Here is a 111,778-nt window from a genome sequence, read left to right as displayed (position 1 = left end):
TCAGATCTCCTGTGAGGTCAGCCTAACCCAGGAAGGGACTGAGATAATAAAATGCACCTTCAGATCTCCTGTGAGGTCAGCCTAACCCAGGAAGGGACTGAGATAATAAAATGCACCTTCAGATCTCCTGTGAGGTCCGCCTAACCCAGGAAGGGACTGAGATAATAAAATGCACCTTCAGATCTCCTGTGAGGTCCGCCTAACCCAGGAAGGGACTGAGATAATAAAATGCACCTTCAGATCTCCTGTGAGGTCCGCCTAACCCAGGAAGGGACTGAGATAATAAAATGCACCTTCAGATCTCCTGTGAGGTCCGCCTAACCCAGGAAGGGACTGAGATAATAAAATGCACCTTCAGATCTCCTGTGAGGTCCGCCTAACCCAGGAAGGGACTGAGATAATAAAATGCACCTTCAGATCTCCTGTGAGGTCAGCCTAACCCAGGAAGGGACTGAGATAATAAAATGCACCTTCAGATCTCCCATGAGGTCCACCTAACCCAGGAATCTGAAAGTGCATTTAACCCTGTCCAGACTTTGTGGCTGTCAAATCACAGACTTCCCAATGCAGCTCAATGAGAAGTAGTTGCAATTATCTGCCTCTTGGGTTTATCTCCATTGAGCTAAACAAACCAGGAAGTAACAATATGTTTTTGTAAAACTAAACTGATTGAAGTGCTTGGAGTGTCCCTTTAATGTGGTTATACATGAAATCGCCACATTGAGGTCTGACATTCGGTAGATATTGTTTGCGTTGAACTGTGAAAATACTTTTTAGAAGGTATGGAAAGACATCCACTGCTTCGGCTAACAAGGAAGGGTTTTTATTTTCCTTTAACCTGCTCCATCATTCGTACAGAAGTAAAAAAATAGAGATACAATTTAAATATATAAATAAGGCGTTCACTGTCACACTGCCCATTGCCAGAAGACATCATGGTGGAGAAAGTGATCTTCAGGGAAGTGTATCATTAAAACAATGCATTTGCAGTCTTTTTTACCTGAATTGTGTAGTTCGAATCTACACCTACTAGCATCCGAACGTTTGGTGGACAGCCAATGTACTTTAACATGCAATTCCTGCTGATAGCATGAGCATGCTAAATCAATGCTTTAAAAATAGGCCTCGATTTAGTAAGCTTTCCAAATGATCCAATCATGTTCGGAAAACTGTACAAATGTATCTACAAAAATTCCCATTGACTTCCCATTGACTAATGGTGACTTCCGTAGATAATTTAGTAGTGAATCATTTGGAAATATTAAATCAAGGCCATCATTTGGTAAGCTGCCCAAATGGAAAGCGGGCCAAGGTAAGTTTAAAAAAAAAATCTGTCTGGGTTTAATAAAGTCAATGCAGAAGGCACTGAACACTTACTAGCCAACCTTGTGGTACTTCAAAGTGGACTAGCGAAAGTTAGTTTGAGCAGGTTTGTCCAAATACATTTCCTGATTCTGAATCATTCTACCTGTGGTTAACCTGTACAGGTAAGATCAGCTCGGAGATTCAGGAATTATTTGTTCCATTATCAACTAAAAGGAATTTTATTCGGATGAGTTCCACATTTTTTAATGAGTGTAGCTCATACCAACGCTTTCTGTCAGATGAAAAATCTTATCAGAGATAGATATTAGCTTATCCCTATCGATAAACACAAATAATGACTTCACCAACAGGGTGAAGACTAAAGTGAGATTTGTTGGGAATTCATTTCACATTTAAGGCCACAATAGCCAAATTATCTTCAATTCTCGGATTTGCTTCTTAAATTTGAAATACTCACTAAATTCCTGGCAATTCTCACTTTAGTGAAAAGCTCTGCAACTACAACGCAAAATATAGATCATAAAAACGAATGGAAACCAGAAAATCAGATCTAAATATATACATCTATCTTATTCCGCCCCTAATAATGGAAATAATCGGATCTTCACAGAGGAGACTCGCTGATTGCACCTACAACCTGGGGTGCTTCCGAGCCAGCAGTGGGAGAGTTGTAGAATGAATTGGTTTGGTTCTCTCGGTGCTCTCTGAGAAAGGGTGGAATAGAAGAGGATTTAACGTGTAAAATCCGTGTGTCCATTACTTCACAATCAATTTGCATCATCACCTCGAAGTCTTGCCCATTGATCACGTTATCTGCAGGAAGAAAACAGAGCTTAGAACTGTACTGATTATGCGGTAAAATCCAGCAGTGACTTTATCTAACCGGATAAAAACATGCAACATGGTCGACGTGATATCGGTCATTGTATGGGCACCTGAATAAAATGAATATCTCGTAATATCGTACTGGATATTTGGACTTATTTTGACCACCAGAGTTGACTGCACCTACAAGTTACCCTCCCATCATGGCATACCATGTGCAAATTTAGACATTCATGGCTATTTCACAGGAAATCTTCTTTTCACTCAAACATTTTATCGCCGATTTCTACTGATGTTAGTGCTAGGTTTTAAAAGTATAGGGTCGAAATAGAGATGTGCCCTCGTTGAGACAGATGTGTTTGACTTTCCTTCCTGGAACAGAAAAGCCATCTGATGAAACAACTCCACCGTTACACTTGAAACTATTTTAATAAGTTTACCACCAACTTCTGTCAAAGTTAGCATGGATATTTTATATACATTTTACACATATTGCATTTTTACTTTTGAATTTATTCATATGAAAGTGTCCCCACTCCTCACTCCCTTTTTATTCAGCTGTAACCCCCAGTACATCCATGATATATATACCACACACCATAACCAGCTGTGAATGCGGACTTACCTGATGAATTCTGACAATGGAGGTAGGCATTTTTCTTCTTACAATGTGGGGAGCAGTTAAAGGCATATGATAAAGCAGTCAAGATTTTGACATAATTATCCCAATAATTCTAAACCTAACCTTAAATGTCATTAAAGAGGCTTTAACTAATCATAAAAGATTGCAGACTCTCTTCCTAACATTGTATCGGGACACCAGGAGGGCAGAGTAATCACATAGTTTAGCTTGTCAGTCCAGGTATTGAGTGCCGGGGTTTGCAGACTCCCATACGATAACCATTACCAGGAGGTTAAATGAAAAGCCTGTCAACACGCACAACGATCTACCGATAGTTATGTAATTCACAGGAAGCTGGAAGCTTTAGACTTTGAAAATTCCATACACCACATGTCATTCCTCAACACGCAAAGTGCACAAATGTACAATCCAAGGAACATTTCCTGTTCCCCACAGATGTCAACCAATGCAACCAAAACATATTCTTCGAAAACAAAACAAAAAAGAAGGATCCTGGTAGTGAATGCACTGTATGCATTGCTTAGCACGAGCCCAGGACACAGATCACAATATAGAACAGTTTAGGTTTTAACAGATAATTAAAACATTTGTAGATCAATATAAATCTGTGACACACTGTGCACTCTGTTACAGCACAACTATAACCACTCCAAGTAACCGTTCTAAACTTACACAGCATTAAACTGGCCTACTTAAAAAAGGGGAAACATTTTATATTTTTCAGGATTACAACCTCAGCTCATAAAGACATCTTTATATACTCCTGGTTTTATTATCTCAGTCCCTTCCTGGGTTAGGCGGACCTCACAGGAGATCTGAAGGTGCATTTTATTATCTCCGTCCCTCCCTGGGTTAGGCGGACCTCACAGGAGATCTGAAGGTGCATTTTATTATCTCAGTCCCTTCCTGGGTTAGGCGGACCTCACAGGAGATCTGAAGGTGCATTTTATTATCTCAGTCCGTTCTATGGTTAGGCTGACCTCACAGGAGATCTGAAGGTGCATTTTATTATCTCAGTCCCTTCCTGGGTTAGGCGGACCTAACAGGAGATCTGAAGGTGCATTTTATTATCTCAGTCCCTTCCTGGGTTAGGCGGACCTCACAGGAGATCTGAAGGTGCATTTTATTTTCTCAGTCCCTTGTTTGGTTAGGCTGACCTCACAGGAGATCTGAAGGTGCATTTTATTATCTCAGTCCCTTCCTGGGTTAGGCGGACCTAAGAGGAGATCTGAAGGTGCATTTTATTATCTCAGTCCCTTCCTGGGTTAGGCGGACCTCACAGGAGATCTGAAGGTGCATTTTATTTTCTCAGTCCCTTGTTTGGTTAGGCTGACCTCACAGGAGATCTGAAGGTGCATTTTTAATCTCAGTCCCTTCCTGGGTTAGGCGGACCTCACAGGAGATCTGAAGGTGCATTTTATTATCTCAGTCCGTTCTTTGGTTAGGCTGACCTCACAGGAGATCTGAAGGTGCATTTTATTATCTCAGTCCCTTCCTGGGTTAGGCGGACCTAACAGGAGATCTGAAGGTGCATTTTATTATCTCAGTCCCTTCCTGGGTTAGGCGGACCTCACAGGAGATCTGAAGGTGCATTTTATTTTCTCAGTCCCTTGTTTGGTTAGGCTGACCTCACAGGAGATCTGAAGGTGCATTTTATTATCTCAGTCCCTTCCTGGGTTAGGCGGACCTCACAGGAGATCTGAAGGTGCATTTTATTATCTCAGTCCCTTCCTGGGTTAGGCTGACCTCACAGGAGATCTGAAGGTGCATTTTATTATCTCAGTCCCTTCCTGGGTTAGGCGGACCACACAGGAGATCTGAAGGTGCATTTTATTATCTCAGTCCCTTCCTGGGTTAGGCAGACCTCACAGGAGATCTGAAGGTGCATTTTATTATCTCAGTCCCTTCCTGGGTTAAGCGGACCTCACAGGAGATCTGAAGGTGCATTTTATTATCTCAGTCCCTTCCTGGGTTAGGCGGACCTCACAGGAGATCTGAAGGTGCATTTTATTATCTCAGTCCGTTCTTTGGTTAGGCTGACCTCACAGGAGATCTGAAGGTGCATTTTATTATCTCAGTCCCTTCCTGGGTTAGGCTGACCTCACAGGAGATCTGAAGGTGCATTTTATTATCTCAGTCCGTCCTGGGTTAGGCTGACCTCACAGGAGATCTGAAGGTGCATTTTATTATTTCAGTCCCTTTCTGGGTTAGGCGGACCTCACAGGAGATCTGAAGGTGCATTTTATTATCTCAGTCCCTTCCTGGGTTAGGCGGACCTCACAGGAGATCTGAAGGTGCATTTTATTATCTCAGTCCCTTCCTGGGTTAGGCGGACCTCACAGGAGATCTGAAGGTGCATTTTATTATCTCAGTCCCTTCCTGGGTTAGGCAGACCTCACAGGAGATCTGAAGGTGCATTTTATTATCTCAGTCCCTTCCTGGGTTAGGCGGACCTCACAGGAGATCTGAAGGTGCATTTTATTATCTCAGTCCCTTCCTGGGTTAGGCTGACCTCACAGGAGATCTGAAGGTGCATTTTATTATCTCAGTCCGTTCTTTGGTTAGGCTGACCTCACAGGAGATCTGAAGGTGCATTTTATTATCTCAGTCCCTTCCTGGGTTAGGCTGACCTCACAGGAGATCTGAAGGTGCATTTTATTATCTCAGTCCCTCCCTGGGTTAGGCGGACCTCACAGGAGATCTGAAGGTGCATTTTATTATCTCAGTCCCTTTCTGGGTTAGGCGGACCTCACAGGAGATCTGAAGGTGCATTTTATTATCTCAGTCCCTTCTTGGGTTAGGCTGACCTCACAGGAGATCTGAAGGTGCATTTTATTATCTCAGTCCCTTCCTGGGTTAGGCGGACCTCACAGGAGATCTGAAGGTGCATTTTATTATCTCAGTCCCTTCCTGGGTTAGGCTGACCTCACAGGAGATCTGAAGGTGCATTTTATTATCTCAGTCCCTCCCTGGGTTAGGCTGACCTCACAGGAGATCTGAAGGTGCATTTTCCATATATAATCTAGATGTAAAGTCCTGCAGCCTTAACAATGCACAGTATGCCAAAGCACAGTGAGGGGAGGATGGACTGTATAAATACCATACACATCTGACTGGACCATATGATCCAGCTTGCCCAGGATGTATAATGTCAGTGCAATAGAAATTCAATATTGCGGCAAACACTCTACAGATTAAGTTATGATTTCTGGCCCCTGTAAAATGCTACATACTTTTTATCACTCGGTATCCAGCACATCTGGAACCCTAGGGACCCTAGGGAAGAATAGTTTGGCTGGGTGACAGAACATTTACAGAAGCATTTACAAGAGTGACTTAAACGTGAAATGTCAACGTGACAACAGATGACAGAATTAAAGCATTCATTCATATATACACCCCTTACTGTCTGATAGCACACTATATATACACCCCTTACTGTCTGATAGCACACTATATATACACCCCTTACTGTCTGATAGCACACTATATATACACCCCTTACTGTCTGATAGCACACTATATATACACCCCTTACTGTCTGATAGCACACTATATATACACCTCTTACTGTCTGATAGCACACTATATATTCACCCCTTACTGTCTGATAGCACACTATATATACACCCCTTACTGTCTGATAGCACACTATATATACACCCCTTACTGTCTGATAGCACACTATATATACACCCCTTACTGTCTGATAGCACACTATATATACACCCCTTACTGTCTGATAGCACACTATATATACACCCCTTACTGTCTGATAGCACACTATATATACACCCCTTACTGTCTGATAGCACACTATATATACACCCCTTACTGTCTGATAGCACACTATATATACACCCCTTACTGTCTGATAGCACACTATATATACACCGCTTACTGTCTGATAGCACACTATATATACACCCCTTACTGTCTGATAGCACACTATATATACACCCCTTACTGTCTGATAGCACACTATATATACACCCCTTACTGTCTGATAGCACACTATATATACACCCCTTACTGTCTGATAGCACACTATATATACACCCCTTACTGTCTGATAGCACACTATATATACACCCCTTACTGTCTGATAGCACACTATATATACACCCCTTACTGTCTGATAGCACACTATATATACACCCCTTACTGTCTGATAGCACACTATACATACACCCCTTACTGTCTGATAGCACACTATACATACACCCCTTACTGTCTGATAGCACACTATATATACACCCCTTACTGTCTGATAGCACACTATATATACACCTCTTACTGTCTGATAGCACACTATATATACACCCCTTACTGTCTGATAGCACACTATATATACACCCCTTACTGTCTGATAGCACACTATATATACACCCCTTACTGTCTGATAGCACACTATATATACACCCCTTACTGTCTGATAGCACACTATATATACACCCCTTACTGTCTGATAGCACACTATATATACACCGCTTACTGTCTGATAGCACACTATATATACACCCCTTACTGTCTGATAGCACACTATATATACACCCCTTACTGTCTGATAGCACACTATGTATACACCCCTTACTGTCTGATAGCACACTATATATACACCGCTTACTGTCTGATAGCACACTATATATACACCCCTTACTGTCTGATAGCACACTATATATACACCCCTTACTGTCTGATAGCACACTATGTATACACCCCTTACTGTCTGATAGCACACTATGTATACACCCCTTACTGTCTGATAGCACACTATATATACACCCCTTACTGTCTGATAGCACACTATATATACACCCCTTACTGTCTGATAGCACACTATATATACACCCCTTACTGTCTGATAGCACACTATATATACACCCCTTACTGTCTGATAGCACACTATATATACACCCCTTACTGTCTGATAGCACACTATATATACACCCCTTACTGTCTGATAGCACACTATATATACACCCCTTACTGTCTGATAGCACACTATATATACACCCCTTACTGTCTGATAGCACACTATATATACACCCCTTACTGTCTGATAGCACACTATATATACACCCCTTACTGTCTGATAGCACACTATATATACACCCCTTACTGTCTGATAGCACACTATATATACACCCCTTACTGTCTGATAGCACACTATATATACACCCCTTACTGTCTGATAGCACACTATATATACACCCCTTACTGTCTGATAGCACACTATATATACACCCCTTACTGTCTGATAGCACACTATATATACACCCCTTACTGTCTGATAGCACACTATATATACACCCCTTACTGTCTGATAGCACACTATATATACACCCCTTACTGTCTGATAGCACACTATATATACACCCCTTACTGTCTGATAGCACACTATATATACACCCCTTACTGTCTGATAGCACACTATATATACACCCCTTACTGTCTGATAGCACACTATATATACACCCCTTACTGTCTGATAGCACACTATATATACACCCCTTACTGTCTGATAGCACACTATATATACACCCCTTACTGTCTGATAGCACACTATATATACACCCCTTACTGTCTGATAGCACACTATATATACACCCCTTACTGTCTGATAGCACACTATATATACACCCCTTACTGTCTGATAGCACACTATATATACACCCCTTACTGTCTGATAGCACACTATATATACACCCCTTACTGTCTGATAGCACACTATATATACACCCCTTACTGTCTGATAGCACACTATATATACACCCCTTACTGTCTGATAGCACACTATATATACACCCCTTACTGTCTGATAGCACACTATATATACACCCCTTACTGTCTGATAGCACACTATATATACACCCCTTACTGTCTGATAGCACACTATATATACACCCCTTACTGTCTGATAGCACACTATATATACACCCCTTACTGCCTGATAGCACACTATATATACACCCCTTACTGTCTGATAGCACACTATATATACACCCCTTACTGTCTGATAGCACACTATATATACACCCCTTACTGTCTGATAGCACACTATATATACACCGCTTACTGTCTGATAGCACACTATATATACACCGCTTACTGTCTGATAGCACACTATATATACACCGCTTACTGTCTGATAGCACACTATATATACACCCCTTACTGTCTGATAGCACACTATATATACACCCCTTACTGTCTGATAGCACACTATATATACACCCCTTACTGTCTGATAGCACACTATATATACACCCCTTACTGTCTGATAGCACACTATATATACACCCCATACTGTCTGATAGCACACTATATATACACCCCTTACTGTCTGATAGCACACTATATATACACCCCTTACTGTCTGATAGCACACTATATATACACCCCTTACTGTCTGATAGCACACTATATATACACCCCTTACTGTCTGATAGCACACTATATATACACCCCTTACTGTCTGATAGCACACTATATATACACCGCTTACTGTCTGATAGCACACTATATATACATCCCTTACTGTCTGATAGCACACTATATATACACCCCTTACTGTCTGATAGCACACTATATATACACCCCTTACTGTCTGATAGCACACTATATATACACCCCTTACTGTCTGATAGCACACTATATATACACCCCTTACTGTCTGATAGCACACTATATATACACCCCTTACTGTCTGATAGCACACTATATATACACCCCTTACTGTCTGATAGCACACTATATATACACCCCATACTGTCTGATAGCACACTATATATACACCCCTTACTGTCTGATAGTACACTATATATACACCCCTTACTGTCTGATAGCACACTATATATACACCCCTTACTGTCTGATAGCACACTATATATACACCCCTTACTGTCTGATAGCACACTATATATACACCGCTTACTGTCTGATAGCACACTATATATACACCCCTTACTGTCTGATAGCACACTATATATACACCCCTTACTGTCTGATAGCACACTATATATACACCCCTTACTGTCTGATAGCACACTATATATACACCCCTTACTGTCTGATAGCACACTATATATACACCCCTTACTGTCTGATAGCACACTATATATACACCCCTTACTGTCTGATAGCACACTATATATACACCCCTTACTGTCTGATAGCACACTATATATACACCCCTTACTGTCTGATAGCACACTATATATACACCCCTTACTGTCTGATAGCACACTATATATACACCCCTTACTGTCTGATAGCACACTATATATACACCCCTTACTGTCTGATAGCACACTATATATACACCCCTTACTGTCTGATAGCACACTATATATACACCTCTTACTGTCTGATAACACACTATATATACACCCCTTACTGTCTGATAGCACACTATATATACACCCCATACTGTCTGATAGCACACTATATATACACCCCTTACTGTCTGATAGCACACTATATATACACCCCTTACTGTCTGATAGCACACTATATATACACCCCTTACTGTCTGATAGCACACTATATATACACCCCTTACTGTCTGATAGCACACTATATATACACCCCTTACTGTCTGATAGCACACTATATATACACCCCTTACTGTCTGATAGCACACTATATATACACCCCTTACTGTCTGATAGCACACTATATATACACCCCTTACTGTCTGATAGCACACTATATATACACCTCTTACTGTCTGATGGCACACTATATATACACCCCTTACTGTCTGATGGCACACTATATATACACCCCTTACTGTCTGATAGCACACTATATATACACCTCTTACTGTCTGATAGCACACTATATATACACCTCTTACTGTCTGATAGCACACTATATATACACCCCTTACTGTCTGATAGCACACTATATATACACCCCTTACTGTCTGATAGCACACTATATATACACCCCTTACTGTCTGATAGCACACTATATATACACCCCTTACTGTCTGATAGCACACTATATATACACCTCTTACTGTCTGATAGCACACTATATATACACCCCTTACTGTCTGATAGCACACTATATATACACCCCTTACTGTCTGATAGCACACTATATATACACCCCTTACTGTCTGATAGCACACTATATATACACCCCTTACTGTCTGATAGCACACTATATATACACCCCTTACTGTTTGATAGCACACTATATATACACCCCTTACTGTCTGATAGCACACTATATATACACCCCATACTGTCTGATAGCACACTATATATACACCCCTTACTGTCTGATAGCACACTATATATACACCCCTTACTGTCTGATAGCACACTATATATACACCCCTTACTGTCTGATAGCACACTATATATACACCCCTTACTGTCTGATAGCACACTATATATACACCGCTTACTGTCTGATAGCACACTATATATACACCCCTTACTGTCTGATAGCACACTATATATACACCCCTTACTGTCTGATAGCACACTATATATACACCCCTTACTGTCTGATAGCACACTATATATACACCCCTTACTGTCTGATAGCACACTATATATACACCCCTTACTGTCTGATAGCACACTATATATACACCCCTTACTGTCTGATAGCACACTATATATACACCCCTTACTGTCTGATAGCACACTATATATACACCCCTTACTGTCTGATAGCACACTATATATACACCCCTTACTGTCTGATAGCACACTATATATACACCCCTTACTGTCTGATAGCACACTATATATACACCCCTTACTGTCTGATAGCACACTATATATACACCTCTTACTGTCTGATAGCACACTATATATACACCCCTTACTGTCTGATAGCACACTATATATACACCCCTTACTGTCTGATAGCACACTATATATACACCCCTTACTGTCTGATAGCACACTATATATACACCCCTTACTGTCTGATAGCACACTATATATACACCCCTTACTGTCTGATAGCACACTATATATACACCCCTTACTGTCTGATAGCACACTATATATACACCCCTTACTGTCTGATAGCACACTATATATACACCCCTTACTGTCTGATAGCACACTATATATACACCCCTTACTGTCTGATAGCACACTATATATACACCCCTTACTGTCTGATAGCACACTATATATACACCCCTTACTGTCTGATAGCACACTATATATACACCCCTTACTGTCTGATAGCACACTATATATACACCCCTTACTGTCTGATAGCACACTATATATACACCCCTTACTGTCTGATAGCACACTATATATACACCTCTTACTGTCTGATAGCACACTATATATACACCCCTTACTGTCTGATAGCACACTATATATACACCCCTTACTGTCTGATAGCACACTATATATACACCTCTTACTGTCTGATAGCACACTATATATACACCTCTTACTGTCTGATAGCACACTATATATACACCCCTTACTGTCTGATAGCACACTATATATACACCCCTTACTGTCTGATAGCACACTATATATACACCCCTTACTGTCTGATAGCACACTATATATACACCCCTTACTGTCTGATAGCACACTATATATACACCTCTTACTGTCTGATAGCACACTATATATACACCCCTTACTGTCTGATAGCACACTATATATACACCCCTTACTGTCTGATAGCACACTATATATACACCCCTTACTGTCTGATAGCACACTATATATACACCCCTTACTGTCTGATAGCACACTATATATACACCCCTTACTGTCTGATAGCACACTATATATACACCCCTTACTGTCTGATAGCACACTATATATACACCCCTTACTGTCTGATAGCACACTATATATACACCCCTTACTGTCTGATAGCACACTATATATACACCCCTTACTGTCTGATAGCACACTATATATACACCTCTTACTGTCTGATAGCACACTATATATACACCTCTTACTGTCTGATAGCACACTATATATTCACCTCTTATCGTGTTATGTGAAGGTTTATGTTGGAGTAATATTATTGCACGCGGCAGTTTGGGGTAGAGTGCAGGTAATATTTTTGTTGTTATTCTGTGTAGCCAAAGCTGAAGTCTAAGGGTGATTTTTGAGTACATTTCTAACACAGGGTTTTGTAAGACTGAGAAGACAATGGTGCATTGAGCCAACAGTGCAGCCAGACACAGACAAGACAATCTGTTACCGCTGTGAAAGCCAAGGCAACGTGACTAATACGGCAAAGGAATCCCCAATAAAACAAGGCTGCGTTACTGAATAGATTACCAGAGGGGCCCTTGTTTACCTAACACAGGGTTAATTATATAGCCATGGAGATATGCTGGGGGATAGAATTGGGCTTTTATTAAAACACTGTCATAATGCATCACAGCTAGTAAGGGGCACAGAGAGAGAGAGAGAGAGAGAGTGCTCATAGTGTCACCTCCATAGGACTATGGACAGACATCGGAAGACGTATAGGAATGCTCAACGAGAGTCCCCAGCAGTCCATCCACTCTGTGTTGTTTGGGCTAATGAGCAAAGTATTAGTCTGAGCGTCTGTGATAGGCTGAAAGCGATACACTAGCACTCTCAGCCAATCACAGTGACAATTGCTGGGCTGAAATTGGTATGATGAGAGGGAAGTGTGTAATCTCTGCCTTCACCACACCTCCAGCAGGGGCCGGCCACGAAGCCTCATTTAATGTTAAACTGCTCAAAAATGGATTAACACTGAATAGAGGAACGGTGCCAGGGGACTCCGGGCACTATAACCACTTCGATGAGATGGAATGGTGTAACACTGAATGGAGGGACTGCGCCAGGGGACTTCGGGCACTATAACCACTTCAATGAGATGGAATGGTTTAAAACTGGATGGAGGAACAGCGCCAGGGGACTCCGGGCACTATAACCACTTTGATGAGATGGAATGGTGTAACACTGAATGGAGGGACTGCGCCAGGGGACTTCGGGCACTATAACCACTTCAATGAGATGGAATGGTGCCTATAGTTTCCCTTGCAGTCAGCTGGAAGTTAAAAGTTACTGCCTCTTTTGGAACTGTGAGGATTTACAGAATCTCCCGCCTAAGCTAATGTGTGGTTTTTGTTTTACTGCTGGAAACTGATCTCTGTCTGTCCAGAAATCCAGTCACTTACTTACCCTTACTATTAGCATGACAATATGTGATACTCCAAATGCTGGGATAATGAAGAGTCAATGTGTACTACAAGGGCACATTGACACCGCCAAAATATAAACACAGCGAGCGTTTCACCCACTTATATACTGTACAACAGCCAGAAAACTAATCTGTCTACTGCTCTCAATTGATCTTCAAATCTAGTGTGCAAATAAGGAGCAAACAGAGGGAAAATAATAGCATGAACTGTGAACAAACATGATTAGAATGAATGAGGCTTGCAGGGAGCAGCCTATAGAAGACCCTTTCATAGGAGGAGAAGTGAAGATTCTCTCATAAAGTAAAATGAGGATGATTTTAGAACCTAGAAGAATGCTTGGGCTTTGCCAGTGTTGGTGTCTAGATCTGGATGAGTCCGTCCCCCCCACTCGTGAAATGACAGCAACATCTTGATGGAGAAGTGGTTGTGACCTCCACCAGTTTCAGGAAAACCATGATTATTTGAAAAGAACACACTAGACAATTTTAACTTTTTTCGATGAACATCACAATAGGTTTGTAGAGACAAGGACTACCGACCGCGTTATCATTTAGATGATACGGTAATCTTGGGTGAGATCTCTTGAAACAAAGAGAAATTTAAAAAGCTGGTATAGATTTTCGAAACATGTAGCGTTTATTTATGTACATACACATTGCGGGGGGTGGGGGGGGTTTGCTTACGAGATGCTAAACATTGTTTTAATTTTAGTCTAATCGAATGCAATGAAAACCAGACCTTGTTTGTTCTGCTCAAACAGCTATTTTTTGCATACTATCAATTTCTCCTATAACTGAATTCTTTATCAATGATCCCAAATGTGCATTTAATTATAGCATTGTGCTTGAAACCCAGTGTTTTGTTGCTTCGCCTTTTGTATTTGACTTTTTCACATATTCCCCATTGTATTCTTAGAGTACCAACAAAGCAAAAATGCACAATAAATGATCTATAAAACCTTTAACGGGAAAGTATCATGACGTATGCCAACGTTCGATGCCCTTATGTATCGGATCGATCGCAATATGTGTCCATTTGTGACAGCAACTCCTTCCCTCTCCCAGTCACGTGTGGTGTTCCCCAAGGTTCCATTCTAGGCCCCCTACTATTTACAATATTTATAAATGATCTGCCTAATGTCTGCAAATCATCTAATGTACTTATGTACGCAGACGACACAGTAATCTATGCGAGCAAATCCGATATACCGCAGCTTGAGGCTGTGCTCCAAGAACAGTTTACAGAGGTAGAAAAGTGGATTGCAAAAAACAAACTCTTCCTAAACACTGACAAAACTGTTACAATGATCTTTAGAACAGTACCTAAATTACACAAATTACACAATTCCTACCTAACCATCAAAACAAATTCAAATAGCACACTGACCGCAGTCCACTCCTTCAAATACTTGGGTATGTTGTTAGACCCCAATCTATCTTTTGGCCTGCACATAGAAAAGCTTGCATCTAAACTTTATCCAAAACTAGGTGCCCTGTACAGAAACAAATCCTGCCTAAGCCCTACAGTAAAGGAAAAGATTGTACAGCAAATGCTGATGCCAATCATTGATTATGGGGATGTAGTATATGCATCTGCATCGCAATCACACATTAATAAACTGAACACATTGTATAACTCGTTCTGACGATTTGTGCTACAATGTAATTACAGGACCCACCATTGTGACATGCTAAAAGAACTAAACTGGCTGTCGCTGGAATCCAGACGCACCCTTTATCTTTCCAGCCTTGTGTTTAAGGGCTTTTCTGGGAAGCTCTCACCCTACCTGAGCAGAATGCTCTCTCCGGCTGTTCCCACCTCCTATAACCTCCGATCCAGCACTCTATTTAGTCTACCTCAATACAAAAAGAAAGCAGCCCGGCCCTCCTCCTCCTACAGAGCGCCGCAATTGTGGAACGACCTCCCACACAATTTAAAATCTTCCCCAAACCTAAAGTCCTTTAAGAGATCCCTCTCTACATACCTCAAAACAGAATGCACGTCTTGTGGTTGATTATATATTTCCTACCTGTTCTATGTTAATTTTTGTATATATTGTGTATAATATTGTTCTTGTATTTTATTGTACCCTAATGTAACAATGCAATGTTTTGTGGACCCAGGACATACTTGAAAACGAGAGAAATCTCAATGTATCCTTCCTGGTAAAATATTTAAAAAATAAAGATTTAGCAACTGGTATCACAATCTAGTTCAATCCTGGCCCTCACTGCATTGGACGAGGACAGACACATTGTTCCACTTCTCCTCCTCTCTCTATGCTGACTGACAGGTGTAAAGGACGGAACTTCTTACAGCGATCGAAGTCAGAGGAGCTCTGTTCCAGGATGAAGCCAAATATAGCAAGGTGAATTTCTAGATTTCATATCTTTAATACCCCATAAACACATAACTGTTAAATATAGGGGGGAAAGCCAACATGGGGAGTCATGGGAAGAGAGTTCCCCTTTAAAAGTCACATAGCCTAAAATTATCTCTGCAACAGCAGATGGTATTTAAAAAAAATAAAATAAAAAAAAAAAAGAATTGCAAAGAAATTGGGCCAATTTGGCAGAGAACAAGTTAGTCTGACTCATGATGACTTCATAATTATTAAAAGAAAAACATCCTGGCGCTTGATCTAAAAAGCTGACAAGCCAAAAAGAACTTGGCTACAGACTGCAAGACCTTAATACAACTTTAGTTTTAAGATCTCTCTTTGGAAAGAGGGCTTACAGTTTCATTTCATGGGACATTCTTTGCTTGACATTGCTAAATAATACTTCTGTAGCGGAGCTCCCTGTACCCCGGCTGGTTACCTCTGTCAAGGATTGCTTCCTAGCTGGAACAGGGGAAAACCTCAGCACTTCTGCCCCAGTCGCCGTGGCTTGACTGGGGTCCTTCTGGAACAGGATGGGGCACTATAGCTCCATTCCCTCCCAGGGACTGGACGACACACAGTCCCTGGACTTCTAGTCCTTACAAGAACTTTCCCCGCCGAATCCTCCATGAGCTGGAACAAGGTGCTGAGCAGTGTTTATAGCCCTTTCCGCTCCCAGTAACTAGACGACACACAGTTCTGGGAGTACAAGTGATTTTAATGAGCCAAACTGCCTTGTATGCACACACCCCAGCAGGGGGTCTCCATTGTATTCAGCACAAGCCCCTCCCAGGAATCTCTGGGCCTGTGAGATTGTGACGGACCTTCTGACTATTTTTGTAGGTTGCCTGCTATGATTTGACTGTTTGTAATTTTATTGAGTTGTCGCAGCAATGTTTATGTAATGATCATATGAGCTAGTCCCAAGAAAAATAAAGTTTTACATGTTAGTTCCTATTGGAACTTATGTCCTGTGTGGATTTGTAGGGATCCCAATGACAGAGTCTTCGGACATGTTGGCTGATTGCAGGATCCCTCTAGCCCTTGGATGAAGCAAGAGAGCTAGGCCTGAGAACTCCAAGTGCCTTTGTAAAGGCAATAACTATAATCACTGTAAGCAGAGCTCCAGAGGAATAGGCCTGGAAGGAGAGATGCAACCTGGTCGGGAGGAAGAGCTCCAAAGAGCTTCGGCGACTGGGGCTGAAGTATTCCAGCGTCCCTGCAAGCGGCTAGGAAGTGGACTGGGCGGAGGTACTCGGTCGGAGTACAAGAGCTCCGTCACAGAGATAATTGTATTAAAGAACAGTAAGCCAATTATCTCCCAGGAAGAGAGAGGCAAACAAACCTAAAAATACCTCAAAACATAATAAAAACATAAAATAACCCCACAAATAAAACATCCCCAAATAGACTTGATCTGAGCGCCCAAGTTCTCCAAATAGCACTAAGATCCATGCAGTGTAGGGGAAATGCCACCATGTTAAAGTTGTGATCAGCTGCCCACCTGGTCCTATGTCCAAAACAGTTCCAGGGCGTTTGGTAATTTTGCTGGTCAACTTTCAGGAGCTCCTGCAGCCGCAATATGGGATGCTTTGCCTAGCTCTGCGGCAGCATTTGTTCCCCTTAGTCTCTGGCACTTTCCCTCCAAAAAGCATTCTCCTGGCGGATTTTAAAGCCATATACCGTAGGCAAGTGTGCAGGTTTTTATCTATGCAGTCTGAATCCATCTTCACAGTCCATATATCCAAAAAGAAGAGTAGGGATAAAAACTGATCAGGCTCTGGTAAATCATCTGAATCATGACAGCTTCTCTCAAACTTTATGATAAACTATGTAGGAAGGGGTATAACCTGAATGAGAAACTATGTAGGAATGGGTACATTGGAAGGGTACTCTGTAGGAAGGGGTATAACCTAAATGATGAACTATGTAGGAACGGGTACATTGGAATGGTACTCTGTAGGAAGGGGTATAACCTGAATGATGAACTATGTAGGAACGGGTACATTGGAATGGTACTATGGGTACTATGTAGGAATGGATATAACTGGAATGATAAACTATGTAGAAATAGGTATAACCGGAATGGGAGAGCTCAATAAAGAATATCACTCTACGAGAGAAACGGATCCGCTTGTATCTCTTTAACAATAAAGAAATAATCTGAACTACAGGCCCCAAGATAGATACAGGTGTCATTCATGTGGTGAGACCCATCTCTCAATGGACAGAAGAACGTTCCTACACAAGCCTATGGAACAAGTGCTACACAATATGTTCCTCTTGCAGGTATAGGTACAGCCAAGCAATTCTGGAGGAGATACAATTCCATAATAACGTTCACCCATCATAAGGCCATATCAGAAACAGGTTCGAGCTTGTACACAAAACACTTCATAACTAATTACCTCTAAACAACGGCACATGCAGCTGGGGAGGTATGGATACATTTACTTTGGAATAGATGGACTAACTACTGTCATCATTAATAAAAAGCAGTTTAAATGAGTTAGAGTGAGGTTTACAGAATGGAATTCTATTGGGATAAAAAAAAAAAAACTACACTTCTTGGAGGCCGTTTATCCAATGCTACTAAAAGACTTTAAAGAAATATCGAAACAAAGTGTTAAGGCAGATCGTTCAAACGTCACCATTTATTTACTGGAATTTAACGACCACTGTACAGTGTGAGAACAAATGGCCAAGTCAGTTCCCAGAGATTCCCGAATGTATGAAAGGTTAACAGATTAGTAGGATCTTGGGACTGTTAACAGTTACAGCTTGCACATGCTACAGATAGGTTTATTCTGTTACAATTGCAAACATTTCATATGTACAAAGCGTAAAAAACAATGTATTAAAGGACCACTCTAGTGCCAGGAAAGCATACTCGTTTTCCTGGCACTAGAGTGCCCTGAGGGTGCCCCCCTCCCCTCAGGGACCCCCTCCCGCCCGGCTCTGGAAAGGGGAAAAGGGGTAAAACTTACCTTTTTCCAGCGCTGGGCGGGGAGCTCTCCTCCTCCTCTCCGCCCCGTCGGCTGAATGCGCACGCGCGGCAAGAGCTTTGCGCGCATTCAGCCGGTCGCATAGGAAAGCATTTATAATGCTTTCCTATGGACGCTTGCGTGCTCTCACTGTGATTTTCACAGTGAGAATCACGCAAGCGCCTCTAGCGGCTGTCAATGAGACAGCCACTAGAGGATTTGGGGGAAGGCTTAACCCATTTATAAACATAGCAGTTTCTCTGAAACTGCTACGTTTATAAAAAAATGGGTTAACCCTAGCTGGACCTGGCACCCAGACCACTTCATTAAGCTGAAGTGGTCTGGGTGCCTAGAGTGGTCCTTTAAGTAAATCTCACATCAATGACCTTTTTACTTCAATGAATAACGGTTTTAGTGTATTCGACTAGCAATTAAAAGAAAAATCAAATCTAGCGGAGAGTCCGTCAAAATAGGCACGAGGCAAACACGCTTATACTAGGTTAAAATGCACATGCGTTGTCGGTTTAACGCCAACATTTAATCCGAATGTTCTGCCAACTAAACTGATACTTAATATAAAAATATAATGATATTTTACTTTAATTTAGGCTTCCTGAGCTTCACCTGTATACTGCCAGCATAGTAGTAAAGAGTAATAACTTGGAGGTCTGGGATGGGGCAGTGCCGGTTTTAGGGTTCTGTCCTGCGCTTCCCTGCTTTAGGATAGTCCCCAATTTAGCGTGAGCTCATCTTTGGAGTTAAATAAAGCCAATGTTCTCGATGTATCTTTTCCCAAAAGAGAGGATAGCAGACTAGCCACTTCTTTAATTAACGGGCCTCTTATCAGACTTACAGAGGGCCACATTCCGATCAGGAGGGTTCTCCTCCATCCCTCTTTGTAGCACATGTAACCCATTTCCCTCGTGTGTTAGATCCAACAATTTTATACATTATTGTTCTATTTTTAAATTATATATTGATATATAAAAAACTAAAGGAAAAAACAAAACAAAAAACAGAACATGCATTGATAATCATCAAAACTAAATTAATGACAAGTAAGGCACACTTCCTCTGTACAGACGTCCAGCTTCCTCCATATGTTAGTATTGAATCGAGCTTTCTCCTTTTCCAGCTGTGAATCATGACTGTATTAGGCTCCAAAAAAGCCATTCCCAGTTAATGTGGCGCACGGACTGCAATCTAAAGAGTGGGGCGCACAGACTGGCATCTAAAGAGTGGGGCGCACGGACTGCCATCTAAAGAGTGGGGCGCACGGACTGCAATCTAAAGAGTGGGGCGCACGGACTGCAATCTAAAGAGTGGGGCGCACGGACTGCCATCTAAAGAGTGGGGCGCACGGACTGCAATCTAAAGAGTGGGGCGCACGGACTGCCATCTAAAGAGTGGGGCGTACGGACTGCAATCTAAAGAGTGGGGCGCACGGACTGCATTCTAAAGAGTGGGGTGCACGGACTGCAATCTGTTTAAAGGGAAAAAGGCAATTTCTCATGCACACGACAAAGACAAACTTTAAATAAATACTATGCAAACTAAAAGACTGCTACCAGTAGCAGTGTGTACTCAATGAGCACAGCCAGTGAAATGGACACTCCACACACTTAGAGCACTGTAGTTCCTGAAGTTTTTTTTTGTGTGAATAGTGTGTCCACTTTTTTCATTTTACAAAAAGTACAGGTTCCAACAGAAATAGGCACTTTGTTCCAAACTTGGCAGTCAGTCAGAAGCCGGGTCCTGTTACTTCCTTGTCTAACTCAGGGGAGCCCAGAGCACCTGCCTTGCAAAGACTTCTCATTGTGCTGCATTGGGAGTCTGTGATTGGACAGTCACAGAAAGTCTGGGCGGGGTTAGAAGGGGAGGGCTGAATGTTTTCAATCAAGGTACATCTACTAAATATGGATTTTTATTATTTACATTTGGGAAGTGTAGTGTGAATTTAAAGTCTCAGAGCAAGAGATCTCATTTCAATCTGAGCATTTCTATTGTATTATTAGGTTTCATTTATAGGTAAGGAAAGAACAAGGAAGTACAGAAAACTGTAGCGGAGCTCCCAAACCAAGAGTAGGTATCTCTGCTATTACTTCCTCGAAGCTGAAAAAAGCAAGGTAATAATCCAAGACCCTCCCCAGCAACTAGACGACACATAGTTCTGGGAGTCAACAGACTATATTTTGCTCACACACAGCTTTTTTACACCGACCCCTTGCATCAAATGGGGGTTTTCTTTCAGGATCCTCAGTTTCTTTGAGATAATTGTATGAGAAAACTATTTTTCTGATACAGGAAAACATACATTTTAATAATATAGGAACCCCGTGAAAGTCATATCACTGAATAGCTTGGGTCTGAGCGCCTACTTTGTCGAAATAGCGCTTAGATCTCTTTGGTGGTTTGGGAATGCCATTCACCAAGTTTTAATCAGTTGGCCATGAGGTGATGCCCCATAGAAAACAAGGCAACAACCGGTCATCTTTTCGGGGGTTCTCAAACGAACACAGACAAAGGCTTCCCCTGGCTGTTAGGGAGCGAATGCTCCCCCTGTTCTGCAGTTCATGCCTCCCAAACCACGTTCTCATAACTGTTAGGGAAGTTGGATGGGCAGCGGTACAAGTTTCCCAGGTGTTCTCGGGGTCGCGTCCCTGACATACAGTTCCACGCTGTCGACATCCATGTACCGCTGTCTACGTTTGGCCACACAGGGGAAACATTTGTACTAATGAGCAATATGTGGTTAAGTGCCAGGGGTGGTCGGAGGATTGTGAGGTGTTAACAGGGGACCACACAAGTTGGTTCGGTAAACGAACAGGGGTGTACGGACAGCTGAACAAAAGGGAATAAAAGGTGACAGATGCTGGCCTCCAATAAAGTGAAAGGCCTATAAAGCAGTGGTTATGGGAAATTACACGAAGGTCCGGGAAAAAACAGGCTGCATGGGGAACCAACATTCCAGACTACTTCACGCGTCTTTACAATCCGCACGACACAGGAAAGTTCCAACACATTTTACGAACGCACGGAGGAAAGATGTGGAAAGCCACCTAGACCCAAAAGGAATTTATATAATGACCGTTCTAATTTATCCCTCATTATAAAAGGCTTTAACCCCTTAAGGACACATGACATGTGTGACATGTCATGATTCCCTTTTATTCCAGAAGATTGGTCCTTAAGGGGTTAAACTGCACAAAAGGCTTCATTAATCCAATTCAATACAAAAAGCAGGATTTTAACATGATTGCAGAATTGTAAGAATTCATTTAGGATGGGGTCTACCTAAACAAGGAATAACAAAATATACCAATAATGCTTTTTTGGATCATATTTCATTGCCAAATTCCACCTTATTTGCAATACTGTAAGCATTGATCTTGAAGTTGCCACGAACGCTTTGAAAGGGAGGAATAACTGCATTTTGGGAAAAGCATAAAAAAATGTTTAGACTAGCACCAAACACAATTCTATAATTACATTTTTTTTAAAGAATGTAATGTGCTATATTTTCCACATTTGCATCTCTGCCAGACTTTAAATGTTCAGACAATGAGACCCAGTGGGCTTTGAGGGTCAATTTCTCACGACCCACACATTTAAAGCTGTACTTGACACAATGGGTGTCTGATTATCATACGGAAAATGAGGAAGGTGTATGTAACGAATCCCCAATACTCTGGCTGAGTATATTCGTTGTAAGGCTCCGAAGTGATGCAGTGATTATAGCTCCCAGTTCCCCAAACATAAGCCTAGACTGGATGAACGGTAAAACAAATCTCTTTAACCTCTTAAGGACACATGAAATGTGTGACATGTCATGATTCCCTTTTATTCCAGAAGTTTGGTCCTTTAGGGGTAATCCAGGCTCAAGGGCCTGCTTTTATACAATAAAGAGACATAGCAAACACGCCCATGACACACCCATAAACACACCTGCAAAATTTCCCCAAATTGCAATGTCACTGACTAGGCAATAAATGCCAAAACATGAAAAACACACAAAAACACATATTTCCCAACTTGGAACCGCTATAGTCTATACATCCCGGGATAGCCTGTATCTGAGCACCCAACATATCCGAAAAACGCTCAGATACCACGAACACAGCCGAAACGCCACTGGGGTAAAGTACTGACCGGCCTCACACATGGTCCTATGCCCAAAACAGTTCTAGGGCGTTTTGTCCTTTTGCTGGTCAAATTCAGGAGCTCTATGCGAAAGAAATACCGAATGCACATTCTGGATATTAAGTAGCGTTTGTTCGTATGGTTCATACGAACAAACCCTCCGAACGACACTCTCCCTCCATGTGTGGGAAGGAAGCATGCGTTCGTCAAAGCTGAGCGGTGTTCAGGAGTTTCCATGTCCGATTTTAGTGCCACGCGATCGATGCCCAAACACCGCTGCCTGTATTCTCATGAACAAGATGGCTAACAGTTCCCACGCGACCACTCAGCCGCACAGTTAGAACCCACACTGATTAAAGTGCCAGGTTAACAAGGGTCAATAAGCTCAAAGGTGTGGTCCGCAGTTTGTGGGTTGGTTTGGTTCCCAAACAGTCCAAGGGAATCCCACAAACCAGGTCTTTTAATAGCCTTTTAGCATGGCCCATAGTCAGTGGGCAGGAGGCTAGCCTCCACACTCCTCCAGGAGCCCGTGGCGAACGTCCAGGCAAAGGGGCACTCGTCACAGTGTATTCAAATATTTGTAAAAATATAGCCACGATCAGTCGTACGATTTTGTGCCAAGCAGAATAGAGAGGAATCAAGTTTAAAATGGAGAGTCTGCTCAGTTTTTAAAAGGAAACAGAAAACCATAATACAAGCCACCCACTCCTCTAGGAGTTGTAATTTAAAGGGACATTAAACAGCCTGCAGACTGGCTTTTCTCTAAACTCAGACAGTCCCTGGTGTGGTCCTCAAACCCTCCATGACAACGTTCAGCGTTTTCACACTCTGCATTAAGATATTGAGCACCACATAGAGATACTCTGATCTGACGAGATTACCACATTTACATACTAATCTCCCTATGGGAAAGCATTGGATTGGCTCCGTACATCAGCAAGAGGAAGAGTGACCGCTGTGGTGAGACAGAAAACTCCAACATTAGGAATACATGTTTGTAATGTTAACATCAGAGTGTTACTTTACAGTTTAAACACATTTTATATCGTTTCAGAGCAGGAATAATGTAAGCTTTGTGGCCAAAAGCTATATACATAACAAGTGGACAAGGTCTGTGTCACAGAACCATCATAAAAGCCTAAAGTGCTTCTGCAGGGTGTAGAAGGCTAATAAAGCAGGAAATAGGAAACTCCAAATTTAACACATTGTGCAATAGAGTAAGTGTACACATTAGATCTCTATCTTTACAGCAAGCATTTAGGAAGGCTGTGTAAGTCACATGCGGGGAGGTGTGACTACAGCTGTATAAACAAAGTGATTTAACCCCTAAATGGCAGAAATGTGTCTCAGTTGTTTAAACCAAGTGGTGGTGCTTAAGGCATCTGAAAAATTTTGAAAAGCTTCCGGACAACGGCAGAGTAGGAGCACGGGGGAGGACCCCGGACAACGGCAGAGTAGGAGATTGGGGGAGGACCCCGGACAACGGCAGAGTAGGAGATTGGGGGAGGACCCCGGACAACGGCAGAGTAGGAGCACGGGGTGAAACACATGTCTAGAGGTAGTCTTACCTGTAAAAACCGAGTCAGACCCGGTTTGCAATAAAATACTGCTCCCTGAGCAGCATTTAATTCAGGGTTTGACAAATCTTAGGTGCCTGGTTGCTATGCTGTGCGTACTGTAGGCAGACGGTGAGGGAGCTGTGATCTCCCTGCGTAATCCTTATATTGAGGGACTAAAGGTAAGCAATACTCCTCATTTTAATATTTTTATACACATATAAAATGCATGCTTGGCGGTGAACGGGTTAATCAATCATCGGATGACTGAGATCCACTATGACCGGTTTTAGTCCAAGAATTAGACAAACACAAAATGGATTTTAAAATGCCAGAATACTTTGTGCATTGCTTTAACACATTTTTAAAGAGTGGAAATGTACCAAGCAACCAAATTACATATTCCAATGTCATCGTTATCCACAATGTCTGCTGCTCGAGCTTGGCAGACAGCCTGCTGTGATTTACTTACAGAAAACACTAAACACACAGACATCGATCTGCGAAAACGCGGCTCTTCACTTCTTGAAACAAACATATTTTGCAAACTAACTTGGCATCCCCAATGATAGCAGTAATTCCAGTATTGTCGGGCTAACATAATGGCCGTTCAAGTTGCTGCTTCTGTTAACGTTTGAAGGAATTGTAAAATCACTGGGCAATGCTTCAAGCAGAGAGCTCCTGGAAAAACAATACACTTCATTTAGCATCGGGAAGCTTGCAAGACGTGTTAAGTGGGCTTAAGTGTGAATCTGGCATAACCTGAACGAGTTTGTGTTTACACAGGCAGCCTGGGGCTGTCTTCAATCAGGTAACGTACACACTGTATTCAAGATGGAAACATAGACTGGAGACTGTCAGGAGGTAAACCTCGCCATTCCATCTCAGCGAGAGTCTGGGAGACGCTCCAAAACAGTGCGTCCCGTGGGTACTGCACTTACGTTTCATCGAGCCGAGTGCGTATCTGTAACCAACAGACGCCATGACTCCCGTTACTATTAGAAAATGTAAACTGTAATGAAATACCCATCTCTGCCTTTCAAGGCAATACGGATGGCACGGGTACACATTTGCAGTTTTAGAAAATTATTTTCATTTTATTAAATTCGGGTAATTTTCTGTATTAGAAATAACGTTGTAGAATCACCGCTAATCTAGCATTATAATGCATCTTGTTCTGAGTTTCTCTGTGATGGATTGGTTAAAGGAACACTATAGAGTCAGGAATACAAATAAATAGGAAAGCATTGGGAGGTTATTGCACACGCGTGGCCCCAACCAGCATCTCCCACTGAATCAATGCATCTCTACAGCACCTCCGTGCAGACCGCGAAGACACTGAATGTAGGTGCTCCACACTGTGCAACACTGACACAGGAAGCACCTTTAGTGGCCATCTGAGTGACTGCAATTAAAGGTGTTACTAGGCTTTAATGTAAACTCTGAAAAGGAAGCAGTGGAGGACCTGGCAGCATTCCCTTCGGTTGCCTGTAAGTATCCCCAAAGTTCCCAAACTGTTTCGTATTTCCTGTTCGTGGACCAAACAGAACATGTGTGGTAACCTTTTATTAGCCCTCAGAACACCGAACAACCCTGGCTGTTAACCGTGATTCACTCAAGTGCTTTCCCTGGGTGGTCGTCATTTGTATAACCGAACGCACGTGTTCTAAGGAATGGTGGCCATTTGGTCTAAGGATTGCAGTTCCACTACCGAAACGTACATTTAACAGCCTGCACGGACAGGATATAGACACAAGAACCACTGCATTAAGCTGAAAACCTTACATTATGCTGTATACCGTACAATAAGCTGTAGTTGATCTGGTGGCTATATTGTCCCTTTAATAAAGATTGGGATGAAGGAAGGATTTGGCACATTAAGCGGGCGTGTAATATTCCACCAGGAGTATAAACGGATTTGCTGACCAGACCTGGTATTAAATAATACGAGTAAAGGCCATCCAATCTGTTCCATCTCCCCACATTCGTAGTTCACGGCAGGAACAGACTGCAAAATCCTCTACAGAAAAATACACACATACAATATATATATATACACACACACACACACAACTAATTAAATTGGTCCATTTATTGGCCCGGAGTATGATAGTTCGACCCAGCAGTCCAATTCAATGAGAAACTACTACTAGGGTAAAATGTGAGGTCACATTGTGATATCCTAAATGCACTGCCACTAATAGCTACACGACGTTAAAATGATTTCAACGGTCAGTCATTCTGTTATAGCCAACATTAGAATGACTAGCATGCAAAAAGGAGAGAATTTCAAACCATTTCTATTCCTTCACGCTGTGTGTTCATATATTCTTCCTCAATCCGCTCCGATATTTTTTATTTTCACAGAAAGTCGGTAGCGAGTTGTTTAAGATTCTCCTTACGGTGCCCTGTGACACACAGTTATACAGCGAGAGGAAAAACGTATTTGATCCCTTGCTGATTTTGAACATTTGCCCACTGACAAAGAAATTATCAGTCTATAATTTTAATGGTAGGTTTATTTTAAGCGTGAGAGACAGAATAACTCTAAAAATATCCAGAAAAACGCATGTCAAAAAAGGTCTAAATTAGTTTGCATGTCAATGAGTGAAATAAGTATTTGACCTCTTCAACTTAGTACTTGGTGGCAAAACCCTTGTTGGCAATCACAGAGGTCAGACATTTCTTGTAGTTGGCCACCAGGATTGCACACATCTAAGGAGGAATTTTGTCCTACTCCTATTTGCAGATCCTCGCCAAGTCCTTAAGATTTCAAGGCTGACATTTGGCAACTCGAACCTTCAGCTCCCTCCACAGATTTTCTATAGGATTAAGGTCTGGAGATTGGCTAGGCCACTCTAGGACCTAAATGCGCTTCTTCTTGAGCCACTCATTTGTTGCCTTGTCTGTGTGTTTTGGGTCGTTGTCATGCTGGAATACCCATTCACAACCCATTTTGCCCTGGCTGAGGGAAGGAGGTTCTCACCCAAGATTTGATGGTACATGACCCCGTCCATCGTTCCTTTGCTGTGGTGCAGTTGTCCTGTCCCCTTAGCAGAAAAACACACCCAAAGCATAATGTTTCCACCTCCATGTTGGACGGTGGGGATGGTGTTCTTGGGAGTCATAGGCAGCATTCCTCCTCCTCCTTCTCCAAACACTGCCAGTTGAGTTGATGCCAAAGAGCTTAATTTTGGTCTCCTCTGACCACAACACTTTCACCCAGTTCTCCTCTGAATCATTCAGATTTTCAATGGCAAACGTCAGACGGGCCTGTACATGTGCTTTCTTGAGTTTTCTTGGTGACTATGGTCGCAGCTGCCTTGAGATCATTAACAATATCCTCCCGTGTTGTTCGGGGCTGATTCCTCACGATTCTCATGATCATTGAAACTCAACTAGTTGAGATCTTGCATGGAGCACCAGACCGAGGGAGACTGACAGTTATTTTGTGTTACTTCAATTTGCGACTAATCACACCAACTGTGGTCACCTTCTCACCAAGCTGCTTGGCAATGGTCTTTTAGCCAATTTCAGCCTTGTTTAGGTCTACAATCTTCTCCCCGACATCCTTGGACAGCTCTTTGGTCTTTGACATGGTGGAGAGTTTGGAATCTGATTGATTGCTTCTTTGGACAGGTATCTTTTAAACAGGTAACGAGCTGAGATTAGGAGCACTCCCTTTAAGAGAGTACTCCTAATCTCAGCTCGTTACATGTATAAAAGACACCTGGGAGCCAGAAATCTTGTCGATTGATAGGGGATCAAATACTTGTTTTACTCATTGACATGCAAATCACTTTATAACTTTTTTGACATGCGTTTTTCTGGATTATATTCTTTTGTTATTCTGTCTCTCACTGTTTAAATACACCTACCATTAAAACTATAGACTGATCATTTATTTGCCAGTGGATAAACCTTCAAAATTAGAGGGGGTTCAAATACTTTTTTCCCTCACTGTAGCTGGGAACGCGCTCCACACGGATGGTAGTTTAAGATGCTCCTTATGGTGTCCGGTGCCACACGGTTACAGCTAGGATATGGAAGTGGATGCGCTCCACACGGATGGTAGTTTAAGATGCTCCTTATGGTGTCCGGTGCCACACGGTTACAGCTAGGATATGTAAGTGGATGCGCTCCACACAGATGGTAGTTTAAGATGCTCCTTATGGTGTCCGGTGCCACACGGTTACAGCTAGGATATGGAAGTGGATGCGCTCCACACAGATGGTAGTTTAAGATGCTCCTTATGGTGTCCGGTGCCACACGGTTACAGCTAGGATATGGAAGTGGATGCGCTCCACACGGATGGTAGTTTAAGATGCTCCTTATGGTGTCCGGTGCCACACGGTTACAGCTAGGATATGGAAGTGGATGCGCTCCACACGGATGGTAGTTTAAGATGCTCCTTATGGTGTCCGGTGCCACACGGTTACAGCTAGGATATGTAAGTGGATGCGCTCCACACAGATGGTAGTTTAAGATGCTCCTTATGGTGTCCGGTGCCACACGGTTACAGCTAGGATATGTAAGTGGATGCGCTCCACACAGATGGTAGTTTAAGATGCTCCTTATGGTGTCCGGTGCCACACGGTTACAGCTAGGATATGGAAGTGGATGCGCTCCACACGGATGGTAGTTTAAGATGCTCCTTATGGTGTCCGGTGCCACACGGTTACAGCTAGGATATGGAAGTGGATGCGCTCCACACGGATGGTAGTTTAAGATGCTCCTTATGGTGTCCGGTGCCACACGGTTACAGCTAGGATATGTAAGTGGATGCGCTCCACACGGATGGTAATTTAAGATTCTAGTAGGACTTGACATTTTAAACCCTCTACCTATTATTTATACATTTTCTAGACTCAGCAGACCTGCAGTCACATTGCCATCCAGTAATTATAGAGTTTCCTGAATTTGGGAGAAAATAACATCGAAATCCTGCATTCCAGCTCCCACAGACCAAGAGAAGAAGTCTATCTTGGGGCAGTAAACTGCATGAAGCGCACAATTTCCCAATTCTGTTCGAGTGGGGTTACGGAGAGATTCGGGATGGTGTGTGCCACCATGACTCGGTAGAGAACCCAAGGTCTATAACATGGGGATGTAACCAGCATGGATATACACCACACTTTAAATTGCATTTACAATACATGGTTTAGTTCACTTATTTGAAGTCAGCCAGGACACTTTTGGGTTAAAAATGTAATTAAAAAACTAAACAATGACCAGGAATAATATAATATATATTTATATTCAATAAACAACCTACACTAGGTAGGTTATTTGTTTATCAGGTTATCATTGAGTATCGAAAACGTCCCCCAAGTGCTGTGTACTCTTCCACCTGTATACTTTGGCAAGTGTCCAGCCCCCATGTGTCTGCTTTGAAGGCATATATAACTTTAACAACCTACACACAGATGGCCAAATATTTTCCTGAAGACGTTGAAACCTCTAAGGAGTTCCAAGCTATATGTAAAACTAGAATAACCAAGCCAAGTCTATGTATTGCACCAGTATGCTCCCAAAAAAGGGGTCGCGCTCACAGAACTTATCATACTTAACAACTGCTGTGTGCACGAGCAGAACAAACACTTCATATACGGAAAGTTTCTCTGTGCAGATTTTTTTGTGTGCCATTTGTAGCTCGCGAGATGCTCAGGGATGCTACATTATCACATTGTGTGTTGATAAACTTCAATCTGGGATGGAATTTCGTGACCAGCAAAAAAACTAAACCCATTTTATTGATTAAACTTGCAATCTTTAGCCGTTTCCCTGGCATTGTGATACGTACATATGACGTTTTATGGTTTAAGGTTTGAAACAAATCATGATCCATCCAAACATTTATTTCTATCGTTTTCAAACGCACCAAATATTTACACTGGGCACAAGCTTAGTAGAAATCCTAATCGTGCACCATCATTGTATCACTACGGACATGTTTAGAGAACAGCTTTCATTAATATGGAAATTGCCTTCTGAGCTGGTGAGGTAGCTCAGTTGTAAATTCCCCGGCTACGGAGCCTGTTCAAAAACACACGGCCACAGGCTCAAATCCTGGCAGGGTCAGCTCAGCCCTTCATTCTCCTGACGTGAATAAAATGAATACCATTAATTCGGGTAATAACATCTATTATTAATATTCAGCTGCCAATCTGTTAATTTACAGACAGAAATTCCACTGAAAAGTTCTGAATCTCACTAGAATCAAGTCAAAAAAGGTTTGCTGGATAGGGATATATGAGAATACATGTGAAAAAGGAGACATTCTGGGGCTGACTTACCATTCACATTAGTCGACGGAAGGATTATTGACATTTTTGGTCTGGTGGTCTTATTTCTATTTGTAGCCGGTAACAAAAGATGGTCCTGTGTCAAAATATAATGTTTAATTAATAATAAAAATAGTATAATATTTACATTGATGGAAAATAAAACAATTCTTATTGTCAAATTCATTTTTTCTCTAAATGGATACTGCCCATATTTATTGAATTGGACACGTGGGAATAAGTGTTATTTGAGTAACATACTGTAAAGAACTAAGACAAAATCCAGAATGGAAAGTAAAACACAACCTTTGTGAATGGTACTCAAAACAGTGGGCCGGAGATTCCAAGGTGGAAATTAGGAGTAAAGGGGATATTGATATCTTATTTTCAGCCAATAACAGTGCTCGGAGGACCTGAAAATCCAATATTAAAGGACCACTCTAGGCACCCAGACGACTTCAGCTTAATGAAGTGGTCTGGGTGCCAGGTACCTCTAGGATTAACTCTTTTTTTTATAAACATAGCAGTTTCAGAGAAACTGCTATGTTTATTCTGAGGGTTAATCCAGCCTCCCAATCCTCTAGTGGCTGTCTCACTGACAGCCGCTAGAGGCGCTTGCGTGCTTCTCACTGTGAAAATCACAGTGAGAGCACGCAAGCGTCCATAGGAAAGCATTGTAAATGCTTTCCTATGCGACCGGCTGAATGCGAGCGCGGCTCCTGCCGTGCATGCGCATTCAGCCGATGACGTCGCGATCAAGATGGAGAGGAGGAGGAAAGCTCCCCGCCCGGCGCTGGAAAAAGAGGTAAGTTTAACCCCTTCCTCTCTCCAGAGCCCGGCGGGAGGGGGTCCCTGAGGGTGGGGGCACCCTCAGGGTACTCTAGTGCCAGGAAAACGAGTATGTTTTCCTGGCACTAGAGTGGTCCTTTAATTGAAAACGGAGAGCCAACAAGGCTGAAGAACAACTGCGTCTTAGCTCAATGGCTGGAGATTTTTATAGGGGTTTGATTTAGGATGCATGACCGGGATGAAGTGGCATAGTCTGCAATGGTCCAATTTGTGGTAGAGGCAGAGACATGTATGTCCTGGTGCTGCTCTTAGGAAACTGGACTATAAAAAATCATGTAATACAAAAGATACATAATGCTGAAGCATTTATTAAAACCATCTCGGGGTTCTGGAGACCCAGCTTCCAGTCTTACGATGGAATAGAACCCTTCAATGGCATTAGTTTCCCATAATTCTTTGGTCGATATTAGAATCTTAATGACGTACACACATACGTCAGTCTTTAGCGTACCCTTCAGCGCCAATTTCATTTGCTGACAAACATACCAAGACCATGTGAAATGTACCACACATTACATTTAAACTAGTAGAGAGAAAGTCTGGGTGGGGATTGCAAAGGCTGCAGAGCAGATCTTTCAAGAAGTTATTTTTTAAATTCATGTTTTCATTGGTTAAATGTACTAACATTTGTTTTATTGATTTTTGGATTGAGGTAATGGAGTGTCCCTTTAACACTCTTCATTTTCACCATCGATAGAGATGGTACAGATTTCCATCTGGTGTCGTTTACACAGTCCATACCCATGTGCAAAGCAGCAACATTATTTACATCAAGCTTTGGTTTTTTTTTACGGTGGAAAGGAAACATTTTGGTAAAACTACATTTCTATTGCATTATGCTAGAAGTAGAAAATAGTGTGAATTTGGGTCAAATAGTGAAGTAAGAATGCATCGGAATGGTTGGAAAGATGGCGAGGAGTATAACTTTCTGGCACGTTGGCCCATTCATTCTGGGACTGCAATCAAGGAGAGCCTGGAATGTATGAACTCCCAATATTTCAGTGCAGAAATGTGTTAAAGCAATCCAATAAATGCCATTTTATTTTCACACTGTGGTTAACAGATTTAAAAAAGCATCTCATTTGATAAACCCAGTTCTGGCCATTTCTGTCCTTGCTTTATAAGGCCTATCCAAGCACCACGACCACCATCTCTATGGGGTATTGTAATGGCTCAGGTGTTCAGAACTGGTCCAGGGAATAGCACCTTTTATATTAAACCAAACACTGCCCAAACTCAAATGAGGAAATGCAGCTTCATCCAAATTCTTGTACGGCCTAGTCACATCATGCAAGGTCTCTTTAAAGGAAAATAAAAATATAAATGTATACTTACATACAACAAGACAGTCAAAAAATACATTCAAAACACAACACGAACACATTTCAAATAAACTGAACAACTCCATGTTCAGTTTCCAGCCCCATATGAAGTGGTCAGCAGGCAGCCCCACAGGTAGCCGTCACCATAATAAAAATGGCAAATTCTCGCCAAAAATAAGGCAGCCCCCGATAGAAGAAGGCAGCCCCCGATAGAAGAAGGCAGCCCTCATAGAAGGCAGCCCTCATAGAAGGCAGCCCCCATAGAAGAAGGCAACCCTCATAGAAGAAGGCAACCCTCATAGAAGAAGGCAACCCTCATAGAAGAAGGCAAACCTCATAGAAGAAGGCAGCCCCCGATAGAAGAAGGAAGCCCCCGATAGAAGAAGGCAGCCCCCGATAGAAGAAGGCAGCCCCCGATAGAAGAAGGCAGCCCTCATAGAAGAAGGCAGCCCCCGATAGAAGAAGGCAGCCCTCATAGAAGAAGGCAGCCCCCGATAGAAGAAGGCAGCCCTCATAGAAGAAGGCAGCCCCCATAGAAGAAGGCAACCCTCATAGAAGAAGGCAGCCCCCGATAGAAGAAGGCAGCCCCCGATAGAAGAAGGCAGCCCCCGATAGAAGAAGGCAGCCCCCGATAGAAGAAGGCAGCCCCCGATAGAAGAAGGCAGCCCCCGATAGAAGAAGGCAGCCCTCATAGAAGAAGGCAGCCCCCATAGAAGAAGGCAGCCCCCATAGAAGAAGGCAGCCCCCGATAGAAGAAGGCAGCCCTCATAGAAGAAGGCAGCCCTCATAGAAGAAGGCAGCCCCCGATAGAAGAAGGCAGCCCCCGATAGAAGAAGGCAGCCCCCGATAGAAGAAGGCAGCCCCCGATAGAAGAAGGCAGCCCCCGATAGAAGAAGGCAGCCCTCATAGAAGAAGGCAGCCCCGATAGAAGAAGGCAGCCCTCATAGAAGAAGGCAGCCCTCATAGAAGAAGGCAACCCTCATAGAAGAAGGCAGCCCTCATAGAAGAAGGCAGCCCTCATAGAAGAAGGCAGCCCCCATAGAAGAAGGCAGCCCCCATAGAAGAAGGCAACCCTCATAGAAGAAGGCAGCCCCCGATAGAAGAAGGCAGCCCCCGATAGAAGAAGGCAGCCCCCGATAGAAGAAGGCAGCCCCCGATAGAAGAAGGCAGCCCCCGATAGAAGAAGGCAGCCCCCGATAGAAGAAGGCAGCCCCCGATAGAAGAAGGCAGCCCTCATAGAAGAAGGCAGCCCCCGATAGAAGAAGGCAGCCCCCATAGAAGAAGGCAGCCCCCATAGAAGAAGGCAGCCCGCATAGAAGAAGGCAGCCCCCATAGAAGAAGGCAGCCCGCATAGAAGAAGGCAGCCCCCGATAGAAGAAGGCAGCCCCCGATAGAAGAAGGCAGCCCTCATAGAAGAAGGCAGCCCCCATAGAAGAAGGCAGCCCCCATAGAAGAAGGCAGCCCTCATAGAAGAAGGCAGCCCTCATAGAAGAAGGCAGCCCTCATAGAAGAAGGCAGCCCTCATAGAAGAAGGCAGCCCTCATAGAAGAAGGCAGCCCTCATAGAAGAAGGCAGCCCTCATAGAAGAAGGCAGCCCTCATAGAAGAAGGCAGCCCCCGATAGAAGAAGGCAGCCCCCGATAGAAGAAGGCAGCCCCCGATAGAAGAAGGCAGCCCCCGATAGAAGAAGGCAGCCCTCATAGAAGGCAGCCCCCATAGAAGAAGGCAACCCTCATAGAAGAAGGCAACCCTCATAGAAGAAGGCAACCCTCATAGAAGAAGGCAACCCTCATAGAAGAAGGCAGCCCTCATAGAAGAAGGCAGCCCCCATAGAAGAAGGCAGCCCCCATAGAAGAAGGCAGCCCCCGATAGAAGAAGGCAGCCCCCGATAGAAGAAGGCAGCCCTCATAGAAGAAGGCAGCCCCCGATAGAAGAAGGCAGCCCCCGATAGAAGAAGGCAGCCCCCATAGAAGAAGGCAGCCCCCATAGAAGAAGGCAGCCCTCATAGAAGAAGGCAGCCCTCATAGAAGAAGGCAGCCCTCATAGAAGAAGGCAGCCCACGATAGAAGAAGGCAGCCCCCATAGAAGAAGGCAGCCCCCGATAGAAGAAGGCAGCCCCCGATAGAAGAAGGCAGCCCTCATAGAAGAAGGCAGCCCCCATAGAAGAAGGCAGCCCCCATAGAAGAAGGCAGCCCCCATAGAAGAAGGCAGCCCCCATAGAAGAAGGCAGCCCTCATAGAAGAAGGCAGCCCTCATAGAAGAAGGCAGCCCTCATAGAAGAAGGCAGCCCTCATAGAAGAAGACAACCCTCATAGAAGAAGGCAACCCTCATAGAAGAAGGCAGCCCTCATAGAAGAAGGCAGCCCCCATAGAAGAAGGCAGCCCCCATAGAAGAAGGCAACCCTCATAGAAGAAGGCAGCCCCCGATAGAAGAAGGCAGCCCCCGATAGAAGAAGGCAGCCCCCGATAGAAGAAGGCAGCCCTCATAGAAGAAGGCAGCCCCCATAGAAGAAGGCAGCCCTCATAGAAGAAGGCAGCCCTCATAGAAGAAGGCAGCCCCCGATAGAAGAAGGCAGCCCCCATAGAAGAAGGCAGCCCCCATAGAAGAAGGCAGCCCGCATAGAAGAAGGCAGCCCCCGATAGAAGAAGGCAGCCCTCATAGAAGAAGGCAGCCCTCATAGAAGAAGGCAGCCCTCATAGAAGAAGGCAGCCCTCATAGAAGAAGGCAGCCCTCATAGAAGAAGGCAGCCCCCATAGAAGAAGGCAGCCCCCATAGAAGAAGGCAGCCCTCATAGAAGAAGGCAGCCCTCATAGAAGAAGGCAGCCCTCATAGAAGAAGGCAGCCCCCGATAGAAGAAGGCAGCCCCCATAGAAGAAGGCAGCCCTCATAGAAGAAGGCAGCCCTCATAGAAAAAGGCAGCCACCGATAGAAGAAGGCAGCCCCCGATAGAAGAAGGCAGCCCTCATAGAAGAAGGCAGCCCCGATAGAAGAAGGCAGCCCTCATAGAAGAAGGCAGCCCTCATAGAAGAAGGCAGCCCTCATAGAAGAAGGCAGCCCTCATAGAAGAAGGCAGCCCTCATAGAAGAAGGCAGCCCTCATAGAAGAAGGCAGCCCCCGATAGAAGAAGGCAGCCCCCGATAGAAGAAGGCAGCCCCCGATAGAAGAAGGCAGCCCCCATAGAAGAAGGCAGCTCCCGATAGAAGAAGGCAGCCCCCGATAGAAGAAGGCAGCCCCCGATAGAAGAAGGCAGCCCCCGATAGAAGAAGGCAGCCCCCGATAGAAGAAGGCAGCCCCCGATAGAAGAAGGCAGCCCTCATAGAAGAAGGCAGCCCTCATAGAAGAAGGCAGCCCCCGATAGAAGAAGGCAGCCCTCATAGAAGAAGGCAGCCCCCGATAGAAGAAGGCAGCCCCCATAGAAGAAGGCAGCTCCCATAGAAGAAGGCAGCCCTCATAGAAGAAGGCAGCCCTCATAGAAGAAGGCAGCCCTCATAGAAGAAGGCAGCCCCCATAGAAGAAGGCAGCCCCGATAGAAGAAGGCAGCCCTCATAGAAGAAGGCAGCCCTCATAGAAGAAGGCAGCCCCCGATAGAAGAAGGCAGCCCAGATAGAAGAAGGCAGCCCTCATAGAAGAAGGCAGCCCCCCATAGAAGAAGGCAGCCCCCGATAGAAGAAGGCAGCCCCCATAGAAGAAGGCAGCCCCCATAGAAGAAGGCAGCCCGCATAGAAGAAGGCAGCCCCCGATAGAAGAAGGCAGCCCTCATAGAAGAAGGCAGCCCTCATAGAAGAAGGCAGCCCTCATAGAAGAAGGCAGCCCTCATAGAAGAAGGCAGCCCTCATAGAAGAAGGCAGCCCCCATAGAAGAAGGCAGCCCCCATAGAAGAAGGCAGCCCTCATAGAAGAAGGCAGCCCTCATAGAAGAAGGCAGCCCTCATAGAAGAAGGCAGCCCCCGATAGAAGAAGGCAGCCCCCATAGAAGAAGGCAGCCCTCATAGAAGAAGGCAGCCCTCATAGAAAAAGGCAGCCACCGATAGAAGAAGGCAGCCCCCGATAGAAGAAGGCAGCCCTCATAGAAGAAGGCAGCCCCGATAGAAGAAGGCAGCCCTCATAGAAGAAGGCAGCCCTCATAGAAGAAGGCAGCCCTCATAGAAGAAGGCAGCCCTCATAGAAGAAGGCAGCCCTCATAGAAGAAGGCAGCCCTCATAGAAGAAGGCAGCCCCCGATAGAAGAAGGCAGCCCCCGATAGAAGAAGGCAGCCCCCGATAGAAGAAGGCAGCCCCCATAGAAGAAGGCAGCTCCCGATAGAAGAAGGCAGCCCCCGATAGAAGAAGGCAGCCCCCGATAGAAGAAGGCAGCCCCCGATAGAAGAAGGCAGCCCCCGATAGAAGAAGGCAGCCCCCGATAGAAGAAGGCAGCCCTCATAGAAGAAGGCAGCCCTCATAGAAGAAGGCAGCCCCCGATAGAAGAAGGCAGCCCTCATAGAAGAAGGCAGCCCCCGATAGAAGAAGGCAGCCCCCATAGAAGAAGGCAGCTCCCATAGAAGAAGGCAGCCCTCATAGAAGAAGGCAGCCCTCATAGAAGAAGGCAGCCCTCATAGAAGAAGGCAGCCCCCATAGAAGAAGGCAGCCCCGATAGAAGAAGGCAGCCCTCATAGAAGAAGGCAGCCCTCATAGAAGAAGGCAGCCCCCGATAGAAGAAGGCAGCCCAGATAGAAGAAGGCAGCCCTCATAGAAGAAGGCAGCCCCCGATAGAAGAAGGCAGCCCCCATAGAAGAAGGTAGCTCCCATAGAAGAAGGCAGCCCTCATAGAAGAAGGCAGCCCTCATAGAAGAAGGCAGCCCCCATAGAAGAAGGCAGCCCCCATAGAAGAAGGCAGCCCCCATAGAAGAAGGCAACCCTCATAGAAGAAGGCAGCCCCCGATAGAAGAAGGCAGCCCCCATAGAAGAAGGCAGCCCTCATAGAAGAAGGCAGCCCTCATAGAAGAAGGCAGCCCTCATAGAAGAAGGCAGCCCTGATAGAAGAAGGCAGCCCCCATAGAAGAAGGCAGCCCCCATAGAAGAAGGCAGCCCCCATAGAAGAAGGCAGCCCCCATAGAAGAAGGCAGCCCCCATAGAAGAAGGCAGCCCCCATAGAAGAAGGCAGCCCCCATAGAAGAAGGCAGCCCCCATAGAAGAAGGCAGCCCCCATAGAAGAAGGCAGCCCCCATAGAAGAAGGCAGCCCTCATAGAAGAAGGCAACCCTCATAGAAGAAGGCAGCCCTCATAGAAGAAGGCAACCCTCATAGAAGAAGGCAGCCCTCATAGAAGAAGGCAGCCCCCGATAGAAGAAGGCAGCCCCCGATAGAAGAAGGCAGCCCCCGATAGAAGAAGGCAGCCCTCATAGAAGAAGGCAGCCCCCGATAGAAGAAGGCAGCCCCCATAGAAGAAGGCAGCCCTCATAGAAGAAGGCAGCCCTCATAGAAGAAGGCAGCCCTCATAGAAGAAGGCAGCCCTCATAGAAGAAGGCAGCCCTCATAGAAGAAGGCAGCCCCCGATAGAAGAAGGCAGCCCCCGATAGAAGAAGGCAGCCCTCATAGAAGAAGGCAGCCCCGATAGAAGAAGGCAGCCCTCATAGAAGAAGGCAGCCCTCATAGAAGAAGGCAACCCTCATAGAAGAAGGCAGCCCTCATAGAAGAAGGCAGCCCCCATAGAAGAAGGCAACCCTAATAGAAGAAGGCAGCCTCCGATAGAAGAAGGCAGCCCCCGATAGAAGAAGGCAGCCCCCGATAGAAGAAGGCAGCCCTCATAGAAGAAGGCAGCCCCCGATAGAAGAAGGCAGCCCTCATAGAAGAAGGCAGCCCCCATAGAAGAAGGCAGCCCCCATAGAAGAAGGCAGCCCCCGATAGAAGAAGGCAGCCCCCATAGAAGAAGGCAGCCCCCATAGAAGAAGGCAGCCCCCATAGAAGAAGGCAGCCCTCATAGAAGAAGGCAGCCCCCGATAGAAGAAGGCAGCCCTCATAGAAGAAGGCAACCCTCATAGAAGAAGGCAACCCTCATAGAAGAAGGCAGCCCTCATAGAAGAAGGCAGCCCCCATAGAAGAAGGCAGCCCCCATAGAAGAAGGCAACCCTCATAGAAGAAGGCAGCCCCCGATAGAAGAAGGCAGCCCCCGATAGAAGAAGGCAGCCCCCGATAGAAGAAGGCAGCCCTCATAGAAGAAGGCAGCCCCCATAGAAGAAGGCAGCCCTCATAGAAGAAGGCAGCCCCCGATAGAAGAAGGCAGCCCCCATAGAAGAAGGCAGCCCGCATAGAAGAAGGCAGCCCGCATAGAAGAAGGCAGCCCGCATAGAAGAAGGCAGCCCCCATAGAAGAAGGCAGCCCGCATAGAAGAAGGCAGCCCGCATAGAAGAAGGCAGCCCCCGATAGAAGAAGGCAGCCCTCATAGAAGAAGGCAGCCCTCATAGAAGAAGGCAGCCCTCATAGAAGAAGGCAGCCCTCATAGAAGAAGGCAGCCCCCATAGAAGAAGGCAGCCCTCATAGAAGAAGGCAGCCCTCATAGAAGAAGGCAGCCCTCATAGAAGAAGGCAGCCCTCATAGAAGAAGGCAACCCTCATAGAAGAAGGCAGCCCTCATAGAAGAAGGCAGCCCTCATAGAAGAAGGCAGCCCTCATAGAAGAAGGCAACCCTCATAGAAGAAGGCAGCCCTCATAGAAGAAGGCAGCCCCCGATAGAAGAAGGCAGCCCCCATAGAAGAAGGCAGCCCCCATAGAAGAAGGCAGCCCCCATAGAAGAAGGCAGCCCCCGATAGAAGAAGGCAGCCCCCATAGAAGAAGGCAGCCCTCATAGAAGAAGGCAGCCCTCATAGAAGAAGGCAGCCCTCATAGAAGAAGGCAGCCCTCATAGAAGAAGGCAGCCCCCATAGAAGAAGGCAGCCCCATAGAAGAAGGCAGCCCCCATAGAAGAAGGCAGCCCCCATAGAAGAAGGCAGCCCCCGATAGAAGAAGGCAGCCCCCGATAGAAGAAGGCAGCCCCCATAGAAGAAGGCAGCCCCATAGAAGAAGGCAGCCCCCATAGAAGAAGGCAGCCCCCATAGAAGAAGGCAGCCCCCATAGAAGAAGGCAGCCCCATAGAAGAAGGCAGCCCCATAGAAGAAGGCCCCATGTAAAGTGCCACAAATGTCTATGCGTTTCATTCAACTGACAGCATGCACCTTCCTACAAGGGAGCGTAAAGAGGTAACCAGCCAGCACCAATTACATTCATAGCAAACTGAAAGCAACATCGATTCATTCCATAATTAATAACCAGAATTTCACTACATTGCAACAGTGCATAAAAAAAAATACAAAATCGATCAATCTCGTGTCCTATATAAAAAAAACAACAACTTTTATTCTTGCATTAAATGAAAAAAAAAAAAAAAACATGGCAAGTAAGTAGGCTACACTAAAAAAAGAGGGAAAGAAGAAAATAAAAAACACTATTAAAAAAAAAATAATAATACATATATATTAAATAAAGCATAAAAGGAAAACATCAAGCATTTAATTTAACCCTCTACCCCCAACGGTGCCGCAGAACTTTATTCCCTCCTAAATAGGGCTTACTGAACCAAGTACCACACAGGCGGACCACCCAGAAGTTAAAGTGTGCAGGCAATTTACCTCCCAGGCTGTGAGGTTACTGCAGGTTAATTGCACGTGACGGCGGCCATCTTGGTTCATTCGAATGCGGTCAGCGGTGTATGCTAAAGATTCTGTGGAACTGAAATCGGCTACACATTTTACCGAACACCGCTGACCCTTACCTTCTCCTACACTTCGTTTTCCCGTTCGAAATGGGACTTAGTCGTTTTTCGGCATGAAATTGACCGACCGCACAGCCCAAATCTATGGAACTGTTTTGGGCAGGAAATCGTGCTTGCGGTCGGTCATAAAGGGACCTCCAGCTAACTTTTGATCCGCTGGAGGGATTTGGCTGATTTTTGGAAGTGTTTATGTTTGAAGTATGCCGAGTTTAAATGTATGCCGAGTTTAAATGTCATTTTTATGGAGATTGAATGTATAGTTTTAAAGTTACAGTGTATGTGTGAAAACTGTACTTTTACTGTATGCTATAATTATGTTATATGTTTATCTGAGGGGAGGAGACGTGGGGGTGGTACCATGTATGTGATTGGTTAATTTCAACCTCCCCCTGAGAGTGTCCTGTGTGTACCTTTTTGTAATAAAAAGCAGGCTGGGTGTCCCAGTCCTCAGTTCTTCTTGACCCTTCAAAACGTAGCCTCGTCTCGTTATTGGAGGGAATTGCTGTATCACACTGGGGATTGCTATGCTTTGCATATTCCCCTGAGCTTAATCACTTAGCTCTTTTAAGAGCTTGTTCCGGATACGCTCTCCTGGAGGAGAGGTCTTCCCCACACGGTCCTGAATGCTGGAGGTTCATTCCAGGGTGGAAGGAAGACGGCGCGGCTCCAGTTAAGCTACGGCGGTTGTGGAGCCTGCGGTGGTTGTGGTGTCGTCTGCAGTGCTTGGAGTCCTCTGAGAGCGCTAGGAGCATCCATCAACGGAGGGTACTCGGTCGGAGTACACGGAGCTCCGTTACAACTCCATACGAGCTCGTTATGAATGATTTATGTGACATTCTGTTAGGAGTTGTGTTATTACTAGGAGGGTACATTTATTAAAATTAGCTTTATATTTTTATTTAATAGATCCGTTATAGCCCTACGGTGCTTTTTATATATATTCCTGTTTGATGAAGGTGTTTTAGCGGCTATAAACAGCTTACAGTATATCCATTTTCTTTCAATAACCACAATATCCAGACCCGACATCACTGCCTCCAGGAAAGAGGTGTATTTGGATTCTGCAATCCCGATAGGGCTTTGGACATGATGTAGTACAAACATTTGATGTTAAGTCATTCCATACAGTCAAAGAAAAAGCAGACGAGGCATGCTTTAACAGGCAAAACTAAACCATCGCCCACATGTGTGTTATTTAGAACACACATTTTGTTTAACATCACGAGCAGTACGTGTCTGAGCTGCTCTTAATAAATCCTAAAATTTACTAAGCCATTCATTTCATGCTACGATATAAAGAACAGTCAAATTCAGATGTCAATGTGGAGTTTACTGTACAGATTCCATGGTCAATCTGAAAGGAATTGGTGCAAAAAGAAGGTATTTTACGCAATAGGAAGTCAGCAACCGGTGTCAGTCAGTTGATGCTCTCAGTCTATCACCGACTGACAGGCAGTCCTTATACAGCAGAGGCAATGCGGTCAGTCAGCAGGGGACCAACTTTTGTGTCCTCGCCTCGCACGGCATGCCCCCTCCTCCCCAGCGATCACAGAACGACACCGCGCGCGCCCCTCCCCCCAGCGATCACAGAACGACACCTCGCACGCCCCTCCCCCCAGCGATCACAGAACGACACCTCGCACGCCCCTCCCCCCCAGCGATCACAGAACGACACCTCGCGCGCCCCGCCCCCCCAGCGATCACAGAACGACACCTCGCGCGCCCCGCGCCCCGCCCCCCCAGCGATCACATAACGACACCTCGCGCGCCCCTCCCCCCAGCGATCACAGAACGACACCTCGCGCGCCCCTCCCCCCAGCGATCACAGAACGACACCTCGCGCGCCCCGCCCCCCAGCGATCACAGAACGACACCGCGCCCCTCCCCCCAGCGATCACAGAACGACACCTCGCGCGCTCCTCCCCCCCAGCGATCACAGAACGACACCGCACGCGTCCCTCCCCCCAGCGATCACAGAACGACACCGCGCCTCTCCCCCAAGCGATCACAGAACGACACCTCGCGCGCCCCTCCCCCCAGCGATCACAGAACGACACCTCGCGCGCCCCTCCCCCCAGCGATCACAGAATGACACCGCACGCGTCCCTCCCCCCAGCGATCACAGAACGACACCGCGCCCCTCCCCCCAGCGATCACAGAACGACACCTCGCGCGCTCCTCCCCCCCCAGCGATCACAGAACGACACCGCACGCGTCCCTCCCCCCAGCGATCACAGAACGACACCGCGCCTCTCCCCCAAGCGATCACAGAACGACACCTCGCGCGCCCCGCGCCCCGCCCCCCCAGCGATCACATAACGACACCTCGCGCGCCCCTCCCCCCAGCGATCACAGAACGACACCTCGCGCGCCCCTCCCCCCAGCGATCACAGAACGACACCTCGCGCGCCCCGCCCCCCAGCGATCACAGAACGACACCGCGCCCCTCCCCCCAGCGATCACAGAACGACACCTCGCGCGCTCCTCCCCCCCAGCGATCACAGAACGACAACGCACGCGTCCCTCCCCCCAGCGATCACAGAACGACACCGCGCCTCTCCCCCAAGCGATCACAGAACGACACCTCGCGCGCCCCTCCCCCCAGCGATCACAGAACGACACCTCGCGCGCCCCTCCCCCCAGCGATCACAGAATGACACCGCACGCGTCCCTCCCCCCAGCGATCACAGAACGACACCGCGCCCCTCCCCCCAGCGATCACAGAACGACACCTCGCGCGCTCCTCCCCCCCCAGCGATCACAGAACGACACCGCACGCGTCCCTCCCCCCAGCGATCACAGAACGACACCGCGCCTCTCCCCCAAGCGATCACAGAACGACACCTTGCGCCCTTCCCCCGATCACAGAACGACACCTTGCGCCCTTCCCCCGATCACAGAACGACACCTTGCGCCCTCCCCCGATCACAGAACGACACCTTGCGCCCTCCCCCGATCACAGAACGACACCTTGCGCCCTCCCCCCGATCACAGAACGACACCTTGCGCCCTGCCCCCGATCACAGAACGACACCTTGCGCCCCCCCCAGCGATCACAGAACGACACCTTGCGCCCCCCCAGCGATCACAGAACAACACCTCGCGCCCCCCCAGCGATCACAGAACGACACCTCGCGCCCCCCAGCGATCACAGAACGACACCTCGTGCCCCCCCAGCGATCACAGAACGACACCTCGCGCCCCCCCCCAGCGATCACAGAACGACACCTCGCGCCCCCCCCCAGCGATCACAGAACGACACCTCGCGCCCCCCCCCCAGCGATCACAGAACGACACCTCGCGCCCCCCCCAGCAATCACAGAACGACACCTCGCGCCCCCCCCAGCAATCACAGAACGACACCTCGCGCCCCCCCCAGCAATCACAGAACGACACCTCACGCCCCCCCCCCAGCAATCACAGAACGACACCTCGCGCCCCCCCGCCCCAGCAATCACAGAACGACACCTCGCGCCCCCCCCCCCAGCAATCACAGAACGACACCTCGCGCCCCCCCCCCGCAGCAATCACAGAACGACACCTCGCGCGCGCCCGGGTGGGTAACCCGGGCAAGACCCCAACCAAGCTGCGGCAGTTTGTGGGGGCTGCAGTGCTTATGGTGTCGAGTGGAGAGCTTGGAGCCCTCGGAAGCACTAGGAGCATCCATCAACGGAGATACCCAGTCTGGGTGCCAGGTGACCCGTTACAAGTACGATATACTGACCGTAGCTACATTGCAACTGCACCTTGTGAGGCAAGCTATCCTCTACCGCACTATCCATGCCAAATAAACCTTAATAAATCCTTCAAAAAACAAACAAAAAACACTACTTAAAATCCACATGACTGGCATATCATAGGCTATCTGATCTTAAAATGGTAAATCCCAGCTACATTTACCACAATTTGTTAAGATCAAAATAATCCCAACAAATGAATAGGATTGCATATTTAAGTGAAAATAACTGTTTTATTGATCAGAGCAACCATTGGCAGAAGCGTTATTTGAGCCAAACTGCTTGTAAGCCATGTACCAGAAGACGTCCAAACAAAATGTTAATAAAAAACGGACAGAAAGTCTGTTGTGGATTACAGCAGATTCCGAGGAAACCATCCAGCTTCTTTGATTGCAAAGAACAAAAAATAGCTAATATTATAAGGTTTTCCAGCATTTAGTCTTGGCCAATCACATGACTACATAAATACCTCAAAAGCTTGGCCAGAGGACCTGCGCCAGATCCAGCGTAACCAATACCTGTGAGAGTGTGCGTAGGAGGAGAGGAAGCTTTCGTTGTGTGGAATTCACAGATTCCACCCCCCCCCCCCTTTTTTTTTTTTTTTTTTTAACCAGGAAATAACTTTTCCTGCAATTGACTAAAAAAGGATAAACTCCACATTTAGATTTGGTAGAATTATTTCTGGCTTTATTAAACAGCAAACTAGAGCAGGATCGGACACTGGACGAGGATAGTCAGATTTTTCCCCATTCAATGCTTTCCTATAGGGAGGTCTAATGTGCGCACAGCATCTGCCGGACATTAGCACCCGCTCGTCACGAGCTATCGTCACACCAGCACAGGGTAAAGGCAAGTAAATAAAGGGTTTGTAACGCTTTAATTACCCAGGCGCGAGGGAGAGGGAGGCAGATTTGTATTCCTGGCACTGCTAGTATCTCTAACCATGGCACTGGCTTATTATTCGTTTACCCATTGATACCTGCCGTCTACACAGCTTAAAGCATTGTGCGCAATAATAATCATGATTGTGGCGGAACCAGCCTCGCCACTGGGCATTGGAGAAGACTGATTGCCAGCCTCCTGCCATGTGACTATGGCCCCTGGGATGTATTGCCTGCTCTCCTGCCCTGCTGAGGTTTGCTACCAACTAGGTGGATTTGGCTATGCAGCTTGTCTAGTGCCCTTTGTTGGTAGCAACAGCAATATGCACTACCTGAATAGCAAGACTGGTTCATTTGCATATTCGGGTAGATTTGCATATTGCTAATTCTGCAGGCATGTGGGATATTTTCTGTTAATTATTGTCTCCCCCACCTCTTTAAAAATATGCCATTGTGTTTTAATAAGTCACTGTGTGTTGCCTGCTATGATTTGACTGTTTGTAATTTTATTGAGTTTTCACAGCAATGTTAATGTAATGGCCATATGGGCTAGTCCCAAGGAAAAAGTTTTAGACAGTTCTTCTTCACCCTCAATCTAGAGTCCTGTCTCTTATTGGGGGTATTGCTATATCACTACAAGGGATTGCTATGCTCTGCATACTCCCTTGGATAATCACTTCTAAGCTCTTGTAAGAGCTTGTTCCTGCTTCCCTCTCTTGGAAGAGAGGTTCACCCACTGGAACCTGGAGCCTTGTCGGAGGTCTATGGTGGAAAGGAGACGGCGAGACCCCAACCAAGCTGCGGTGGTTTGTGGGGTCTGCGGTGGTTGTGGTGTCTGCGGAGTGCTAGAAACATCCTTCAACGGAGGTACCCAATCGGGGTGCCAGGTTATCCGTTACAATGATTATTATTTATAAAGCGCCAAAAAGTTCCGTAGCGCTGCACAATGGGTGGACTAACAGACACGTCTTTGTTACTGTGCATCCACCTTGTCTGGTTACAGAGGGATTGAGGCCCTGCTCAGTGAGTTTACATGTTAGAGGGAGTGGGGTATAGTGACACAGTAACAGAGGGATCGAGGGCCCAGCTCAGTGAGTTTAGATGTTAGAGGGAGTGGGGTATAGTGACCCAGTAACAGAGGGGTTGAGGGCCTGCTCAGTGAGTTTACATGCTAGAGGGAGTGGGGTATAGTGACACAGTAACAGAGGGATTGAGGCCCTGCTCAGTGAGTTCACAGTAAAAGGTAAGGGTAGGGTAAAGATAATGCAATCAGACCAAGTTTATAAAACGTTTATTATTACATTCTTTTCCCCCCTCTATTTTGCTTGGTGTATGTGTGTAAAAGTGTTTGCTTGCAGTTTAAAAAAAACAAAATCACAATAGTCAAGTAAGGCATGTCCCTTTAATGACTTCTTATAACCAACACCTCAGTAGCCACTATAATGTAATTAATACCCAGAAACAAATATGGGGGAGTGAGGGGGGCACATGAGATAGCACAGTCATACTAATTTGGTATCCTTAAATATGGAGATCTCACATAATGATTACCAATTTTTAGTACAACACTTTGTCGCCATAGATAACATTATATATGACACTATATACTCTATTTAAATCAAAAAGACGATGCAGTAAATACTCTTATTTTGCTAGTTCCATGTATTCACGAAGCCACAGCTGTAGGTGAAACTAATGAGCAGTCGAATCTAGATTTGTTTTAATTCGGAAATGACTGTTGTGCGTGTCACAGTAAAATTTCACTTTTAATCTTTTTGGGGGGATTTTGTGCTGGAAAGTGCTTTCCTCTTTGCGGTCATTTTTCCCCAATCAAAAAGGGCTTGGCAGTGAGGAGGTTAAAACGGTGCTGTGCCCACCTATGGGATGTTTCACTGTGTACAAGTGAGATCATTCATTATGTCTGTCAATGATTCCGTGATCAGGCTGGGACTGCTGAAAGGATGCTGGAGATTTGCCAAGTTTTTAATGATAAAATTCCAGCAGCCTTGGTAATAAAAAGCGTGAGATGCAGCGTTTCAGGACTGCAAGGCTTACAACACTCAGCCAGCCATCAGCACTGAGGGCAGAGCGTTGGTACAGAATGTATTAACATACAATAAAATAGATAACTTAACATGATGGGAGGCAATCGGTTTCAAAGCAGTGTATTGTCTCTCACTTGCAGACTCCTGGGTTTCATTACCCGAGATGTAAATGTGTTCCATTATTAGAATGCCAACTAGCCATCCCTCTTTCTTTTCTCAAAACAAACCACAGAAAACGCTACGGGCCCCTGCTTTGCATTAGATTAATGGTTTGTGACATTATGCCATTCCCCATGTGCCAAGCCTTCCCGAGCCTGGCCAGCATCTTGACATGAATTTCAGAGCTTGCATTCAGGTCACATTGCCTATAGAAACAGGTTCTTGTACAGGTCCACCACAAACCAATTTGGTGCCTACGTCTCAAAGTAAATCGAAGTCGACAAATTATCTGATCCAAACTTTGATCATCTTACATATGAACCACCACCAAATCCCAGCTCCGTACAGATTCAATGAACAACTACTCAAACATTTGTGCAAGACTAAACTACTTGATGAGATTAAAGTTGAGTAGAAGGAGGATGCATTTTAACAAAAAGTAAAAGAAAACAGAAAAAACCCTTACCCTTCGGAAGGAGACCACATAAAACGTGTCGCCTCTCCTGCGGATAGCTTCTAAAAAGTCTTGGTAGCTTCTGGGAGAAGAATAGTAAATCTGGAGCTCGCTCACAGAATTCCTTCAAACAAAAGAGAAAATAACAATTACTTACACAGTTAACATTCGGGCTGACGTTTGGCAAATCGGGGAATTCAGCGGATAACTCCAAATGGATGCCATGGAAAGGAAAGAAAATTTTAAGTTTTAGTTTTCTTCTCAAACCAGAGAACATCCAGCGGTAGGAGAGGGCTTTACAAAGGTACGCAGCCCTGATATGTGGAAGATAAAATGCCAAACTACTGTATTGAACATGTATATATTTATTTTATAGGAAAATGCAGATAAAATCAATAACTCGTAAAATTAGATATTAAAAGAAATGTTACAATAAGTTAAGTAGATATATGTGACAGTAGTCATCGTCACTGAGGATGGAAGACAGACAATATATGTAGGTCCCTAGATTCCTTTTGTGTTTAGGTCACCCTTTGCCCATTATTAGTGCAGGATATGTTTTAATGTATTGCTTGTCTGTGCCTCTTCCCCTGCCCCTTTTTCATGTCCTATTGTTTCCCCAGCAGGGCGTTGTCCCAGGGACACTGCCAGACCAGTTTAAACACGCTGCTTTGACCCTCCTCAATCTCACATCAGCCCTTGCTATTTTCGGACCTCACCCTTTCTTGTACTATAGTGCTCCATGAAACTGATTGCATGTAAATGAGGCTGTTGAGGGTTGCTATGTCTGATAAAGTCAGTCGCTGTTTTAACCTTCACAGAGTGTCGTCTGGTGTTTGGGGAAGGGCATATATTCTGTGATTGGAAAAGGTGTCCAGGACTGTAAGCACATTAGCCTGGTCCGGGTGGAAAAGGCCCTCAGTGGTCCCAGACAAGCCCCGGTGACTTGATATGGACGTGCTCCAGGGTCCCTGATAAAGAGGAAGCCGACTTGGTGGAGGTTGTAGTACTGGAGATCCGTCACAGATATACTTCCAAAGAAAATATGTCATGTGTTTTCAATGTTCTCTTTGCAGATATAAGGAATTGTGTCTTGTAAAAGTTGTAGCTCTCTGGTCTGCAGCCTTTGAAAGGCCTCCCCTTCTAACCACGCCCAGACTTTCTGTGGCTGTCCAATCACAGTGCAGCTCCATGCAAAGTCTTTGCAAGGCAGGTGCTCCAAGACAGGGATTGGCAACCTTTGGTACTCCAGAGATGGACTACATCTCCCATGATGCTTTGCCAGCATTATGGCTGTAAAAGCATTATTGGAGATGTAGTCCACATCTGAAGTTCTGGAGGTCACCTATGCCATCTCAAGGCAATTGCTGCCTCTAAAGGACTGGCTGGCTGAAAGGCATTTTTTTTTTTATAAATTATTCTGGTTACAGCCCCCGACTGTCGATTTCTATTAAAATCTGCACTTTTTGTATAAATTAAAAAAAATAAAAGGAGGACTCTGATAAAGCAGTTTAGCTTTCTGAAATGCTTTGTGTTTGAAGTGTGCCTTCCCAAATCTCTGGCCCTGTGCCTAAACAGATTGTTTTTGGCCTGGTGACACTTGGTATTTAATGTGACGTTCCTTCATTTTATGGCAGAGTTCTTAGTGATTTGGCTAATATTGTTAGACCGAGCACAGAGCAAACCATGCAGAGAATCCAGACTGATCCTGCTTTGGATAGTACGACTCCTGCCTCCTTCTCCGGTGCCTGGCCTTGTACACCATCTCCTACCACAGAGCAGCATTGCCTGGCCTTGTACACCATCTCCAACCACAGAGCAGCATTGCCTGGCCTTGTACACCATCTCCTACCACAGAGCAGCACTGCCTGGCCTTGTACACCATCTCCTACCACAGAGGAGCACTGCCTGGCCTTGTACACCATCTCCTACCACAAAGGAGCATTGCCTGGCCTTGTACACCATCTCCTACCACAGCAGAGCATTGCCTGGCCTTGTACACCATCTCCCACCACAGAAGAGCATTGCCTGGCCTTGTACACCATCTCCTACCACAGAGGAGCACTGCCTGGCCTTGTACACCATCTCCCACCACAGAGGAGCATTGCCTGGCCTTGTACACCATCTCCTACCACAGAGGAACATTGCCTGGCCTTGTACACCATCTCCCACCACAGAGGAGCATTGCCTGGCCTTGTACACCATCTCCTACCACAGCAGAGCACTGCCTGGCCTTGTACACCATCTCCCACCACAGAGGAGCATTGCCTGGCCTTGTACACCATCTCCTACCAGAGAAGGTCATTGCCTGGCCTTGTACACCATCTCCCACCACAGAGGAGCATTGCCTGGCCTTGTACACCATCTCCTACCACAGCAGAGCATTGCCTGGCCTTGTACACCATCTCCCACCACAGAGGAGCACTGCCTGGCCTTGTACACCATCTCCTACCACAGCAGAGCATTGCCTGGCCTTGTACACCATCTCCCACCACAGCAGAGCATTGCCTGGCCTTGTACACCATCTCCCACCACAGAGGAGCATTGCCTGGCCTTGTACACCATCTCCTACCAGAGAAGAGCATTGCCTGGCCTTGTACACCATCTCCTACCAGAGAAGAGCATTGCCTGGCCTTGTACACCATCTCCCACCACAGAGGAGCACTGCCTGGCCTTGTACACCATCTCCTACCACAGCAGAGCATTGCCTGGCCTTGTACACCATCTCCCACCACAGAGGAGCATTGCCTGGCCTTGTACACCATCTCCCACCACAGCAGAGCATTGCCTGGCCTTGTACACCATCTCCCACCACAGAGGAGCATTGCCTGGCCTTGTACACCATCTCCTACCACAGCAGAGCATTGCCTGGCCTTGTACACCATCTCCTACCACAGCAGAGCATTGCCTGGCCTTGTACACCATCTCCCACCACAGAGCAGCATTGCCTGGCCTTGTACACCATCTCCTACCACAGAGGAGCATTGCCTGACCTTGTACACCATCTCCCACCACAGAGGAGCATTGCCTGGCCTTGTACACCATCTCCCACCACAGAGGAGCATTGCCTGGCCTTGTACACCATCTCCTACTGTAACGAATCCCCAATACTCCGGCTAAGTATATTCATTGTAAGTCTCCCAAGTTATGCAGCGATTATAGCTACCAGTTCCCAAAACATAAGCCTTGAGTAAATGACTCAATGGCTCACTTATATACAATACAGAGACACATTAAACACGCCCATGAAAATCCCACAAAATGTACCCAAAATGCAACTCGGCAATAAATGACAAAATATGAGAAACACCCAAAATTACACCCTGATCCAAATTATTATGCAAATTCTATTTAAGTGTCACAAAGATTAAATATTTTGTTTTTCAGTTTAACTCATGGATGGCATTGTGTCTCAGGGCTCTTTTGATCACGGAAAACAATCTCGGACACCTGTGATAATTAGATTGCCAGGTGAATCCAATTTAAGGTAAAACTACTAAAGGAGGGTGTTCCACATTATTAAGCAGAGCACCATTTTCATGCAATATGGGGAAGAAAAAGGATCTCTCTGCTGCCGAAAAGAGTGAAATATTTCAATGCCTTGGACGAGGTATGAAAACATTAGATATTTCATGAAAACTTAAGCGTGATCATCGCACTATTAAGAGATTTGTGGCTGATTCAGAACACAGACGGGTTCGTGCAGATTAAGGAAGATTTCTGCCAGATCCATGCATCGGATCAAGAGAGCAGCTGCTGAAATACCATTACATAGCAGCAAACAGATATTTGAAGCTGCTGGTGACTCTGGAGTCCCACGGACATCAAGGTGTAGAGTCCTCCAGAGTCTTGCAACTGTGCATAAACCTTCTATTCGGCCACCACTAACCAATGCTCACAAGCAGAAACGGCTGCATTGGGCAGAAAAATACATGAAGACTAATATTCAAACAGTCCTGTTCACTGATGAGTGCCGTGCAACCCTGGATGGTCCAGATGGATGGAGTAGTGGATGGTTGGTGGACGGCCACCCTGTTCCAACAAGGCTGCAACGTCAGCAAGGCGGTGATGGAGTCATGTTTTGGGCCGGAATCATGGGAACAGAGCTGGTCGGCCCCTTTAGGGTCCCCGAAGGTGTAAAGATGACCTCTGCAAAGTATGTGGAGTTTCTGACTGACCACTTTCTTCCCTCGTACAGAAGGAAGAACTATGCTTTCCGTAATAAAATCATCTTCATGCATGACAATGCACCATCTCATGCTGCAAAGAATACCTCTGCATCAATGGCTACTATGGGGATAAAAGGAGAGAAAGCCTCCATCCTCCCCTGACCTCAATCCTATTGAGAACCTTTGGAGCATCCTCAAGCAAAAGATCTATGAGGGTGGGAGGCAGTTTACATCCAAACAGCAGCTCTGGGAGGCTATTCTGACATCTTGCAAACAAATTCAAGCAGAAACTGTCCAAAAACTCACAAGTTCAATGGATGCAAGACTTGTGAAGCTGCTATCAAATAAGGGGTCCTATGTTAAAATGAAACGTGACCTGTTAAAATGTTTAAAAAGTTAAAATGTTGTTATAAGTTTGATTGAAATAGCTTTTGATTTCAGTAAATATGCTGCAAACACAACAAATGACAATTTTCAGTTTCAGTTCTTTGCAACCTATAAAGTGTATTGAAACTTACTGTGCGTAATAATTTGGAACAGTGCATTGTAAGTTTATGTTTAAAAAAAAACACTTATCATTAGGAGGTTTGTTCAATAAAATTTGAATTGAACTCTTAATAGTTGATAACATGAGAATTATGCCGACTATTATTTACATCAATTATTTAAGTAAATGAGAAAAATATCATTTGCATAATAATTTGGAACAGGGTGTACTGTAACGGGACCACCACTACACTGAATTGCCCCGGTTGTTCTGTCCTGTGTACTATTGTCCTACCATGTGTTCCCTCACCCTATTTGCTCCTGTAGTTTGCTCTGTGTGTTCACCTGTGTGTTCACCTAAGATTGCCTGCTCCCCGTTCGGGAGGCGCCGCCACGAAGGGAATCCATTCATCTTCCGAACGAGGACCATCACGAAACCTCATTTAGAATGTTTACACCTTGTAACGAGGTGTCATAACCGCGAACCGCAAGAGAAAGTTTGGCGCATGCCGGCCCTGGGTGGCGGCCCGTTCGTCAGAGGAACGTCATCCAGGGGGAGCATTCGCGGATTGAGCGTTTCCCTGGGTGGCCGCAGTTCGTCTATAGGTCAGGGGGAGCATTCGTTTCCCAAAAGGAGACTCTTTCCTTGCCAGGTTTCACCCAGAGACCCTGCGAACGGAGGCTGTTTATGACGGTTACCGTTCTGGGGGTCCCTGAGATTGGTGGGGGACAATAGCGGTTTGGTGGGCTTTCTATAGCTGGGAGCCAAAGAGGTGGGAAGCTTTCCCGTGCTGGAGCTCCGGGGTACAAAGGGTCATGGGATGAAGACCCCTGTCACCGGAGATGGGAAACCCTGAGGATGGGTGGCGGGAACAGGGGACAAAGGGACTTTGTTTCTGGATCCGTGATACGACCCCTGGGAAGGGGGCGTGGGAATGGGACATTGTCGTCATATAGACCCTTTGCATGGGGAAAGTATAAAGCAGAGTGTGGCCAATAAAGTTATTGTTGTACCCCTGGAACTGTGTGTTGTCCAGCTACTGGGGGGAAGATGGGTCGAGTCATTCATTAATAGCGGAGGCAACCAGCCTGGGTACCCAGGGTTTGCTACAATTACATATTAACCCCCATTGCATGCAATTCAGACAAACTGATTAAATAGTGCAGCTGTAAAACAGATTATTTGTGTATTTGTATTCACTTTTCTATCACACAATGCTGCCACACAGCCCATGTGTTCCCTATTAAGGGTTAATAAGTATGTAGCGGTTAGAAAAATACCCCTCTCACTCTCAGAGATATCTTTACCTGAAGCTCAAGGAGACAAGGTGAATGGTTAGTTTAAGACTCACCAAGAGGTTTGCCCTGACGTGGCAGGTGGGCTTCCACCTACCAGCCCAGGATTTAGGGATTACCTGGGTGTGTTTAGAAAAAAAAAAAAAAACACACACCTTAAAATCAAAGGTGTTTTTTTCCTTCTTTTTCTCAACACCTTAGACACACCCAGGTAATCCCTAAATCCTGGACTGCTAGGGGGTCCTTGAGGACTTGGTTGAGAACCCCTGATCTAATGGCTATTGGAGTTATAAATAACCTCCAGGGATTTGGGGTAGTGTGCAAGTAACTCTTTTCTTTGGTTTTTATTGTATGTGTTGGGGCTGATGTGTACTATAGTCATTGCTGCTGCCTAGGAGTAGTGGGAATCTGAGTGCAGGACTTATGGCATCGTATTTGTAAAACGGATGGAGAGTATCTTTTTCCTTATCTTAATGCGAGAGTGGAACACCGAGGTCTATCCACAGACTGCCTGAACCCCACAGCCGTTATTTGTGACAGATGATGGGACTGAACAAAAGGAGACAGCGGATCGCCGTCTGGTCAACCTCAGACGGTTTCTTATGGAAACTTTAGACAGCGATGGATTCTCACTGAATTCTCTTTATGAAATAGTGGAAAGTGACAGATGGGATTTACATCCATTCTCTAGAACTCATTAAAGAATGGCGCTCTTGGCTTTTTTATAGACTTACTTTAGGCTGGAATCCGTGTATTGCATCGTCACAAGCTGAGAGGACGAACTTTTATCTTCGCCGTTCTGTGAAAACAAAAACCGGATGGGAAAATATACCTCTTAATGTGGCAATAGGTTAGAGAAACACTATAATAAATATATAGTTACAACCACCACTTAACCCCCAAACCAGTGGAGGTATCCCTAGGCTGTAATGGAAATACTGCATTTCCTCTGAAACAAACAGTGTTTATTGCAAAAAGCCTGAAGCGAATGTTTCTACAATAAGCTGTAGTTGTTCAGGTGACTAGAACTTTTAAATCTTAATTTTAAAGAGAAACTATAAACATCATCATGAGATTCCCCTGTTCTCTTCATTCCGTCACATGTAAATATAATCTGTGCAGAAATGGAGGGGCCTGTTTGCCAGCCTCCTGCCTCAAGACTATGGGCCATGTGAAAAGACTCATAAAAGATTTTATTCGTACCCTCTCTCTATTCTGTTTGGGAACGGAACAGGCGCACGAACCGTGGACCACCCGGGAGCTTGTCAAGCCTAATTGACAGCTAGTAACACTTTCCACCGTAGTTTTCCAATTGTTTGTCTGGGTGGCCACTGTTCGCATGAACGACCACGAGGTGGTGGCCATCTTGTTCCTGCAAACGCAGGCAGCGGTGTTTAGGAATGAATCTCATGGAACTGAAAACGGACCCCTGAAACTCCCGAACACCGATGGACTTCCAGCATTGCCTGCGTTCGGTTCTTCACCACTTGGAAGGGTATTCGGTGAAAACGTTCCCATGAACAAGGTAAAGAAGCTCCAAGGTAAGACTATTGACAATGTTCGGTAGTTTGTTCAGATTTAAACTACCGAACTAGACCAACCGCTAGCCATGGTTTCATTTAACTGTTTTGCGCAAAGAACCATGTGCACGGTCAGTCAAATAATTGACTTCCATGGAAATCTCAAACCGATGAACCGATCTGGGTGATTTTTGGATATGTTGGCCACCCAGATCAGGCTATCAGGGGATGTGACTTTTGAGGGTACTTTCGGGGTTTTCTTATATTGTATGTTTCTGTACTTGGAGATAATGTAATTTAAATGATTGCTGTAACTAGTTACATAGATGAAAAGAGACTTGTGTCCATCAAGTTCAGCCTTCCCCACATTTGTTTTTTGCTGTAGATCCAAAAGAAGGCAAAAAACCCAGTTTGAAGCACTTCCAATTTTGCAACCAACTAGGAAAAAAATTCCTTCTTGATGCCAGAATGGCAGTCAGATTAATCCTTGGATCAAGCAGTTATTTCCTTACATTGAAAGATTATATCCTTGAATATTCTGTTTTTGCAAGTATGCATCTAGTAGCTGTTTGAACATCTGTATGGACTCTGATAAAACCACCTCTTCAGGCAGAGAATTCCACATCCTGATTGTTCTCACAGTAAAAAAACCTTTCCTTTGCCTTAGACGAAATCTTCTTTCTTCCAGTCTAAACGCATGGCCTCATGTCCTATGTAAAGTCCGGTTTGTGAATAGATTTCCACACAATGGTTTTTGTATTGGCCCCGAATATATTTGTATAATGTTATCATATCCCCTCTCAGGCGGCATTTTTCTAAACTAAATAGGTTTAAATTTGTTAACCTTTCTTCATAGTTAATATGTTCCATTCCTTTTATTAATTTTGTAGCCCGCCTCTGCACTTTTTCTAGTGCCATAATATCCTTCTTTAGAACAGGTGCCCAAAATTGCACGGCATATTCAATATGTGGTCTTACCAGTGATTTATAAAGAGGCAAAATGATATTCTCATCGCAAGACTGAATGCCCTTTTTCATGCATGACAATACCTTACTGGCCTTAGCCACTGCTGAATGACATTGCACAGTTTGTTGTCTATAACAATTCCCAAGTCCTTTTCGTGTGTGGTTATCCCTAATTCGCTTCCATTAAGGGTAAACGTTGCTTGTGAATTCTTTACTTTGCATTTTTCAACATTAAATTACATCTGCCATTTGAGTGCCAAGTCCCCTAGTCTATCTAAATCCCTCTGCAGCAAAGCAATACCTTGCTCACATTGTATTACTTTACAAAGTTTTGTGTAATCTGCAAACACTGAAACATGACTTTCTATGCTTTCTTCAAGATCATTTATAAACATGTTAAATAGAAGGGGCCCCAGAACAGACCCCTGAGGGACACCACTTGTCACCACTGTCCAGCTTGAAAATTTACCTTTAATGTACTCTTTGTACTCTATTTTTAAGCCAATTTTCTACACAAGAACAAGCATTTTTATCTAGACCGATTTCTTTGAGTTTGAACACTAATCTATTATGTGGAACTGTATCAAATGCCTTGGGAAAATCCAAATAGATCACATCCACTGCAACACCCTGATCTATACTTCTACTTACTTCTTTGTAGAACGCAATTAAGTTAGTTTGACATGACCTGTGCTTCATAGTTCCCTCTCAGGTCACGGGGGAAGGGATTACCCTGCTTTTAACTTGGGAAACCCCTCACATGAGGAAAATCGCATAAAAGATCATGTGTGGCTGCCAATAAACCAGTCCATCCACAGCATAGAGCCTCATCTCATGTGCACGGAAGAAAGCTATACAGGCTATATCACTTGTTCTTTTAAGAACTAAACAGCTATATTCTCCTGGAAGAGAGGTCTTCCCACCGGGATCTGGATCCAGGTGAAGGTCCAGGGTGGGAAGTGACGACGGGGGGCTAAATTTCTACTGTGCTTATGGTGTCTGGTGCAGTGCTCAGATTACTCTGAGCACTAGGAAGCAGCGATTGGCAGAGGTACCCAGTCGAGGTGCCAGGCGGTCCGCCACATCGTGATAAGCTCCCCTACTCTTCGTTCCGTCTCATAAATATAAGCTCCCCCTGCTCTCTTCATTCCACCCACATATAAATGTTCAGTATACACTTACCTGCACTACTTGTGCCCTTTGGCTGTTGGTCATGCGTCTGGACTTGGTCCTCTCCACCTCATGTCTGTGGACCCAGCCCCGGAGCTCCTGGTTTAATCTACAAAGTAGAATGCAATGTTTATGCAAAGTCTTATTCCTGGCCAATGGCAGAATAGCTCCCTATGGAGAATGCATTTTATTTCCGGTGATCCTGCAATCCGAACACTTCACGTAGAGACTAATATTGGCACAGTATAGCGATTGCCGTGCATGAGGGAAGCACCAGTAATAATGATCTCAGCAGAGGAGGCAAGGCAGCGTTTACATTTAGAAGCCGGAGGGTGGAAAAACGACAAATCTAACTAACTAGAAATGGCGTTCGGACTACAGGTTTGTATTCCCATCATTAGAGTGCTCCTTTAATCCTTCATGTTCACAAACATTAACTACTTGGATAAAAGTTATTAGTTAACATTTTTTTTAGAGCACCAAAACTACAATGATCTACCCGCTGCAAAATCTCGTGGTCACTACTCTATCCTAATTCGCCTTGACTTTTCTGCGGCTTTTGACACTGTTGATCATCAACAGCTTCTTCTCATCCTCCACAATATCGGTCTACAAGATATTGCTCTCTCCTGGTGCTCCTCCTACCTTTCCCAGCCCTCTTTCAGTGTTTCTTTCTCTGGCTCTGCTTCTTCTCCCCAACTCCTCTCTGTTGGTGTCCCCCAAGGTTCAGTCCTTGGTTCCCTACTGTTCTCCATCTATACTGCCTCCCTTGGTAAACTCATTAGCTCCTTTGGCTTCCAATATAATTTCTATGCGGATGACATGCAAATCTACCTGTCCTGTCCTGATCTCTCCCCGTCCCTCTTGACTAGTGTCTCTGACTGCCTCTCTGCTATTTCTAACTGGATGGCTGCCCACTTCCTTAAACTAAACTTGACCAAAACTGAAATTCTGGCTTTCCTCCCTCAAGTGTTGCTACTCCTGTGTCTTGTTCCTTCCAAGTCAACTGTGCTGACATCAGCTCCACCACGCAGGCTCGCTGCTTAAGTGTTCTTTGACTCAGACTTCTTCACCTCTCCTGTCCAGTCGATCGCCAAATCCTGCCACTTCCATCTCAAAAACATTGCGCGCATCCGACTCTATTTAACGCCAGATGCGACTACGGTGCTGGTCCATTTCATTGTCCTTTCTCGCCTTGACTACTGTAATCCGCTTCTCAGTGGTCTTAAGTGCTCCCAACTTGCGCTGTTACAGTCCAGAATGAATGCGGTGGCGGCGAGGCTCATCTTCCTGTCCGCCCGCACCGCCCACGCCTCACCCTGGTCAGTCCCTACATTGGCTTCCTGTAAGATATAGGGCTCAATTTTAAATTCTGGTTCTTGTATTCAAATCTCTACACAATGCTGCTCCTACCTATCTAGCCTCCCTAATACACAAATATGTCCCGTCTAGGCCCTTACACTCTGCTGAAGGCTTACGTCTATTTTCTGTCCGTACGCCCACCTCTGATGCTCGCCTTCAAGACTTCTCCATGGCTGCACCATTACTGTGAAACTCACTTCCTTCCTCCGTTAGATGCTCACCCAGTCTCCACTCCTTCAAAAAAATCATTAAAAACCCACATCTTCAAAAAAGCGTATCAATTAAACTGTTAATAGCTCCCGACTGATTCCTCTGTCATTAGTCGAATACTATGCTTACCTTTTGTGTCACTTTACCCCACTCCCTCTAGCATGTAAGTTCATTGAGCAGGGCCCTCAACCCCTCTGCTCCTGTGTGTCCAACTTGTTTGGTTAAAACTACACGTTTGTTCATCCACCCACTGTAAAGTGCAGCGGAATTTGTTAGCGCTATATAAATAATAATACAATTATAGTTTTGGCACTTTGAAAAGTGGGAATCCATGTTTGACAGACTAAAGCAGAAGGCACACTGAATGCTAAAGATCAGCCATGGGTGGACAGAGGATCATGCGATGGAAACTCCCACCCAAAATAAATTCACAGATGCAGACTATAGCAGACCTGAGGGTCTCTGTTTGGTTGACATGTGGATGGCAGGGAGGTGGCGGTGGAATGTAGACCAGCGACTCCTTCTTAACCACCATCAAAGCTTTCTCATCAGAAATGTAGTGTTTGGGGCTGAAAGGAAGACAATAATGAGTGAATTTACACCAGTTCAAACATGAGCTAGATCTAGAAGGAAGGAAGATTGGATTGTATGCCTAGAGTCTGCATGTGCAGAGTTTGGCTCTGAGCCCTGGAATGTTGAGGTGTAATGTCGTCATTAGCCAGTCCATAACTAGAGTTCCGAGTTAATTCACAGAATATCAATCAATGGCTGGGAGAGTTCAGACGACGCTCTCAGCCAAAGAATGACGACGGATTGGGTGAAGAGGCACGCAGCTAGCCCGGATTAAAAGGACAATAATTACCACGGTATACAGCGCAATGTCGTTCTTATGTCTATATTCAGTCCCTGCCGTCTTTTTAATATAAACGTAGTGTTTGAGTGACAACCACTAGAGATGTTCCTAGGCTGGAATATAGAAGACCACTAGAGGTGCTTCCTGGGTCAGTGATACACCGTGTGCAGCAATGACGTTCAGGGTCTCCACGTTCTGCATTGAGACACTAAATGTTCCCCACAGATTCAATGCATCTCTATGAAAAGAGGCTGATTGGCCAGGGCAGTGTTTGGCTCCACCCCCTGTCAAGCCTCCTTCCTATGGGAAAGCATTGTGATTGGCTGAGATCATCAATTCTTATGTCAGCCAAGCAGGCAGATCGGGGGCAGAGTTGAAATCCTAGTCCTAGGTAGGGTGTGAGGAGAGTCTTGGCAGCCTCAATTCATGGACCCCTACACGTTTTGGGGCCATTAACGTATATATGCATACTTTTTATATGTGCTCTTTCATAATATCACCATTCTGGTCCTTTTACGTGAAGCTCTGTGTGTATGACTTACACAGCCTTTTAGCTTCCCATATTGCGTTTTTCTCCTTACAGGAGTGTAGTGTGCAGAAAATAAAATGGTACAAAGAACGATTAAATACCATTATGTCCTGGTGTATGAAGAGGAAGATGTAAAGTCATGAGATAAAATAGTAAATATTTACCTTTTGCTCTCCGATGGAATAGTCCTCGATTCCGTTTTACCATCTCCGTCAGACAATTCAAGGAGATGCCTGTTGTGACGAATTGGGCTGATCTCTACCTCGTAGGGGCCAGAGTTTGTTCCCAGAAAACTGAATGATAAATATCACCATAAAACATACTGATTAAAGCATGATCATCATCACAGTTACTCGCTAAACACACGTTTTAGGCAGACTCAAACCATATATGGCTTGAAGAATGATTCCATTTGGGGCTATTGTGGATGAAAGGTTAACATGAGCTACGAAGGAGTCTCACTAAAGGAGACTTACCTGGGCAGCTCTGTTAAAGGAACCCAACTGGCCATTTACAGAGATGTGTCATTTCAAGGTTCCGCAATGTGCAGTGACTCAGCCAATCCTGGGCCTAAACTTTGCTTTCTATAGCACAGCTAATATTCTCCTATAATCTATGGGATAATAAGCACGTGCTTCTGGGAACTGTAGTTCAATTGTCAGCTTTCTACTGTGGAAACTACAACTCCTAGAAAGCCAAGCCGTGACATCATGGAAAGCAGTACTCCTGGAGAAAAAAGGGGGACACTCTAAAAGAAAAACTGCGGGAGCAGAAAGATGGGCTCATGTAGCAAAACAAATACCAACGAAATATGTAAAATTAACAATTATTAAACTTTCCTATTGTGGTTGTTTGGTGAAGAACAAGGCTGAATGAATGGTTTAGGAAGTGTTCCGGTCATTAGGGACCTGTCCTGGCGAGTTAATTAACACCATAAACACTAGAAGGTTACCTTAGTGAATTAAAGTTGAGGATAAGAAACACCGCCACCATCATCAAGCACACAGCTCGTCTCTTGGGAGCAGACACTTTTAGCTTCTGATTCTGTGGGTGTAGAACCGGAGAATGGAAATACTTCAATTAGAGCAACCAATGTCATGGCAGATTGCTTTAATATACTCATGTAACAGTTACAGAGAGCAGCTGCACACATTATACCAACCCGAGGGTCCCACCACCCCATCCATTTCAAGTCAATGTGAAAGTTTACCTCGGACACCACTTCTTCAAGCAGTTTTTGAAGGGAGCCATTTTCATTCTTGAGCCGTTCGTTCTCCAAGAGAGCCGATCTCAGTCGGAGTTCCAGACTCTGCATGTATTCCTTCTTCTTCCTTCTCGACTGGAAGGCAGACTCGCGGTTTTTAATCATTCTCTGCTGCCGTCGGATAACGTTTATCTGCATCATCATAAAAAAAAAAAAAAAAAAATGAAAGTAGTTACAATATACAGTCTTACAGCCTGTCCTATGTTGTTACTGCTGGTGTCTTGTAGAGGTGACCCGAGGGCACGTAGTTTCTGATCTGTTCATATGATTAGGGCAGATTGCAAACTGGTAAAAATGATGCCATCCGCGTGGGCACCTTGGTTAAGAGGTTTAGCTTTCCCAAACAGATTTTGGAGGAAGAAGATTGAAGGAATTTGACCAGAACAGGAATTTCCAAAATCTCAGCTAATGGAAGGGACCCAGGGGTCAGACACTCGCAGAGCCTCTGTTATTTATCGGATCAAGGTTCCCCTTCACTGCCCACATCTGGTTAATTCCTAATCCTCCTCGATTATTGAGAAATCTTAGGAAACATATTTGTGTGAATAAACAAACGTACTTTGTCTCCTAGCGTGAATGATTTGTCTTTCTTCCCAGTCAGTCAGATTTAAATGGCAAACAGGTAGAATTATGCCAATTGTTCCTCAATTTGGGCACGGACACAGTGACACCTAGCACCAGAACTGGCGCAATGAGTAAAGTTTGTTACGGCCTGGAATGTCCTGTAAAACTGCTCCATCGCTTCCTGATTTTATTCCACATTTTTACACACAGGTCAGCATCCAAACACCAACGCTTCTAGAGCTTGGTAAGGGCTGGAAAAGAACCAGTTAGAGTTCGGATTTATGCTTTATTCCCACTGAGAATTAGGGCATGTGTGAAAATCTGCATTAGCCATCTCTCTTCTTGATCCATCACTCCAAGAAACTCATGCTCAAGTACAAATCACAAGAAATCCAATAGTTTTTCCATAAAGTGCAGACGCTTATTCCAAATAACATTCAGCAATTTTCCGACACAATGCTTGGCGAGGTCCAACGTGAATCTGATCCAAGCAGCTAGGTTGGCGGGACACAACAGGGAGGGAACGTCAGAAAAGTGGCCGTAAATGACCTTCACATGGACGGGTGCCACCGGGAGCCGTGTAATACTAAAACTAAAGATAGGATCTCGAAGAACCTTCATTAAAATGAGAGGGTGAAACTTATAGTGACAGCAGGCAGTCCAACGTGGGGCTACCGATCCCCATCAATACTTATCTCTAGAGACACAGAGTAACATCTAACTGCCTAGGAATGCCATGTGATCCACATAACCCAATTGTGATGAATAGATTTAGATTACAGGGTGTTGCGTATGGTATTGTGGGGTAATGTAGAGACCAGAGCAGGTCTGTCATATACACTTTGTATTCAGTGGCAAAGGCTGCAGCGATGTCCAGTGACAGTCCAGGCAATGCAACTGTAACATTCTACCTCACCTTGCCATGTCTGCACCCAGCGGCTGTGCGTCTGCATAGCTGACACTTGCAGCATGCTAATGGATGCCGGCCGCTGCGGATCCACGGCAAACTATACCCCACGTCACGTGGGAGCCGTTTTGGTGTCAGAGATCGATCTCGGCCAAACAGAAAGGTAAAGCAGGTATTTAACCTCAAAATTACCTTTCCTCATTGCCCTGTCATGGTTTTCTGAGCGTGTGTTTCTGATCGGTTATATTCTGGTTTTTGACTTCCCTGTATTCTGGTATCCCTGACCTCTGGCTTTCCCTTATCGTTGTGTCCCTTTCTGTGTCCCCTGACTATTCTTTGGTACGTTAGACCAGCCATTCTAAGGCCCGGTAATACATTACCTATTAGCCATCTGTGTGACACAGTTCTACGTGCTGGATCAAGTAGTAATCCGGACAGCAACATGAGGAGCACAGGAGCGGTTCAAAACAATAATGGAGACAAGTGGGGGAGAAGCTCAGTGGTCGCTTAACCCTTTGCGGTCTCATACAGGGCATACCTACCTTTATCTGCATTAACAAACGTGTGTGTGCAAAAGGTGTGTCACTGGCCAGTCTGCATGAATGGAGAGAAGCGTTTGTGATACACACACACACGATCTAACAAGGTCTCCTTAATTGGGTTTAAAAGCAGTAATGTGGACATGTAGGATGAACTCGAGGGACTGTTCCTTTATCCCCCATTTACCACAATATTCAGACTCCAATAAAGTGAACATAACGTATCTCTGCAGAGATCTGGGATTACACAAAGTTACACACTGGATCAATAGGATAATGAGACACAGGTAAGGATGGCTCCGATATTAAAGATAGAACGCTCAGCATGCTACGCATGCCATTAGTCAAGCCAAGCTTCCTGTCCACAGGCAGACACTGAACATATGAATGGAGCCTTGAACCGTAGCAGAGCTCCGTTGGTATACACTGCATACAGATAGTATAGACCAGGTGTCCCAGGAGGAAACCCAAAGACCCTCCGATCGAGACGCCTCTCACACTTTCCATTCTGTTCTGAGCCAAGAACTAGTCATGTGAAAAAAGATCAGGACGACTTTAACCCTTTCACACCACAAAGGGAGAACAGTAACAAGAGTTTTCATTCAAGCATGCATGGCGCCCCCTGCTGCTCAGAATGGCAATGACAATGTGCTTCCAGGACAAACCTGCGCAGATACCTACATGTCTAGGTGATACAGAGGTCACGGGAGACACACTGCTCTGCGGGAAAGTGGAAACTACGGATTCGAAGAAAGGAGTACAGCTGATAAAGTATCTCGTGTAACAACTTCTGCACTCGCTTTGGAATAAATCCTCCCCAGCAGGGAGAGTACCAGTCTGCAGTGTAACCCTTCCAAGGGGGCAATCCTCCCCAGCAGGGAGAGTACCAGTCTGCAGTGTAACCCTTCCAAGGGGGCAATCCTCCCCAGCAGGGAGAGTACCAGTCTGCAGTGTAACCCTTCCAAGCGAGGCAATCCTCGCAGCAGGGAGAGTACCAGTCTGCAGTGTAACCCTTCCAAACGAGGCAATCCTTGCAGCAGGGAGAGTACCAGTCTGCAGTGTAACCCTTTCAGGCGAGGCAATCCTCCCCAGCAGGGAGTGTACCAGTCTGCAGTGTAACCCTTCAAAGGGGCAATCCTCCCCAGCAGGGAGAGTAACCAGTCTGCAGTGTAAACGAGGCAATCCTCGCAGCAGGGAGAGTACCAGTCTGCAGTGTAACCCTTCCAAGGGGGCAAGCCTCCCCACCAGGGAGAGTAACCAGTCTGCAGTGTAAACGAGGCAATCCTCGCAGCAGGGAGTGTACCAGTCTGCAGTGTAACCCTTCCAAGGGGGCAAGCCTCCCCAGAAGGGAGAGTACCAGTCTGCAGTGTAACCCTTCCAAGGGGGCAAGCCTCCCCAGCAGGGAGAGTACCAGTCTGCAGTGTAACCCGTCTGCAGTCTGCAGTGTAACCCTTCCAAGGGGGCAAGCCTCCCCACCAGGGAGAGTACCAGTCTGCAGTGTAACCCTTCCAAACGAGGCAATCCTCGCAGCAGGGAGAGTACCAGTCTGCAGTGTAACCCTTCCAAACGAGGCAATCCTCGCAGCAGGGAGAGTACCAGTCTGCAGTGTAACCCTTCCAAGGGGGCAAGCCTCCCCAGCAGGGAGAGTACCAGTCTGCAGTGTAACCCTTCCAAGCGAGGCAAGCCTCCCCAGCAGGGAGAGTACCAGTCTGCAGTGTAACCCTTCCAAGGGGGCAATCCTCCCCAGCAGGGAAAGTACCAGTCTGCAGTGTAACCCTTCCAAGCGAGGCAAGCCTCCCCAGCAGGGAGAGTACCAGTCTGCAGTGTAACCCTTCCAAGCGAGGCAATCCTCCCCAGCAGGGAGAGTACCAGTCTGCAGTGTAACCCTTCCAAGCGAGGCAATCCTTCCCAGCAGGGAGTGTACCAGTCTGCAGTGTAACCCTTCCAAACGAGGCAATCCTTCCCAGCAGGGAGTGTACCAGTCTGCAGTGTAACCCTTCCAAACGGGGCAATCCTCCCCAGCAGGGAGAGTACCAGTCTGCAGTGTAACCCTTCCAAGCGAGGCAATCCTTCCCAGCAGGGAGTGTACCAGTCTGCAGTGTAACCCTTCCAAACGAGGCAATCCTCCCCAGCAGGGAGTGTACCAGTCTGCAGTGTAACCCTTCCAAGGGGGCAATCCTCCCCAGCAGGGAGAGTACCAGTCTGCAGTGTAACCCTTCCAAGGGGGCAATCCTCCCCAGCAGGGAGAGTACCAGTCTGCAGTGTAACCCTTCCAAGCGAGGCAATCCTTCCCAGCAGGGAGTGTACCAGTCTGCAGTGTAACCCTTCCAAACGAGGCAATCCTTCCCAGCAGGGAGAGTACCAGTCTGCAGTGTAACCCTTCCAAGCGAGGCAATCCTCCCCAGCAGGGAGTGTACCAGTCTGCAGTGTAACCCTTCCAAACGAGGCAATCCTCCCCAGCAGGGAGTGTACCAGTCTGCAGTGTAACCCTTCCAAGCGAGGCAATCCTTCCCAGCAGGGAGTGTACCAGTCTGCAGTGTAACCCTTCCAAGCGAGGCAATCCTTCCCAGCAGGGAGTGTACCAGTCTGCAGTGTAACCCTTCCAAACGAGGCAATCCTTCCCAGCAGGGAGTGTACCAGTCTGCAGTGTAACCCTTCCAAACGGGGCAATCCTCCCCAGCAGGGAGAGTACCAGTCTGCAGTGTAACCCTTCCAAGGGGGCAATCCTCCCCAGCAGGGAGAGTACCAGTCTGCAGTGTAACCCTTCCAAGCGAGGCAATCCTTCCCAGCAGGGAGTGTACCAGTCTGCAGTGTAACCCTTCCAAACGAGGCAATCCTTCCCAGCAGGGAGTGTACCAGTCTGCAGTGTAACCCTTCCAAACGGGGCAATCCTCCCCAGCAGGGAGAGTACCAGTCTGCAGTGTAACCCTTCCAAGGGGGCAATCCTCCCCAGCAGGGAGAGTACCAGTCTGCAGTGTAACCCTTCCAAGCGAGGCAATCCTTCCCAGCAGGGAGTGTACCAGTCTGCAGTGTAACCCTTCCAAACGAGGCAATCCTCCCCAGCAGGGAGTGTACCAGTCTGCAGTGTAACCCTTCCAAGGGGGCAATCCTCCCCAGCAGGGAGAGTACCAGTCTGCAGTGTAACCCTTCCAAGGGGGCAATCCTCCCCAGCAGGGAGAGTACCAGTCTGCAGTGTAACCCTTCCAGGCGAGGCAATCCTTCCCAGCAGGGAGTGTACCAGTCTGCAGTGTAACCCTTCCAAACGAGGCAATCCTTCCCAGCAGGGAGAGTACCAGTCTGCAGTGTAACCCTTCCAAACGAGGCAATCCTCCCCAGCAGGGAGTGTACCAGTCTGCAGTGTAACCCTTCCAAACGAGGCAATCCTTCCCAGCAGGGAGTGTACCAGTCTGCAGTGTAACCCTTCCAAACGAGGCAATCCTTCCCAGCAGGGAGTGTACCAGTCTGCAGTGTAACCCTTCCAAGCGAGGCAATGCTTCCCAGCAGGGAGTGTACCAGTCTGCAGTGTAACCCTTCCAAGGGGGCAATCCTCCCCAGTACCAGTCTGCAGCCAGGGAGTAATTCAAACCAATGTCTCTGTGATAAAGCCTTATTACTGCTGTGTTTAAAGCTATCCAAACTATAAGATAAGGCCAGGGACTAATTAACATATTTAGAAAATTGGGCAGACTAGATGGGCCGAATGGTTCTTATCTGCCGTCACATTCTAGGTTTCTGTTTCAATGTGTGCACACCCTCCCAGACACCCGACAGCTAGAAGTCTGCAGTCAGGGAGTAATTCAAAGCAATGCCTGTGTGCTTACACTATCCATTTACTTATCCCTATATTAAATATTGGAGTTTTGAACAAATTTAAAGTATAAACCCAACCCGTTGTATTTACCTCGATCCTTGCACTGGCTGCGGCCATATTGGATCCCTGCCAATAATGGTTATAAAATATTAATAGAGTTTGTGGGAGAGGAGACACCAGGACAATGCGGGAGATTTATCAATGTTTTCTAAAAAAAGGTCTTATTTTTGACATGCATTTAACTCTCTCTCACCACAACATGTAGGTCTCATTGTAGACTAACTGAAATCCCCATTGGAGGCGTAGTGTTCCTGCACGGTAATCACTGGGACAATCAGAATCTCTTCATAGAGATGCATTGGCTCAACATATCTCCAAGCATAGTGTTTGGCGGCCTCATGCGTTAAAACCCTAACCATCGGTATTGCAGAGATTTCAGGAACACACCAAGTAGCCCCTCTGTTGGCTGTTTCGAGGTGTCCTTACATTTTTCTGTAACAGTGAGAGAATGTAGAGACCGTATCATTTCACCAGAACCAATACATGAAGCCCTATTCGTTTGGGTGCTTATAGTGTCCTTTTACACTGTCCAGGCTCTGTCCTAAACAGGAAGAGATTTCTTCCGAATTGGGGTAAAAGAAAAAAACAAAAAACAAAGACAAAGCTGAAGTCAACGTAATCCATGTTGCCATCTTAAAATGATTCCCATTAAGCAGACCAATGACTTTATACCTCGGACCCCATAAAGATCAATAAGGACAATATGACCAACTTACATCTGTTCCACCACTCGATTCCTGAGCAGAGGTCTGAAACAAGTTTTTCACTGGTGACACTTGACCATTTTCTGGACTTGCTGGAGAGAGCAGATTTATGGACGGGGCGGAAAGCTGGGACGCCCCTATTGTGATGACTGGCTGGGATGTTATCACTCCAGAGGATGGGATCCGCACCATGGAGCTGAGCAGGACCTGCTGACCTGGGTATGGAAAGAAAGGAAGACCATTTAATTGGTAAAGAATATAAATCAAGGCAAGCTGAAATACAAACGAGCATTTATACACCTGTTAGATAAAGGGTAACATTTTCACAGAGGGGCTATGCTTTTCCTCAGGTGGGAATAGGGAAGCCACCACGTTAAGCACAGTAAAGGTTAAGAATGCACAGCATTGTTTCGGTTCATGTTACGAGATAGTTTGAGTTAGTTCATCAAGGAGAGTTGCTGCCACCTAGTGGACAAGAGAAAGCATTACTTCACTGACATACATTACAAGTTCTTCCATACCCCGTGTATGTTCAACATATAACAAGAATTAATTTCCCATTAAATTACCTTAGTCCGGTATTTTAAAAGGAGGTGTACTGCCCTGTATTCAGAATTTACACATTATACAGTATGGGGAAGCCATGAGCTGTCAGTAAAGAGTGATACCGTTAACCATAAAGAACACGTAATATGCCGGTTATGGTACAGTACAGGATCCCTACTCTCAGGGCACCCCCAACAGGAGTTAAACTCCAAGCTGTGAACCGCTATATGCCATTACTGCCATTTGTATTGAGTCCTCTCCGCCTGACCAGAAAGGATCTGAAAAGTCAGAAATGGCGTAATTCTGGCAACTCTCAATTTCCACTTTTAGGAGAGGCCCTAAATTATGTTGGCCACCGCTAAAGGTCGTCCCGCCTGGCAATTAACTGACTAAATGTTAAACACACCAGGACATACACCTAGCCAACACCAACATGCACTATGGAAGATATAAAATGTCTGGGCTCTGGAGACTTGCGCTACTTGTATGTACTCAGGATTCATAAAAAGAAAAGAAAAAACTCCAATAGTGTAATAACCCCCAAAAAAGGTGTAACCTTTTGTGAACTTATTACACTATTGGAGTATTTATTTTCGCTTTTATGAATCCTGAGAATCCCTGGTGACCAACTTACCCAAAAAGGAAGATATCATCAAGAAGCCACTTTCGTTCTCAAGACTTAATTTTTAGGACTGCTGCTAATTTCCCTTTGGGTACCTGTTTTTACTACCAATGGTGTTTTTTTTTTTAAGTATTTTATATTGCATTTTATTCTGATTCTATTGTATAATATCTTCTTTAACTCATCCTTGGCTCCCCCATTTTTCTTTTTTCTATTGTAACAGGATTTTGGAGAGAATTTCCCTTATTTAGGGGTCCTGCCTTTGTATCTAGCGCTGCTCTTTTTCCTTTTTTTGTAATTATATCGCCAATCGCTTATCTCGCTTTAAGTCAGCCCCTCTCCCTTTAAGGAATCCCAGGAGGAAATGCTCTCAAGACCTTCACAGTGTCTCCCAAGCTCCTGCCCCAGCAAAGGGATTGAATTAAGACATAATACCCCAAGATAGCTTCCCCCTATATAAATGAAACACTATAAACCCCTAAAACACTTCCGTTTGCTTGATTAATGTGTGAAGAGTGTGTTCTTTTTTAATTTTACAAAAAGTGAAGATTTATATTGATCAGGCAGTCTTCTGGGCGACCTGCAGGCCGACATTATTTGGGTTATGTGGGGGGGGGGGAATTAATCCTCCCGATGGTATCTTTCGAGGAATGAGGGGTGCGTTGCGGCCCTTGGGGAGTCGGTGGATCCGATCAATAAGAATTTCGGAGACAGGGATGTCTGGCACAATGCACACAGGTAGGCCTTAAAATTCTTCAATTTTCGTCGCCTGTGCCGTGTCAAGGATGCCCCTAACATGCACATTGTTGCGGCGGGAGCGGTCCTCCACATCAGCGAGCTTGAGCTGTAGATCTGCCACCACCTCTCACTCCAGTATGCTGGTCTGCAAGGTAGTTGTGGGAGTCAATGATTTTCATGCATTTTAGAGTCTAGCTTGTCTGTGTGTTCACCTAGGTCAGTAACCGATTTTTGCAAGTCGCTAGTGAATCGCATGTTTGAATATCTTTATGAAAGTCCTGCATTAAAATTCTCATTTTGGCGGTGAAGGTGTCTGATTCCAGGAGAGCTGCTGCAGTCAGTAGTGGGCCTTTCACGTTGTCATCCTCCCTATATGGAGTCTGCTCCTCTGGATTTGTGGAGCAGGCAAGTCTGCAGTCTCGTCACCTCCCTGGCTGAGATCAACAATCTTAGCCTTAGGAGTGTGCGGCGGAACGCCTGGCACCCCAACTTCCAGCACTCTGCCAGACACCATCAGCACTGTAGTTACGGCTTGGCTGGGATCTCGCTGTCGTCCACACAGCCTGGACCCAAGACCAGGATCCAGCTTCCAGTGGGTAAACCTGAGATGAGACTGTTGAGGCTATGCAGGTCCCTCCCCCTCCCCCCCCCCCCGACCTGAGAGTGGACTACAGTAAAAACATATACACAATTACATTGGCTCTCAGGTCTAGGACACTCCCATACAGAATAAGATCATCCCGCCTTGGAGATAATGGAGTCCGGAACTCTACTAAACTCAATTATCTCCAGGCACAAAAAACAAATTTTATAAACACCCCAAAAGTACCTTTAAAACATACAAAATCCCCACAAACGTTACATCCCCTAATAGCCGATCTGAGTGACCAACATATCCAACAATCACCCAGATCAAGGTTCAGGAAATTCCTGGAAGTCATCGTTTTGACTGACTGCACTCATGGTCCTATGTCCAAAATAGTTCCATAGAATCGCGGCCAAGTGCCGCTGGGGACCGACCGAGAATTGCGAGTTGTTCATGCCGAAAATAGTTCCAGGGCATTCGCGGCTAAGTCCCCCTGAAGTCTATTTGCGGTTTTGGTCCATGCGAAATGTTGCCAGGGCGCTAGCGTTCGGTTCTATGCGCACAAATGAAAAGTGCCAAACCAGGGGGAATAAAATATGGGTCTTTACAGTCGCTGACCTGGCCCATAGTCTTTTGGCAGGAGGCTGGCAAGCAGGCCCCTCCAAAAGCCCGTGGCGAAGTTCTGACCGAGAAGGTATGTCCCTTCTTGGTCTCTTCACTCTGCCGTGACCACCTCCTGTCCGTTGTCCGCACCCGTACGGCCAACTCGCGCTTGCAGGACTTCTCGCGGGCGGCTCCCTTCCTATGGAATAGCCTGCCTACTGCCATCAGACTCTCCCCTAGTCTTGCATCTTTTAAGAAGTGCCTTAAAACCCATCTCTTTAGGAAAGCTTATGGCCTCCAAGACTAACCCTTACTTCACATACCTGTCTCTTGCCCTCTCCTAAAGGGCAGCCCACCTTATTTGATTGCAAATTCCTGTCCTAATGTGTTTTACACCCCACCTGGTATAGACTTTAAGCTTGATTGAGCAGGGTCCTCTTCAACCTATTGTTCCTGTAAGTTTATTTGTAATTGTCCTATTTATAGTTAAATCCCCTCTCATAATATTGTAAAGCGCTACGGAATCTGTTGGCGCTATATAAATGGCAATAATAATAAAATAATAATAATGTTCACTACAGAGAGCATTGGGAAGCAAGTGCGCAAGCACACCAAATTGCTGAGGCATCAGCATCTCCCTCAATCTCAAAGGTGATCCTTTGGCCACACCATGCAGAGAGTGGAGATGTTAAATTCCTTGCAGGACCTCATCCGGGAAGTCCCTCTAGTGGCTGTACACGTGGCTGATTGTCAGACTGACTGCCACTAGAGGCAGGCTTGGGAAGCAGTGTAAACACTGCATTATCAGAAAACACAGTGCTTACCCTGCAAATCCTGAATGGACTTGTATCCAATAGTCCAGCTCTCTCCGGGGTTTGGGAGAGAGATATTGATTTGATGACTGATGTGGCAAACCTAGCCACTTCAGATTATGCTGTTATATGTCTAAAGGTTGTCCTAGAAAAGCGTGTCCAATTCTGTTAGTTTATATATTTGCTTATAACTGTAATAGAGAGCGACGTTCGGGAGCGCCGGTCTTTCGGTACTTTCTTCCAAACTATGTATTCGTGACTTTCTGAAAAGTTGGTGGTAAAATGTATTTCGTGCAGCGTTCGGTTAGTTATGCTGGGATCTGAGCGGTACTTTCCCAAAGTGTGCGCTCAGACCCCAGCTATCAGCCGAACGGTCATTCGGTACAATGGCACGAATTAAGTATAAGTTACAGATTTTTGTGTGAAAAGCCGGTTCGGCTGTATGGAGGGATAATCCACTTAACAAGATATTCTTGTGGGAGTATCCCTCTCGTACAGCAGTGCATGGTGGGAGAAATGCCCAGCATGTTCAGTTCCCCATGTAGTCCTCTACTGCATCACCCCTGTAAAGTGACTGGGGAAACCCCTTGCATGGGGAACCACATAAATACTGGAGCTGTGAATAAAATAGTCAGTTGACTCCCAGAACTGTATTTCGTCCGGTTACTGGGGGATTTGGGATATTGCCTTCATTTTCAGCGCTTTACTTGGATTACCCTATTTTACCAGCTGAGATATTGGGATTTAATATTGCAGCTCCGCTACAACTGATCATTGTACCCAATAGCACGGCTCTCTCCATGGTCCACACCTACAGCTTATTCAATGCACGGCTTACCTATATCTACTCTGTGCTAAATATATATTAATATGCGACTAGTGGATTTCTATACAGTATACATACTTGTGTCAATCTCATTTAAGTCCCATAAACCAAACATGCTAATTTAATGTTGGGTAAATTACAATAAGTACTATTGAAGCATGGCTGTCCTGATGCAATTCTTACCACTTGGTGGCGCTGCCGGAAGAGCGATAAACGGCTGCTGTTTGGGAAGAATTGTTGAAAAAGGCTGAAAGATTATGGTTTTGGATGATACAGTGGCAGGAGTCGGGGTGGCTGCAGCTGAAGGAATCAACACTGGTTTCGGCTGAATCACTGGTTTTGGTACCACCGGAGCAAGTTTTCTCGGTTTAACAGGTGGGTGGCCTGCAGAGAATGTGAAAAAGACAACACCTAGATTACTTTAGATTTACTTCACCGCCAGAGATCCTACCATCTCTTACATAGTTACATAGCTGAAAAGAGACTCGCGTCCATCAATTCAGCCTTCCTCACATCCCAAAGAAGGCAAAAAGCCCGGTCTGAAACACTTCCAATTTTGCAAGTAACTAGGAAAAAATTCCTAGATGGGATCGACCGATATTTATATTTTTAGAGCCGATACCGATAATCTGTGAACTTTCAGGCCGATAGCCAATATTCTGTACATTTACCATTTTGAAAAAATAAACTATTTCTAAAAGGTAAATGCACAAAATATACATGCCATGTGTAGTGGATGCAGTGTGTTTAGACAGGGGAGCTGTGTTTGTGTAGTGTGTATATAATGAATGCAGTGCGCGTACAGTGAATGCAGTGTATAGCCCTGTTTATGAATAGATTTCCACACAATGGTATGTACTGGCCCCGAATATATTTGTATAATGTTATCATGTCCCCTCTGAGGCAACATTTTTAACGTTAACTAGAAAGATTTACATTTTTTTTTAAAACGTTTTTCGTAACTAAAAAGCTTCACCTCTTTACCGCCAGAGATCCTACTGCAAGCATGTCAAAACGCAAAGTCTTGATCGGGCTACATAAACAAGGTTTAAGTTTATGTGGGCCGCAAAAAAAATTAAATAATACCGTATATTTTCATAGAAACATAGGTTTATTTTAAAATGTACAGTATAACCACCCCTCCCCCCAGCATCCCCCTCTAACACCCTGTGCCAAATCTGATCCTCCCGCTGACTCACAGACTCACTGACAGACACACAACTTTTCTTTATTGCTCCTTACCTTATGGAGCAGATGTAGGGCATCTCCCTGGGGTCCTTCTATCTGCTCCCTCGCACAGTTTAGTGATGCCGGAATATGACCCGGCTTCACTTCAGACAGTGCACGCGAGTGAGCAGTGAGGAGCAGGAACACTGAGCTCCCTCGCTGCCGCCAAGAATCTCTCCTCCCCGGCCGGGTAAATGAGCAGAGTAGGCACCTGCAATATGGGGAAAGCAGGTGCCTACTCCGCTATTACACCAGCATGTACTCACGGCTCGCCCGGCCGCAAAGATGGTCCTTGATGGGCAGAGTTTGTAATGCTTGTCCTTCAGTCTCTTTACTCTGATCTACTAAATGGATCTCAGCCTTAGCACATGGGTTCCACAGCAGAGCAAACCAAATAAGAGTACTGCTTTATTTCTGTCTCACAGGCACCCACAAAGAACTCCGCCTCTTGCCTTAAAAACAATCCAGGTCCCGTTGGGGCCTATTTGAGGACAAGCAGGCACTGGAGAGCTTGATGTTGTTAGAGATAATGGGTAGGAATGAGGGTGAATCTGTTTGCTACACTACCTGCACATGATGTATTACCACACCATGTAAGAAAAAAAAAAAAAAAAAAACACCAAAACAACAACAATGTATCCCCTAAATTTTCATGTACAACATAGAATTAGCTGTAGTGGTTAGGGTGATAAATGCAGCCTTTTGAACTTGACGCATCATTCAAAAGAGTTCAACAATGCTGATCGGGGGGAGGAGTTACTATGTCCGATTACCAACTGTGTCCGTCTGTTCCATAAGTCATGGATTCATTGCTATTACCCCAACACCCACCCTGCTCCTGTTACCCATATCCCTGGTAGAGCGATCCTCCTCAGTGACACAGAGTCACTGCCTGATCATCAGAGTGAAATTTGCCAGAAATATCACAGCAACTACAACTTATTCCATGGCTTACCCAGCTACCATGCTTTGCCGATCCCAACACTACCAGATAAGAAAATATGTTTGATGGTAAAACCTTTTATTAACAGTACTGTAACATACCGGCGGTCTGTGATGAAGTAACCACAGGTTTCTCTTCCACTTGCTCAAGACATGTGGGGCTCTTGGTGGCTTCAGAATATAATGAAACTGGAGACATCTGGGAGTTGGAGGACACGTCGAGGTCTTCCTAATGGAGGTAAAATAGCTTTATGAGAGAACATATCCATAAATCGAGAGACACTACGTGAGGAGTTGGGAGTCTGAGAAGTAGCATTAATACAAAATGCCAAAAAAATAAAATAAAAAACACTACATGTCCAGTTCATATGGCAGTGAAGAGATTTGTATTAGAGAACAGCCTTACTGGAACACTGGACGGGACACAAGTATATAAAAGCTCCAATTTCTGTAATAGCCACTGTCTGGCCATGTCTTGATCCAATCCCCTTGAATTGCGTGAGTCACACCTGCTGGGTGAAGGAGACCAGGAGAACCGAAGAGCAGAGGGTCTTCAGTCATTCACAGTATACACAGAAAGTCCAGTGTTCAATGTAAATTCGAGTGTTGTGTACCATGACAGGTACAATTTACAGAGGGCACGCGTAACGTGACATCCACACAAACTCACTGTGCTAAAACCAATAAAATATCTCCACTAACCAGTTCCTGAAAGGAAAAGAGCAACATGTATTGCGGCTTACCGGTACATACTGAGAAGACGAGGAGGAAACAGAATGAGGAGACTGCATGGAACAGATGGAAGAGGCTGGAGATAAGGGCTCTGGCTTCATGTGTTCACCTAATAAATAATATCACAATATATCAGCAATAAAGGATATTAAAGTAAAAACACAGCAGGATTTATATAACAAACCAATAAAGGAAAGGCAAGTCACACCTCCTTAAACTGGGTCATTAAAGGACCTTCTACCAGCATAGAACAATACTCTGTTATCGTTAGCAAGGCTCTGTAGAACGCATAGTACATTACATGTCAATATTGGTTCTATGCCATGTAAAATGACACCTTCGTGAGATGGTCTTCATCTCCTGTAGTTATGGTGACTCGAGCCCCTGGCACCATTAGTTGGCAATGGGTTTAACACTGAAACAGGGTCCCCATGTGCCCACAGTCTATTCCTTTCTGCTGCTTTGTCTAGAGCAGCCATGTTAACTGTACATGGTACAATCAGTCCATCATTGGTATAACCAACATTGGGCTACAGTCTACCACATCCTCAAGATGGGGTGCTGTCATAAGCACACAGGGAGTCTCCTTCAATGTAAAATAGGAAGAGATTTAAAGGCACCATAAACACTTAAACTAGATGGAGGAATACATACACACAAGAATATATTTAATGTCCGATGTCATGATCTAAGAGGGTAGAAGACTTTGTACAATTCTTCTCTCATGCGACCAAGTAGATTTAATATCTGCAAATGTACTTCAAGAGAGGCGGACAGAGAAGCAGTTTTCACTGCCTCAAGCGATCAAACTCAAGGCTCAAAATTCCCGCTAGCCACTAGAGGGTGAGAATTCTCCCCTGGCCAGTGTGCCACGGAGTCTCCAAGATTGTAGAAACTTGCTGACTATTCGCATAGGAGAGAGCGTCTATAATGAATGCGGCGGCAAGGCTCATCTTCTTGTCCACCCACACCTCCCCCTTTTTCAGTCCCTCCATTGGCTTCCCGTAAGATATAGGGGTCAATTTAAGATTCTGACACTCGCTAACAAATCTCTAAACAATCCGGCTCCAACCTGGCTATCCTCAGTAATACACAAATATGTCCCGTCTAGGACCCTTCGCTCTTCCTGGAGACCAACATCTAACATTTGTCCGTACTCCTACCTCTGACGGTAGCCTTAAAGACTTTTCTAGAGCTGCTGTTAAGACTCTCACCCAATCTCCACTCCTTCCAAAAAATCTTTGAAAACTTACTTCTTTAGAAAAGCGTATCAATTAAACTGAACACTGGACGGGACACAAGTATATAAAAGTCAATTCCTCTCCTGAAACGGTCATCATAACAAAACACCAAGCTCTCCATGAATACTATCCTAGCAACCTACTTTTCTATCCTTCCCTTACCTTTTGCGTCACTATACCCCTCTAGCATGTAAACTCACTGAGCAGGGCCTCAATCCCTCTGTTACTGTCACTATACCCCACTCCCTCTAACATGTAAACTCACTGAGCAGGCCCTCAATCCCTCTGTTACTGTGTCACATTACCCCACTCCCTCAAACATGTAAACTCACTGAGCAGGGCCCTCAATCCCTCTGTTACTGTGTCACTATACCCCACTCCCTCTAACATGTAAACTCACTGAGCAGGGCCCTCAATACCTCTCTTACTGTCACTATACCCCACTCCCTCTAACATGTAAACTCACTGAGCAGGGCCTCAATCCCTCTGTTAAAGCTGTACCCCCCGTTTTTGGGGTACATCCAGAACTTGGGTAAAATAATGTACGTTTTAATTATGTTAACTGGTTATCTGAGGGGAGGAGACGTGGGGGTGTTACCATGCATATGATTGGTTAATTTCATCCTCCCCGTGGGAGTGTCCTGTGTGTACCTTTTTCTGATAAAAAGCAGGCTGGGTGTTCCAGTCCTCAGTTCTTCTTGACCCTTCAAAACGTAGCCTTGTCTCGTTATTGGAGGGAATTGCTGTATCACACTGGGGATTGCTATGCTCTGCATATTCCCCTGAGCTTAATCACTTAGCTCTTTTAAGAGCTTGTTCCGGATACGCTCTCCTGGTGGAGAGGTCTTCCCCACACGGTCCTGAATGCTGGAGGTTCATTCCAGGGTGGAAGGAAGATGGCGCGGCTCCAGTTAAGCTACGGCGGTTGTGGAGCGTGCGGTGGTTGTGGTGTCGTCTGCAGTGCTTGGAGTCCTCTGAGAGCGCTAGGAGCATCCATCAACGGAGGGTACTCGGTCGGAGTACACGGAGCTCCGTTACACCCACTCCCTCTAACATGTAACCTCACTGAGCAGGGCCCTCAATCCCTCTGTTACTGTGTCACTATTCCCCACTCCCTCTAACATGTAAACTCACTGAGCAGGCCCTCAATCCCTCTGTTACTGTGTCACTATACCCCACTCCCTCTAACATGTAACCTCACTGAGCAGGACCTCAATCCCTCTGTTACTGTGTCACAATACCCCACTCCCTCTAACATGTAAACTCACTGAGCAGGGCCCTCAATCCCTCTGTTACTGTGTCACTATACCCCACTCCCTCTAACATGTAAACTCACTGAGCAGGGCCCTCAATCCCTCTGTTACTGTGTCACAATACCCCACTCCATCTAACATGTAAACTCACTGAGCAGGGCCCTCAATCCCTCTGTTACTGTGTCCCTATACCCCACTCCCTCTAGCATGTAAACTCACTGAGCAGGGCCCTCAATCCCTCTGTTACTGTGTCACTATACCCCACTCCCTCTAACATGTAAACTCACTGAGCAGGGCCCTCAATCCCTCTGTTACTGTGTCACAATACCCCACTCCATCTAACATGTAAACTCACTGAGCAGGGCCCTCAATCCCTCTGTTACTGTGTCCCTATACCCCACTCCCTCTAGCATGTAAACTCACTGAGCAGGGCCCTCAATCCCTCTGTTACTGTGTCACTATACCCCACTCCCTCTAACATGTAACCTCACTGAGCAGGACCTCAATCCCTCTGTTACTGTGTCACAATACCCCACTCCCTCTAACATGTAAACTCACTGAGCAGGCCCTCAATCCCTCTGTTACTGTCACTATACCCCACTCCCTCTAAAATGTAAACTCACTGAGCAGGGCCCTCAATCCCGCTGTTACTGTGTCACTATACCCCACTCCCTCTAGCATGTAAACTCACTGAGCAGGGCCCTCAATCCCTCTGTTACTGTGTCACTCTACCCCACCCCCTCTAACACGTAAACTCACTGAGCAGGACCCTCAATCCCTCTGTTACTGTGTCACTATACCCCACTCCCTCTAGCATGTAAACTCACTGAACAGGCCCTCAATCCCTCTGTTACTGTTCACTATACCCCACTCCCTCTAACATATAAACTCACTGAGCAGGGCCTCAATCCCTCTGTTACTGTGTCACTATACCCCACTCCCTCTAACATGTAATCTCACTGAGCAGGGCCCTCAATCCCTCTGTTACTGTCACTATACCCCACTCCCTCTAACATGTAAACTCACTGAGCAGGGCCCTCAATCCCTCTGTTACTGTCACTATACCCCACTCCCTCTAACATGTAAACTCACTGAGCAGGGCCCTCAATCCCTCTGTTACTGTGTCACTATACCCCACTCCCTCTAACATGTAAACTCACTGAGCAGGGCCCTCAATCCCTCTGTTACTGTTCACTATACCCCACTCCCTCTAACATGTAAACTCACTGAGCTGGGCCCTAAACCCCTCTGTTACTGTGTCACTATACCCCACTCCCTCTAACATGTAAACTCACTGAGCAGGGCCCTCAATCCCTCTGTTACTGTGTCACCATAACCCACTCCCTCTAACATGTAAACTCACTGAGCAGGGCCCTCAATCCCTCTGTTACTGTGTCACCATAACCCACTCCCTCTAACATGTAAACTCACTGAGCAGGGCCCTCAATCCCTCTGTTACTGTCACTATACCCCACTCCCTCTAACATGTAAGCTCACTGAGCAGGGCCCTCAATCCCTCTGTTACTGTGTCACTATACCCCACTCCCTCTAACATGTAAACTCACTGAGCAGGGCCTCAATCCCTCTGTTACTGTGTCACTATACCCCACTCCCTCTAACATGTAAACTCACTGAGCAGGGCCCTCAATCCCTCTGTTACTGTGTCACCATAACCCACTCCCTCTAACATGTAAACTCACTGAGCAGGGCCCTCAATCCCTCTGTTACTGTGTCACCATAACCCACTCCCTCTAACATGTAAACTCACTGAGCAGGGCCCTCAATCCCTCTGTTACTGTCACTATACCCCACTCCCTCTAACATGTAAGCTCACTGAGCAGGGCCCTCAATCCCTCTGTTACTGTGTCACTATACCCCACTCCCTCTAACATGTAAACTCACTGAGCAGGGCCTCAATCCCTCTGTTACTGTGTCACTATACCCCACTCCCTCTAACATGTAAACTCACTGAGCAGGGCCCTCAATCCCTCTGTTACTGTGTCACTATACCCCACTCCCTCTAACATGTAAACTCACTGAACAGGCCCCCAATCCCTCTGTTACTGTGTCACTATACCCCACTCCCTCTAACATGTAAACTCACTGAGCAGGGCCCTCAATCCCTCTGTTACTGTCACTATACCCCACTCCCTCTAACATGTAAACTCACTGAGCAGGGCCCTCAATCCCTCTGTTACTGTGTCACTATACCCCACTCCCTCTAACATGTAAACTCACTGAGCAGGCCCTCAATCCCTCTGTTACTGTGTCACTCTACCCCACCCCCTCTAACACGTAAACTCACTGAGCAGGACCCTCAATCCCTCTGTTACTGTGTCACTATACCCCACTCCCTCTAGCATGTAAACTCACTGAACAGGCCCCCAATCCCTCTGTTACTGTTCACTATACCCCACTCCCTCTAACATATAAACTCACTGAGCAGGGCCTCAATCCCTCTGTTACTGTGTCACTATACCCCACTCCCTCTAACATGTAATCTCACTGAGCAGGGCCCTCAATCCCTCTGTTACTGTCACTATACCCCACTCCCTCTAACATGTAAACTCACTGAGCAGGGCCTCAATCCCTCTGTTACTGTCACTATACCCCACTCCCTCTAACATGTAAACTCACTGAGCAGGGCCCTCAATCCCTCTGTTACTGTTCACTATACCCCACTCCCTCTAACATGTAAACTCACTGAGCAGGGCCCTCAATCCCTCTGTTACTGTTCACTATACCCCACTCCCTCTAACATGTAAACTCACTGAGCAGGGCCCTCAATCCCTCTGTTACTGTTCACTATACCCCACTCCCTCTAACATGTAAACTCACTGAGCAGGGCCCTCAATCCCTCTGTTACTGTCACTATACCCCACTCCCTCTAACATGTAAGCTCACTGAGCAGGGCCCTCAATCCCTCTGTTACTGTGTCACTATACCCCACTCCCTCTAACATGTAAACTCACTGAGCAGGGCCTCAATCCCTCTGTTACTGTGTCACTATACCCCACACCCTCTAACATGTAAACTCACTGAGCAGGGCCCTCAATCCCTCTGTTACTGTGTCACCATAACCCACTCCCTCTAACATGTAAACTCACTGAGCAGGGCCCTCAATCCCTCTGTTACTGTGTCACTATACCCCACTCCCTCTAACATGTAAACTCACTGAGCAGGGCCTCAATCCCTCTGTTACTGTCACTATACCCCACTCCCTCTAACATGTAAACTCACTGAGCAGGGCCCTCAATCCCTCTGTTACTGTGTCACTATACCCCACTCCCTCTAACATGTAAACTCACTGAGCAGGGCCCTCAATCCCTCTGTTACTGTTCACTATACCCCACTCCCTCTAACATGTAAACTCACTGAGCAGGGCCTCAATCCCTCTGTTACTGTGTCACTATACCCCACTCCCTCTAACATGTAAACTCACTGAGCAGGGCCCTCAATCCCTCTGTTACTGTGTCACTATACCCCACTCCCTCTAACATGTAAACTCACTGAACAGGCCCCCAATCCCTCTGTTACTGTGTCACTATACCCCACTCCCTCTAACATGTAAACTCACTGAGCAGGGCCCTCAATCCCTCTGTTACTGTCACTATACCCCACTCCCTCTAACATGTAAACTCACTGAGCAGGGCCCTCAATCCCTCTGTTACTGTGTCACTATACCCCACTCCCTCTAACATGTAAACTCACTGAGCAGGCCCTCAATCCCTCTGTTACTGTGTCACTCTACCCCACTCCCTCTAGCATGTAAACTCACTGAACAGGCCCCCAATCCCTCTGTTACTGTTCACTATACCCCACTCCCTCTAACATATAAACTCACTGAGCAGGGCCTCAATCCCTCTGTTACTGTGTCACTATACCCCACTCCCTCTAACATGTAATCTCACTGAGCAGGGCCCTCAATCCCTCTGTTACTGTCACTATACCCCACTCCCTCTAACATGTAAACTCACTGAGCAGGGCCTCAATCCCTCTGTTACTGTCACTATACCCCACTCCCTCTAACATGTAAACTCACTGAGCAGGGCCCTCAATCCCTCTGTTACTGTTCACTATACCCCACTCCCTCTAACATGTAAACTCACTGAGCTGGGCCCTAAACCCCTCTGTTACTGTGTCACTATACCCCACTCCCTCTAACATGTAAACTCACTGAGCAGGGCCCTCAATCCCTCTGTTACTGTGTCACCATAACCCACTCCCTCTAACATGTAAACTCACTGAGCAGGGCCCTCAATCCCTCTGTTACTGTGTCACCATAACCCACTCCCTCTAACATGTAAACTCACTGAGCAGGGCCCTCAATCCCTCTGTTACTGTCACTATACCCCACTCCCTCTAACATGTAAGCTCACTGAGCAGGGCCCTCAATCCCTCTGTTACTGTGTCACTATACCCCACTCCCTCTAACATGTAAACTCACTGAGCAGGGCCTCAATCCCTCTGTTACTGTGTCACTATACCCCACACCCTCTAACATGTAAACTCACTGAGCAGGGCCCTCAATCCCTCTGTTACTGTGTCACTATACCCCACTCCCTCTAACATGTAAACTCACTGAGCAGGGCCCTCAATCCCTCTGTTACTGTGTCACCATAACCCACTCCCTCTAACATGTAAACTCACTGAGCAGGGCCCTCAATCCCTCTGTTACTGTGTCACCATAACCCACTCCCTCTAACATGTAAACTCACTGAGCAGGGCCCTCAATCCCTCTGTTACTGTCACTATACCCCACTCCCTCTAACATGTAAGCTCACTGAGCAGGGCCCTCAATCCCTCTGTTACTGTGTCACTATACCCCACTCCCTCTAACATGTAAACTCACTGAACAGGCCCCCAATCCCTCTGTTACTGTCACTATACCCCACTCCCTCTAACATGTAAACTCACTGAGCAGGGCCCTCAATCCCTCTGTTACTGTGTCACTATACCCCACTCCCTCTAACATGTAAACTCACTGAACAGGCCCCCAATCCCTCTGTTACTGTGTCACTATACCCCACTCCCTCTAACATGTAAACTCACTGAGCAGGGCCCTCAATCCCTCTGTTACTGTGTCACTATACCCCACTCCCTCTAACATGTAAACTCACTGAGCAGGGCCCTCAATCCCTCTGTTACTGTTCACTATACCCCACTCCCTCTAACATGTAAACTCACTGAGCAGGCCCTCAATCCCTCTGTTACTGTGTCACTATACCCCACTCCCTCTAACATGTAAACTCACTGAGCAGGGTCTCAATCCCTCTGTTACTGTGTCACTATACCCCACTCCCTCTAACATGTAAACTCACTGAGCAGGGCCCTCAATCCCTCTGTTACTGTTCACTATACCCCACTCCCTCTAACATGTAAACTCACTGAGCAGGCCTTCAATCCCTCTGTTACTGTGTCACTATACCCCACTCCCTCTAACATGTAAACTCACTGAGCAGGGTCTCAATCCCTCTGTTACTGTGTCACTATACCCCACTCCCTCTAACATATAAACTCACTGAGCAGGGCCCTCAATCCCTCTGTTACTGTGTCACTATACCCCACTCCCTCTAACATGTAAACTCACTGAGCAGGGCCCTCAATCCCTCTGTTACTGTGTCACTATACCCCACTCCCTCTAACATGTAAACTCACTGAGCAGGGCCCTCAATCCCTCTGATAGTGTGTCACTATACCCCACTCCCTCTAACATGTAAACTGACTGAGCAGGGCCCTCAATCCCTCTGTTACTGTCACTATACCCCACTCCCTCTAACATGTAAACTCACTGAGCAGGCCCTCAATCCCTCTGTTACTGTGTCACTATACCCCACTCCCTCTAACATGTAAACTCACTGAGCAGGCCCTCAATCCCTCTGTTACTGTGTCACAATACCCCACTCCCTCTAACATGTAAACTCACTGAGCAGGGCCCTCAATCCCTCTGTTACTGTGTCACTATACCCCACTCCCTCTAACATGTAAACTGACTGAGCAGGGCCCTCAATCCCTCTGTTACTGTCACTATACCCCACTCCCTCTAACATGTAAACTCACTGAGCAGGGCCTCAATCCCTCTGTTACTGTGTCACTATACCCCACTCCCTCTAACATGTAAACTCACTGAGCAGGCCCTCAATCCCTCTGTTACTGTGTCACTATATCCACTCCCTCTAACATGTAAACTCACTGAGCAGGGCCCTCAATCCCTCTGTTACTGTGTCACTATACCCCACTCCCTCTAACATGTAAACTCACTGAGCAGGGCCCTCAATCCCTCTGTTACTGTCACTGTACCCCACTCCCTCTAACATGTAAGCTCACTGAGCAGGACCCTCAATCCCTCTGTTACTGTGTCACTATACCCCACTCCCTCTAACATGTAAACTCACTGAGCAGGGCCCTCAATCCCTCTGTTACTGTGTCACTATACCCCACTCCCTCTAACATGTAAACTCACTGAGCAGGGCCCTCAATCCCTCTGTTACTGTCACTATACCCCACTCCCTCTAACATGTAAACTCACTGAGCAGGGCCCTCAATCCCTCTGTTACTGTCACTATACCCCACTCCCTCTAACATGTAAACTCACTGAGCAGGGCCCTCAATCCCTCTGTTACTGTCACTATACCCCACTCCCTCTAACATGTAAACTCACTGAGCAGGGCCCTCAATCCCTCTGTTACTGTCACTGTACCCCACTCCCTCTAACATGTAAACTCACTGAGCAGGGTCTCAATCCCTCTGTTACTGTCACTATACCCCACTCCCTCTAACATGTAAACTCACTGAGCAGGGCCCTCAATCCCTCTGTTACTGTGTCACTATACCCCACTCCCTCTAACATGTAAACTCACTGAGCAGGGCCCTCAATCCCTCTGTTACTGTGTCACTATACCCCACTCCCTCTAACATGTAAACTCACTGAGCAGGGCCCTCAATCCCTCTGTTACTGTGTCACTATACCCCACTCCCTCTAACATGTAAACTCACTGAGCAGGGCCCTCAATCCCTCTGTTACTGTTCACTATACCCCACTCCCTCTAACATGTAAACTCACTGAGCAGGGCCCTCAATCCCTCTGTTACTGTCACTATACCCCACTCTCTCTAACATGTAAACTCACTGAGCAGGGCCCTCAATCCCTCTGTTACTGTGTCACCATAACCCACTCCCTCTAACATGTAAACTCACTGAGCAGGGCCCTCAATCCCTCTGTTACTGTCACTATACCCCACTCCCTCTAACATGTAAACTCACTGAGCTGGGCCCTAAACCCCTCTGTTACTATGTCACTATACCCCACTCCCTCTAACATGTAAACTCACTGAGCAGGGCCCTCAATCCCTCTGTTACTATTCACTATACCCCACTCCCTCTAACATGTAAACTCACTGAGCAGGGCCCTCAATCCCTCTGTTACTGTGTCACCATAACCCACTCCCTCTAACATGTAAACTCACTGAGCAGGGCCCTCAATCCCTCTGTTACTGTCACTATACCCCACTCCCTCTAACATGTAAGCTCACTGAGCAGGGCCCTCAATCCCTCGGTTACTGTGTCACTATACCCCACTCCCTCTAACATGTAAACTCACTGAGCAGGGCCTCAATCCCTCTGTTACTGTGTCACTATACCCCACTCCCTCTAACATGTAAACTCACTGAGCAGGGCCCTCAATCCCTCTGTTACTGTGTCACTATACCCCACTCCCTCTAACATGTAAACTCACTGAACAGGCCCCCAATCCCTCTGTTACTGTGTCACTATACCCCACTCCCTCTAACATGTAAACTCACTGAGCAGGGCCCTCAATCCCTCTGTTACTGTGTCACTATACCCCACTCCCTCTAACATGTAAACTCACTGAGCAGGCCCTCAATCCCTCTGTTACTGTGTCACTATACCCCACTCCCTCTAACATGTAAACTCACTGAGCAGGCCCTCAATCCCTCTGTTACTGTGTCACTATACCCCACTCCCTCTAACATGTAAACTCACTGAGCAGGGTCTCAATCCCTCTGTTACTGTCACTATACCCCACTCCCTCTAACATGTAAACTCACTGAGCAGGCCCTCAATCCCTCTGTTACTGTGTCACTATACCCCACTCCCTCTAACATGTAAACTCACTGAGCAGGCCCTCAATCCCTCTGTTACTGTGTCACAATACCCCACTCCCTCTAACATGTAAACTCACTGAGCAGGGCCCTCAATCCCTCTGATAGTGTGTCACTATACCCCACTCCCTCTAACATGTAAACTGACTGAGCAGGGCCCTCAATCCCTCTGTTACTGTCACTATACCCCACTCCCTCTAACATGTAAACTCACTGAGCAGGGCCCTCAATCCCTCTGTTACTGTGTCACTATACTCCACTCCCTCTAACATGTAAACTCACTGAGCAGGCCCTCAATCCCTCTGTTACTGTGTCACTATACCCCACTCCCTCTAACATATAAACTCACTGAGCAGGGCCCTCAATCCCTCTGTTACTGTCACTATACCCCACTCTCTCTAACATGTAAACTCACTGAGCAGGGCCCTCAATCCCTCTGTTACTGTGTCACTATATCCACTCCCTCTAACATGTAAACTCACTGAGCAGGGCCCTCAATCCCTCTGTTACTGTGTCACTATACTCCACTCCCTCTAACATGTAAACTCACTGAGCAGGCCCTCAATCCCTCTGTTACTGTCACTATACCCCACTCTCTCTAACATGTAAACTCACTGAGCAGGGCCCTCAATCCCTCTGTTACTGTGTCACTATATCCACTCCCTCTAACATGTAAACTCACTGAGCAGGGCCTCAATCCCTCTGTTACTGTGTCACTATACCCCACTCCCTCTAACATGTAAACTCACTGAGCAGGGCCTCAATCCCTCTGTTACTGTGTCACTATACCCCACTCCCTCTAACATGTAAACTCACTGAGCAGGGCCCTCAATCCCTCTGTTACTGTTCACTATACCCCACTCCCTCTAACATGTAAACTCACTGAGCTGGGCCCTAAACCCCTCTGTTACTGTGTCACTATACCCCACTCCCTCTAACATGTAAACTCACTGAGCAGGGCCCTCAATCCCTCTGATAGTGTGTCACTATACCCCACTCCCTCTAACATGTAAACTGACTGAGCAGGGCCCTCAATCCCTCTGTTACTGTCACTATACCCCACTCCCTCTAACATGTAAACTCACTGAGCAGGGCCCTCAATCCCTCTGTTACTGTGTCACTATACTCCACTCCCTCTAACATGTAAACTCACTGAGCAGGCCCTCAATCCCTCTGTTACTGTGTCACTATACCCCACTCCCTCTAACATATAAACTCACTGAGCAGGGCCCTCAATCCCTCTGTTACTGTCACTATACCCCACTCTCTCTAACATGTAAACTCACTGAGCAGGGCCCTCAATCCCTCTGTTACTGTGTCACTATATCCACTCCCTCTAACATGTAAACTCACTGAGCAGGGCCCTCAATCCCTCTGTTACTGTGTCACTATACTCCACTCCCTCTAACATGTAAACTCACTGAGCAGGCCCTCAATCCCTCTGTTACTGTCACTATACCCCACTCTCTCTAACATGTAAACTCACTGAGCAGGGCCCTCAATCCCTCTGTTACTGTGTCACTATATCCACTCCCTCTAACATGTAAACTCACTGAGCAGGGCCTCAATCCCTCTGTTACTGTGTCACTATACCCCACTCCCTCTAACATGTAAACTCACTGAGCAGGGCCTCAATCCCTCTGTTACTGTGTCACTATACCCCACTCCCTCTAACATGTAAACTCACTGAGCAGGGCCCTCAATCCCTCTGTTACTGTTCACTATACCCCACTCCCTCTAACATGTAAACTCACTGAGCTGGGCCCTAAACCCCTCTGTTACTGTGTCACTATACCCCACTCCCTCTAACATGTAAACTCACTGAGCTGGGCCCTAAACCCCTCTGTTACTGTGTCACTATACCCCACTCCCTCTAACATGTAAACTCACTGAGCAGGGCCCTCAATCCCTCTGTTACTATTCACTATACCCCACTCCCTCTAACATGTAAACTCACTGAGCAGGGCCCTCAATCCCTCTGTTACTGTGTCACCATAACCCACTCCCTCTAACATGTAAACTCACTGAGCAGGGCCCTCAATCCCTCTGTTACTGTCACTATACCCCACTCCCTCTAACATGTAAGCTCACTGAGCAGGGCCCTCAATCCCTCTGTTACTGTGTCACTATACCCCACTCCCTCTAACATGTAAACTCACTGAGCAGGGCCTCAATCCCTCTGTTACTGTGTCACTATACCCCACTCCCTCTAACATGTAAACTCACTGAGCAGGGCCCTCAATCCCTCTGTTACTGTGTCACTATACCCCACTCCCTCTAACATGTAAACTCACTGAGCAGGGTCTCAATCCCTCTGTTACTGTCACTATACCCCACTCCCTCTAACATGTAAACTCACTGAGCAGGGCCCTCAATCCCTCTGTTACTGTGTCACTATACCCCACTCCCTCTAACATGTAAACTCACTGAGCAGGGCCCTCAATCCCTCTGTTACTGTGTCACTATACCCCACTCCCTCTAACATGTAAACTCACTGAGCAGGCCCTCAATCCCTCTGTTACTGTGTCACTATACCCCACCCCCTCTAACATGTAAACTCACTGAGCAGGGCCCTCAATCCCTCTGTTACTGTGTCACTATACCCCACTCCCTCTAACATATAAACTCACTGAGCAGGGCCCTCAATCCCTCTGTTACTGTGTCACTATACCCCACTCCCTCTAACATGTAAACTCACTGAGCAGGCCCTCAATCCCTCTGTTACTGTGTCACTATACCCCACTCCCTCTAACATGTAAACTCACTGAGCAGGCCCTCAATCCCTCTGTTACTGTGTCACAATACCCCACTCCCTCTAACATGTAAACTCACTGAGCAGGGCCCTCAATCCCTCTGATAGTGTGTCACTATACCCCACTCCCTCTAACATGTAAACTCACTGAGCAGGGCCTCAATCCCTCTGTTACTGTGTCACTATACCCCACTCCCTCTAACATATAAACTCACTGAGCAGGGCCCTCAATCCCTCTGTTACTGTGTCACTATATCCACTCCCTCTAACATGTAAACTCACTGAGCAGGGCCCTCAATCCCTCTGTTACTGTGTCACTATACCCCACTCCCTCTAACATATAAACTCACTGAGCAGGGCCCTCAATCCCTCTGTTACTGTGTCACTATACCCCACTCCCTCTAACATGTAAACTCACTGAGCAGGGCCCTCAATCCCTCTGTTACTGTGTCACTATACCCCACTCCCTCTAACATGTAAACTCACTGAGCAGGGTCTCAATCCCTCTGTTACTGTCACTATACCCCACTCCCTCTAACATGTAAACTCACTGAGCAGGGCCCTCAATCCCTCTGTTACTGTGTCACTATACCCCACTCCCTCTAACATGTAAACTCACTGAGCAGGGCCCTCAATCCCTCTGTTACTGTGTCACTATACCCCACTCCCTCTAACATGTAAACTCACTGAGCAGGCCCTCAATCCCTCTGTTACTGTGTCACTATACCCCACCCCCTCTAACATGTAAACTCACTGAGCAGGGCCCTCAATCCCTCTGTTACTGTGTCACTATACCCCACTCCCTCTAACATATAAACTCACTGAGCAGGGCCCTCAATCCCTCTGTTACTGTGTCACTATACCCCACTCCCTCTAACATGTAAACTCACTGAGCAGGCCCTCAATCCCTCTGTTACTGTGTCACTATACCCCACTCCCTCTAACATGTAAACTCACTGAGCAGGCCCTCAATCCCTCTGTTACTGTGTCACAATACCCCACTCCCTCTAACATGTAAACTCACTGAGCAGGGCCCTCAATCCCTCTGATAGTGTGTCACTATACCCCACTCCCTCTAACATGTAAACTCACTGAGCAGGGCCTCAATCCCTCTGTTACTGTGTCACTATACCCCACTCCCTCTAACATATAAACTCACTGAGCAGGGCCCTCAATCCCTCTGTTACTGTGTCACTATATCCACTCCCTCTAACATGTAAACTCACTGAGCAGGGCCCTCAATCCCTGTTACTGTGTCACTATACCCCACTCCCTCTAACATATAAACTCACTGAGCAGGGCCCTCAATCCCTCTGTTACTGTGTCACTATACCCCACTCCCTCTAACATGTAAACTCACTGAGCAGGCCCTCAATCCCTCTGTTACTGTGTCACTATACCCCACTCCCTCTAACATGTAAACTCACTGAGCAGGCCCTCAATCCCTCTGTTACTGTGTCACAATACCCCACTCCCTCTAACATGTAAACTCACTGAGCAGGGCCCTCAATCCCTCTGTTACTGTCACTATACCCCACTCTCTCTAACATGTAAACTCACTGAGCAGGCCCTCAATCCCTCTGTTACTGTGTCACTATACCCCACTCCCTCTAACATGTAAACTCACTGAGCAGGCCCTCAATCCCTCTGTTACTGTGTCACTATACCCCACTCCCTCTAACATATAAACTCACTGAGCAGGGCCCTCAATCCCTCTGTTACTGTGTCACTATATCCACTCCCTCTAACATGTAAACTCACTGAGCAGGGCCTCAATCCCTCTGTTACTGTGTCACTATACCCCACTCCCTCTAACATATAAACTCACTGAGCAGGGCCCTCAATCCCTCTGTTACTGTGTCACTATATCCACTCCCTCTAACATGTAAACTCACTGAGCAGGGCCCTCAATCCCTCTGTTACTGTGTCACTCTACCCCACTCCCTCTAACATGTAAACTCACTGAGCAGGGACCTCAATCCCTCTGTTACAGTGTCACTATACCCCACTCCCTCTAACATGTAAACTCACTGAGCAGGCCCTCAATCCCTCTGTTACTGTGTAACTATACCCCACTTCCTCTAACATGTAAGCTCACTGAGCAGGGCCCTCAATCCCTCTGTTACTGTCACTATACCCCACTCCCTCTAACATGTAAACTCACTGAGCAGGCCCTCAATCCCTCTGTTACTGTGTCACAATACCCCACTCCCTCTAACATGTAAACTCACTGAGCAGGGCCCTCAATCCCTCTGTTACTGTGTCACTATACCCCACTCCATCTAACATGTAAACTCACTGAGCAGGCCCTCAATCCCTCTGTTTCTGTGCGTCAAACTTGTCTGGTTACAAATACGTGTCTGTTAGTCCACCCTTTGTACAGCGCTACGGAACTTGTTGGTGCTTTAAAAATATTATATTATTGAAACTTGAAATGTTAAGCCCTGAGCCAATGTCTCTATGTAAGCGAATGGTAAAGTGTACTAACCTCTGTAGTAGTCACTAGGGCAATCCCCTGGGAATTCATTCCACAACATTAAGTCCACATTAAAATCAAAATCTTCAAAATTAGCTTCCTGTGAAATTACAAGTAAATTTTAATTTTCTACAAATAGACGGATGTACACAGAAATGAAATGCATTGTACTTACATAAGGACTGCTTTCAGCACCTTTAAACAAGTCATCAAGGTTCACCAGGTCACTCAGTTCATCAAAAAGTGTTGAATCTATAAATGGGTGAGAGGAGAGAGACACTAGTGAGGCTTCTTTCAATTCACATATTTCTAAACTCTGCATCTTGGCAGATGGCTTGGCTGGGACAATGTGACACAATGGGTCAGAATGCAAGGGCAGCCCACATTGCTTTCCCTACCCGAGAGCGCAGGGCTAAAGACATCCCTTGGTGGCTAGTCTCGTAGAGCTGTAAGGATTATGGAATGTGCCATCAGTGGCTTCCTGGAAGGTCCATGAAGTGGTTAAGGTGCTAGCATGACACCGGCACTGTGCCTGGTTCAACATCTAACCATCTACAGTGGAGGTTAAGCCAATGAACGTAACAGTGAGAGGCCAGACTACAGGCCCCTGGGGGACCATCAGCTTGAGTCACACTACACAGAAATGGAGGCTGGTCCTAGAGCCATGCTGACACCATGACCACTACAGCAGGTGTCAAGGTGCCTGGAATGTCTTTTTAACACTGACATAGATCATAGCTACATCGTACCCACTAGTGACGTATGGAGCTATAAATCGCTTCCTAAAACACAGAGGAAGAAAGAAAGGAATTAACAATAACTGGAATGTGTCAGGACTCCAAGAGAGGAACGTTTGGAAATCATGCTCACGGTCTCTACAGGTAGTGGTACATCATGCAGGGCAGTCTCGGAGATTGATTAATAGATAAAGTGTTGGCATGCCATTTCCACTCTCCAATAATAAGACTAGAGTCCCAGGCTATCATTCCCCGGGCCTGGCTCCCAGGCTATCATTCCCCGGGCCTGGCTCCCAGGCTATCATTCCCCGGGCCTGGCTCCCAGGCTATCATTCCCCGGGCCTGGCTCCCAGGCTATCATTCCCCGGGCCTGGCTCCCAGGCTATCATTCCCCGGGCCTGGCTCCCAGGCTATCATTCCCCGGGCCTGGCTCCCAGGCTATCATTCCCCGGGCCTGGCTCCCAGGCTATCATTCCCCGGGCCGGCTCTCTGTGGCTGTCTCTCAGATATTATTATTATTATTATTATTATTATTATTAATAATAATAATAATAATATTATTATTACCCAGGCTGTCTCTCAGTAGTGATGTCGCGAACATAACATTTTCTCCGGCCCCCACGATAATGAGGGGGGGGGGACCTACTGTTCTCCCCCCCCCCGGGCGGCGGGTGGGGGCCATAAAGATAATGAGAGGGGGACCTACTGTCCTCCCCCTCTACGGCCCACCCCTGAGCGGTGGGTGGGGGCCCTAAAATTAACAATAAGGGGGGGGGGGGGGGGGGGGGACCCTAGTCACCCCTCCCCCCCCCCCCCCCCCCCCCAAAAAAAAAAAATTGTCTCCCTACCTACCCCCCTCACCCTAAAAATAATGAGGGGGGGAACCTTTAACTAAAAACATGTAAAAAAAAAAAAAAAATAGATAAAAACAACTTACCATTCGATGTTTTCTTTCTTCTAAAATCTTCTTTCAGCCCCAAAAAATGCCAATTAAAAAAAAAAAAAACACGAGCGCACAAAAAATAATCCATGTTCACCCATGGAGGGCTCCGCGCAGACTCAGCTCCGCAGGGCGGGGGAAGGCTTATAAAGCCTTCCCCCGCCCTGCAATTAGGCTAAGAACACTCCGATTGGCTGGTTTAAGCCAATTAGAGTGCTCTTTGTCATTTTACACAGCGTGGGAAAATTCCAAAGAACTTTCCCACGCTGTGTAAAATGACAAAGAGCACTCTGATTGGCTTAAACCAGCCAATCAGAGTGTTCTTAGCCTAATTGCAGGGCGTGGCAAGGCTTTATAAGCCTTCCCCCGCCCTGCAGAGCACAGTCTGCGTGGAGCCCTCCATGGGTGAAGATGGATTTTATTTTTGTGTGCTCGTTTTTTTTTTATTACGGCGGTTATTATGGCTTTTTATTTGACCTTTTTTGTGGCTGAAAAAAGAAGATTGTAGAAGAAAGAAAACATCGAATGGTAAGTTGTTTTTATCAATTTTTTTTTTTTTTTTACAGGTTTTTAGTTAAAGGTCCCCCCCTCAATATCTTTAGGGTGAGGGGGGCAGGTAGGGAGACAATTTTTTTTTTGGGGGGGTGGGGGAGGGGTGACTAGGGTCCCTCCCCCCTTTGTATTTAGGGCCCCGCTCAGGGGTGGGGGCCGGGGGGGGACAGTAGGTCCCCCCCTTATTGTTAATTTTAGGGCCCCCACCCACCGCTCAGGGGTGGGGGCTGGGGGGGGACACTAGGTCCCCCCCTTATTGTTATTTTTAGGGCCTCCACCCACCGCTCAGGGGTGGGGGCCGGGGGGGACAGTAGGTCACCCCCTTTATTGTTTTTTTTTAGGGCCCCCACCCGCCACTCAGGGGTGGGGGCCGGGGGGAGGACAATAGGTCCCATCCTATTGGTATTTAGGGCCCCCACCCGCCGCTCAGGGGTGGGGCTGGGAGGGATGACAATAGGTCCCCCCCTATTGGTATTTAGGGCCCCCACCCGCCGCTCAGGGGTGGGGCAGGACAATAGGTCCCCCCCCCCTATTGGTATTTAGGGCCCTCACCCGCGGCTCAGTGGTGGGGCCGGAGGGGGGGGGGAGGACAATAGGTCCCCCCCCCATTGGTATTTAGGGCCAACACTCGCTCAGGGAGGGGGGGACCCCTTTTTTTTTATAACAGTGTTTAATAGACATGCCCCTACTCGCAGCATTGCAAGTAGGGGCACAATTTACTAATACTAAGTGTAACGGAATGCAGTAGTATAGTCCACGATTTCCGTTGGTATCACAGGTAATCCACAATCAGAGTTTAGAAAGCAAGGCAATATTCCCAATAACCGGACGAAACACAGTTTGGGAGTCAACTAACTGGCTTTATTCTCAGCTTGCATATTTATATAGTTCCCCATGCAAGGGGTTTCCATACAGCTGTTTCAGGGGATTTCTCCCATCAGGCAGTATAATTCTCCCAACAGGCTTTGCTGCACGAGAAGGATACTCCCACTAAAATGGACGATTAAGTGGATTATCCCCTCGTGCAGCAAAACTGACAATCTACATTAAAATACAGTTTTTGAGTTTTATTCGGTAGATTAATGTGACCGAACGTTCGGTAGATAGCTGGGGTCTGAGCGCATCTTTTGGGAGAATACCGCTCAGCTCCCAGCTGAACTGACCGAACGCCACATGAAATACATTTAACCATCGAGTTCGGTTTAAAACTACCGAACACCGATGGGAAACAAAATGTGATGAGAGCGGAACTCCCGAACGCTCTGGAAGTCCGGCGGTGTTCGTATCATCGAGTAGCCGTTTTTAGTTCCAGGCACTCGACTACCGAACACCGCTGAAGAGACAAAGGATCCAAGATGGCCGACCGCCGCATGGTCGGTAGTCGAACGACGGCCACCTAGGAGAGCCTTTAATTACCGATTGCAACATTGTTGCAATCGGTTAATGAGCGCCACACGACTCTAAGTGTGTGGTCCACCTGGGGAGCCCGAATTCGTTTGGCGAACGGCCCGGATAGCCGCGGTTCGTCGAACGAAGTGTTTACATGCTGGTAGCTTAGGGCTGCCAGCATGCGAACGGCCATAGTATAATACATACATAACACAATATATACAGTCTTCCCTACAGCCTACGGACAACCTTGGTACAGCATAGTCCAGAAGTGGCTAGGTTTGCCACACCAAGTAATTTTTACTTAGTATTAGTAAATTTGGCCACAAACAAAAAAAATAGGGGGCGGACCGAACATTGCATATGTTCGGCATCCGTGGTGAACGTGATATGTTCCCCAGGAACTATTCGCCAGCGAACCGTTCGGGACATCACTATCTCTCAGTTATTATTATTATTATTATTATTATTATCCAGGCTGTCTCGGTGGCTGTCTCTCAGTTATTATTATCCAGGCTGTCTCGGTGGCTGTCTCTCAGTTATTATTATCCAGGCTGTCTCGGTGGCTGTCTCTCAGTTATTATTATCCAGGCTGTCTCGGTGGCTGTCTCTCAGTTATTATTATCCAGGCTGTCTCGGTGGCTGTCTCTCAGTTATTATTATCCAGGCTGTCTCGGTGGCTGTCTCTCAGTTATTATTATCCAGGCTGTCTCGGTGGCTGTCTCTCAGTTATTATTATCCAGGCTGTCTCGGTGGCTGTCTCTCAGTTATTATTATCCAGGCTGTCTCGGTGGCTGTCTCTCAGTTATTATTATCCAGGCTGTCTCGGTGGCTGTCTCTCAGTTATTATTATCCAGGCTGTCTCGGTGGCTGTCTCTCAGTTATTATTATCCAGGCTGTCTCGGTGGCTGTCTCTCAGTTATTATTATCCAGGCTGTCTCGGTGGCTGTCTCTCAGTTATTATTATCCAGGCTGTCTCGGTGGCAGTCTCTCAGTTATTATTATCCAGGCTGTCTCGGTGGCTGTCTCTCAGTTATTATTATCCAGGCTGTCTCGGTGGCTGTCTCTCAGTTATTATTATCCAGGCTGTCTCGGTGGCTGTCTCTCAGTTATTATTATCCAGGCTGTCTCGGTGGCTGTCTCTCAGTTATTATTATCCAGGCTGTCTCGGTGGCTGTCTCTCAGTTATTATTATCCAGGCTGTCTCGGTGGCTGTCTCTCAGTTATTATTATCCAGGCTGTCTCGGTGGCTGTCTCTCAGTTATTATTATCCAGGCTGTCTCGGTGGCTGTCTCTCAGTTATTATTATCCAGGCTGTCTCGGTGGCTGTCTCTCAGTTATTATTATCCAGGCTGTCTCGGTGGCTGTCTCTCAGTTATTATTATCCAGGCTGTCTCGGTGGCTGTCTCTCAGTTATTATTATCCAGGCTGTCTCGGTGGCTGTCTCTCAGTTATTATTATCCAGGCTGTCTCGGTGGCTGTCTCTCAGTTATTATTATCCAGGCTGTCTCGGTGGCTGTCTCTCAGTTATTATTATCCAGGCTGTCTCGGTGGCTGTCTCTCAGTTATTATTATCCAGGCTGTCTCGGTGGCTGTCTCTCAGTTATTATTATCCAGGCTGTCTCGGTGGCTGTCTCTCAGTTATTATTATCCAGGCTGTCTCGGTGGCTGTCTCTCAGTTATTATTATCCAGGCTGTCTCGGTGGCTGTCTCTCAGTTATTATTATCCAGGCTGTCTCGGTGGCTGTCTCTCAGTTATTATTATCCAGGCTGTCTCGGTGGCTGTCTCTCAGTTATTATTATCCAGGCTGTCTCTCAGTTATTATTATCCAGGCTGTCTCTCAGTTATTATTATCCAGGCTGTCTCGGTGGCTGTCTCTCAGTTATTATTATCCAGGCTGTCTCGGTGGCTGTCTCTCAGTTATTATTATCCAGGCTGTCTCGGTGGCTGTCTCTCAGTTATTATTATCCAGGCTGTCTCGGTGGCTGTCTCTCAGTTATTATTATCCAGGCTGTCTCGGTGGCTGTCTCTCAGTTATTATTATCCAGGCTGTCTCGGTGGCTGTCTCTCAGTTATTATTATTATTATTATTATTATTATTATTATTATTATTACCCAGGCTGTCTCGGTGGCTGTCTCTCAGTTATTATTATTATTATTATTATTACCCAGGCTGTCTCGGTGGCTGTCTCTCAGTTATTATTATTATTATTATTATTACCCAGGCTGTCTCGGTGGCTGTCTCTCAGTTATTATTATTATTATTATTATTACCCAGGCTGTCTCGGTGGCTGTCTCTCAGTTATTATTATTATCCAGGCTGTCTCGGTGGCTGTCTCTCAGTTATTATTATTATTATTATCCAGGCTGTCTCGGTGGCTGTCTCTCAGTTATTATTATTATTATTATCCAGGCTGTCTCGGTGGCTGTCTCTCAGTTATTATTATTATTATTACCCAGGCTGTCTCGGTGGCTGTCTCTCAGTTATTATTATTATTATTACCCAGGCTGTCTCGGTGGCTGTCTCTCAGTTATTATTATTATTATTACCCAGGCTGTCTCGGTGGCTGTCTCTCAGTTATTATTATTATTATTACCCAGGCTGTCTCGGTGGCTGTCTCTCAGTTATTATTATTATTATTACCCAGGCTGTCTCGGTGGCTGTCTCTCAGTTATTATTATTATTATTACCCAGGCTGTCTCGGTGGCTGTCTCTCAGTTATTATTATTATTATTACCCAGGCTGTCTCGGTGGCTGTCTCTCAGTTATTATTATTATTATTACCCAGGCTGTCTCGGTGGCTGTCTCTCAGTTATTATTATTATTATTACCCAGGCTGTCTCGGTGGCTGTCTCTCAGTTATTATTATTATTATTATTATTATTATTACCCAGGCTGTCTCGGTGGCTGTCTCTCAGTTATTATTATTATTATTATTATTATTACCCAGGCTGTCTCGGTGGCTGTCTCTCAGTTATTATTATTATTATTATTATTATTACCCAGGCTGTCTCGGTGGCTGTCTCTCAGTTATTATTATTATTATTATTATTATTACCCAGGCTGTCTCGGTGGCTGTCTCTCAGTTATTATTATTATTATTATTATTACCCAGGCTGTCTCGGTGGCTGTCTCTCAGTTATTATTATTATTATTATTATTACCCAGGCTGTCTCGGTGGCTGTCTCTCAGTTATTATTATTATTATTATTATTACCCAGGCTGTCTCGGTGGCTGTCTCTCAGTTATTATTATTATTATTATTATTACCCAGGCTGTCTCGGTGGCTGTCTCTCAGTTATTATTATTATTATTATTATTACCCAGGCTGTCTCGGTGGCTGTCTCTCAGTTATTATTATTATTATTATTATTACCCAGGCTGTCTCGGTGGCTGTCTCTCAGTTATTATTATTATTATTATTATTACCCAGGCTGTCTCGGTGGCTGTCTCTCAGTTATTATTATTATTATTATTATTACCCAGGCTGTCTCGGTGGCTGTCTCTCAGTTATTATTATTATTATTACCCAGGCTGTCTCGGTGGCTGTCTCTCAGTTATTATTATTATTATTATTATTACCCAGGCTGTCTCGGTGGCTGTCTCTCAGTTATTATTATTATTATTACCCAGGCTGTCTCGGTGGCTGTCTCTCAGTTATTATTATTATTATTACCCAGGCTGTCTCGGTGGCTGTCTCTCAGTTATTATTATTATTATTACCCAGGCTGTCTCGGTGGCTGTCTCTCAGTTATTATTATTATTATTATTACCCAGGCTGTCTCAGTGGCTGTCTCTCAGTTATTATTATTATTATTATTATTACCCAGGCTGTCTCGGTGGCTGTCTCTCAGTTATTATTATTATTATTACCCAGGCTGTCTCGGTGGCTGTCTCTCAGTTATTATTATTATTATTATTACCCAGGCTGTCTCGGTGGCTGTCTCTCAGTTATTATTATTATTATTATTATTATTACCCAGGCTGTCTCGGTGGCTGTCTCTCAGTTATTATTATTATTATTATTACCCAGGCTGTCTCGGTGGCTGTCTCTCAGTTATTATTATTATTATTATTACCCAGGCTGTCTCGGTGGCTGTCTCTCAGTTATTATTATTATTATTATTACCCAGGCTGTCTCGGTGGCTGTCTCTCAGTTATTATTATTATTATTATTATTATTACCCAGGCTGTCTCGGTGGCTGTCTCTCAGTTATTATTATTATTATTATTATTATTACCCAGGCTGTCTCGGTGGCTGTCTCTCAGTTATTATTATTATTATTATTATTACCCAGGCTGTCTCGGTGGCTGTCTCTCAGTTATTATTATTATTATTATTATTACCCAGGCTGTCTCGGTGGCTGTCTCTCAGTTATTATTATTATTATTATTACCCAGGCTGTCTCGGTGGCTGTCTCTCAGTTATTATTATTATTATTATTATTACCCAGGCTGTCTCGGTGGCTGTCTCTCAGTTATTATTATTATTATTATTACCCAGGCTGTCTCGGTGGCTGTCTCTCAGTTATTATTATTATTATTATTACCCAGGCTGTCTCGGTGGCTGTCTCTCAGTTATTATTATTATTATTATTACCCAGGCTGTCTCGGTGGCTGTCTCTCAGTTATTATTATTATTATTATTACCCAGGCTGTCTCGGTGGCTGTCTCTCAGTTATTATTATTATTATTATTATTACCCAGGCTGTCTCGGTGGCTGTCTCTCAGTTATTATTATTATTATTATTATTACCCAGGCTGTCTCAGTGGCTGTCTCTCAGTTATTATTATTATTATTATTATTATTATTATTATTATTACCCAGGCTGTCTCGGTGGCTGTCTCTCAGTTATTATTATTATTATTATTACCCAGGCTGTCTCGGTGGCTGTCTCTCAGTTATTATTATTATTATTATTACCCAGGCTGTCTCGGTGGCTGTCTCTCAGTTATTATTATTATTATTATTACCCAGGCTGTCTCGGTGGCTGTCTCTCAGTTATTATTATTATTATTATTACCCAGGCTGTCTCGGTGGCTGTCTCTCAGTTATTATTATTATTATTATTACCCAGGCTGTCTCGGTGGCTGTCTCTCAGTTATTATTATTATTATTATTACCCAGGCTGTCTCGGTGGCTGTCTCTCAGTTATTATTATTATTATTATTACCCAGGCTGTCTCGGTGGCTGTCTCTCAGTTATTATTATTATTACCCAGGCTGTCTCGGTGGCTGTCTCTCAGTTATTGTTATTATTATTATTATTATTATTATTATTATTATTATTATTATTATTATTATTACCCAGGCTGTCTCGGTGGCTGTCTCTCAGTTATTATTATTATTATTATTATTATTATTATTATTATTATTATTACCCAGGCTGTCTCGGTGGCTGTCTCTCAGTTATTATTATTATTATTATTATTACCCAGGCTGTCTCGGTGGCTGTCTCTCAGGCTGTCTCTCAGGCTGTCTCAGTGGCTGTCTCTCAGTTATTATTATTATTATTATTATTATTATTACCCAGGCTGTCTCGGTGGCTGTCTCTCAGTTATTATTATTATTATTATTATTACCCAGGCTGTCTCGGTGGCTGTCTCTCAGTTATTATTATTATTATTATTACCCAGGCTGTCTCGGTGGCTGTCTCTCAGGCTGTCTCAGTGGCTGTCTCTCAGTTATTATTATTATTATTATTATTATTATTACCCAGGCTGTCTCGGTGGCTGTCTCGGTGGCTGTCTCTCAGTTATTATTATTATTATTATTATTATTATTACCCAGGCTGTCTCGGTGGCTGTCTCTCAGTTATTATTATTATTATTATTATTATTATTACCCAGGCTGTCTCGGTGGCTGTCTCTCAGTTATTATTATTATTATTATTATTATTATTACCCAGGCTGTCTCGGTGGCTGTCTCTCAGTTATTATTATTATTATTATTATTATTATTATTACCCAGGCTGTCTCGGTGGCTGTCTCTCAGTTATTATTATTATTATTATTATTATTATTACCCAGGCTGTCTCGGTGGCTGTCTCTCAGTTATTATTATTATTATTATTATTATTACCCAGGCTGTCTCGGTGGCTGTCTCTCAGTTATTATTATTATTATTATTATTATTACCCAGGCTGTCTCGGTGGCTGTCTCTCAGTTATTATTATTATTATTATTATTATTATTATTACCCAGGCTGTCTCGGTGGCTGTCTCTCAGTTATTATTATTATTATTATTATTATTATTACCCAGGCTGTCTCGGTGGCTGTCTCTCAGTTATTATTATTATTATTATTACCCAGGCTGTCTCAGTGGCTGTCTCTCAGTTATTATTATTATTATTATTATTATTATTACCCAGGCTGTCTCGGTGGCTGTCTCGGTGGCTGTCTCTCAGTTATTATTATTATTATTATTATTATTATTATTATTATTATTATTATTATTATTATTACCCAGGCTGTCTCGGTGGCTGTCTCTCAGGCTGTCTCAGTGGCTGTCTCTCAGTTATTATTATTATTATTATTATTATTATTACCCAGGCTGTCTCGGTGGCTGTCTCGGTGGCTGTCTCTCAGTTATTATTATTATTATTATTATTATTATTATTATTATTACCCAGGCTGTCTCGGTGGCTGTCTCTCAGTTATTATTATTATTATTATTATTATTACCCAGGCTGTCTCGGTGGCTGTCTCAGTGGCTGTCTCTCAGTTATTATTATTATTATTATTATTATTATTACCCAGGCTGTCTCGGTGGCTGTCTCTCAGGCTGTCTCAGTGGCTGTCTCTCAGTTATTATTATTATTATTATTATTATTATTATTACCCAGGCTGTCTCGGTGGCTGTCTCGGTGGCTGTCTCTCAGTTATTATTATTATTATTATTATTATTATTATTACCCAGGCTGTCTCGGTGGCTGTCTCTCAGGCTGTCTCAGTGGCTGTCTCTCAGTTATTATTATTATTATTATTATTATTACCCAGGCTGTCTCGGTGGCTGTCTCTCAGTTATTATTATTATTATTATTATTATTACCCAGGCTGTCTCGGTGGCTGTCTCTCAGGCTGTCTCGGTGGCTGTCTCTCAGTTATTATTATTATTATTATTATTATTACCCAGGCTGTCTCGGTGGCTGTCTCTCAGGCTGTCTCGGTGGCTGTCTCTCAGGCTGTCTCAGTGGCTGTCTCTCAGTTATTATTATTATTATTATTATTATTATTATTACCCAGGCTGTCTCGGTGGCTGTCTCTCAGTTATTATTATTATTATTATTATTATTATTATTACCCAGGCTGTCTCGGTGGCTGTCTCTCAGGCTGTCTCAGTGGCTGTCTCTCAGTTATTATTATTATTATTATTATTATTATTACCCAGGCTGTCTCGGTGGCTGTCTCTCAGTTATTATTATTATTATTATTATTATTACCCAGGCTGTCTCGGTGGCTGTCTCGGTGGCTGTCTCTCAGTTATTATTATTATTATTATTATTATTATTACCCAGGCTGTCTCGGTGGCTGTCTCTCAGGCTGTCTCAGTGGCTGTCTCTCAGTTATTATTATTATTATTATTATTATTATTACCCAGGCTGTCTCGGTGGCTGTCTCTCAGTTATTATTATTATTATTATTATTATTACCCAGGCTGTCTCGGTGGCTGTCTCTCAGGCTGTCTCGGTGGCTGTCTCTCAGTTATTATTATTATTATTATTATTATTACCCAGGCTGTCTCGGTGGCTGTCTCTCAGGCTGTCTCAGTGGCTGTCTCTCAGTTATTATTATTATTATTATTATTATTACCCAGGCTGTCTCGGTGGCTGTCTCTCAGTTATTATTATTATTATTATTATTATTACCCAGGCTGTCTCGGTGGCTGTCTCTCAGGCTGTCTCGGTGGCTGTCTCTCAGTTATTATTATTATTATTATTATTATTACCCAGGCTGTCTCGGTGGCTGTCTCTCAGGCTGTCTCGGTGGCTGTCTCTCAGGCTGTCTCAGTGGCTGTCTCTCAGTTATTATTATTATTATTATTATTATTATTATTACCCAGGCTGTCTCGGTGGCTGTCTCTCAGTTATTATTATTATTATTATTATTATTATTATTACCCAGGCTGTCTCGGTGGCTGTCTCTCAGGCTGTCTCAGTGGCTGTCTCTCAGTTATTATTATTATTATTATTATTATTATTACCCAGGCTGTCTCGGTGGCTGTCTCTCAGTTATTATTATTATTATTATTATTATTATTACCCAGGCTGTCTCGGTGGCTGTCTCGGTGGCTGTCTCTCAGTTATTATTATTATTATTATTATTATTATTACCCAGGCTGTCTCGGTGGCTGTCTCTCAGGCTGTCTCAGTGGCTGTCTCTCAGTTATTATTATTATTATTATTATTATTATTACCCAGGCTGTCTCGGTGGCTGTCTCTCAGTTATTATTATTATTATTATTATTATTACCCAGGCTGTCTCGGTGGCTGTCTCTCAGGCTGTCTCGGTGGCTGTCTCTCAGTTATTATTATTATTATTATTATTATTACCCAGGCTGTCTCGGTGGCTGTCTCTCAGGCTGTCTCGGTGGCTGTCTCTCGGTCGGAATGTCTCCGGTTTCCGCGGTTGCAGTTCGGCCGCCATCTTCCCTCAGCTTTTTCTCAAACACACGTCACTGTTTGTAATCCTGTGGGCGGGGCCGGGACTCATTGGGCGGGTTGGTAGCGCTCTGTGGGCGGGGCCGGGACTCATTGGGCGGGTTGGTCGCGATCTGTGGGCGGGGCTGGGACTCATTGGGCGGGGTTGGTAGCGCTCTATGGGCGGGGCCGGGACTCATTGGGCGGGTTGGTAGCGCTCTGTGGGCGGGGCCGGGACTCATTGGGCGGGTTGGTCGCGATCTGTGGGCGGGGCTGGGACTCATTGGGCGGGGTTGGTAGCGCTCTATGGGCGGGGCCGGGACTCATTGGGCGGGTTGGTAGCGCTCTGTGGGCGGGGCCGGGATTAATATCTAAATATGAGGTGAAGGAAGAGTCAGTGGGCAGGTTTCTAGCGATGTAAGAGCGGGTCACATGGTAGTGGGCGTGGTTAGAGGCGACGTTTCTTGTTGCTTGTCTATTGGTTGCCGAGATCACATGATCACACAGCTCCATATTATTATTATTATTATTATTATTATTATTATTATTATTTCTGTCTTGTTATTACATGTATAATATAATTAGTAATATTATTATTATTTATTCTGTCTTGTTATTACATGTATAATATAATTATTATAATAATTATTATTATTTATTCTGTCTTGTTATTACATGTATAATATAATTAGTAATATTATTATTATTATTATTATTTATTCTGTCTTGTTATTACGTGTATAATATAATTAGTATTATTCATATTTATTCTGTCTTGTTATTACATGTATAATATAATTATTATAATTATTATTATTATTATTATTATTATTAGTATTTATTCTGTCTTGTTATTACATGTATAATATAATTAGTAATATTATTATTATAATTATTATTAATTCTGTCTTGTTATTACATGTATAATATAATTAGTATTATTAGTATTTATTCTGTCTTGTTATTACATGTATAATATAATTATTATAATTATTATTATTATTATTACTGTCTTGTTATTACATGTATAATATAATAATTATTATTATTATTATTGTTATTACATGTATAATATAATTAGTATTATTCATATTTATTCTGTCTTGTTATTACATGTATTATTATTAGTAGTAGTATTTATTCTGTCTTGTTATTACATGTGTAATATTATTATTATTAGTAGTAGTATTTATTCTATCTTGTTATTAAATGTGTTCTTATTATTATTATTATTATTATTATTATTTATTCTGTCTTGTTATTACATGTATAATATAAATATTATTATTATTATTATTATTATTATTATTATTATTATTATTATTATTATTTATTCTGTCTTGTTATTACATGTATAATATAATTAGTAATATTATTATCATTATTATTATTATTATTATTATTAATTCTGTCTTGTTATTACATGTATAATATAATTAGTAATATTATAGTTAGTATTATTATTATTTATTCTGTCTTGTTATTACATGTATAATATAATTAGTATTATTATTATTTCTGTCTTGTTATTACATGTATAATATAATTAGTAATATTATTATTATTATTATTTATTCTGTCTTGTTATTACATGTATAATATAATTAGTAATATTATTATTATTATTATTATTAATTCTGTCTTGTTATTACATGTATAATTTAATTAGTATTATTCATATTTATTCTGTCTTGTTATTACATGTATTATTATTATTATTATTATTATTAGTAGTAGTAGTAGTTATTCTCTCTTGTTAATACATGTATAATATAATTATTTTATTATTATTATTTATTCTGTCTTGTTATTACATGTATAATATAATTAGTAATATTATAATTAGTATTATTAGTATTTATTCTGTCTTGTTATTACATGTATAATATAATTAGTAATATTATTATTATTATTATTTATTCTGTCTTGTTATTACATGTATAATATAATTATTATTATTATTATTATTATTATTATTTTTATTATTTCTGTCTTGTTATTACATGTATAATATAATTAGTAATATTATTATTATTTATTCTGTCTTGTTATTACATGTATAATATAATTAGTAATATTATTATTATTATTATTATTATTATTATTTATTCTGTCTTGTTATTACATGTATAATATAATTAGTATTATTCATATTTATTCTGTCTTCTTATTACATGTATTATTATTATTAGTAGTATTTATTCTATCTTGTTATTACATGTATTATTATTATTATTATTATTATTATTATTATTATTTATTCTGTCTTCTTATTACATGTATAATATAATTATTATTATTATTATTAATTCTGTCTTGTTATTACATGTATAATATAATTATTATAATTATAATTATTATTATTAGTATTTATTCTGTCTTGTTATTACATGTATATTATAATTAGTAATATTATTATTATTATGATTATTAATTCTGTCTTGTTATTACATGTATTATATAATTAGTAATATTATTATTATAATTATTATTAATTCTGTCTTGTTATTACATGTATAATATAATTATTATAATTATTATTATTATTAGTAGTATTTATTCTGTCTTGTTATTACATGTATAATATAATTAGTAATATTATTATTATTATTAATTCTGTCTTGTTATTACATGTATAATATAATTAGTAATATTATTATTATAATTATTATTAATTCTGTCTTGTTATTACATGTATAATATAATTAGTATTATTAGTATTTATTCTGTCTTGTTATTACATGTATAATATAATTATTATAATAATTATTATTATTACTGTCTTGTTATTACATGTATAATATAATAATAATTATTATTATTATTATTATTATTATTTATTCTGTCTTGTTATTACATGTATAATATAATAATTATTATTATTATTATTATTATTATTATTAATTCTGTCTTGTTATTACATGTATAATATACTTATTATTATTATTATTAGTATTATTATTAATTCTGTCTTGTTATTACATGTATAATATAATTATTATAATTATTATTATTAGTAGTAGTATTAATTCTGTCTTGTTATTACATGTATAATATAATTAGTATTATTATTATTATTTCTGTCTTGTTATTACATGTATAATATAATTATTATAATTATTATTATTTCTGTCTTGTTATTACATGTATAATATAATTAGTATTATTATTATTATTTCTGTCTTGTTATTACATGTATAATATAATTAGTAATATTCGGCAGTGGTTGTATTTTCTATGGGATCCTTGGCTTGTTAGTGTGACCGCCTATAGCGGCTCTGAAATGCCGATCGTGTGTTTGATTTTGCGATTACTTTGATACCCTCTGCACGTCCCGTAGGAGGGGCGTTCACATTTTTGCGTTCCAACAGCCCTGCCTGCGTTCCAATTACCCGGAAATGATTTCTTTAAGCGCCCAGACCTGTTTATTGAATATCTGTCTCTGCTTCGCACCCAGGGGGTAAGCTGGTGAGTAAATGGGATTATATTATATATATTATATCATTCTATTATATATTATATTACCCCCCCACTGTGTGTTATATTATATTAACCCCCCCCCCCCACCGTGTGTTATATTAAACCCCCCCCACACCGTGTGTTATATTAACCCCCCCCCCCCACACTGTTGTGTTATTATATTAACCCCCCCCACACTGTGTGTTATATATAGTTACCCCCCCACTGTGTGTTATATTATATTAACCCCCCCCACTCTGTGTGTTATATTATACTTACCCCCCACTGTGTGTTATATTATATTAACCCCCCCACCCCACTGTGTGTTTATATAACCCCCCCCCCTGTGTGTTATATTAACCCCCCCCCTGTGTGTTATATTAACCCCCCCACCCCACTGTGTGTTATATTAACCCCCCCCCTGTGTTATATTAACCCCCCCCCTGTGTGTTATATTAACCCCCCCCACCCCACTGTGTGTTATATTAACCCCCCCCCCCCACACTGTGTGTTATATTATATGAACCCCCCCCCACTGTGTGTATATTATATTAACCCCCCCCACCCCCCTGTGTGTTATATTAACCCCACCCCCCGTGTGTTATATTAACCCCCCCCACCCCACTGTGTGTTATATGAACCCCCCCCACACTGTGTGTTTATTATATTAACCCCCCCCCACTGTGTGTTATATTATATTAACCCCCCCCACCCCACTGTGTGTTATATTAACCCCCCCCCACTGTGTGTATATTACCCCCCCCCCACTGTGTGTAATTATATTAACCCCCCCCCACACTGTGTGTTATATTATATTAACCCCCCCCCACACTGTGTGTTATATATATTAACCCCCCCCACACTGTGTGTTATATTATATTAACGCCCCCCCACACTGTGTGTTATATTATATTACCCCCCACTGTGTGTTATATTATATTAACCCCCCCACCCCACTGTGTGTTATATTAACCCCCCCCCCTGTGTGTTATATTAACCCCCCCCTGTGTGTTTATTAACCCCCCCCACCCCACTGTGTGTTATATTAACCCCCCCCTGTGTGTTATATTAACCCCCCCCCCTGTGTGTTATATTAACCCCCCCCACCCCACTGTGTGTTATATTAACCCCCCCCCCCACACTGTGTGTTATATTATATTAACCCCCCCCACTGTGTGTTATATTATATTAACCCCCCACCCCCCTGTGTGTTATATTAACCCCCCCCCCTGTGTGTTATATTAACCCCCCCACCCCACTGTGTGTTATATTAACCCCCCCCCCCCACACTGTGTGTTATATTATATTAACCCCCCCCCACTGTGTGTTATATTATATTAACCCCCCCCCCACCCCACTGTGTGTTATATTAACCCCCCCCCACTGTGTGTTATATTAACCCCCCCCCACTGTGTGTTATATTATATTAACCCCCCCCCCACACTGTGTGTTATATTATATTAACCCCCCCCCCACACTGTGTGTTATATTATATTAACCCCCCCCACACTGTGTGTTATATTATATTAACCCCCCCCCACCGTGTGTTATATTAACCCCCCCCCCACACTGTGTGTTATATTATATTAACCCCCCCCCCCCCCCCCACACTGTGTGTTATATTATATTGTAGATTATCTATGGATCTCTGTGTGGGGGGGTTAGGATCTCTGTGTGGGGGGGTTAGGATCTCTGTGTGGGGGGGTTAGGATCTCTGTGTTGGGGGTTAGGAACTCTGTGTGTGGGGGGGTTAGGAACTCTGTGTGTGGGGGGGTTAGGAACTCTGTGTGTGGGGGGGTTAGGAACTCTGTGTGTGGGGGGGTTAGGATCTCTGTGTGTGGGGGGGTTAGGATCTCTGTGTGTGTGGGGGGGTTAGGATCTCTGTGTGTGTGGGGGGGTTAGGATCTCTGTGTGTGGGGGGTTAGGATCTCTGTGTGTGGTGGGGGGGTTAGGATCTCTGTGTGTGGGGGGGTTAGGATCTCTGTGTGTGGGGGGTTAGGATCTCTGTGTGTGGGGGGGGTTAGGAACTCTGTGTGTGGGGGGGGGGGGTTAGGAACTCTGTGTGTGGGGGGGTTAGGAACTCTGTGTGTGGGGGTTAGTATCTCTGTGTGTGGGGGGTTAGGATCTCTGTGTGTGGGGGTTAGGAAACTCTGTGTGTGGGGGGGTTAGGATCTCTGTGTGGGGGGGTTAGGATCTCTGTGTGGGGGGTTAGGATCTCTGTGTGGGGGGGTTAGGATCTCTGTGTGGGGGGTTAGGAACTCTGTGTGTGGGGGGGGGTTAGGAACTCTGTGTGTGGGGGGGTTAGGATCTCTGTGTGTGGGGGGGGTTAGGATCTCTGTGTGTGTGGGGGGGTTAGGATCTCTGTGTGTGTGGGGGGGTTAGGATCTCTGTGTGTGGGGGGGGTTAGGATCTCTGTGTGTGTGGGGGGTTAGGATCTCTGTGTGTGGGGGGGGTTAGGAACTCTGTGTGTGGGGGGGGTTAGGAACTCTGTGTGGGGGGGGTTAGGAACTCTGTGTGTGTGGGGGTTAGGAACTCTGTGTGTGGGGGTTAGGATCTCTGTGTGTGGGGGGTTAGGATCTCTGTGTGTGGGGGTTAGGACTCTGTGTGTGGGGGGTTAGGATCTCTGTGTGTGAGGGGTTAGGAACTCTGTGTGTGTGGGGTTAGGAACTCTGTGTGTGGGGGGGTTAGGATCTGTGTGTGGGGGGGTTAGGATCTCTGTGTGGGGGGGTTAGGATCTCTGTGTTGGGGGTTAGGAACTCTGTGTTGGGGGTTAGGAACTCTGTGTGTGGGGGGGGGTTAGGAACTCTGTGTGTGGGGGGTTAGGATCTCTGTGTGTGGGGGGGTTAGGATCTCTGTTTGTGGGGGGGGTTAGGAACTCTGTGTGTGGGGGGGGGTTAGGATCTCTGTGTGTGGGGGGGGGGTAGGATCTCTGTGTGTGGGGGGGGGTTAGGATCTCTGTGTGGGGGGGTTAGGATCTCTGTGTTGGGGGGTTAGAATCTCTGTGTGGGGGGGTTAGGATCTCTGTGTGGGGGGTTAGGATCTCTGTGTGGGGGGGTTAGGAACTCTGTGTGTGGGGGGGTTAGGAACTCTGTGTGTGGGGGGGTTAGGAACTCTGTGTGTGGGGGGGGTTAGGATCTCTGTGTGGGGGGGGGGGGGTTAGGAACTCTGTGTGTGGGGGGGGGTTAGGAACTGTGTGTGGGGGGGGTTAGGAACTGTTTGTGTGGGGGGGGTTAGGAACTGTGTGTGGGGGGGGGTTAGGAACTGTGTGTGGGGGGGGTTAGGAACTCTGTGTGTGGGGGGTTAGGAACTCTGTGTGTGGGGGGGGTTAGGAACTCTGTGTGTGGGGGGGGTTAGGAACTCTGTGTGTGGGGGGGGTTAGGAACTCTGTGTGTGGGGGGGGGTTAGGAACTCCGTGTGTGGGGGGGGGTTAGGAACTCTGTGTGTGGGGGGGGTTGAGGAACTCTCTGTGTGTGTGGGGTTAGGATCTCTGTGTGTGGGGGGTTAGGATCTCTGTGTTGGGGTTAGGAACTCTGTGTGTGGGGGGGGTTAGGATCTCTGTGTGGGGGGGTAGGATCTCTGTGTGGGGGGGTTAGGATCTCTGTGTTGG

At 45.1% G+C, this 111,778-nt stretch overlaps 1 protein-coding gene across 1 annotated transcript; it reads right to left on the bottom strand.

Annotated features, from left to right (window-relative positions):
- Positions 1 to 364: 364 nt before the first annotated feature.
- ATF6 (activating transcription factor 6) lies at positions 365 to 101,538 on the bottom strand. Its single transcript, XM_063427124.1, has 16 exons — positions 101,508 to 101,538; positions 92,629 to 92,705; positions 92,466 to 92,553; positions 76,620 to 76,717; positions 75,979 to 76,105; positions 73,891 to 74,091; positions 68,987 to 69,189; positions 62,336 to 62,521; positions 62,078 to 62,169; positions 61,290 to 61,418; positions 60,196 to 60,312; positions 58,184 to 58,280; positions 55,250 to 55,314; positions 48,577 to 48,688; positions 31,351 to 31,435; positions 365 to 2,139 (listed from the first exon to the last, which is right to left on the bottom strand). Exons 3-16 carry the CDS (start codon positions 92,512 to 92,514, stop codon positions 1,931 to 1,933), a joined length of 1,770 nt encoding a protein of 589 aa, XP_063283194.1. The 5' UTR covers positions 92,515 to 92,553; positions 92,629 to 92,705; positions 101,508 to 101,538; the 3' UTR covers positions 365 to 1,930.
- Between the last annotated feature and the right edge of the window lie 10,240 nt (positions 101,539 to 111,778).

This window comes from Pelobates fuscus, chromosome 7, assembly GCF_036172605.1.
Source record: "Pelobates fuscus isolate aPelFus1 chromosome 7, aPelFus1.pri, whole genome shotgun sequence".
Classification (NCBI taxonomy): Eukaryota; Metazoa; Chordata; class Amphibia; order Anura; family Pelobatidae; genus Pelobates; species Pelobates fuscus.
The sequence above is the reverse complement of the archived record's forward strand: the minus strand, read 5'-3'. Positions and strand labels throughout refer to the sequence as shown.

Excerpts from the sequence above, each read along its gene's own strand:
- ATF6 (XM_063427124.1), bottom strand. The coding sequence starts at position 92,514 with ATGTTGTGGAATGAATTCCCAGGGGATTGCCCTAGTGACTACTACAGA. Across the intron at positions 76,718-92,465 it reads CCCTAGTGACTACTACAGAG|GTGAACACATGAAGCCAGAG; the intron begins GTTAGTACACTT and ends ATTATTTATTAG. Across the intron at positions 74,092-75,978 it reads TACTTCATCACAGACCGCCG|GCCACCCACCTGTTAAACCG; the intron begins GTATGTTACAGT and ends CATTCTCTGCAG.